The sequence below is a fragment of the Pinus tabuliformis genome, chromosome 6 (assembly GCF_031772625.1).
Source record: "Pinus tabuliformis cultivar Carrire ecotype Pingquan chromosome 6, CPIR1, whole genome shotgun sequence".
NCBI classification, from domain to species: domain Eukaryota; kingdom Viridiplantae; phylum Streptophyta; class Pinopsida; order Pinales; family Pinaceae; genus Pinus; species Pinus tabuliformis.
The window spans coordinates 1,921,134,612-1,921,278,790 of record NC_142292.1 but is presented as its reverse complement, the minus strand read 5'-3'; positions in this window follow the sequence as shown (position 1 = coordinate 1,921,278,790).

Here is a 144,179-nt window from a genome sequence, read left to right as displayed (position 1 = left end):
ATGTGGTGGTCATATGTCTGGGTATGCCACTACCCAAAAGATATTGCGCTGGTTATTTCTGGCCATCCATAAATGCCACAATTGTCAAATTTTTAATCGTAAGATGCATGCTCCACCCGCTCCTCTCCACCCTATAATTGCCATCGGCCCTTTCGCAAAGTGGGGTATCGACTTTATTACATGTAACCCTCACTCGGCCGGGGGGCATGCATATATCATCCAAGCGGTAGATTATTTTACTAAGTGGGCCGAGGCGATGCCTACATTTTTGGCAGACGGCAAAACTGCTGCAATTTTCATTTTCAATCATATAGTTGCTAGATTCGGTGTTCCTCAAGCTATTATTACTGATCATGGAAGTCATTTTCGAAACATCATGATGATTGATCTGACAGATCAACTTGGCCTGCGTCACGATAGTTCTACTCCATATTACCCATAGGTTAATGGTCTGGTTGAAGCTATCAATAAAGTTCTAGTCACTATGATCCAACGAATCATTGGTAGTCATAGGTCGAATTGGCATAACATGTTATTTTCAGCACTTTAGGCATATCGAACCTCAGTAAAAACATCAACTGGTTTCACTCCTTTTCAACTGGTCTACAGTTTGGAAGCAGTGTTACCCATTGAACATGAAAATTCATCATTACAATTAGCCATAGAATTACTCCCAGCCACTTCTGAAGAGGAGAAATTTTTTTTGTACTTAGCTCAGCTAGATCAGAATCGACGCAATGCTACATTAGCAATTTAGGCTCTTGCAAAACGAATAAAAGCTTAGTATGACCGAAATGTTACACCTCGTAATTTTTCGGAAGGAGACCTAGTTTTACTATATGATCAAGCAAACGATAAGCTAGGGGCTGGAAAATTTGTACCTATGTGGCATGGTCCTTATATTGTTAAGCGAAAGCTGACAAAAGGGGCCTATGAATTGGTATATTTTGACGGTGTCTCTTTAGGTAAACCTAGAAATGGGCTCTACCTGAAGAGATATTATGCTTAAATTTCGGTGTGGAGATTTTGTTAGATTAGTTTCTTTATAGCTGGTGTGTTTTATATTAGGAAAGTGTGCCTAGTTTAGAGAGTGCTTTTATCATTATTCCTGTTTATCTTGATTTTACTCTTGATATTGCAGATGTCGACGTCACTTCAAACATACATTGGTTTTGCTGATGGTGCTTGCCGTAGTACACAGAACATTTCTTTTGCAGCTTGGGTTATCTATTCACCCTCTGATGAGTTAGTATCTATGCATGGGGTAAGCCTTGGTCAAACAATGAATAACATTGTAGAGTATAGTGCAGTGATTGAGTTATTATCTGAATCCATCTCATTTGGGATTCGGAGTTTGATTGTTAGGTTAGATTCTGAACTCATTGTATTACAGCTTAACAGGGTTTATGCCATTAGAAATCCAGTGTTATTAAGATTATTTTTGAGAGTTCATCTCTTGGAATGTGAATTTGATTACATTGAATATCAGCATATTCCAAGACATTTAAATACATTAGCAGATGCAGTTGCTTCTCATATGATAAATAGACATTTGCAATAATCAAAATAGTAAAATTAGAACAAATTAAATAACATGTTACACAAGATAGCCAATAATAGTGATATATCATAGCATAGATCATAGGTTGAAAAACACCTTATGATCGGAAAAATGATAGTACAAAAAGACAAAAATGTCATGTGAGTCTACAAAAGCAATCATCCTATCCCTAGTGATGATCACGATAAGAAACCACTGTTCGGGCCACCCTACAATGGAACCTCCTAAAAGGTCCTAGGACCCCAATCACATATCGTTGTAACCTAAGTGGGATATCATCTATGCCAGTCTCTGGAATATCTGCTATCAAACACTCTAGATGATTCTCCAAATCAGTCAGGATCTCTGTAGATTGGTCCTATGGGGCTGGTACTACTGCAGCTGGGTGTCTCCTCTCATAAGGCTAGAGAGCGGCTGGTCGTCGTGGACCCACATCTACATTTAAAACTTTTTATTGTTAGTTTTGGACGATTTAAAAAACAAAAAAAATTAGTTAAAACTTTGAAAGTGTTGAAAATGATTTTACCTGAATCATCCCACTGCTCTCCTAGTGGAAGAATCATGTCTGGGTCACCGCGATAATCCATCCCAGCATATGGAAAATCCTGAATCAAAAAAAGTTGGTTCCTCAACCAACGAAAATACTTAGGTGGAAATCAAACAACCTTTGAACCCTCCTCAGGATGACGGGCCATCACTGCAACCCAACGCATTATCTTACGCTCTAGAAGAAGACCAGCCCCAACAGAAAGCTGCTGTGGGACTAGCATAGGAACCCTCTCTAGACCAAAACTCACAATGAGGAAACCATATCCAAAGTTTTTTAGTTGTCCATTCTTTGCTCTAGTTAGTTGGCCTTTTACAGTCACCAATAGAGCCTCGCACCAGTTGAAGATGGTACCTCGATAATAGTCTATTGCCATTTGCATCTGGGATCCGGTAGCTACATGCAATGCTGCACTCCCACATAGTCTGGTGATAGTGAATGCAATAACATTAAGTTCAGGATGGTCGATAGTTTTAATATCGATTCGTTTTTCCTTTGTTTGATCATTGCAAAACTCCAATCAGAGACTAGCGACAGACTGGCCACCTGGCCTAGTCCCGAAAAGAGATAATCGTTCACCTCTCTTGGGCAAACCAATCAAGAAATATATGTCCTCTAGCTCAATTTCAAGCCGGTGGCCACCAATCATGAAACACTGGTCCTGTATGTTCCACCTATCTACCAGCCATTGCAAGAAGTCTATTTGGGCCCTCATGCCTGGTATGGCCCAGAATTTAAACAGTCTACATGTTTTCAATGCTCGTATTGTGGGTAGATGATTTATCGCGGTAAGGTCCACATCCTCATGTTCGCGTTCCTGCTAAACAAGCATTTTGTATGTCATATAATGCAAAAACGACATAATAGAATAGTTTAGTTCGAAAATTTTTGGGCTGAAATAGAGAAATTTGAATTTTTTAAATCCATTTCGTGGGGTCCGCACCCGCTGGTTATAGATAGTGTGTAGGTCCACACTCGTCATAAGCAATAGGTGCGGACCCACGACTTTTTTCTTTGTAGAAAAAAGTCAGGGTCCGTAGGGGCCGCATGTTGCACCTGCGGACCCCTGCGAGCGATTTTCTAAACCAAATTCCCCTTAAAAAATGATTTTTAAAGCCTAAAAATGAAATGTAAATGGTTGAAATGCGAGATAAGGATGATGTGGATTACTTGGAACTGACGGTTTTCGATTCCAATAGACGGATTTTCCGCAATATTCACAAGAAGTTTCTTACCCAAAAGCTCTCACTTCTCACTCTGAAATCAAATGGTAAAAATGAATTTACAAAAGCCCTTTTTATAAGCTTTTTTGAATAAATGAATTTTTAATTTATTTATTTTTCACTTTAAAAAGGTAACTTTTTGATACTTTTTTATTTATCTTAAACATGTATGAGTAATTTTTTGTGTTTTTGTGCAGAATATTGGGTTTTTCGGGGAAAATTGATCATTTTCAACAAAGAGAATACTTTTTCACTTTTTCAGACTCTTCCAAAATTTACGAAAAGCCAAAATATTGGAGTGCTCTTTAAGCTTTTTTCTGACTCATGAAATATGAAAATATTGCTGAGTTTTTTCGTTTTTAAACTCGTTAAACAGAATTAAAAAGGCGGTCCACTTACAACTCTTTTCTGACCGTATAAACATGAAAAGATTGCTAGAATTTTGTCGTTTCAAGTTCAATATTGGTTATAAAATGACATGTCTGTTAATGGGAAAAGTGTCTATTCAGAACGACCCTATCCCACTAAGGTGTGACAGTGACCTTAGAAACAAACAGAGAAAACTACTTTTGTATTCTTCTTTATGAACTATAAATAAAGAGGAATAGGATGAACCAACCTGTGTCTTGTGCTAGTCCTTTGATCCAATCTCTCTCTTCTTTGACAGCTTCCAGCTATCTGCTTCCTTACTTGCCCAGCTTCACCAAGTTCCTGTAAGATCGCAGAAGAAGAAAACTACACAAAGACATGGATTTATATTCATAAAAAGCTTAAGATTAGATTTAAGCTAAACATACAAATGTAACAAACATCAATGATACACAAGCATGTAGGAGAAACTCAAATAGTTTTATTGATATAACAAGAAGATCCAGGAGGAGTTACAACCGATGATTCCTAATCCAACATCTACCTCCCAGCAAAGAAGCCCCTCTTCACCTCCAACAAAGCATAAATCACCCAATACTCTGATATCTATCTCAAAACCAACAGCAATTCTCTGCAATGTACAAAATTCCAGCCTCTCGATCTATGGGATGAGGGATCCATATATAGATGTATGCAAGGAGGATGAGTCAGCTTATGATTTGACTAGTGTCTTCTCTCTGTCAGTTCTTGCTTCCACTTGGAGACTGAGAGCCTCTTACTCATCCTTGGTCGAACTCAGTGAGGCAAGTGTCATTGGAGAAGATTCTGGAAGCTTCCATTGTCTTTCCACCTCGCGGAATGGCACTTCCATTTGTCATTTCCCGGTCAACGCACCCTGGTAGTGCATTTAGGTGCGTTGCAACGCACCTAGCTAGTGTATTTGGGTGCTATGCAATGCAACTAGCCAGTGGAGTAGCTGAAATGATCCTGATTTGACTGATTCTGAGCAGTTTCTGGTCGAGAACTTCTGGGAGAAGTTGTAATTTGTTGACCTTGTTCCTTTAGGGGTCGGAACAACACTTTTAGGGACTTAGGATCCCTTGGTTTATGGACATTTCATGCTTAGAGCTGTAAGGCACAAAAATGTCTATAACAGTTGCCCCATCCCACTGGAGTCGCCATTTTGTTAACGGGAAAAGTGTATATTTAGAACGACCCTATCCCACTAAGGTGTGACAGTGACCTTAGAAACAAACAGAGAAAACTACTTTTGTATTCTTCTTTATGAACTATAAACAAAGAGGAATAGGATGAACCAACCTGTGTCTTGCGCTAGTCCTTTGATCCAATCTCTCTCTTCTTTGACAGCTTCCAGCTATCTGCTTCCTTACTTGCCTAGCTTCACCAAGTTCCTGTAAGATCACAGAAGAAGAAAACTACACAAAGACATGGATTTATATTCATAAAAAGCTTAGGATTGGATTTAAGCTAAACATACAAATGTAACAAACATCAATGATACACAAGCATGTAGGAGAAACTCAAATAGTTTTATTGATATAACAAGAAGATCCAGGAGGAGTTACAACCGACGATTCTTGATCCAGCATCTACCTCCCAGCAAAGAAGCCCCTCTTCACCTCCAACAAAGCATAAATCACCCAATACTCTGATATCTATCTCAAAACCAACAGCAATTCTCTGCAATGTACAAAATTCCAGCCTCTAGATCTCTGGGATGAGGGATCCATATATAGATGTATGCAAGGAGGATGAGTCAGCTTATGATTTGACTAGTGGCTTCTCTCTGTCAGTTCTTGCTTCCACTTGGAGACTGAGAGCCTCTTACTCATCCTTGGTCAAACTCAGTGAGGCAAGTGTCATCAGAGAAGATTCTGGAAGCTTCCATTGTCTTTCCACCTCGCGGAATGGCACTGCCATTTGTCATTTCCCGCTCAACGCACCCTGGTAGTGCATTTAGGTGCATTGCAATGCACCTAGCTAGTGTATTTGGGTGCTATGCAACGCAGCTAGCCAGTGGAGCAGCTGAAATGATCCTGATTTGACTGATTCTGAGCAGTTTCTGGTGGAGAACTTCTGGGAGAAGCTGTAATTTGTTGACCTTGTTCCTTTAGGGGTCGGAAGAACACTTTTAGGGACTTAGGATCCCTTGGTTTATGGACATTTCATGCTTAGAGCTGTAAGGCACAAAAATGTCTATAACAATGTCTTCAATCCCTTTTTTACTTTTTCAGATTGGAGCCATTAATTATGAAAAGTACTCCTTGATCGTAATGGTCAAGCAGTTCTCTCAAGTATTATTTTATACTTTTTTGGGCTTGGGGGACACAAATTTATGAAAAAGGACACCCATGGAGTTTTCTTAAGTTTTTTTTCTAACTCCCTAAAATTGAAAAACACCGAGTTTTTCCTATACTGGACTCGTTAAAATTTAATAGTAAAGGACCTGTTCAATTTAAACAGGAGCGAAACACTCCTTCTTAGGGTTTGATTTTTAAACTAAGTTGGACTCATCCAAAGGATGAGCTTATAAACAAGCAAAAGTTATCCTCCTCAAGCTTGTCAAAAATAAAGAGGTACTTGCCAGAAATGGTGGGGGAAAAGAGAGAAAAATGAACTTGTTTGTTACACTTTGTGTTTTAGAAAAGCAATTAACCACTCTTGAACACGACACTTTTTGTTCACCTGGGTTGGGAAATCCTTTGCCTAACAGTTAATCAAACCATATTGAGTGTATTTAGCTAGTTTTTGTGTATTAGCTTTGGGTAAATTTTCACCAAACCATCTGCAGTGTCGTTATGTGTTCAAGAGGTCAGTTCAAACAAACCATTCATTTGAAAAAATATTTGTCATCTATTTTGACCATCCCTGAGTCAGTCCTTGCCAATATGTTTCTTCAAAACTTGATCTATGATTTTGTGTTGTGGGCCTATCAATTTCAGCTCATTATCTATAAAGATGATCTAGAAATAGTCAGTACCTTGGAATCTGCATGCCCTAATGACAGGTTTCTCGCCTTCGACGATAGGTTGCATCATTGACCTTCGATCAAAGGATTCTATGACATGTTCGACATCAGCTCATTTTTTCACATTTCATGGATTGTACTGAGTACTTTGAAAGCCATTGACATTACTCGTGGTTTCTCTCAAACTTTTTAACAGTTTACATCATTGACTGGTAATCAAGTGGTTTCTACCATGTTCAACTTCGACAAATTCATTCACATGGATAGAATCGTACTAGTTTAGGAAGCAGAAATCAAGACCTGGATCTAGTTTCTACCATCCAGGCTGCGAGGAATTTTGTTATTCATTATATAGTATACTATTCATAAATAGATGGTTGCGTCCATACTATGTCTACATATGTCTACACTCTTGATGTATTACAAAATCATTCCTGTATCAGAACAATTTAGTTAGTTTTTTAGTCAGTTTTAATCTACGTATGGGAATGCCTACCTCAACAATGATATGTTCAGATATATATATTTTGCATTGAATGTTTTTACAAGTTCCGACTGGGGTGTCCACACGATGATCCTTGAAATGATAAAGTACTTTACTCGTCATAGATGACAAACTATATCTTCATCTATTATAGACTTCACACTTTAGGGAGCAATTTGTTGCACAAAAAATTGTCACCTTGACATTCTGAAATTTGTGTGAATCCATTACCACTCATATTTTCCTATTTTGCAAGTCTTAAGCCTTAGTTCTTCATATCAAGCCTTGAAAATGAGAGAAAGCCCTCAAAAGTCTCTAAAACACTGGTTCTGCACTCTCTCTTAGCTTTACCTGCGGTTCCACACCTAATGGTCATGTCTCCTGCGCACTTGACCGCTCTATCTCTATGTATTGGGTGTGGACCCCTATAAAAGTTGAAAAGGTGCAATTATATTCTTAAAAGCTCATTTTGAGTCATTTCTAGAAGCTTCTGGAAGGAATCTTGAGGTGGCAAGTTCGCTCCCTTAAGTTTCATGCATCCCATACCTTAAGGAGCTAACCCTTTGATGTGAGGAGCTTATCCCTTTGAAGGAGGACTCTATCCCATCATAGGTGGACCTGTAACCTCCTTCCTCTGCACTATAAAATGAAGCGTTGGGCTGGTTACTTGGAAAGTTGAAAGCTGAATATTTTTTGAGGTGAAATGCTGCTGGAACTTAGTCTTCTTATTTGAGCTTTTAGGAGGAGCGATTACATATCTCTTTGATCTCATTAGGAAGAGTGTAAGGCTTGTCAAAGTAAAGGAGATTCCTCTTTCGGACCTTGGGAAGAGCTTGTTCAACATCAAGGCTGAAAAGGTTGTAAGGTTCTTCTACTTCAAAGTTAATACAAATAAGTTTGTTTTTCTCAATAAGTTGTTGTTTTATGGTTTATTTTATGGATTCCTCTGCTCCCAAATTGAAAGGAAAAGGGGCTTTCTCTATTTGAGGATTTTGAATTTTCATGGCAGAAGTTTGAGTAGATTGTTCTTCTTTTTCTGCATTTGAAGTATTTTTCTGTGGATTTTCTAATATGATGTTTGGAGACTCCTCCACTGTCTCCTTGAAGGGGATTGGTCATTGGTTATATCTACAATAGTGGGACCAGAAAGGTTCTGATTTGGTCTAGAGAGGATTTGGAGAGTTTTAGTAACTCGAACTGTTTTGATTTTCTTAGGTTGATTTGGTACTGATTTCTTGTTTTGGTTAGGAGTATCAGTGTTCTTTTTACTCCTCAAATTGTATTGTTTGTGCACTTTGAAGATAGTAGAATCATACCCTTTCTTATAATAAAATGACTCTCCGGATTGGGTCTGCAATTGCTGAAGCATATGTAATTCCTAATCATCTTGAGTGAAGAAAACAGTTTCATTATCATATAATCCCATTAAGTTAATTTGTGTGCCTTATTCAGGGTCTTCTGAATGGGAAGTTTCAGCATAGTTTTCTTGAAAAGGAGGCCTAATATTCTGATCAGGTCCATTTTTTCCAGTATTTTGATTTTGATTCTTTCTAAAGTTTGGATTTCTCGCTGGAGGTGTCTATTGATTATCCCAGTGAGGCTTTCTTTCAATATTCTCTATCCTACCCATTAGTTTTTCCATTCCTTTGGCTAGCACATCTATTTTAAGGTCAAAGGATTAGGCTTCATCTTTCAAGGGTGCTCTCCTTTCATTCCTAACCCTAACTCTTTTTGCTAGAAAATTAGCTTCTACACTAACTGCTACACTTTGCATGTCTTCTAAAGTTGGAGGATTTCTCTCTCTAAGTTGAAATGCCATATTAGTATCAAACCCATTAGGAAACTTTATCAGAGCTAAACCAGGTGGGGGTCTGAGATTGACTGGTATTGCATTGTATATATTTTTAAATCTGGTACAGTAATCCTAGACTATTTCATTTGGTCCTCTCTTGATGTTTTCATATTCTGAAAGGATCTGCAAAGCGTTCTTTTTCTTTTCCCATCTATTTAAAAATTGCTGATAAAATACTTCTAAATTATCTATGCTATTAGCAGGTAAATATCTAAACTAGGTTCTTATATCACTAGCTAGAGTCTAAGCAAAAAGTCTCATTTGGACATATCCAATATCAATTTCATGTAATTGAAAGAAATCTATCATTTTGTTTGTATGTTGTTGTACTGTGTAACTTCCTATGCCATGAAATTCGAGAATTTTGTTCTGGTAATCTTATGGCATGGCACCTCATGGAGCAGGTAACACAAGAGGGGCATATCTATTTGCCATGGCTCTAAGTTGGGTAGGACTAAGAGGTGGGGTTTAGGTACCAGGAGATGATACAGGGGGTGATGGGGAAATGGGAGTAATGGGTGACTAATGTGTAATGGTAGGTTGGTGGGGAAGTGAAGGTATAAATGGAGGTGAGGAATGAACTTCAGAGGTGGAGGGGAATAGTGGTGAACTAAAGGGAGTTGAAACTATTTCAGAAAGCTCAAGGATCTTAGCAATAGTAAGGGATGACTGAGGGGAATTTAGAATATACTGATCAATTAACAGGTTTTCCTTTTGGATTTCAAGACCTGCAATAAACTCTGGATCTAGAACTATGTCATCAAGTGCACTTTCAAACCTGGTTCTAAATAGGGAAAGTTCAAATGACTCATCAAAGGGGAGGTCTTCTAAAAACAACCACTCATCAGGGCATGAATCTGCTTTGATTGAAGGTGTAGGACTAACTGAACTTTCTTGTCTTCTAGATCTTCTTGAAATTAGGTTGGGATTATCCACTACTTGGGGAGGATTTGGATTAGGATTGGCCCTAGTATAGTGAGTTCTCCTTGAAGCCAGATTTCAAGCTTTTCTTCTTATTTTCTTTTTGTAAATTTTTTGTAAATAACTTCTAATAAATCCTTCAAGAGGCTCAAAATAAAGATTTGAAATTTCTCAAAGTTTTATTAAGACTGGGGATTTGATTCCCTAGTATGGTCGCCAATATGTTATCACTCAGAAGTTTTCCCTAGAAGTTATCAAAAGAAGGAATAATTTGAGGTAACCACAAACCAAATCTTTTAGACTCAGGTTCTAGCCAACCTAAGTCTAGAGAGGGCTCTCTCTTTATAATTTAACTTTGTTTTTATTAGATTTTAGGTTAGTTCTTAGTGTTCATGAGGATTTTGATTTTGATTGAAAGTTGCGTGGTGGAATTCTTGGAACAGATGGATAGAGCTAGGTCTTCAACCTATTGGTCTATGGAGTCAATCAAAGGATAGCTTAACTAGACCATATCATTAAAGGGACTGTTCATAGGACAGACTAGCAAAGAAAAAGGAAAATCTTCAGGTCTAATGGATGAGATGGTTCTAACCAGGGTAAAACGGAAATGAAGAATCCTTAGATCGGGATCAGAATGAAAGAAAGCAGGTGATCATGAACAAAGGGCAATTAAGAATCCTTCGTTATAGACCATGGGGAGAAACTAAGGAAGTAAGGGAGCATTTAAGAATTCCCTAACTAAGATAGTTTAGCAGAAAACATTAAGAATGTAAGCAGTCAAGACAGAGTGCATTAAAGAAAGTTCTGAAATATCATTCCTAGTTTATCATTCAGATTTCATAGAAACACATATGATTATTTAGAAACATAAAGAAAAAAAATAATACACATGAGAGAATACTTATTTTCCTTTTGCTTTACACAAGAATCCTGTAAAATGTCTGAGCTTTATTCCATGATCCAGCAAGCCAATCCAGTTTTCATACAATAACACTTTGATTTTAGATAAAAGTCTACAGAAATGTCTTTGAATCCACCCTAAATACTTCAAAATGGAAAGTATTTATCCAAAAAATATTACAAAATATCTCATAACAGTTTGAGATTTAATTAAGGAATTAAAAATATCTTCAAGCATGAAGATAGAGATAGACGGAAAACTACATCATGTTGTCCCTCTTATTGTGGTAGTGCTGGCTATTGCAGTTGAATTTGAGCCCTTTTAAGCTGGCTAATATTTGTACGCTGGAATCATATTTATCTTTAATCTTTTACTGATACTCTTTAACCTGCTACTCTTTGACCTTGTTCACCTGTTTCATCTGGCTGCCATTTAGATTTACTGTGGTAACTTATAGTAAATCTGTCATTTTTTCCCACCATTCATCCTCAGGTAACTTTACTTTGAGCATTCTTCTATAGATCTCGTCTGCCTCAGTGTATTTGGCAAAATTAGGCTTGGTGACAAACAGATGTTTCACCTCATGCCCTAGCAAAAATAGATTCTCTAAAGTATCATACAATACTTTCCGTATTGGCAAGGCTTTGATACCTGAAGTGCTTGCTTGTTCTTCGGACAAATTCCTTAATTTGTCAACGTAATCCAATTGGGTCATAAGTTTGTCATGGATGACCACGGGCTTCGAAGGCCTTTATCCCTCAAAATTTGAAACTTGGCCATGAATCTGTCAATGCCCACCTTCTTTTGCACAAAAAATTGTCACCTTGACATTCTGCAATCTATGTGAGTCCATTACCACTCATACTTTCCTCCTTTTCAAGTCTTAAGCCTCAGTTCTTCATATCAAGCCTTGAAAATGAGAGAAAGCCCTCAAAAGTCTCTAAAACTCTGGTTCCGTACTCTCTCTTAGCTTTACCTGTAGTCCCGCACCTAATGGTCATGTCTCATGCGCACCTGACTACTCTGTCTCTATGTAATGGGTGTGGACCCCTGTAAAAGTTAAAAAGGCACAAGTATATTCCTAAAAACTCATTTTGATTCATTTCTAGAAGCTTCTAGAAGGAATCTTGATGTGGCAAGTTCCCTCCCTTAAGGTTCATGCATCCCATACCTTAAGGATCTAACCCCTTGATGTGAGGAGCTTATCCCTTTGAAGGAGGACTCTATCCCTTCATAGGTGGACCTGTAACCTCCTTCCTCTGCACTATAAAATGAAGAATTGGGCTGGTTACTTGGAAAGTTGAAAGCTGAATATTTTTTGAGGTGAAATGTTGTTGGAACTTAGTCTTCTTATTTGAGCTTTTAGGAGGAGAGATTACATACCTCTTTGATCTCATTAGGAAGAGTGTAAAGCTTGTCAAAGTAAAGGAGATTCCTGTTTCGGACCCTGGGAAGAGCTTGTTCAACATCAAGGCTGAAAAGGTTGTAAGGTTCTTCTACTTCAAAGTTAATACAAATAAGTTTGTTTTTCTCAAGAAGCTGTTGTTTTATGGTTTATTTTATGGATTCCTTGATCACCATAATGGACATGATTTATGATATTAGTTATGCAAGTGCTATTTGATGTTCGCTTGTTTGTGATTGCAAGTTCTCAAAAGGAAACTCTTTCAAACGGTTAAAGGACGGCTGCCACAAACTAGCGTTGGACTTAAGGTAGGGTCTAAACACCTCTATAGTTTTTGTTTATGAATTGCATATGTTTAGAGAAAGATAGATTTTTTTGTCCTGCTTGTTGCTAGACTATCTTCTAATACTAGGGAGATCGGCCTTTTCCACAAGATCGATTTATCTGACCAACACCTGCATGTCATGGCATTTTTCCTCTAGGTTTACCATAAGGTTTCTTTTGGAATGAACCTTTTTCACTTCTATGACAGCTTCAATTTTGTCCTCCACACCAAGCTCATTAAGCTCATGTCTGTTCTTTCTATTCAAAAAGGGGATGAGTTGATTAGCATCCTTAGGTTGATCTCCCAAATCTTCTCTTACTTTCTTAATAGCCTCGGTGCCCACTTTCACCAATTCTGTTTGCTCAAATATTACTTGAATTGATGGAAAATATCATTGACAGAGTCAATGATATTGGCCTAGAGCATCTCTTTAATCTGTCCTAGTGGCTTTTGTAGAGTGAAATCTTTTTCTAGGACCTTAATATTCTCACCCATCCTTAGGGCTTTCTTTGTTTCTTCTCTCAGCTGAATCGGCTTGCAGTCAGTTTCTAAGCTCGCCACTTTCTCCTTAAACCTTTTAAGTTCTGTTGCCTGGATGGACATTTCCTCCATGGATTTCATTAGCTCTGTTTCTTTTCTGTTGAAGTACCTGCTATTGTAGACTCAGTTGTGACTGGCAGTGCTATGGAAAGTGGAGCTGTTGGTGCCAAAGATGCTACCAGTGTTGAAGGAACTAGAGTTGTTATTGTGGGAATGGCAGTTGTAGAAGTGGTGGCCAATTCATTTTGTTTGGACTGAATCAATGTGTCCAATTCCTTTTCTGTTTCGTTCAACTGGTCATTTAGATTTAGGACCAAGTCCATAAGCTCTTCTGGTCCCTTTTGTGTCTCCAGGACTTCTGCTATCTGTGGGTGATTTAGTGGTGGAATCTTAAGTTGCTTCTTCAAAGCAACTATGTCATCATTTTTCTTCTTGATCAGTATTTCAGTGGCCTTCACATCTTTGGGATCATGTCCCAACTCAATGATTAAGTCATCTAAGGACTGTATTCTGATGTCTTTTGCCTATGAAGAGGCCTTTTCCAATTGGAATTGAGCTGATATTTTATTTAGGGAATTTTTCAATTGGTGAACTGCGATGGCTTTCCCTATCAAGGTGGAGTAAATCATTTCCCATGTCTACTTGTGAAACTCAATTTGGTCAATAGGATGTATGTCCTTTTCCAGCACTTCAAAATCTATCTTTTTGAAGTCAGCTGTTGTTTTTGGTTGCTGAGTGGTAGGTTTCACAAATGTCATCTACATTTTTCCTTCTTTAACATCATCGGCTGACATAAGCCTTCTCTGGTTTGTGGGTGCCATCATTAGGTACTATGCATAAGTCTGTGCTTTTAGCCTCATGTTCCTAGCCTCTATATCCTTGTACCTTTCTCTGATGTCTTGGTCCCTGTCAGCTGGCATCCTAAATGAGGACACTTCAACACTCTGTTTCCTTTCCAACATCTGAGTATTTGATGTGGAAGGTTCTAGTGTGCCCCCAGAGGGAGTGGCAGGCCTGCTTCTTTCTCTTTCTATGCTGGTGGCCCCAACTGTTTCTTCTATGAATTCCTGTTCAGAAATAGGATTTAACCTTTGCCTTTTGACCAGGTTGGTCTCTGCATATGTCTGTGTGGTTGCTCTGCCTAAGGTAGTGGCCTCTTCCCTATTTCTTTTGAGGCTTTTCTCCTCATTTAGAGGAGTTTGCAAGGTAGGGGGAGTACTCATGATGGGCTCTGGTATTCCTGTTTGATTTAATTCCTCTGATAGGCCTGGCTGTTCTGACTCTTCTTGCACCTGGGATTCTTCTTCTATATGAGATTCACTTTGTACCTGTGATTCTCCCTATGCCTATGATTTAGTTTGTGCCTGTGATTCTTCTTGGATTTGAGATTCTCCTTGGGCTTGAGATTCTCCTTGGGCCTGATATTCTCCTTGCACCTACAGGAAAGAACCCTCATCAAGCCTTTTCTCTAAATCAATTAGAGCATTTTCAACTGCAACTTCAGTGCTATCCCTGTCAACTAAAGTATTCTCCACCCATTCCAATTGATTTTCATATTTCTCTATCTCAGGGATTCGGTGGTGAATGTAGGGAGCCATCTTATTTTTCTGTCTTCTGTTGCAGATGAAGTCACAGGGATCGTATCTCCACATGAAACTTTGTTTTAGTTTAAGTCTCTGAAGGATTTGTTCTGCTTCTTTTCCAGCTTCTCTACTATTACACACAAAGGGGCCTAGTTGATCTTTGATTTTGAGCTAGGCCTTCTTTTTGGCTTTAATAAAATGCACCTCATCTGAGTTGATTATCTACCTGTAGTACTCCAGAGAAAATAACCTCATTGGGAGGTATCTAGGTAGTTTATATGGGGCCAACTCACAGCCATAGATCCTAATTTTTGTGTGATTTTGGTACAAGTACCAATCTCCCACTTTGTGTTGTTTTGAAAGCTGCAGGATCCTCTTGATATCTGAACTGATTCTTGGAGGAGGACTTCCTAGCAGCATGGTCACTACTGGATGTACAAAGAGATCTATGAAGTCTGTGTATGGATATGGTGAGTCATACTTGTGGATCAAAGGAGTCCAAAAAATCACTGACCTAGGATGACCTTTAGTATCAAGCTTTTGGAGAGTGAAGGGGAACTTGTCAGCTTGGTAATATAAGAAAAGGTGGTACAAAACTGAAGAATACTTAAATACTCTCTCAGTACTCATTCTAAGGAATTGGTCATGCACTTTGTCAACTATGAAATTGGCATAATCATACATGATAGCAGGAGGTTTTCCTGGAGAGAAAATGGAAATGAAGGCTAAGATGATTTCATCTATATACTAACTGGTCGCATAGCCTAAAACAGAGGAAATCATTGCTACTATGTCCTGACCAAATGGGGAAAATATGGTAGCCACATATGGAGGAGTATTTGTTGGGATATGCTTGTCCTCCCTGATGAAGGTTTGGAATATTTCAGTAAGCTTGGCAGTGGTAAGCTTGGGGAATCTGTCTAGTAGGCCTCTAATTGAAATAGGGGCTAAGTTCTGCCCTGGTTGTAGTTGCAGCATTTCATTGATTGACTCGGCAGTGATGGTGAAAAGTATGGTTTGGTCAAGAGACATCACTATTCTTTAACTTGAAATGTAGTTTACATGGCAATAATGGAAAATCTCTGGAAATATGTGCACATCAGGGAATTGGTACTTGGGAAAATTAGACTCCCAAAGACCTATTTTGTCAGCATGGTTTAGGTATTGGTCTCTGTATCGATAGTATAATTTGAGAGGGGATTCAAGGACAGAGGTGTCCTTGATTTGGAAATCTTTATCAGCAAGGGGAAGGTGGTCCAGGTCCAGGTGAGGAGTGGTAATTGGTCTGACATCCATGGCAATTGGGGCTGCCATTCTTAGTTCTTATGGATTTAAGAATGGGGAAGGTAAATTTCCAGTCTTTGAGGTAATGGAGGTTCAATTCCAGGTGGGTTTTATGTTACTAAAGTTCCCTTTAATTTCAATTAAGAAAATTTAGAGACTGGTTCGGAAATTTACAGGGCTCTCAATTGATTCTAGTTTAAATACCTTGAATTTGGAGTAAACTGGATCTGAACTGGGTAACTGGCAATTCTAAACAGTTGAAAAGACTTCTATCAGGATGGAATGCAATCTGGGAGATTTTGGCATCTTCAAAGTGCAATTGTATGTGGGTTGACGGCTTTCAACATTCATATGTATGTGCATGGAAGTTTTCAGTTGGAAAAATGATAAAAACAATGATTTGGGGCTTTTTTGGATTTATGCGTGAAAAGTCAATTTGGCGGGTATGGGTGTACAGTGACCATTTGTCACGTAGCGGGTTGAACAGTGGTAGTTTTGGCAGGTAGTGGGCTGGCAGTAAGTGGTTTACTTCGCACAGCCTTTGGGCATTTGGCAGTATTGGGGGGAGGCCACCCAATTCCATTCATCGAGCGCCATGTCGCCTCAAGGGCCCAGCGGAAAACAGCCCATTTCGGGTGGGTATCATTCGGATTTTGGGCCCTTCTGAAATCATCATGGGCCGTCAAATGGGGAGGGGGGAGATCGTGTGGTGGTCGAGCGTGGGAGTTGCATGAAAGGTGATGGGGGGGGCCTGGCGGGCCATTAAGTGCGGCAATTTTAGCTTAATGAGGGGTTAAGGCAGGGATTAAGGTATCGGGCGAGATTTCATTGGTGGATGGTTTGACTTTAATTAATTGCAGATCGATTAATTATGTCATTTGTCAGGGTTCGGATAATATAAAGTTTATATTTCAAACTTCGGGGTAGGGATATTAATATTAAAGGGGTTTAATAAATATATACGGGAAACGGTTTATTTTTCGGGAATTAACATATAAATAATATTAAAAGTTAATATGAAAAAGGTAGAAAATGGATTGCACTAAGCATAATGCGTTTTGTGACTCATTTTATTTTTACATAGAAACATTATAACTTAGGCTAAGTGTATTTTTGTGGGTTTTTCATAAAATAGGGGTATTCATGGAGGTGATTGTTTTTCCTTAGGAAAAATAGAGTTTTAAACTTAGGAAAAGGGATTTATTAGGGAAAGTGAATGAATTGAAGGGGGTAAATGTTTATGAGGCGATTTTAGTACTTAAGATCTATAAGTCATTGGGCTGAGGGTCTGGTCCCTCCAGAAGTCAGAGAAATGCTTTGAGCCCCTTTGACTTTAAGATTTTGAGTACTTCAAGCTTATTGTGGGAAATTCAATAAGTAAAGGGTGAAATGAGTGAGGGGAAATTAATTAATTTGACTTTGTGAACTTTATGCCAGTCCAATTTCTCATTCATACTTAGAACTTTCATGATGAGGGGATCAATATGCTTTTGTCTAACAATTATCACAATTCTGCAACCTTTCTTATACTTACCCATCTACTCATCCTATCATTTTCACTTCTCTTTATTAGAGTGCATTTGAGCTATCAAACCCTTATCAAACATTTTTTCTTTTCTTTACAATGGTAATGTAACTAAATCTAACCTTATTACATCCAAGGGCTCAGTTTAAACAGTTGAGCTCCTTTTATTTACTCTACCTATCTACTTCTCTACCAAGATTACACTGTTTGGTCAGATTTTTATTCTCTATCTATAAACATGAGAAAAAAACACATGAAATAGCCAAGTTTAAACATTTTGACCATCATGGATTGTGGCATAGATTACAAACTGCACACAATCATTTATTTTGCATAAAAAGTAAAAAGTAGTGGCATTTTAACTTGCACACTTTCATGGTCTTTTCTTTTCTTGGGGTTCATATTTTTCATCTTTTTTTACCTTTTTATTATTTTTTTCCTTTGATTTTTCTTTTAGGACACACCCTCTTTACATTTTTATTTTTTTGAATATGGAAAACATTTTCGAAAAGCAAAGGTATGTACATATTACAGGTTTAATTTCAATCATTCAAAATTATGACTCCTATTGGTATAGGAACCTAACAAAGGGAAAAGAGCAGACCAAGCTATTATCCCCCTTTGATAGACATTATGTTGTCCATTTTCCCCCAAGTACATGCTGAGTCTATAGAGACATGTTTCAAAAGAATAACATGAATCTATTACTCAACTAAGTGAGTATGACCTCCGTATCACCAATGACTCATACATACATCAATCACCCAACCAAGTGGGATACACCATATTAGACTCATCCACCTAGCCAAGTGGGGATATATCAATTGTTTATACATGACAAAAATACAACAATTACATCATCCATACCATGCAAAGTGGGAATACAAACTACATCATATGTCCAATGGGACTCATTCAAATATAGACCATGACAGAAGAAGTCATATCACACCCTAGATCTTTACATGACTTATGTAACAAATGATATAAGTATCTGAAGCCATGGCTGAACTCAACAACCATGATGCCAAAAATGCAGAATGTGTGTGAAGGCTAATGCTCCCCCTGAACTTGTTCTACCTGTGCATTGTCAATAAGTCATTCATCAAGGCATCTTTGTCAGTCAAATAAAAATCAATGAACAAAGCATATTGTCTGACAGTAATCATCAATATCAGACAGAGCACCCATATCAGAGTCTGACCCATTGTTTTTCTGTCAGAAAAACATATACACTCCTTCAGCCATAGAAACCCACGTGTATATGTGACTATACTTCATGAAACCCATGTATAATAACCTTCCTCTGAAAATTGGATTTAACAGTAGGATGATGCAACAACTACTCCCATCTTTTGTCTGGGATATTCAAATGTTTTTTTGGGAAGCGGTTTAGTGAATATATTAGACACATGCTCTTTGGAGGGAACATACTCCAATTTAACCTTTTGTTCAAGCACTTGTTGTCACAGAAAATGGTACTTAATGGGTATGTGCTTGGTCTTAGAGTGCATGGCAGGATTTTTCAAAATACTGATGGCACTTGTATTATCACATAGAAGGGAGATGGGTGGAGTACATGTGATCTGAATGTCTTGCAATGTTTTCATCATCCAAAGTAGTTGTATGCAACAAGATGTAGCAGCCACATATTCTGCTTCAGCTGTAGATAAGGCAATCGAACTTGGTTTCTTGTTGAACCATGACACTAATCGAGAACCATGACACTAATCGAGAACCCATATGCATTAAGAGTAAGGTCTGTATCTTTAGGATACCATAGTCCAAAGTCCTGAGTTCCTTGAATATATTTGAAAATTATGTTGACTGCCTGGATATGTGATTCCTTTGGATTTTCTTGGAACCTTCCAACAATTCCTATTGCATGCATGATATCAGGTTTGGTACCTATTAGATAAAGCAGACTTCCAATCATAGATCTATAAGTTGGTTGGTTTACTGCTGGTGATTCATCATTAGAACTGAGACTACATCCTATTGCCATCGGAGTACATACTGGTTTAGAATCTTCCATTCCATACTTCTTTAAGATCTTCTTGATATATTTGGTTTGTGAAAGAAAGATACCATCTTTGTTTGATGTACTTGTAGACCAAGAAAATAAGTAAGTTCACCAAGTAAGGACATTTCAAATTCTTGCTTCATTATTGAAGAAAAATCCTAACTCATGGATTCTTCATTGCGACCAAAAATGGTATCATCAACATAAACAACAATAATTAGAAGTTTATCATTTTCAATCTTTGTGTATAAATTTGTATCTACAGAACCTTTTGTGAAACCTTGTTGTTGTAGATATTTGTCAAAGTGATAATACCAAGCCCTTGGAACCTATTTCGAACCTTAGAGAGCCTTTTTGAGCTTGCATATGAGTTTTGTATCATTTCCAAGAATGAATCCTTCTAGTTGTTCAATATAAACTTATTCTTCTAAGTCTCCATTAAGAAAGGATGATTTTACATCCATTTGATATACTTTGAATTTTTGAAAACTAGAAAGAGTAAGAAACATCCTTATGGCTTCAAGTCAAGCAACAGGTGCAAAACTTTCTTCAAAATCTATACCTTCTTGTTGAGCATGTTAGGTTCCTATACCAATAGGAGTCATAATTTTGAATGACTGAGGTTAAGCCTTTGTAATATTGTACATACCATTGCTTTCTGCAAATGTTTTCCATATTAAGAGAATTAAAAAATGTAAAGAGGGTATGTCCTAAAAGAACAATCAAAGGACAAAAAGAATGAAAGGTCGAAAAAAATGAAAATATATGAACCCAAAAAGACAAAAGAAACCATGAAAGTGTGCAAGTCAAAATGCCACTGCTATTTACTTTTTTGCATAATAAATGATTGTGTGCAGCTTGTTACTTATGCCACAATCCATGGTAGTCAAAATGTTTAAACTTGACTATTTCATGTTTTAAATTTTATGTTCATAGTTAGAGAATAAAATCTAACCAAACAGTGTAATCTTGGTAGATAATTAGATAGGTAGAATGAAAGAAGCTCATCAGTTTAATCTGAGCCCTTGGATGATATAAGGTTAGATTTAGATAGTTTGTTATGTAAAGAAAAGAAAAATATTGATAAGGGTTTGCTAGCCTAAATGCACCCAAATAAAGTGAAGAAAAAATGGTAGGATAAGTAGATGGGTAAGTAGTAGAAAGGTTGTAGAAATGTCTTGTGATTACATGAAAAGCACTTATGATATTTTTTCCAAATGCATTTTTTAAATATGCATAAGTGATACATAAAACAAAGACAATGATTCACAATGTGGTTTTCTTAACATCCCCTCATTCATGTTAACCCCTACATCACTCATTAACTTCCCCTTCATAATAAAAGATTAATATCTTTAGCTCCTTAAGTCAAAGAGGCTCAGAGCATTTCTCTAACTTCTGGAGGGACCGGACCCTCAGCTTGATGACTTAAGAAACAAAGATGTTAAAAACTCCCTGCAAATTCATTCATCTCCGCCCCTCCCTCCCCCCCCCCCAAAACAAAAAACGCTTTTCCTAAAGGCTAAGTCTTTTGCCTAGGGAAAAACCATAACAAACATGTTCTATGCAAAAAAACCCACTAAATAACTTTATCCTAAGTAACCCCCCCCCCCCCCCCCCACCTTTCTCCACTTATTTCCTTCATATTAACTTTATTAATATTTACAAAATCCCCGAAAAACCCAATTTCCCGTATATAGTTAATTCCTTTATATACATTAACCCCACCCCTTAGTTTAATTATAAACTATATTACTACACATGATATCCCAAAAAACATATTAATAACCCCGCCTTAACCCTTAATCCCGCATTAAAGCACCTCGATGAGATTAAAGTCTAAGATAATCTCATACCACCGTGATTAACCTGTGCCCCCCCCCCCCCCCCCGGGAAAACTTTATGGGAAAATCACCATGCAGCTTCACCTCCCGATCACCGTGTAGAAATTTTGAATAATAAACACATATTCAATGGAGATTATCCTGATCATGTACTATTGCGGAATACATACACAATACATAAGCTCCTCTACGTTGATCATCAATATAGCAGCATCAATAACAATAAAACATCAAGAGCCTGCACACATTAACACAGTATGTAACCCGGGGAAAGCATCTCGCTAAAAACCCCACACTATATGTATATTAATGATTGAGAACATGTAACATTACAAAGTACAATGCTTATCACAAGCAATCCAGTACCAGCTCCACTTGTTACACACAATACAGCTCAGATCTGATCTCCAAATCTATTCCACTACTTGCCTGCCTCCACAGCTCAATACCTGCTTAAGGATTGATGAGAATGGTTTACCAAACTCGTATTTTACCTGCAAAGAATCACTCACACTGTGAAAGACGTGATCATAGGCTACAATCACTTGGTATTGGCCAATTCATTGGCATACTCAATCCCTTTGATTGTGCAAATCCTCATGCACAACTATAGTCACAACTGATAGCAATCTGATCCTCTAACACTTGTCCCTGCTGAACTGAACATGCACTGACATGCAACTAAGTTAACTGATGTATTCTATAGTTGCATTATGAGTTAATAACTTGTGAATTAATTAATAAATAATTCACCCAACTCATCTCTAGTCTATTTTCCAGTTAGACTAAATACAACCAGTTTAACAAAGCTAAACTGAACACAACTCCATCAACTCCACCTCCAGTCCACTAAACTCAACTCACTTGAGTTCTAACTGAAGTCCTGCATGTAAAGATCAGTCATCCCATAGGTAACCACGTATTTCCTTCTGGGATCTGCATGTGCCACATCCGTAACTCATCCTGAAGTGCTCCAAGAGAATAAGACAAAGTTTATAGTCCAAATATTATTATGAGACAATAATATTTGATTGTTCTATATTTAGATTGAGCAGTCACTCTACTGTGATCTAACAATAGAAGTCCATCTATTTTTCCCAACTTGACTAATCATCCATAAATAGCAACCTGCAATCCATAGACATGATTCATATGTCTAAAAATAGACATAGTCTAAAAATAGACTTGCGCCAAAAATAGCTTGCGGGCCCACTTAGTGAAGGCGACTTCATTTCACTAAGCTCCATCATCTTGTTGCAATCTCAACACTCCCTCTCGACAAGATATGGATTATCAGCAACCCCTATCTTGCCTCGGTGGTATTCGAATTTGCTCTTGGTGAGAGCCTTCGTCAGAATATCAGCATCCTAATCCTCTGTTGGAATGTATGAAGGTAACATGATCCTCTGCTGCACACAATCTCTGATATGATGGTACCTGATGTCCTTGCTGCCATCTACTCGGCCACTTGAGCTCCCTGCCCAATCTGCATCCTCCTGTCTGTACCAAGATCCATATCCCGATGTGCCTCTCAAGTAGCGCAATACATACTTGCCCGCCTTCCAGAAGAGCTTGGTAGGCTTAACCATAGCTTGTGAAAGCTGGTTAACTGCATAGCATATATTGGGTCGTGTATTGACCGAATACATCAGCGACCCCACCAACTGTCGATAAACAGTGGCATCCACTTCTCCCGAAGTGGCATCCTCCTTCCTCCAACCTCCAGGAAGAGGAGTATCAACAGGCTTGCAGCCATGCATGTTGAACTTCTCCAGTATCTCCCGAGCATACTTTCCCTGAGAAACAAACACTCCACCACTTCGCTGCCATATTTCCAATCCTAAGAAATAGTGAAGGAGGCCCAAGTCCTTCATCTCAAACTCTGTAGCAAGATCCTTCTTGCATGACAGTATCAACAGCTCATCACCCGTTAGAATCAAATCATCAACATACAGTACAATGATAAGCAACTTACCCTCCACCACAATCTGGTATAGGTTAGGATCCTCCTCGCTCTTGGAGAATCCAAGTCCTGTGAAATAGATGTCTATCCATGTGTACCAAGCACGTGGTGCTTGTTTCAACCCATACAGCGCTCTCTTGAGCCTGCACACGTGCGACTCGCTGCTGAAGACCTCAAAGCCTTCGGGCTGCTCAATGTACACCTCCTCCTCAATGACTCCATTGAGGAACGCAGTCTTCACATCCATCTGATGAATGTGCCATCCCATCTGCGCTGAGAGAGCAAGAATCATTCGTATGGAAGAATACCTTGTGACAGGTGCAAAGGTCTCCTCATAATCGATCCCCTCTATCTGTGAAAAGCCTCGGGCAACAAATCTTGCCTTGTACTTCTGCACACTCCCGTTAGCTTCCTGCTTAACTTTGTAGATCCATCTCGAACCCACCACTGATTTCCCTTCTGGTCTAGGAACAATCTCCCATGCACTGTTTCTGACAATAGAATCATACTCTTCCACCATGGCGTCTACCCATGTGGGATCCTCCACAGCTTCCTCGAAAGAGGATGGCTCAGTCACAACACACTTGCTCATAAGAGCCATGTATCCAGTGTACTGATCAGGTGACTGTCTCTGCCTGCATTGCGCTGTAGGTGGTCCTACAACTTTCTCTGCATCTTGAGCTAGTCGCTCAGCTTCTGTCAAGCGCTTTCGCCCTCTGATGTTTGGCGCTGCATGAGTGGTCTCTTCCACTCCATGAACCTCGTCCTGTGGCTGATCCACATCCTGAAGCTCATCCTTAGGAACTAATAGCTCCTCATCTACATGCAAGTGTAGCTCCCTCTCAAGCGAACACTTCATGGCTTTCTCCTCCTGAAATTTTATATCCTGTCACACAACAGTTTTACCACTGTCTGGCAAATACACACGATAGTTGTGGGGTGCATTAGTGTACCCCATAAATATCCCAACCTCTGCGGTCGGCTCCAACTTCTTCCTAGCATCCTTCGTCACATGCATGTAAATGTTAGCACCAAAAATCCTCAAATGAGAAAGATCAGGCTTCTTACCAGAATAAGCCTCCTCAAGTGTACTCATGCCAAGTATCCTATGAGGACAACAGTTTTGCACATAAACTGCTGTATTGCATGCTTCTGCCCACAAGTGAAGGGGTAGGCCCTGATCATGCAACATCGCCCATGTAGCACCCACGATCGTTCTGTTCTTCCGCTCAGCTACCCTGTTTTGCTGTGGGTTATGGGGAGCTATGAGCTCTCTTCGAATCCCTTCTGCCTTGCAGAAATCCTTGAACTTGTCCGAGATGTATTCACCACCGTTATCGCTCCTGAGAGCCTTCACCTTCTTCCCCAACTCCTTCTCGACCAGTGCTTTGAATTCACAGAACTTTGAATATGTTTCGCTCTTCTTCTGCATGAAGAAGATCCAGCACTTACGAGAGAAATCATCAACAAAAATCACATAATACCTGTGTTTTGATGTCGAAGCAACTGAGAAAGGTCCACACACGTCTGTGTGAATTCTCTCAAGGATCGTCATGGCATGACTATCCTTCTCGTGAAAGGTGGCTTTCACAAACTTCCCCAAATTACACCCCTTGCACTGATCTGACTACGCAAGAGTGCCTTTAGGAAGCCCTGTAGTGATCTGCTGCAATATCTTCAAGGCTCCATGGTGAAGGTGACCCAATCTCCTATGCCACAACTCGCCATCATCCCGGCTCACCAATCCTTCTACCTTGCCTGCCATTGCTGGGCATCCATCTACATGCAACTGATAAAGGTTCCTTACTCGAACCCCTATCTTCCGGGTCTCACCAGTTGTCTTGCTGTGCAGGAAAGCTTTTCCCTTGCTGAAAACAACATCATACCCCTTGTCTTCTAACATCGCCACAGAGATGAGATTCTTCTTCAATCCTGGAACATGCATGACTTCCTTCAATATGAAGGGTTTACCAGACTCCCTCTCAAAGGAAACGGTACCGATACCGGTCGCACTGTATCTACCATCATCGCCCATCTCGATGTGCACTCCAAGATCTTTGTCCTCCAGATTAGAAAACAAATCTCTATCTCTCGTCATGTGAAAAGACGCACCACTGTCCAAGAACCACACCGATCCCATCACACTTGAAACCAAGCATGCGATCAATGAAAAATCAAGCTCAAACTGCGAGGCTAGAGCCTCTCCTGCTGAAGATCCAGCAGCCTGCTTGTTCTTCTTCTTCTATGGACAATTAGTGGCACAGTGTCTGTGCTGGTGATAGTGAAAACACTTCACCTTGGACATGTCCTGCTTCATGCCTTTTGCACTAGACTGAGAAGCTTTCTTGCTCTTCCTTTCTTTGCTTTGGCAACGAAAGCGCAATTCTCTTCATCAGATACCTTTGATGAAGATCCGTCCCTGGTACTCCGCCTGATCTCCTCCTGCACAAGATCTGACCACAGTCTTTCCCATCCTGGCAATTTCTCCTGACCATTGACAGAGTCCTGATAGGAATGCCAACTCTTCAGAAGACCAAGGAGAGCCAAGCTCACCAAGTCCTCATCATCGACAGTAACCCCCACACTTCCCAGCTCATCTCGACACTGAGTGAACTTCGTGAGATACTTGGGCATATTGTCACCCTTCTTGCATTTGATGTTTCTGAGTTTATCTTTGAGCGCCAGCTTCCTCTGATCGCTCTTGCTTTGGAATAATTTTGTTAATGATTTCCACATCAAATATGGAGTAGCCTTTCCATGGAGGCTAGACACAATGTGATCCCTCACGCCCTCCAACAGAATTCTTCGACATTTTGCGGTCTTCTTTTGCCAAGCATCAGCTTGAGTAGCATCAGTAGGCTTTGGGACATCCGTCTCTATGAACTCCTTCAGCCCATTATCATCCAATACTGCCTCCATCCTGTCCTTCCATGCAATATAGTTTGAGCTGCCCTCAAGAGCATACTCCAATCGCAATCCGTTGAAAGACATTGCTGCATTGCCACCAAGAAAACACTGCTGCAAATTCGAATTCCACCAGCAACCAACTCAACCACCTCGGATCTAAGATTCGTGAGAACACAATATTTCTCATACAGAGATCGACTGTATGGGCATTCACCAGATATCTCACCTTCCAAAAGAAGGATGAATCCAGAGGCTACCTGGCCCGATTACAGACTCTGCCTGAAGAAATAGAATGTAAACACTTCCTGAATAGTAGATCAGATGATCAACAGCTCCGATACCATGTAGAAATTTTGAATAATAAACAGATATTCAATGGAGATTATCCTGATCATGTACTATTGCAAAATACATACACAATACATAAGCTCCTCTACATTGATCATGAATATAGTAGCATCAATAATAATAAAACATCAAGAGCATGCACACATTAACATAGTATGTAACCTGGGGAAAGCATCTCGCTAAAAACCCCACACTATCTGTATATTAATGATTGAGAACATGTAACATTACAAAGTACAATGCTTATCACAAGCAATCCAGTACCAGCTCCACTTGTTACACACAATACAACTCAGATCTGATCTCCAAATCTATTCCACTGCTTGCCTGCCTCCACAGCTCAATACCTGCTCAAGGATTGATGAGAATGGTTTACCAAACTCGTATTTTACTTGCAAAGAATCAATCACACTGTAAAAGACGTGAGCACAAGCTACAATCACTTGGTATTGGCCAATTCATTGGCATACTCAATCCCTTTGATTGTGCAAATCCTCATGCACAACTATAGTCACAACTGATAGCAATCTGATCCTCTAACACTTGTCCCTGCTGAACTGAACATGCACTGACATGCAACTGAGTTAACTGATGTATTCTATAGTTGCATTATGAGTTAATAACTTTTGAATTAATTAATAACTAATTCACCCAACTCATCTCTAGTCTATTTTCCAATTAGACTAAATACAACCAGTTTAACAAAGCTAAACTGAACACAACTCCATCAACTCCACCTCTAGTCCACTAAACTCAACTCACTTGAGTTCTAACTGAAGTCCTGCATGTAAAGATCAGTCATCCCAAAGGAAACCACGTATTTCCTTCTGGGATCTGCATGTGCCACATCCGTAGCTCATCCTGAAGTGCTCCAAGAGAATAAGACAAAGTTTATAGTCCAAATATTATTATGAGACAATAATATTTGACTGTTCTATATTTAGACTAAGCAGTCACTCCGCTGTGATCTAAAAATAGAAGTCCATCTATTTTTCCCAACTTGACCAATCATCCATAAACAGCAACCTGCAATCCATAGACATGACTCATATGTCTAAAAATAGACTTGCGCCAAAAATAGCCTGCGGGCCCACTTAGTGAAGGTGACTTCATTTCACTAAGCTCCATCATCTTGTTGCAATCTCAACACACCGTGCAATCTCCCTCCCCCTCATCCAATGGCTCTCATCCATATCAAGCTGACCCGATGTCTACCCTTTACCCACCCGATAAAGTGGTTTTCCCCCTAGCCCCTGACGCTACATGTCAATCGTTGAGTGGAATCGGGTGACCCCTCCCGAAAACCGCCTGCACCACAAAAGCGGTGCGATGGACATCCCAAACTGCTTCCCCTTTCCAACCCTAAACTGCCACTATTCATCCATTAATGAAAACCCGCCAAAATCAACCGTTTTCCTATAAAAGCTGGATTACCCCTCTTTTCACCCTTTTTCATGAGTTTGCCTATGAGAACTCAAAACATCGTTACAACTTCTGCAAACTATCGAAGTAGCTCATGAACCTCCACAATTGATCTACAGAAGCTACAAATAGTCTGACACAGTCATCCATCTGTACTAGAGCCGTACAGACCCCTACAAAACCTCCATTAGCTACCAGTTACAGTCAAAATTGCATAATTCCAGGTTTTTAACTATGGAAAACCCACTCATTCGTCTAATCCAGTTAATTTCTCTCATAACACTTTAAATTAAGTGGAAAATTATCAGAGTTTCCTTGGTTTTACACTTTAGGCCAAAATCACCTACAAGAACACCATTTCCCTAAAACAACCCCCCATACTCAAATCCACAAGAACTGAGTATGGCTGCCCCAATTTCCATGGATGTGAGACCCATCTCTACACCCCATTTAGACCTGGACCACCTTCCCCAAGCTGATAAATATTTGCAGATAAAGGATACCATTGTTCTAGAGTCCTTGCTCAAATTACATTGCCAAAGTAAGGATAAACACATAAATCATGCTGATGAGATTAGACTTTGGGAGTCTAATTTGCCCAAGTACCAGTTCCCCCAAGTCCACATTTTCCCATAAATTGTCCACTACTGTCATGCCAGTTACATTCCTAGTCAAAGAGCAGTCATGTCCCCAAGCCAAACCATAATTTTCACCATCACTGTTGAGTCCATAAATGAAATGCTACAACTCCAACTAGGGAAAATCCTAACTCCTCTCTCTATTGGAAGTTTATTAGACTAGTTCCCCAAGCTTACCACTGCAAAATTAGCTGAGATGTTCCAAACCTTCATTAGAGAAGAAAAACACATCCCAAAGGATCCTCCTCCATATGTAGCTGCTATGTTTTCCCCATGGGGTCAGAACATTGTAGCCATGATATCCTGTGTCCTAGGTTACACCACCAATGAATATATTGATGAAATCATCCTAGCTTTCATGTCCATATACACTCCAGGGCAGCCTCTTGTTGTCATCTATGACTATGCCCAATTTATAGCCGATAGGATGCATGACCAGTTTCTTAGAATGAGAAACAAGAGAGTCTTCAAATACTCCTATGTTTTGTACCATCTTTTCCTATATTATTAGTCAAATAACTTCCCATTCACCCTTCAGAAGCTTGACACAAAAGGTCAGCCCAGATCAGTCATTTTTTGGACCCCATTAGTCCACAAATACCAATCTCCATATTCATATGCTGACTTCATTGATCTATTTGTACACCCAGTCATGACAATGTTAATAGGAAGCCCTCCTCCAAGAATTAGTTCAGACATAAAAAGGATCCTTCAACTATCTAAACATACCAAAGTGGGTGATTGGTATTTATACCAAAACCACACCGAAATCAGAATTTATGGTTGCATGCTGGCACCATACAAACTACCAAGATACCTCCCAATGAGGTTGTTTGCATTAGAATACTATAGGAAAATTATCAATGCAGATGAGATAAATTTTGTAAATGCCAAGAAGAAAGCCAACTTCAAAATAAAAGACCAACTAGGCCCTTTCATATGCAAATCTAGGGAGGCAGGCTATGAAGCAGATTTGATATTGCAGAGCATGAAGTTCCAAAGAAGTTTTGTGTGGAGATATGACCCCTTGGAATTCATTACCAAGAAGAGATAGAAGGTCAAGCTAGGACCTTTTATCCACCATCCCATACCTAAGATTGAAGCCTATGCCAACCAATCATAATGGGTGGAAGGTACCCTAGTGGACCAAGACAACACCAGAATAGACATATAAAATGTTGTCATTGATCTGGAAAAACAACTTGATGAGGGTTCTTTCCTACAGTTGCCTGAGCAATCAGATAGGCCAGAAAAATTAGACAGACCAGTGCAATCAGACAATCCAGAGCAAACTGACAAACAAGATACAACCATGAGTACACCTCCAGTTGTGTAGACTCCTCTAAATGAGGGGAAAACCCCAAGGATAAATAGGGAGGAGGCCACCACATCAGCGAGAGCAACTCCACCAGCTTATGTAGAAACAAGCCAAGCCAAAAGATAGAGAGTGAATCCTGTCTCTGAACAGGAATACACAGAAGAAACAACAGAAGTCACAAGTACAAAAGGAAATAGGAGCAGGCCTAGCACCCAATCTGAAGAGGTACAAGAGCCTTCCACATCACAAACTCAGATGTTGGAAAGGCAACACAGTGTCGAAGTATCTTCCTTTAGAATGCCTGCAGACAAAGATCAAGATATCAAGGAGAGATACAAAGAGATCAAAGCTAGAAATGAGAGGCTTAAAGCCCAAACCTATGCATAGTACCTGAAGCTAACTCCCACCAACCAAACAAGACTAATGTCAGCCTTTGACATTAAAGAGGGGAAGCTACAAATGTCATTCATCAAGCCTACTACCCAGCAACCAAAAACAACATCAGATTTTAAGAAGGTAGACTTTCAAGTGCTGGCAAGGGACATTCATCCCATTGACCAGATTGAACTACACAAGCAAGCAGGGGAGATGATATACTCCACATTGACAGGAAAGGCCATCACTGCTCACAAACTACAGAACTCCTTGGATAACATGGCTGCACAATTTCAGTTGGAAAAGGCCTCTTCACAGGCCAAGGACAAAAGAATCAAGTTCTTAGAGGACTTAGTAATTGAATTGGGACACGATCCCAAGGATATAAAAGCCACAGAGCAGCTTATTAAAAAGAAAAATGATGATATCACTACACTCAAAAGGAAACTAAAGATACCCCGGATACAACATCTACTGACATTGTAAGTCTTTGAAGCCCAGCAGGGGCATGAATAACTCATGGACTTAGTCTTGAAATTGAATGATCAACTAAAAGAGATTGAAAAGGAATTGGATATGTTGATCCAATCAAAATAGGCAAATGTGGCCACTTCTTCAACAAATTTTATCCCCACAGTCTCCATAGCAGTGCCATCCACACTAGTAGCATCTTTGGCACCTACAGCTTCACTTACAACAACATTACCAGCAACAACAGAGTCTACACCAGCAATGGGTACATTAGGAGAGAAAGCAGCAGAACTAGTCAGAGCCATGGAAGAGATGTCCATCCAGGCTACTAAAATAAACAAGTTAAGAGAAAAGGTAGCATGTTTTGAAACAGACTATAGAATTTCCCAACTGAAGCCAAAAGATGAAGCACAAAAGGCCTAGTGAATGGGTGAGAGAATCAAAATCCTAGAGAAGGATTTAACATAGGAGAAACCACTTGGTCAAACCAAAGAAATGCTGTGGGCCAATATCATTGACTCTATCAATGATATTTGGCCATCAACCCAAGTTATTTTTGAGCAAACAGAGTTAGTAAAAACAACTAGAGAAGCTATTCAGAAAGTGAAGGAGGAGTTGGGAGATAAGCTAGAGGATGCAAATACACTCATCCACTTCCTTAACAGCAAGAATAAATACGAGCTCCAAGAGATGAATATAGAAGATAGAATTGCTACCATTTTAGAAGCAAGGAAGGTCCTTTCCAAAAGGAACCTTATGCTCAATTTGGAGGGAAAATGCCACAATATGCAGGTATTCATTGACAGGTTCATGGATAAATTCCAAATTTTAAGGGAGAAAGGTTTGCCTAGTTGCTATCGGGAAAACTAGTGTCCATTCAAAGCTGCTAGTCCCACTAAGACGAGTGGCTATCTTAGAAACAAACAAACTAAAGTTACTTGTGTTTTCCTTTATGAGAGATAGATGAGAGAGAAGAAGAGAGTACCAACCTCAGTCTTTCGCTTGACTCCTTGCTTGTTTCCTCCCTCCTTTGACAGAGCTTCACCACTCCTTCCTTACTTGTCCCGCTTCAAAGAACACCTGTAGAGTCAAAGCAGCATAATACCATCAAATCATAGAGATCTATAACCATAAACAATATAGGATCAGATGTATATTAACCATACAAATGCATTTATCAATACAAGATTAAAAAATATACAAGAATATGGAGAAAAACTCAAATAGCTTTATTGATAGAAGTAGTAGAAGAAAGGATTAAAACCAAGCTGTCTGATCCAGCACCATCCTCCCAGCGTGAAAGCCCTCTTCACCTCATGAAAAGCTAGATCACCCAACAATACAATGTTGCACAGAGAAACCAACAACACTTCCTTACAAAATACAAAATTCCAACCCCTTGGATCTCTAGGATGAGGGATCCATATATAGATATTTGCAGGTGGGTGAGTCAGCTTCTGGGCTTTTTATTAGTGTCATTTCTCTGATAGTTCTTGGTTTGACTTGGAGATTTCATGATCTCTTACTCATCCATGGGAAAATTCAAAGAGGCAAGTGTCAAATGGGCAGTTTCTAGAAGATTCTCTAGGTTTCCACCTAGCCAACTACCTCTGCCATTTGTCTGCTCTCGCCCATCACACACTACAGAAGGGATTTTCAATATGCATCACACTTTTTGCATGTAGTAGGTGAGATGCATCACACCCTTAGCACTGAGCAGTTTGTATGGTCTAGTTTTAACTAGTTCTGAGTAATTTTTCAGGGAGAACTTATGGGAGATGATGTAATCAGCTAACCTTGTTCCTTTAGGGTATGAAAAAACACTTTTAGGGGCTTAGAAGCCCTTGGTTTATGGACATATGAGATTGGGGTTGCAGTTCCAAAATATGTCTATAACAGTTGCCCGCTAAAGCATGATGTCGTAAATCTTTTGATGTCGGGTGAAATGCTTTATCATGAGGATCCGAGGTTTTTCGATCTGGAAGGTGACCTGTAATAAGATACAATACAATACATTATCTTCATAATATTTTCATGATCTAGCTAAGGCAGGCATTCCCATGCTTAGCTTTATAAATTCATTTTCATGTACATATGACAGACAACCATCTATGTGATAGACTGATGATTCTGGTAGAGCCATCATCCCTTAGATTGGATGATTATCTACGTAGCTATGATGTACACTTGATGTCTTTATTTTCCTGAATATATCGTAGCTCGGATGGATGAAACTAGGTGTGAATACATGAGTCGATGTCGAACACCACTCAAAATCTTCTAGTCGAAGGCCATTGATGTAAACCTGTCGCCGGAAGTGAGAAACTTTCCATTGAGGCATGCAAGCTTCAAAGTACTGAAAGGGTTGTTCCTAAGTCAACTTCTTGGATAATGAGCTGATGTCAACAAGAAGTGACCCATCGTAGGAGGGCCTTAATGAATCCCACATCTATGACACGAAATGGAGCAAATGATTTTGTGGAGGTGAAAATGATCTGATGATACAAGGTTCAGGGTGGCGGTCATGAAAGAATGAAGTGTGAAGGTATTGCAGCGGATGAGATGTAAGCTGGGTTGGTGAATTCTCTAAACGATTTCTCTTGAACATATCGGTGACACTAACAATGGATTGGTAGCGTTAACTCCAAAAAAGGATGGTACGGAGGACCAATGGTGATATGACTAGTGAACAGAATAACCCAACTCGACTCAATCATGGTGATGGAGTGAAAGTGTCATGTTCAAGAGCGACCTACTACCAATAAAGTTCTTCAAGTTTTCTTCCCAATTTTTCCCTAGTCATTGCTGACCAGTACCTATTTATTTTTGTCAAGCTTGAGGAGGATAACATATGCTTGTTCTATAATTTTCCCTTCGGGCAAACCTGTCGCTATGTTTTAACGAGCCTAGCAACAATGAAACTCGTTCTTGTCTGCATGGACAAGTTTGTCGCTATCGTTTTAACGAGTTTAATGTCAAAGATAACTCGGTCCTTTTCAATTTTAGAGATTCTGAAAAGAGACGGAAAGGAAACTCCAGTAATCCTTTTTTGTAGTATAATCCCTTAAGTCCGAAAAAGTATAAAATAATACGAAAGGGATGACTTTTTCAATAGTTTTAACCAGTCGAACAAGATAAGCGCTCGATCTTTTTGTGCAATGATCCCTTAGGTCCAAAAAGATTAAAATCTAGTGGAGGGATGGCACTTTCAATCACTTTAACAAGCTCGAGAGGAAAATTGCTCAGTAATCTTTTCATATTTTACAAGTCAGATGAAAAGAGCTTAAAGGAGACTCGTTTTTTGAGGAACGAGTGATGTTTTTAGGTAGTAGCTGGTTCTAGGTAAGGTTTGGAACTCTTTAATCACAGCAGTGTAAAGAAAGTGGCTAATAGAATCACTCATCGCAGCTGTTCCTCAAAAGGGTAAACAATCAAATGGAGGCATATGATCGGCTAAAAAAGAGTGAAGGAGATGGTAAGAACATGACCAAGGTTCAAACGCTGATAATTATGTGATTGCAATGGTTATTTACCGAAGGTGGGTTCATTTTTTAATGAGCTTGAACTCTAGGGGAACATTTGCTCATTGTTAGGTTTATTTTTTAATAAGCTTGAACTTCATATAAAAATGCTCGGGCCAGTCATATAATAAGGATGTCTCATCTATAAGTTCATTTTTTAGGGAGCTTGCCCCATTCGAAACATTGCTTCGAAGCCTTTTGTTATGCAATCTAGGAATGACCAAACTATGAGTTTAAAGGGTTAAGAGCCTACAAACTAATAAAATAAATGGTCCCCTTTCACTTGCATGCAAAAAGGTTTGCATGCCCCCAAGTATAACGAAATAGAGCTTCCAGGTTACCATACGGAAGTTCTTGCATTAGCAAGATTGTTTCATCCACATTTACAGACAAAACACTTCCTTGGCTCTGTCGGGAATAGACATAACTTTTGACGGAGGAATCCTTTTCCAGTCTACTTCCATTTTCCTATATGGACAGGGGAGTCAAACTAGTCATATATCCTATGCAGAAACCTACCTTATATTTGGGGTTTTCGTACTGAAGCAGACCAAGGCGCATGCCTCTTGGGTTTAGTCACATTCACCGAATCAATCGCACTTATCAGGTGGATGGACTAGAGATTGATGAGACATTCCTTGTGCAAAAAGACCAGTTAGGGATGGCACTTGACTAGTAGCTGTGTTTGAACCGGGGAATGAAAGTTGGTCTACGAGCTGGACCACTCTGCCTTCATGTGGGAAACACATCACTCGAAAGAGTGAGGAAACAATAGCTCCCATGCTATAAATGTAGTCACGCCCAAGGAGTAGATTGTAATCTAATGGCCCTTGGACTACCATCACGTTCAAATAAATGGTTTTCCTTCTCAAAATTATAGGCAAATTTGGAAGGATCCCTAACGATCAACTGGTTCCTTTGTTGAAGCCTAACAAATTTCAAATCTCAGGCAGAAGCGATGGCGAACCAAGTGCTTTCCAAGCAATGGAGGAAGGATACTCATGGAAGCCCCTTCATCTATGATTGTACCAACCATGATCATTTTGTAAGCTTGTACTATGATTCAGAATGGTACATTAGATGGTAGGCGGGGTCTCCCTAGTAGATTCCAATCGAAGGAAACAACTAGATTGCTTGGAGGAGGGACCGAACAGACAGTCGGATGAATATTTGACGAACTTCCTTCCTACGGTAAAGGAACAGGTAGATTTCCCCTAGGTTCTTCGGATTCTGTGTTGACAAAAAGAATTTTAACGGTGTCGTCCTCATTCTCTTTGGTGACTGTATCATCTGAAGGTGGACCTTTTGAAGACAAGACTAGGTCGACTGCCATCTCAACCTGTTGACTTTGGTCTGGTGTGGACTCAGAGGGTTTATCCTCAATGATAAATGCTTTGACCGACAACAAAGGTGTGTCAGTTGGATTTTCAACTAGTGATGGACTCGGCAAGAGTTTCTTGTATCCAGGAGGAAGGTGTAGCGATGAAGTAAGATGGTTATCCAAGACTCTTTTAGCTTCATCCAGGAAGGGACAACGGTGGAGGGCATGATTTCCTTCACACAGTCTACAAGGAAATTTAGATCTTCCTTTTTGTCCATTGACTTCATTTTCACTAGTTGATGGTGTACTTTCAACATGATCGTCAGAGGTTGAGGACACCAGATTGTGCAAGCGGGGAGAACAGTCCCTTAAGATCCATGTGATGCAAGGACAATCTTGATGATAGTGGTATCCTTTGCAAATGACACATGGAGATCTAGGTTTGGATGGTGCAGCGTGTGGATTTTCGCCAGACGATGCATGGTTGCCCCCTTTTGCCGTTGGCTTCTTGTTCTTCTTCTCCTTCCCTTTCTTCTTCTTCTTAGTTACTTGGTTTTTAGTTTTACTAGCTTCACCAAGTGAAGAGGAAGAAGGAGAGGGAGAAACAAATGGAGTAGAAGGTTGGGGAGTAACTCTAGTATCATCTGGTTGCTGATTTGATTGCTCAGGAATCACGGTGTTTTGAATGACAGAGGTCGAGAAAAGCCATACTGGTAGGCCAATTGTAAGTCTTGGAAGGGAGAATGTAGCCATATGAGGTGCACCAACATCTCCCCAAGAGGAGAAGGGACTAGGATTCCCCCCAAGGGGAAATCCTTGATTGGTGGACTCCATTTTCTCAACCTAAGACCAACGAGGGAACAGTGATGTTATTCCGATTAAAATAAATTTTATGACGCTTTGACACAACTTTATTTTTCAATTTTTAAGAGTCGAGAAAAAGCTAAAGATGGCTCTAGTTGCCTTCGATTTTTAATGAGCCTGAAGTGACAAGTGCTTAGATGGACCTTTTCTTTTAAGGAGTCTAAAAAGGAACGAAAGTGACTACTCTGGAAATCTAGACAGAAGGATTACCAAACCAATCGCAAAACTGCAGAATATTTTTTAAGGTACGACAGTCAATCTTCCCGAATGCTGTGTTTAGTGCATTTCGATTGATAGGGTGGCAGTGTTATTGGGAAATCTAGTGTCTATGCAGAGTTGCTAGTCCCACTAAGACGGGTAGCTATCTTAGAAACAAACAAAGTAAAACTACCTTCGTTTTCCTTTATGATAAGTAGATAAGAGAGGAATGAAGGACACCAACCTCAGTCTTGCACTTGGTTCCTTGCTCGATTCCTCTCTCTTCTTCTAACAGTTCCTTGCCACTCCTCCCTCTTCAACACAACTTCAAAGATCACCTATGGAATGAAAGAAGCATAACACTATCGAAGAACAGAGATCTACAATCATAAACAATATAGGACCAGATATATATTGACCACACAAAAGCATATATCATCAAACATATAAGAATGTGGAGGAAAACTTGAATAGCTTTATTAATATCAAGAAAAGCAAAGAGGATTACAACCAATTGTTCTGACCCAGCGTCATCCTCTCAGCAAGAAGCCCTTCTTCACCTCATGAAAATCTTAGATCACCCAACACTATGATGTTACAACAAGAAACCAAAACAATGTAAACTTTGAAACAGGAACTGATACTGTTACCCGTTTCGTAGAGATAGCAAAAAAGTGACCTGATTTTGAAAAGGGGTGATGCAGAACACACATGTTTTTTTTAGAGCATAGTTTTTGGCACTTTAATTTTTTTTATGTACATCACGTTTTAGAATGGTAGTAATTTTCATGTTGATTTAAAAAAGTGAGCATTCTGCATCACACCCCTTTTTTAAAAGCCCTGTTTTTTGGCTTTAAATTTTTTAATGTATAAAACGTAAATAATTATTTTGTAAATTTGATAATTTTTTAAGTGGTCGTTTTCTTCACATTTTCTTGTTTTTTATTTTAATTTTAATTTATTTTTTTTGTGAGGTTTTTATTGTTTTGCATTTTTAAATTAGAAGGTTGATATTTAGACTTTTCGATATTCTACATATTTATACATCCTTAATTAATTTTTCAATCCACATGAAATAATTGTTTCTAAAAAACAATATTTTTTAACAATGGACATAAAAATAACCATTTTTAACATAAATATAACTAAAAAACTACACGTTTTGATAATTTTTTGCTAGAATTGACATGTCAAAATCACAATTTTTATACAATAATTTTAACTAAAAATGGTTAAATAATAGCTTTTTCTATGAATTTCATGTCAAAAAAATAATAAAAATCACTTTTTTTTCAAAAAATAATGATTAACTTAAAAATCAATGCAAAAATCGCATATTACCAATATTGAATGTATAACAACCCTAATTGAGTGTTTATTCTTCTCATAAAATGTCAAAGTCAAAACATTGCAAAGCTTGATTTACAAGCATAACTTAAATTTAATCAACAATGTCACGTAATCCAAACTCTTCGTCCTCTAGAGTTTCATCATTGTCTTCTTCCACAATATTTTCTGTTTCATTTTGCTCATTTTCCTCTTCTAATGGGTCTTTGATGTCTGCAAATCTCCCAATGTATGTCTTTCCAAACATTCCATGTAATGGTGGTTGGGGTTCCTTTGCCTTTTTTGCCACACGTGATTCACTAAAGTCCCCTTTCTTCAACCCAATTTCTTGCATTGCATCTGGAAAAAATTGAAGAGCATTAATTATTTGCTGAATGAAATTGCACTGTACTGGATCTTTTTCAATTGCAATGCAATCTCTTCCTTTTTGAAGGCAACATGCTAGTGTTGTACCTGATTATCAAGCACAAAAGAAATAATGAACTAAATTAGTACAATGACATATTAATTAAAAAATAACATTTTGAAATTCAATTCCATATAATAAAACTTACCTGAGCCAGAAAATAAATCCAGAACCCAATCTTCTTCATTTGAACAAATGTCTATAAGATAGTTAATCAATAATTGTGGTTTTTGATAAATGTTAACTATCTCTCCTTTTGCTTCTTTGTCTTCATATGTTAGTTTTCTCACAACAGCATCATAAGTCAGTATTTGGCTATGACTCTTTCTGTCTACCCGATTAAAAATCATAGACATATGGCTATCATCTTTTGCCCAACTATCAATATGAATGAACTCACAATCATTTATAAATTGTTGATCTTCATTGTGAAGAAGATTTGATTTTTTCCTGTAACATGAAATAGTAAAAGTTCAATTAACTTGTACATAAACAAATTTTTCAACATTAATCAAATATACATTTTAAACATCTTACCATGTAAGCTGCATCCTTGAATTTGTTTTCCCCTTGAAGCTTGACAATATCATTGCCAATTGTGTGTCTAAATGAAATGTCACAAATCTCCATAATGGTGATGATGTGACTTCTACAAATCCCGCAACCACTTTACTAAAATCTTGATAAGTATAAGGGTCACTATCATAGTCAATGTTTGGAATATTGAAACCATGGGGAATATCTGCAATGACTAGGGCATAATCCCTTTTAGGTATGAGTTTAGCAATGTCTTCACAGTTGCCTTGTATTACTTGATATTGAATAGTGTCTAGCCCATTCCAAATGAAATGATTAAGAGTTGGTTCAAGTTGAACATCCTTAATACGTTGCTTCCTCAGTCTTTCGATCTTTATTTTTTCAATAAAGGTTTTGAAACTATTTGGCACTCCATTATCATCCTTCCTCATCTTTTATAAAATAAACAAATATATGTGTAAGTTATAAATTAAAAATAGTACACAGGTGAATAAAAATGAATGTATAAATCAAGACACCTTTTTAAATGCAATATAAAAAGCTTTTAATGTTGATGTAGAACTTGAATCTGGATAGTTGCGTACAACATCATCCCAACTATCTTCATTCAACAATCTAACCATTTGTTCTTAAATTTTCATATAAACTTTGTGACTGCATAGATAAAGTAACAAAAAGTTAATATAATGATATGTATAACAAATACTACCAAGAACAACATGTTTTATTTAAAATATAATTATAATCTACAAATAAATAAAAATATTTCAACAAACTTACTTTTGAAATTCTTCAGACATTTCCTCCAATGATAATTCCCCTGACCTCACACGAGATAATATTGTTTTGACAATTTTTTCATCTTTAACTCCTTGCATTGCCCTCCAAGGTGTGATAGTCATATCGTCTGGAAGATGCTTCATTTCAGGAGCTAATTTACTGTTGCCACATATCAATGGCTTAGACTTTTTGACCTTCTGGTTTTTAATGGCAATGTCTTCCCACATGCTAAAATTCTCATCAATCAACCTCCAAACATCTCCAGTTCTAAATGCCAATTGGAAAATGTTATCAACACCTCTGAATAAATCACTATGTTTGCTGCCTTTTCCACCTTTTGAACTGGCTTTCTCTTCAATTTGATATCCTATTTCCATACAACATTCCTTTCGGAAATTTGCAGTAACATTTGTCCTGTCCCCGCCACATTTTTCTTCAAATTCACTATGAATAAATCTAACCCTTTGGATGAAAGTCATGGACATCCTATATTCATTATCTGAATTATGATCCCATGCCACTAACTTTGCTTCTGTATCAGATAAACCAGCGTAAATGATACATTTCATTATTTCAAAACGTGGGTTATTAGGATATTCCTCCATCAATTGTCTTTGAGCTTCTACAGAATGGTTCCCCCCAAGGACATAATAATTGTATTCAAAACATTTTGACTTATCAAATGCTTATTTTTTGGGAACTTGAAGTGGATCAACAAGAAGCACATAACTAACCACATGAGCATATGGATTGTACCTCATCAATGTCTTCAAGTTGTGAACATGTAGATGATGTGGCTTTCTAACTTGATATTGACATTGTCCTTCACTTGCTTTATAGGTTTGCCTGACATTAAGCTGAAATGTGCGACCACCATCAATTAAGTTTCTCTTTGTCAAATTCTCTCGAGTGACATTTTGTTTTGTTTTGATAATGCCATCTTCTAAATCAGCTCTTGGTGTAATGATTTCTCTGCTTTCTTTTGAAGTTTCACTAGGTTCTTGACTGCTGGTAATGACTGCTTCAAAATCATCAACTTTACTTTTCTTGGTCATAACATTCCCTACAGAGTTATTCTTGGGCATTATTACTTTTGGATTTTTATGGCTCTTCTCAGTTCCAATGTCATCTTCAGTAATGACAACATATGTTTCATTGTCAATTTCAACTTCATCGTTCTCAAAAGTAACTTGTTTACCCTTGCTAGATTTATCCACCAGAGACCTTTTTTCTGATTCTCTGGATGTAGTTTTGTAGCATTATCAATTACTTCATTTTACCTATTTTCCATATCTTCTTCTGACACTGAGTAAAAACTGCTGACAACTTTCATGATATCATGCTCAATGAAATGAATGCCTCCCAACCTAATTGAACAACTTTCAATGAAATTCTGCCAAACAAAATATCATATGTCAATAAAAAACAAAGTTAAAAAATATAGCAAGACACTTTCAAAAACGCAAAATACAAATATAAATAACAATACTTACGATGTTTTGTGTCATCTCATTTATGATTTGACTACACAACTTTGTAAATACCTCTCTCGTGTCATACAATGAATATGATAGTTGGTATTTAACCCTTTCATGTGACTTGGGAGCTTTTGTAAGTATGTAAACAACTTCAGTGTCCGGTACCGAACACATATCTACGACTCTTCCCATCACCTAAAAAATTCCATTATCATTCGGTATATCGATATATAGATATATATTCACATTTGTGCTTTCTCTTTCTTTCACATACCACATTCTTGATGGAAATTTCACCTCTTTCGAATTCTTCCAGTCTGAAATCATCTTCTTATCACTTGAGGCACTTGAAAGAATTGTAGTCATGAGCTCAGGTGGAGTTCATTCACCAATGTTTCTTTTAGATGCACCTTTAAGAGTCTTTGGTCCAAAAAGATTCACTGAAATTCTCTTTGATGCCATTTTCCTGAAAAAAAGAAACACATAAATCAGTAAATAATAAAAACATATTAACTTAAATTAACAACGAAAATATATCATAAATTTTAATCAACAATCGCCCCACCCACCGCCCCTCACATTCCAAAAGGGCATGCATTAACATTCTAGTGTAAGAAAAGTAAATCATGAATAAAACATTTTTCCCGAGCGCCCTCACCCAACCCCCTCGCATGGCATGGGCGCCCTCACCTACCCGCCCCCCCAAGCATCCCAACCCCCCCCCCCTGGCGGCCCGGGCGCCCACACCTGCCCCACCGCCCGGGCGCCCACACTCGCCCCACCGCCCGGGCGCCCGGCCCAACCCCCACAACCCTCCCCGACCCGGGCGACCTCACCCGCCTGCCCCAACCCTCCCTCCGGGTGCCCTCGCCCTTGCCCACCCACCCGCCCACCCTCCCGATGCCCTCACCCGCCCGCCCACCCCTCCCGATGCCCTCACCCGCCCGCCCACCCCTCCCGATGCCCTCATCTGCCCGCCCTCACCCACCCGCCCGCCCCACCCTTCTCGGTGCCCTCACTAGCCCGCCCCACCCCTCCGGGTGCCCTACCTACCCCACCCCTCACCTGCCCACCCAGCCGGGGCGCCCTCACCCACCACCCCTCCGGGCGCCCTCGCCCTCGCCCGCCCGCCCTTGCCCCACCACCCGTGCCCCCGCCCGGCAGGTGCCCACCTACCGGGCGGGGGCGAGGGCGGCCCGAGTGGCACCTGCACGAGGGCGCCCCGTGTAGGCGCCACCCGGGCTGCCCTCACCCCTGCCCAGCAAGTGCCCCGAGGGCGGCCCGGGTCGCGCTTGCACGAGGCACCCTCGTGAAGGCACCACCCTCGCCCCCGCCTGGCAGGTGCCCACCTACCGGGCGGGGGTGAGGGCGGCCCGGGTGGCACCTGCATGGGGCGCGCTTGTGCAGGCGCCACCCGGGCCGCCCTCGCCCCCGCCCGGTAGGCGACAGGGCAATTCCTGGAATCGCCCTGTCGCCTGCCGGGAGGGGGCGAGGGCGGCCCGGGTGGCGCCCTCGTAATCGCCCTGCCGCCGGCCGGGCGGGGGCGAGGTCGGCCCGCGTGGCGCCTGCACGAGGGTGCCACCCGGGCCACCCTCGTCCCCGCCCGGCAGGGGGTAGGGCGATTCTGAGAATCGCCCTGCCACCTGCCGGGCAGGGGCGAGGGCGGCACCTGCCCGGGCCGCCCTCATCCCCGCCCTCGTGCAAGCGCCACCCGAGCCGCCCTCACCCCCGCCAGGCAGGCAGCAGGGCGATTCCGGGAATCGCCCTACCGCCTGTCGGGAATCGCCCTGCCGCCCACTGGGCGGGGGCGAGGGCGGCCCGGGTGGCGCCCTCGTGCAGGGCGCCACCCGGGCCACCCTATCCCCCTCTCGGCAGGTGGGCACCTGCCGGGCGGGGGGAAAGGGCAGCCCAGGTGGCGCCTACACGAGGGCACCTGCCAGGCGGGGGCAAGGGCGGCCCGGGTGGTGCCTGCACGAGGGCACATGCCGGGCGCAGGCGAGGGAGGGGGCCACCAGGGCTGCCCTTGCCCGCGCCCGGCAGGTGCCCACCTGCTGGGTGAGGGTGAGGGCAGCCCTGGTGGCACCTGCACAAGGGGCCCTCGTGCAGGCACCACGCGGGCCACCCTCGCCCGCGCCCGGCAGGTGCCCTCATGCAGGCGCCACCCGGGCCACCCTTGCCCCCACCAGGCAGGTGCCCTCGTGCAGGCGCCACCAGGGCCGCCCTCGCCCCCGCTCGGTAGGTGCCCACCTGCTGGGAGGGGGCTAGGGCGGCCCGGGTGGCGCCTGCACGAGGGCGCCACCCAGGCCGCCCTCGCCCCCGCCCAGCAGGCGGCAGGGCGATTCCTGGAATCACCTTGCCGCCTGCCGGGCAGGGGCGAGGGTGGCCCGGGTGGCGCCTGCACAAGGGCGCCTCGTGCCGGCACCACTCGGGCTGCCCACGCCCCCGCTCTGCAGGCGGTAGGGTGATTCCTTGCCCCGCCACCCGGGCGGCCCGCGCCCCCGCTTGTCGGGCCGCAGGGCAATTCCAGGAATTGCCCTGCCGCCTGTTGGGCGGGACCGGGGGCGGCCCGGGTGGCGCACTCGTGTAGGGCGCCACCTGGGCCGCCCTCGCCCCCACCTGGCAAGCAGCAGGACGATTCTTGAAATTGCCCTACCACCTGCCGGGCAGGGGCGAGGGCGGCCCGGGTGGCTCCTCCACAAGGGCGCCACCCGGGCCGCCCTCACCTCCGCCCGGCAGGCGGCAGGGTGATTCCTGGAATCACCCTGCTGCCTACCGGGCAGGTGCCACCCGGGCTGCCCTCACCCCCGCCTGGTAGGGGGTAGGGCAATTTCGGGAATCATCCTGCTGCCTGCCGGGCAGGGGCGAGGGCGGCCCGGGTGGCGCCCTGCACGAGTGCGCCACTCGGGCCGCCCCCGCCCCCGCCCAGCAGATGGTAGGGTGATTCCTGGAATTGCCCTGCAGCCCGGCAGGCGAGGGTGTGGGCGGCCCGGGTTTTGGGGCGAGGGCGGGCAAGGCGGGCGGGCAGTCGAGGGCGAGGGCCCTCGGAGGGGTGGTGGGTGAGGGCGCCTGGGGCGGGCGGGCTAGTGAGGGCGCCGAGAGGGGTGGGTCGGGCGGGTGGGTGAGGGCGGGCAGGTGAGGGTGTCGAGAGGGGTGGGCCAGGCGGGTGGCTGAGGGCGGGCGGGTGAGGGCGCCGGGAGGGGTGGTGTCACGCCCCCAAGCCTACGGTGGTCTTTCAACCGTGCCGGCGAGGTGCGGCACCACCGAACACTTTCTTTTTAACAATACTCGTGCACATGGACTACGCCTAATTCACTTGTCCTTACTTAGTTTGTGTTTCGCAACCAAGTAAAATGCATTTATCCTTTATACTTAATGAAGCCCATACTCATTCATTATCCATATGCAATTAACCAAGAACATCAACAATTGCAACCAAGTATAAAGGGAGGGGCAACTCCCGAACAATCTACCCAACAATAATATATTATAACAGTTCTTCAATAATACATCATCAAGTATACTTGGCAAAACTCCAAGTCTATACTTAGAATAATTTACAACCAAGGCATAGACAACCTTTACAATACATGTGCCAACCTCATACGGTAGGAGGGTGCTCACCCGAGACACCAAGAACTCCACCTCTAAGTTCTGCACAAAACCACCTCAAAACCGTACCTCATCACCTACACCTGACTCCCGGTAAAACTGCGCACTTCCTCCTTGGAGCGCATGAGCTATGCGCATCTCCAACTATTTCTGCGCCTTCTTTTACCCCTGTCCAATGCGTAGAAGAGATGCTTGAGCGATGATGCTCCAAATGAGCTCTGCGTCCACCAATATATACGCATGCCTGCTCAAATGTAAGGGTGTGTCCAGCCTTAAGGCCGACCCCCTAAAACCTGTCATAACGCCCATACAACACTAAAGTGTATGTCGGCCTTGCTCCATCGTGCAAGCCTCTCAACGCCAAGGTATAAACCTTTCGCTCCATCGCATTATTTCACTAAGTGTCGTGTGCACTTGTATCGTCGCACTTTATCGTCGCATAAGGTTCGGAGGTTCGTCGCACTTCATCGCCCAAGGAGCGCCCGCCCGTCGCATGTTCGCCCGCTCGTTGCACCAATGTGCGCCCGCCGTGCCCGCGCGCCCGTCGCTCGTCTGCCCGAGTTGCGAAGACCTTACAGGTGGGGTGGGTGAGGGCGCCAGGAGGGGTGGGCGTGCAGGTGGGTGAGGGGGGTGGGGTGGGTGGGTGAGGGCGGGCGAGGGCGAGGGCTCCCGGAGGGGTGGCAGGTGAGGGTGCCCGGGCCGGGCGGGTGGGTGAGGGGGGGGGGGGGGGGGGGGGGGTAGGTAGGGCTCCCGGAGGGGTGGGGTGGGCGGGTGAGGGCGCCGGGAGGGGTGGGGCAGGCGAGTGGGTGTGGGCGGGCGGGTGAGGGCGCCGGGAGGGGGGGTGGGCAGGCGATTGGGTGTGGGCGGGTGGGTGAGGGTGCCGGGAGGGGGGGTGGGCAGGCGGGTGGGTGAGGGGGGTGGGGCGGGTGAGGCCGTCGGGGGAGGGGGGGGTGGGCGGGCGAGTGAGTGAGGGGGGGTGGGGCCGGCGGGTGAGGGCGCCCGGAGGGGTGGGGCGGGCGGGTGAGGGGGGGCTAGGGAGGGTATCCGGGGGAGTGGGGCGAGCGAGTGAGGGCGCCCGGGGGGGTGGGGCAAGCGGGTGACGGCTCGCCACCTGGGCCGCCAACGCCTGCGCCCGGCAGGCGGCAGGGCGATTTCGGTGAGGGGGCCCTAGGGAGGGCACCTGGGGGGGTGGGGCGAGCGGGTGAGGGCGCCCGGAGGGGTGCAAAGATTGGGTGAGGGGGGGTTACGGAGGGCACCCGGGGGGGTGGGGCGGGCGGGTGAGGGCGCTCGGGGGGGTGGCGTAGGCCGGTGACGGCCCGCCACCCGGGCCGCCAACGCCCGCGCCCGGTAGGCGGCAGGGCGATTCCCGGAATCGCCCTGCCGCCTGCTGGGCGCGAGCGTGGGCGGCCCGGGTGGCGGGGCCGAGGGAGGGTGCGCGGGGCGCGTCCAGTGGGGAAGGGGGTTGGGCAGGTGGGTGCACCCACAGGTATTAAGCAAATGAGGTTGACAGGGCCCACCATGCTCACGACGGATGTAATTGTTATTTTGGCTCACGAAAATTATGAATTAAAAAAAAAAATCTTTTCGATTAAACTAATTTAATATAAAAGTTTTGAAGGAAAAAAATTTAACTTACCTTTCAATTGCGAGAATTCTTCATTGAATATGTTGTTGATAGCGATTTCGTTGCTCCACAAATTCACGAGTCTTTCAACGATTTTCAGAAAGCCTAGATGTGATGTGACTAATAGTGATAATGAAATTTTAATATATAAGTGAAGTTACGGAGATGTTTTACTGTACAGTTAATATGGGATAATTTGTTTTACAATATTATAAAGTGAATATCATAGATTTGTTTTACAACGGGTTGAATGTGGGATAATTTTTTTTAAAATATTATAAAGTGAATATTGTAGTATTGTAAAGCGAATATTATATGGTTTAACTATTAAAATAATTAATGTAGAAGTTGTATTGTACAATTTTAGTTATGATTTCATAAAAAAATTTAGTTTACATTTTTCAATAAATTGTAGAAAAAAATAATGAAGGTAAATAAATTTAACAGACTTTTTGGAGGGAAATATTTTCGCGAAACTTTGTGGAGGGAAAATTTCATTCTTTAAGCTATATAATATCTTTAGGAGACTCTCCATTTGTATCATTCAACATATTCTATTTGAAAGGGATGGATTGTTCTGATAGTGAAGTTTCGATTTATACACCATCAACTTCTTCATCGCGTAACAACTCTATTCATATTGATGAATATAGCGGGAATTATTCCACTATGAATAGAAAGTCAATTCTTCCACTTAGTCCTGATTCTAAGGACTATGAGAGCAGCACTGATGAAAGAGGGGATGGAGAATATAAAATAAATAAAGAGTCACAGATTCCACTTAGTCCTACTTCTAAGGACTATGAAAGCCGCAGTGATGAAGAGCATGATGGTGAAGTTCAAAAGAACGGAGTGCCACGATGTCCACTTAGTCCTAATTCTGAGGACTATGAGAGCAGCAGTTTTGAAGAGCATGATGGTGAAGTTCAAAAGAATGGAGGGTCACAATGTCCACTTAGTCCTAATTCTGAGGATTATGAGAGCACCAATTTTGAAGAGCATGATGGTGAAGTTCAAAAGAATGGAGTGTCATGGTGTCCACTTAGTCCTAATTCTGAGGACTATGAGAGCAGCAGTTTTGAAGAGCATGATGGTGAAGTTCAAAAGAATGGAGTGTCACAGTGTCCACTTAGTCCTAATTCTGAGGACTATGAGAGCAGCAGTTTTGAAGCGCATGATGGAAAATTTCAAAAGAATGGAGTGTCACGGTGTCCACTTAGTCCTAATTCTGAAGACTATGAGAGCAGCAGTGATGAAAAGCATGATGTTGATTTCCAAAAGTATGGAGTGTCAAAGTGTCCACTTAGTCCTAATTCCAAGGACTATGAGAGTAGTAGTGATGAAAAGCATGATGTTGATTTTCAAAAGTATGGAGTGTCACGGTGTCCAGTTAGTCCTAATTCTAAGGACTATGAGAGCAGTAGTGATGAAGAGTGGGATGATGAATTTCAAAAGATTGGAGTACCACAGTGTCCACTTAGTCCTAATTCTGCGGACTATGAGAGCAATAGTTATGAAGAGCGTGATGATGAATTTCAAAAGAATGGAGTGTCACTATGTCCTCTTAGTCCTAATTCTAAGGACTATGAGAGCAGCAGTGATGAAGGACAAGATGATGCACTTAGTCCTAATTCTAATGAGTATAAAGGTAGCAGTGACAAAGGACGGGATGTAGCATCTTCAATAAGTAAACAATCACATTTTCAATGTAGTCCTAATTCTATGGACTATGAGAGTAGCACTGGCAATGCATATGAGGAAGAATATCCATTAAACATCGAGTCATATTTTCTATTCAGTCCGAATTCTAAGGACTACGATAGTAGCACTGAAGAAGCGGAAGATGAAGAATATCCTCCAAGTCAATATTTGAAAAGAAGAGCTGATCATAGTGTGGATAACATTCCTCTTAATGATGATGAAAAGCCTTATACAAATGATGATCCAATGATGGAGATGTTGCCAAGAAATATTGTATCAAGGAGTAGGAGCAGACCTTTTCATATCAATGCAAGTTGTTCTAGTTATACAAGGGGTAGAGAAGAATATCTGACGATAAGAAGTTCTATCAGTGCTCTCATTTCAAGTGAATGTTGCCAAAAAGATTGCTTGAAACATATGGATTTCAAATTTGCATTAGAAAGCAGGAAGAGATATTTGTCAATGAATTAAAGCATGCAAAATTCATATTTAGTTGGGTGCATGCAATCTACATTGTCAGGTTATGATTATCATATTGGGACTTTTTTTATCTGTAGAAAAGGTTTCAAAATGTTTCATTCGATTGGGAATTTTTGTCTCTCGAGAATTCAAGAAAATTTGGAAAAGGATCCCACATTTTATTCAGAAGTAGTCATAAAAGACATTTGGGTCCATTATCAAATACTACAATGTCATGGATGAAAGATTTCTTTTCAAAGCATGGAGAGTGTATACCAAATAGAGAGACAATACATATTCCAGATAATTTTTCAAGACGAGAAATCTACAACTTATACAAAGAATATGCAGAAGGTGCTGAGGGACATGGCCAGTTTATTACATATCAATATTTTGTGAAGGTATGGAAGAAAGAATTCAACAATGTCCGTATTCCTAAGAAGACAAGGATGGGGATTTGCAGTACATGTGCTTCTCTTAAATAAAAAAGGGACAAATGTGAAGGCTCAGAAAGAGGTAAGCGTTCATAACTTTAACTTTTAAAATTGTATAGTCATCAACTATGAAAACATATTTCTTAATGAATCTCTTTTATGTTGTGTAGATTTAATTGTCAAACAACTTCAGGAGCATCGCGAACAACAAACAAACGAAAGGAAGAAGTTGTACAAGCATCGAAAGAAGTGTTATGATAATCTGAATAAATATTTGGGTTTGATAATTGATGGTATGGACCAGAAGAAAACACTTTGACCACATTTTGTTCGCACACCCAAAAATTTAGAGGAGGAAAACTTTATTCAATTTCACTTGGTCGTTTGTATGGTATTCAATGGGAAAATGTTGCCAAGGGTGTACTTCACAGCTCCAAATATTCATAATGATGCAAATCTGACCACAACCATAATTCATGATGAGATTTCTCATTGGTCTGGTAATCTTCCTGAAGTTTTGTATCTACAATTGGACAACACTTGCCGTGAAAACAAAAATCAGGTTGTTTTTGGATATCTAAACATGCTTGTTGAATTGAGAATTTTTCAAAAGATAAAGGTTGGTTTCCTTCTTGTTTGGCACACTCATGACCATATTGATCAGATGTTCAGTCGTTTTTTAGTCACATTGAGGAGGAAGGAAGTTGGGAGCTTGCCATCACTAATTGAATGTATTAAGAAATCATACATGCCAGAGCCTACTTTTGATGTGTTGGAAGAAACTGTTGACATGCGAAGGTTTATTCTGGGATCATATGGTGAGGGGAAATGCATTGAACAAATTAATGACATTAGCTTCCAACATCAATTTTGTATCAAAAAAATTGATGGGAAAACACTAATATGGGGCAAGAAGTATTCAACTACTACAGAATGGGCACCGTCATCAGGTTTGCAATTTTTGAAGTTCATTCCAGATCATCCAATATTTACATCAAAAATATTGTTATTACAATCAATTGGTGAAGTTCAGAATGCAAGCAGACAGAATAGGGCTATAAATTATTTTGATTGCCTGGAAGAAATTAAAAAATGTATTAGATATACATATGAGTACTTTGACATTGCTGATTCAGTTTGGTGGGAGTCATTTTTCAATAATCAAAGTGATATCATTTCGACAACAACAAATGAAGATATACCTTTGAAAAATCCATTTATTTGGCCACAAAATGTGTCGAATGAACATGAGGAAGTAAACATTGTTGAACAACAACAATCTCAAGGTATTATTAATTCTTCACAGGTAGCGGAAAGAGAGATGTATATTGGTTCCAGAAGATCTCATGCATAACGTGAATCCATGGAAGACCTTTATAGGGGTTCAGTACAGGATATTAAGGAGGGTTGCATGATTGCAGTGCTAGCAGATGGAGATCCCAATGGCTATCCATTTTGGGTTGCTAAAGTTATAAAGGTCTTTACAGAAAATGAGGATGTTACAAGTGTTGAAGTACATTGGTATGCCACAAATACACACCCATTCAATGGTGTGTATAAGCCAGAGATGGTAGTTGCCAAAAAAAATGGCGGAAAAAGAAAAAGAAAGGGTACAAATGTAAATCGCTGCTGCACAGACATATTAAAATTGGAGGATGTAGACATACTTGTTTATGACTTCAATTTAACAAAGAGAGGAACTCTTTGCTTCAAGACAATAGAGATTCTGAAAAGGTTGTTACCAGAAGGAACAGTGTTGACATGGGAGTCACCTGAAACCAGTCGTAGATCTAGAAGAATTTTGAAACCTGAAATGTTGGGCATGCATGTGGACTCAGATGGGGCACTAGTTGATGAAAGAGAAGAATATGGAACATCTTCGTCAGCATCCAGTCAATGATCTGAAGATGTGAATTCTGATGGTGTGCCAAAAAATATGAGTGATTTTGAATAATTGTTTAAGACAGTTTATATAACTGATGTATGCATCGTATCTTCAAATAAAATTAATGTTTTCCATATGGTGTTAAATGAGAAGTTATGAGGCATTTTTATGTTGTTGGATTATATGTCTTAATTATGATAAATTTTATTGTTTAAAATATCTACAATGCAATATTAAATTAGAGATATAATGTATGTTTATTTCAATATACAAATAATGACTTTTAAATGCATTTAGTGATGTAATTTGTTCATAATGTCATGGTTTTTTAATTTTATAGTTGAAAAATTTTCAATTTTTTTTGTATCTAGCATGTTATGGTTGAAAAGATGTTAAATTTATACTTAGGAAAGAAAACTGATATTCTACCAAAAACATTAGTGTGCTTTTCCCTCATAAACAACTTTTTTTGACACATAAAAATTTGGTTTTATTAGCATTTTTTTAAAATTTTGAAAATTGACCCTAAAAAAAAAATCATTGTTCCAGTGTCATCACTTTCATTTTGAAGCTATATTTTGCACGAAAATTTCATAGTAAATTTTGTAGTCACTGCCATTTTTAAAACATGTTCAAAATTGACGCCTAAAAAATAAAAACATCGTTCCAGTATACACACTTTTCATTTTGAGCACTGTTTTTGATGTTTTTTTGGGGTTTTTTGGCTAGAGTTCCCGTTTTGAGTTTATAGTTCCCGTTTCAAAGTTTACATTCTTCCAACAGCACTTCCTCACAAGATACAAAATTCCAGCCTCTGAATCTCTGGGATGAGGGATCCATATATAGATGTTTGCAAGGGGGGTGAGTCAGCTTCTGGGATCTGATTAGTGTCCTCTCTCTGATATTTCTTGATTCCACTTGGAGAATGATGATCTCTTACTCATCCCTGGGTGAATTCAGAGAGGCAAGTGTCACAGGAGAAGTTTCTGGAAGATTCCATGATCTTCCACCTCGCATACTGCCTCTGCCATTTGTCCACTCTCGCCCATCACACCCCATAGAAGGGCTTTTCAGTATGCATCACACCCCCTGTGTGCATTTAGGTGGGATGCATCGCACTTTGACCATGGAGCAGGTGAGATGGTCCAGTTTTGACCAGTTCTGAGTAGTTTTTCATGGAGAACTTCTGGGAGATGATGTAATCAGCTGACCTTGTTCTTTTAGGGGATAGAACAACACTTTTAGGGACTTAGGAGCCCTTGGTTTATGGACATATATGATTGGGGTTGCAGTGCCCAAAAATGTCTATAACAGTTGCCCCCTAAAGCATGAGGTCGTTAATCTTTTGATGTCAGGTGAAATGCTTTATCATGAGGATCCGAAGTTTTTCGAGCTTGGAAGGCGACTTGTAATAAGATACAATACAATACATTATCTTCATAATATTTTCATGATCTGGTTGAGTCGGGCATTCCCATGCTCAGATTTATAAATTCATTTTCATGTACATAGGACAGACAATCGTCTGTGTGCAGACTGATGATTCTGGTAGAGCCATCATCCCTTAGGTTGGATGATTATCTATGCAGCAATGATGTACATTTGATGTCTTTATTTCCCTGAATATATATCGCAGCCCGGATGGATGAAACTAGATCCGAGGTCTTCAATCTCGTTCGATCTTCACTCAAATTACAAGTCGATCCATGTGAGAGATGTTCTGGAGTCGAACACGGAAAGACATCGCCTGATTACTAGCCAGTGATGTAAGCTATTAACAGGCACGAGAGGAATCACCGATAATGATGATGACCCTCAAGGTACTACAGTACAATTTGCATGGTGTGAAAAGGGACTTGGTGTCAAACACCATGCAAAATATTTCGGTCGAAGGCTAATGATGTAAGCCTATCGCCGGAAGTGAGAAACTTGCCATTGAGGCATGCAAGCTTCAAAGTACTGAAAGGGTTGTTCCTAGATCAACTTTTTGGATAATGAGCTGATGTTGACAAGAAGCGATCTATCGTAGGAGGGCCTTAATGAATCCCACATCTACGACACGGAACAGAGCAAATGATTTTAATGGAGGTGAAAATGATCTGATGATATGAGGTTCAGGGTGGCAGTCATGAAAGAATGGAGCGTGAATGTATTGCAGTGGATGAGACATAGGTGAATTCTCTGAGCGACTTCTCTTGAACATACCGGTGACACTGACATGATGGATTGGTAGCGTTAACCCGAAATGTGGATGGTGTGATGGACCAATGGTGATGTGTCCGGTGAACGGAACAACCCAACCCGACTCAGATGCAGAGTGAAAGTGTCATGTTCAAGAGTGACTTGCTACCAATAAAGTTTCTTCAAGTTTTCTTCCCAATTTTCCCCAGTCATTGCTGACCATTACCTATTTATTTTTGTCAAGCTTGAGGAGGATAAAATATGCTTGTTCTATAATTTTCCCTTCGGGCAAACCCATCGCTATGTTTTAACGAGCCTAGTGATAGTGAAACTCGTTCTTGTCTGTATGGACAAGTTTGTCACTATTAGGTTTTAACGAGTTTAACGACAAAGATAACTCAGTCCTTTTCAATTTTAGAGAGTCTGAAAGGGACGTAAAGAAAACTCCAACAATCCTTTTTCATCTTATAATCCCTTAGGTCTGAAAAAGTATAAAATGATACGAAAGGGATGAATTTTCGGTAATTTTAACGAGCCGAACAAAACAAGCGCTCGATCTTTTTTTGTAATAATCCCTCAGGTCCAAAAAGATTAAAATAATCTAGAGGAGGGATAGCACTTCCGGTCATTTTAACGAGCTGGAGAGGCCAATTGCTCGGAAATCTTTTCATATTTTACAACTCAGATGAAAAGAGCTTAAATGAGACTCGTTTTTCGAGGAACGAGTGATAAATTCAGGTAGCAGCTGATTCCAGGTAAGGTTTGGAATTTTCTAATCACAGTAGTGTCACAAGGATGGCTTACAGGATGACTCTTCGTAGTTGTTCCTCAAAAAGGGTAAACAATCAAATGGAGGTGAATGATCAGCCAAAATAGAGTGGACGTGATGATGAGAACACAACCAAGGCTTCAGAGGTTGATGATAATGCATTCACGATGGTTATTTACCGGAAATTGGTTCATTTATTAATGAGCTTAAACTCTCGGGGAAACATTTGCTCACTGCTTATGTTTAATTTTTAACGAGCTTGAACTCCACGTAAAAACTGCTTGATGATAATGGTCATTGATTCAATTTCACCGCTAACCACTTTTGTTCCTTCAAAGGTTGTACTGACTGTTCAATTGCTTCATCAAACCAATTAGAAATGAACAATATATGTTTCAAAAATGAGTTAACACACTAATATTTTACTTGAACAATGTGAAAAGTAATTTAAAAGTGGTTTTTTACCTCTCATTTTACCATTTCATTTGAACTTTGGTTTGTTGGAGCTCTGGAGGTGCTTTCCCCCCTGATTTTCACCAGCTGATTCTGGGAGATTCTGTGGATGATCCTTGACGCCGTCTGGACCAGGTAGGAGCTGAACTTGAGCTCTTCAGTTTCATTCTTTCCTTTTTGAATTCTGAGCATGTTCCCTGGTTTTTTTGAGCCTCTGGGGTTTGAAAAATTCACCCTGGCCCCATCGCACCCTTTCTATATCGAAAGGTGCGATGCATCCCAGCTTGGCCATTGGCCAGTAGGGATGCATCCCACCCAGTACACTACTGGGGGTGCGATGGGCGCAAGGAGGGAAACTTGAGCACAGTTTTTCATGGAATTTTTTGCTTGTTTTTCACCAAATCAGGATCCTGACTCTTCTCTTGTTTGTTTTCAGAGATTCATCGAAGCAAAATGCCTGTTACATGGTGAGAACGTGAGCATGAAGAAGAGGACATGCTTGCTTTACATGATCCGGTTACGGTAAATGCACTGTGGAACTGTGGCCTGTTCAAGTTTTTCCGCATCTCTAGCATGAGGCAACAAATCAACTTGTTGCAGTATTTTCTTGATGCATGGGATCCTACGAACCAGGTGTTCCAGATTAGGGGAAAATCCATCCCCTTGACTATCGTGGACATCTATTTTTTGACTTGCTTATCGAGGCGTGGTGCCCCTATTTCATTATCAGGTTCTGCCCGTGGGGGCGACTCCATGAGATATTATATTCACCGATACTGTAGAGAGGGATCTCAGCCGAGTAAGGACGGCAAGATCAATATCCGAGATGTCACTGACAGGTCCTTGAGGACCATTCTATTTACTTTTGCTAGACTGGCTGGTAGTGTGGCTCTTCATGTGGCCAACAGGTATTACATGCAGTATGCCTTGGAATGCCTTGAACCAAAGGTGTTCAACTGGTGTGATGCAGTATTCTCTGTGATGAAAGAACAACTGACCAAGATAAAGAATGGAAGATTGAAGAACTTTGGCTATGGTTCTATTTTGACCGTCTTTGCCTTGGAAAAGATCCCACTGATGCAGCCGCAGTATGTTTCACTTGGTTTACCTCCACCGACTGAGCCACAGATGTAGAGATGGGTCGACCTTATGGCCCGACATGTTAGTCAGTCCCAGGTTTCCTTTTCTGATACCTTCTTCGAGTGGTTCAACCATCAGGAGATGGTTTTTTCTGAGTATCCATATGCTGGTATGGGTTTCCGGGGTGACCCGGATTTGGTGCTGCCAGCTGGCGAGTAGTGGGGTGCTATTGATAAATTCTTTGACCATATCTCTATTCATCGTCTCTTTTTATAATGTTCTTGTGCTTTCTTCTATCAGGACTAATCAAAATTCATGTGCTCATGTAGATGTTGGAGCAGTTCAGCCAGTAGTGCGTCTGAGAGTGCCAGCTGCCGCTCAAGTAGGAGAGGCTGTGGGAAGGGCTATCCTTCCCGACCTTGATGTGGCCGAGACTCTTTCAGCGTTGTAGGATCAGGTCGAGGGCCTCACTCTTGATATCCCAGACGTGAGGACTGACAAGTTGCCTCTGAGGTTGCAGCGACATACTACCGACGTGCCGAGTCGATGGACTAGGCTTTTACGCATGATTGCACAGGCGGTGACTTGTTATCACCAGCATCATTAGACTAGGGTGCCCCCTAGAATTTTGAGTTTTGGGTCATCTGACCAATTTTGTCTTGGTTACAGAACATTATGTGTAAACCGTAAACAATTATATATATATTTTTGATTTTCGGAGTTTTATTTTGGTTAAGTTACATGATCCTGATGCAAATTTTGATGAAATGCTTCTTTTTATAAATGTTGCGAATGTCTATCTAACACATAATTTGCTAATGAGTCTATTAATGTGTTTAAATTTCTGGAAATATGCTGATATTGAATAGAATCAAACTATCTTTCCAAAATCTTGACCCTTAGGAACATGCGATAGATAGCTGGATTTCGGACGGAGTAGATACCAGTGAGTTGTAGGATGACGAGTTGTGAGTCTAGCCTAATGACAAGTCAGCATATGTCATGTGCGATGGAATCAGAGAGGAGTTCTAGAAACGCGCTATATTCAGCGATGTTATTTGTTGATCGACCAATACATACCCCTCTGAAACTTACTAACTCGCCGCTTGGATCAAAAATGGCCCAGGCCGCAGAAGATAGGTTCTGCGAACTACGACTCGCTCCGTCGGCATATCCAAAAAATGATTCCAATAGGTTTGACATCTGCAGCAAATGTAAAAAGTGGATTACTTGACCAAAACAATTACCCTTAGCGAAAACAAAAATGTAACAAAAGCATAGGGGTTACTACACTGAATCATGCGTAGTAACGCTTAAGGTACAACCCATTATGGGGTTGCGCCAACGGAATCCCATCATAATCCATTAACTCGTAGGCCCCTTTTGCTAATACACGTTTAACAATATAGGGGCCCATCCATAAAGACTTGAATTTACCTGCCCCCAATTTATTGGATTCCTGGTCATAAAGTAAGACCAAGTCACCTTCTGAGAAGACACGGGGTTTGACATTTTTGTCGAACTGCGCCTTGACTTGCTTCTTATGGGCTTCGTTAGCCAAAGTGGCATCACGATGGGTTTCATCCAATTGGATTAGTTCCAAGAAATGAGCCTCCTCTTCTGAAGTTCCGGGGAGAAGGTCGACTACGAGTTCGAGGGACGAGATTTCACACTAAATTGGTAAGATTGCTTCTAGGCCATACACCAGTTGAAAGGGTGTAAACCCGGTCGCATTCCTTACTGATGTTCGGTATGCCCATAAGGCTGAGTACAGGATCAGATGCCAACTCCTTTTATGGACTCCAATCATCCTTTGCAGCATCCGCTTCAGGACCTTGTTGATTGCTTCAACTTGTCCGTTGGCCTATGGGTAATATGGAGTAGAGCTATCATGGGACAACCCCAATTTGGTAGCTAATTCTACCATCATGTGATTGTGAAAATGAGATCCATGATTTGTGACTATGGCCTCTGGAATGCCGAATTTGGCGACTACATGGTTGAAAAAGAAAAGGGCAGTCGTTTCATCGGTGTTGTTTAATGTAGGCATCGCCTCGGCCCATTTGGTAAAATAGTCTACTGCGACTATGATATACCCATGCCCCCCGGTCGCGGTGGGGTTACATGTCATGAAATCTAAGCCCCATTTGGCGAATGGCCCAACATCGACTACTAGTTGCAGGGGTGTGGGTGGTGTTCTGGTTTTGCTATCGAAAATTTGACACACATGGCAACTTCTGACTACGGTTATGCAATATTTGAACATTGTTGGCCAGAAGTATCCTGCTCGTAAAAATTTTTGCGTCGTAGCGTAACTGGATTGATGCCGCCCATACGTGCCTGAATGGAAATCATTTAGGACTTTTTCGGCCTCCTCATGGGTGAGGCACCTCCTTATAACTGTATTGACTCCATGACAGTAAAGCGTATCACCGACGATCATGTAGTCTTTTGATTGGTATCAAATACATCTTTGTTCTGAGCGAGAGGTGTTAGACCTATATTTTTGGGTTTGGAGATAGATGATTATATCTCTGTACCACGGATTGCTTGAAGATATCAGAAACAAAGTTTCATCCACGATGGTTTCTTCCGAAAATTGGTTCATTCTTTAATGAGCTTAAACTATGGGGGAAACATTTGCTCATTGCTTATGTTTAATTTTTAACGAGCTTGAACTCCACGTAAAAATTGCTCGATGATAATGGTCATTGATTCAATTTCACCTCTAACCATTTGTGTTCCTTCAAAGGTTGTACTGACTATTCAATTTCTTCATCAAACCAATTAGAAATGAACAATATATGTTTCAAAAATGAGTTAACACACTAATATTTTACTTGAACAACATGAAAAGTAATTTAAAAGTGGTTTTTTACCTCTCATTTTACCATTTCATTTGAACTTTGGTTTGTTGGAGCTCTGGAGTTGGCATGGGTATATCATAGTCGCAGTAGACTATTTTACCAAATGGGCCGAGGCGATGCCTACATTAAACAACACCGGCGAAACGGCTGCCCTTTTCTTTTTCAATCATGTAGTCGCCAGATTCGGCATTCCACAGGCCATAGTCACAGATCATGGATCGCATTTTCGCAATCACATGATGGTAGAATTAGCTGCCAAACTGGGGTTGTCCCATGACAGATTTACTCCATATTACCCGCAGGCCAATGGACAAGTTGAAGCAATCAACAAGGTCCTAAAGCGGATGCTGCAAAGGATGATTGGAGTCCCCAGCGGAGTCGCCATTTTTTTATCGGGAAATCTAGTGTCTATGCAGAGCTGCTAGTCCCACTAAGACGGGTAGTTATCTTAGAAACAAACAAACTAAAACTACCTTTGTTTTCCTTTATGATAAGTAGATAAGAGGGGAATGAAGGACACCAACATTAGTCTTGCGCTTGGTTCCTTGCTCGGTTCCTCTCTCTTCTTCTGACAGATCCTTGCCACTCCTCCCTCGTCAACACAGCTTCAAAGATCACCTGTGGAATGAAAGCAACATAACACTATCAAGGAACAGAGATCTACAATCATAAACAATATAAGACCTGATATATATTGACCACACAAAAGCATATATCATCAAATATACAAGAATGTGGAGGAAAACTTGAATAGCTTTATTAATATCAAGAAAAGCAAACAGGATTACAACCAATTGTTCTGACCCAGCGTCATCCTCTCAGCATGAAGCCCTTCTTCACCTCATGAAAAGCTTAGATCACCCAACACTATGATGTTACAACAAGAAACCGACATCACTTCCTCACAAGATATAAAATTCCAGCCTCTGGATCTCTGGGATGAGGGATCCATATATAGATGTTTGCAAAGGGGGTGAGTCAGCTTCTGGGATCTGATTAGTGTCCTCTCTCTAATAGTTCTTGATTCCACTTGGAGAATGATGATCTCTTACTCATCCCTGGGCGAATTCAGAGAGGCAAGTGTCACAGGAGAAGTTTCTGGAAGATTCCATGATCTTCCACCTCGCATACTGCCTCTGCCATTTGTCCACTCTCGCCCACCGTACCCCATAGAAGGAATTTTCAGTATGCATCGCACCTCCCGTGTGCATTTAGGTGGGATGCATCGCACTTTGACCATGGAGCAGGTGAGATGGTCCAGTTTTGACCAGTTCTGAGTAGTTTTTCATGGAGAACTTCTGGGAGATGATGTAATCAGTTAACCTTGTTCTTTTATGGGATAGAACAACACTTTTAGGGACTTAGGAGCCCTTGGTTTGTGGAAATATATGATTGGGGTTGCAATGCCCAAAAATGTCTATAATAGGCAGACACAACTTCCTAAGGATAAAGGATATAGCCTATTGTGGTCTCCCAATATATACTCGATGGTACGTGGGAGCACAAGTCCGTACTGGCACTTGTCGTATCAAAGAGGAGGAATCACCCAACCTACGATGAAAATGATAGTTACCAGGCTTTATGACGCCAGAATACGTCTCTAGCCTAGACTTCTAGATGTTGTGCGTTAGGTTTCAAAGCGTTTTTATGTTCATTGAGGTTTATTTTACAGTTGATCTTTCTTAAGAAGTTTTCCTTTAAGGTTCACTACGTGATGTAGATATACAATTCCTAAATATGCAATCTAAGATGATAAACAGTCGTTTACTTTCTTTTTGCAATGAAAATCCTAGCTACTAAGGAAAGAGAAGTAAAATCCTTTCAACATAGAGCAGAGAGCACACACTAAGATGCACTATCCTAAATCAATTTCCGCATGCAGTCTAAATGCAAATGCACATGCATGTATTTGTTTTTCAGTTTCCTTAATGTGAGAATGACAAAAAGAAAACTAAGTACAGATCTGAACTATCTTTTCTCAAATCGACACTTCAGCAATTTCTTTTTCAAAAATGAAAGGAAGATTAAGACGACGCTTTCAATTTCGATTTGAAAACTGCTTTCAACACTGCAAAGAATTTGTGATTCAAATCAAATATAATGGCAAAAGTGTAATCGACTATCTAAAAGAGGAAGACTTTACGACACTCTTTTCTTTGTCTGAAAATGACACTTGCGACACTTTCAAATCAAAAGACGACAGTTTGATTAAGCTATTGTTTGCAAAGGAGAAATGTAAATGATGAAAAGTACATAAAAACATTCACAATTCTCTATCAGTGGAGGCTGAATAATTCAAAGGAAGAGAGTTTCAATAGTGATATACTGATTATAGACAGCAAAACTACTGAATAAACTTTAAGACAATGAAGAAAAAACCAAAATTTGGAGGCAGAAACAATCTCACCTAATCACCGCACCTATAACATAGGGAAATAGGGATGCATCTCACATGTAGCACATGGGAGGTGCGATGCATCTAGACTACCAATGAGAGACAGTGCGATGGTCCAGGGACGAGACTGATTTTGGTTTTTTGCTCACAGTTTGCAGCTTAGTTCAGGGATTTAGGCTGAGCTAATGATAGGCATTAAATGCAAAGTATAGGGGCTGATCTAATGAGGTTATTTGAGCTAGCACCAGGGCACTTAGGATGTTTGCAAGTCAGATGTTCAATTCATAAACTAACCCAAAGATTGACTAAAGCAGCGTTGATCTACTTTGCAGTTGCATAGAAAAAGTAGTTCGAAGGCTAGCTGGCTTAACTTCAAGCTCTGTCTATAGTTTATAAAGCGAACAAATAGAAACAAGCACACAAACTATTCACTCCCTGTTGGAGTCGCCATTTTGTTATCGGGAAAACTAGTGTCCATTCAGAGCTGCTAGTCCCACTAAGATGGGTAGCTATCTTAGAAACAAACAAATTAAAGTTACTTGTGTTTTCCTTTATGAGAGATAGATGAGAGAGAAGCAGAAAGTACCAACCTCAGTCTTTCGCTTGGCTCCTTGCTTGTTTCCTCCCTCCTTTGACAGAGCTTCACCACTCCTTCCTTACTTGTCCCACTTCAAAGAACACCTGTAGAGTCAAGGCAGCATAATACCATCAAAGCATAGAGATCTATAACCATAAACAATATAGGATCATATGTGTATTAACCATAAAAATGCTTATATCAATACAAGATTCAGAAATATACAAGAATATGGAGGAAAACTCAAATAGATTTATTGATAGAAGTAGTAGAAGAGAGGATTACAACCAAGCTGTCTAATCCAGAGCCATCCTCCCAGCATGAAAGCCCTCTTCACCTCATGAAAGGCCAGATCACCCAACAATACAATGTTGCACAGAGAAACCAACAACACTTCCTTACAAAATACAAAATTCCAGCCCCCTGGATTTCTAAGATGAGGGATCCATATATAGATATTTGCAGGTGGGTGAGTCAGCATCTGGGATTTTGATTAGTGTCATTTCTCTGATAGTTCTTGGTTCCACTTGGAGATTTCATGATCTCTTTCTCATCCCTGGGTGAATTCAGAGAGGCAAGCATCAAATGGGTAGTTTCTAGAAGATTCTCTAGGTTTCCACCTAGCCAAATGCTTCCGCCATTTGTCTGCTCTCGCTCATCGCACCCTACAGAAGGGCTTTTTAGTATGAATCACACTTTTTGCATGTATCAGGTGAGATGCATCGCACCGTTAGCACTGAGTAGTCTGTATGGTCCAGTTTTGACCAGTTTTGAGTAATTTTTCAGGGAGAACTTTTGGGAGATGATGTAATTAGCTAAACTTATTCCTTTAAGGTATGAAACAACACTTTTAGGGGCTTAGAAGCCCTTGGTTTATGGACATATGAGATTGGGGTTACAGTGCCCAAATATGTCTATAACACTAGTTCTATGGTTATCAACGACAAACTCATGACTTAACTAGACTATGGAAATAGACCCAAACAGTTGGCTAAGGAACAAGCCAGCTCTTCATCTATGAAAGCATTTCCAATTGGAAAAGTTTTGTACAACACATTTGAGAACTTGTTTTTCCTAGAGCATGAGGTAAAACATTTGTTCCTCACCAAGCCTAATTTCGCCAAGTATACTGAAGCTGATGAAATCTACAGGAGAATGGTGAATGTAAAATTACCACATGTTGAATAGTGGGAAATAATGACAGATTTATTGGGATAAATTTACTACACAGTAAAAACAAATCAACCAGGTAAAACGGGTAAAAACAACACATCAAGGTCAAAGAGTATCAAGATTAAAGAGTATTAGTTGAAAGATGAAAGTAAAGAAGATTCTAGCATGAGACTCTACAACTGCTAGCCATATTAAAAGGCTCACACTTCAACTATAAAATCCAGCACAACCATAATATAAGGGATATCATGAAACAGTTCATTAGTTGTCTCTATCTTCTTGCAAGAAGATATTTGTATTTCCTAGATTAAATCTCAGGTTGTTTGAGATATTTTGTAAATAGTTTTTGTATAAATACTTCACAATTCAAAGTATGTATGGTGGATTCTTAGACATTTCTATAGACTTCTTGATCAAAAGACTGTAAAGCCATTGGAGCATTGTTTGAGCCAACAAGCTGGATTATTGAATAAAGCAAAGACATTTCACTGGATTCATGAGTAGTGCAAAATACAGACAAGTATCTTCTTTGTGTTGTCACTTTTCTTTAAAAGTTTTTTCATAATCTTAAATGTATCTGAAATCTAAATTCTATAATATGGAATGATATCTCAAAACTTGCTTCACTGCACTATGTTTTGACTATTATGCATTTTTTTATGTTTTCTACTATATTATCAAAGGAATTCTTAATTGCTCCTTAGTTCAGGTAGTTTCCCCCCAGTCTACAGTAAAGGATTCTTAACTGCCCTTTACTCAAGATCATCCTTTGTTCTTCCTTTTAATCCTGGTTTGAGGATTCTTAAGAGCCCTCTCACCCTAGTTAATACCATTTCACCCATTCGACTTGAAAATATGTGCTTCACTCCGCTAGCTTTCCCATTGAACACTCCCTTTGCTAACATAATTCCAGTTCTGCTGCCCTTCTTTGACTCCATAACCCAATAGGCAGAGACATCATTCTGTCCATCTGTATAAGGATTCCACCATCCAAATTCCAATACAAATCCAAAACCCCCTGAACTTTATGAACTAGCCTAAAATCTCAACAAACAAAGTTAAAACATATGGAGAGAGCCCTCTTTGAGTCATAGGTTGGCTAGAGCCTATACTTAAAAGATAGGTTTGTGGTTACCTCGACATTTTCCTTCTTCTAATAACTTCTAGGAAAACATTTTGAGTGATAACATAGTGGTGACCATACTGGGGAACTCAAACCCTCAGTCCTAATAAACCTTTAAGAAAAATTAAATTCATATTTTGAGCCTCTTAAAGCAATTTATCAGAAGTTATTTATAAGATCTTACAAAAGAAAACAATTAGAAAAATCTTGAAATTTTGGCTTCAAGGAGAACTCATTTTACTAGGGCCAATCCAGATCCAAACCCTCCCCCAGTAGTTGATAATCCCAACCTGATTTCAAGAAAATCCAAAAAAGAAGAAAGTTCAGCTAGTCACTTACCATTGGTTAAAGCAGATTCATGTCCTGATGAGTGGTTGTTTTTGGAAGATCTTTCCTTTGATGAGCAATTTGATTTATCTTTGTTTAGAACAAAATCTGAAAGTGCACTTGATGAAACTGTTCTAGACCCTGAGTTTATTGCAGACCTTGAAGTCCAAAAGGCCAACAAGTCAATTGATGAATACATTCTGAATTCTCCACAATCATCCCTCACCACTGCCAAAATCCCTGAGCTTTCTGAACAATTGATCACTACTCTTAGTTCACCATTATTCCCTTCGACTTCTGAAGTCCATTCTTCACCACCATTTATACCTTCACTCCCTCACCAACCTATCATTATTCACTCATCACATACCACCCCTAGTTCTTCAGCGACTACTGCATCACCTTCAAGTACTTCAACCATACATCCTAGCCCCGCCCAACTTAGAGCAATGGTAAATAGATATACGCCTCTTATTTTACCTATTCCACTTGGTGCCATGCCAGTAGACTACCAAAGTAAAATTGTTCAATTTGATGGCATATGACACTATACTGCACAACACCATGTCAATAAGATGACAGATTACTTCGAACTACATGAGATTGATATTGTAGATGTTCAAATGAGACTATTTGCTCAGACCTTAGCTGGTGATGTTAGGAAATGGTTTAGAGGATTACCTGATAATAGTATTGATAGTTTAGATACATTTCATCAACAATTTTTGAACAGATGGGAAAAGAAGAAAAATCCCCTCCAAATCCTTTCAGAATATGAAAATATTAGGAGGGGACCTAACGAAACTGTTCAAGATTACTGCACTAGATTTAATAGTATATATAATGTAATCCCTGCTAATCTTAGACCCCCTCCTGACCTAGCCCTAATAAAATTCCGGGATGTTTTTGACACAGATATGGCATTCCAACTCAAGGAAAGAAACCCCCCAACCTTAGAAGAAATGCAAAGTGTAGCAGTTAGTGTAGAGGCTAATTTGTTAGCTAAAAGAGCTAGAGTTAGAAATGAGAAAAGAGGAAATGCAAAAGATGAGCCTTCATCATCTGACATTAAGATAGATAGTCTGGCCAAAAGCATGGAAAAACTAATGGATATGATAGAAAACATGGAGAGGAAACCTCAATGGGATAACCAACAAGCTAATCCAATTAGAAATCCAAATTTCAGAAAAACCAAAACCAAAACACTGGGAAAAATGGACTAGAGCAGAACATTAGGCCTCCTTTCCAAGAAAACTATGTAGAAGCATCCATTCCAGAAGATCCTGAACAAGATAGACAAATTAATCTGATGGGGGTGAGTGATGAAGACTCTGTTTTTCTAACTCAAGATGATAAAGAACTTTATATGCTGTAGCAATTGTAGATCCAGTCTCAAGAATCATTTAACTATAGGCAAGGGTATGATTCTGCCATTTTTGAAGTGCATAAACAGTATAACCTTAGGAGTAGAAAGAACACTGATGCCCCTGACCAAACTAAGAAAGTAGTGCAAAATCAACCTAAGAAAATAAAGGAGCCCCCTATTTCAAAGGTCCTCCAGATCCTCCCCAAACAGAACTAGAATCCTTCTAGCCCCACCATTGTAGATATAACCCCTAATCAACCTTCTGACGATCAAACATCCACTTCAATTCCCTCCAAGGAATCAGTGGACAAAACTCAAAACACTAGAATTGAAAATCCACATAAGGAAGTCCCCAACAAAGACAAAGAAGACCATCCTACCCAAATCCCTGCTGTGAAAGTTCAAAACCCTCAAACTGAAAAAGCCCCTTTTCCATTCAATTTGGGAGCAGAAGTAGCTAAGCTAAAAATTTTAGTTCCTTTAACAGAACTAATCAAAAATGAAACTTACAAATCGCAGATAAACCAGACCTTAAACATTGCTGAAAATGAAGATTCTGTCAATTTGTTTGATGATCAGCCAGAACTCATATTTGGTCCAGATGTTAATGGCAAACCATTAGAAGGAGGAATCCCACCTTTTTATATTAGCCTTAGTATCCATGACAAAATTCTTCACAATGCAATGTTGGACTCTGGGGCCTCTCACAACTTAATGCCCAAATCAGTGATGGAAAAATTGAACCTAGACATTACAAGGCCTTATAAAGATTTATTCTCATTTGACTCCAGTCAAGTACAGTGCCTAGGATTGATTAAAGACCTGTGTGTCACTTTAGTCCAATATCCTGCCAAAAGCATCCTCATGGATATTGTGGTTGCTGATATCCCACCAAAATATGGCATGCTGTTATCCAGATCATGGGGAGCCAAACTTCAGGGATCCTTACAACTAGATATGTCATATGCCACAATTTCTATTTTTGGACAACCCAAGAAACTATACCGAGAAACTTTAATGAAATACATGGTAAGTAGCCAGGATCGACCTTAAAACTTTCCTATCTACTCAGTACATTCAGATATTGATTCTTTTATACTGAATAATGTTGATCAAACACGAGAATAAATTTTAGACAATATTAATACAGAACCAAAAGAAATTGCAGTTTCTTCCCAAAATAAAATTAACCAAACTACAGAACTTTGCAATGAATTGGATAGTCAAGTGGCTACATGTGATGAAAAGATTGTTTCACCATACGGGGAGAATTATGAACATGAGATATTATGGCATCTGGAGTTTGATGGGTCAGTAAATAAGTTAGGAGCAGGAGCAGGAGTGTGGATATACAATCTGGAAAATGATTACTCAGAAGGTCATGCATATAGATTAAATTTTAAATGTACTAACAATATTGCAGAGTATGAAGCCTTAATTTTAGGCCTTAAGCTAGTTAGAAATTTAGGAGCTAAAAGAGTTTCTGTAATGGGAGACTCTGAGTTAATTATAAAATAGATCAATGTTGTATATATGACAAAGGACCCTAGATTAAGTTGTTATAGGGGAACTATTGTAGAAATACTTAACACTTTCCTAGAAACAAACCTTGCAGTAATTCCTAGAAAACATAACATGCAAGCCCATAGTTTAGCAATGTTTGCCAGCACTTGCAAATTGCCCTTCCAGCCCAACTATCAATACACTGCTGAAGTTAGGCATAGACCTGCAATTCCAGACAATTTGAAGAATTGGCAAGTATTTTCAGATGATAAACAAATAAATAACTTTTTACTCTTAGAAGAAGAGTTTGTAAATAGCAATATAGACATTGATATATCAATAGATCCTGACACTAAAGATAAAATAGAAATAAATGAGATAGAAGGTGATGAATTGGATAGATTTCATCCCACTAAATTTACAAAATCAGATGTAGAAAACCTAAAGCAAGTTGAGGTTGATGAAATAATTAACGAAGACACTAAAGTCATTAATCTCAAAGACAATTTCCTACCTAAGGGATTAACACCTTTGGAAGATTTGTTTGATTCAAACGATGTTCCTAGGAAGCCTAAAATGGAACCTTTGAAGTCTGATATAGAGGAGTGTAATATAGGCACTAATGAAAATCCAAAATTAATCAAACTTTCGAAATCACTACCTCCATCTGAAAAAGTGAAATACATTGAGTTATTAAGATAATTTCAAGATGTTTTTTCTTGGAGTTATGAGGACCTCAAGTCTTATGGCACCAACATCATACAACACACAAATCCCATAAAAGAAAACCATAAAGATTTTAGACAAAAACTTAGAAGGATTAATCCTATTCTATTACCTTCAATTGAAAAGGAAATCCAGAGAACGTATGAAGCTAAAATAATTGCACCAATCTAATTTTCTTATTAGGTTTCAAATTTGGTGCCAACTAGGATGAAAACTGGTGAGATCAGAGTCTATGTAGATCTCAGAAATCTCAATAAAGTGTCACTTAAATACAATTACCCTCTCCCTAAAATGGATCATATTTTACAAAGGGTAGTTGGAGCAACCAGAATCTCATTGTTGGATGGGTTCTCTGGTTACAATCAGATCTTAGCTCATCTTGATGACCAAGCCAAAACTGCCTTTACTACTCCTTGGGGCACGTTCATGTATCTGAAAATGCCTTTTGGACTAATGAATGCAGGGGCCAGTTTCCAAAGGGCTATGGACATAGCCTTTGCCTAAGAAATTCATGATTTTCTTGTAATATATCTAGATGACATTACTGTGTTTTCAAAATCTGATAATCAACACTTGGAGCATCTAAGGCGGGTTTTCACTAAATGCAGAAAATATGGAATTTCCCTAAATCCCAAAAAGTCCTTGTTTGGGTTAGAAGAAGGAAAGTTGTTAGGTCATATCATTTCAAAAGATGGTATCCAAATAGACCCTGCAAGAATAGAAGCCATCTTACAGATTCAACACCCTAGGAACATTACAAAATTGCAAGCTTTCCTAGGGAAGATTAATTTTATCAGAAGATTCATTTTTAATTTAGCAGAGTTAATTAGATCATTGAAAAACATGCTAAAAAAGGATTCAACCATAAAATGGACAGTTGAGGCTAAGAAATCCTTCAAAGATATTAAAATAGCCTTAACCAGAACACCAGTATTAATAAGTCCAAAATTTGACAGAGATTCCATCTTGTTTTCCTTTGCTTTTGAGCACACAATTGATGCAGTTCTTCTACAGAAAAATTGTCAGGGTTATGAACATCCTATTTCTTTCTTTAGAAAAGCCCTAAGAGATGCCCCCTTAAAATAAAACATAATGGAAAGACAAGCCTTGGCTTTAGTCAAAGCCATTAAGGACTTCAGGGTGTACATCTTATACTCTCATATAGTAGCCTATGTTCCCAATTCAGTAGTTAAAGACATCCTAACTCAGGGTGGTCCTGATGGAAAAAGGGGAAAATGGATTGCTACCATTTTAGAGTATGATATAGAAATCAAACCAACCAAGTTAATCAAAGGCCAAGGTTAGCCAAGCTCATGGTTGAATCGAACTGCCAGGCCTTGGATATTAACTTTATTCTAGCAATAGATAATGAGGAGGAGATGGCAACTCCACAAATCAGCCAGGCCTTTATTGAATCACCATGGTATGCTGATATCATTTATGTTTTATTAAATTTACAAGTTCCTCCCAAATTATCTAGGACCAGAAGCAGTTTTTTGAAGATGAAATCCCTAAAATTTTGTATCATAGACGATGCTTTGTTTTGGAAAGATCATGAAGGTATTCTCCTAAATTGCTCATTAAAAGATGAATCTGATAAAGTGTTACAAGAATTTCATGCAGGTGACTATGGAGGACACCTTTACTGGAAAGCCACTATAGATAAAATTATTAGGGTTGGTTTCTACTGGCCTACTTTGTTTTCCGATGTCAAGAAATATGTGACCTCCTATCACAAATGTCAATTTTTTTAGGGAAAGAAAAAGCTTTTACCTTTACCCCTCAAGCCAATCTCTGCTGGAATACCTTTTCAACAATGGGGTTTAGACTTCATTGATGAAATTCACCCACCTTCCTCTGCCCAACACAAATGGATCGTCACTGCTATAGACTACTTTACAAAATGGATAGAGGCCATACCTTCAAGGCAATCCACTAACAGTATTATCATAACCTTCCTTGAAACCAACATTCTATCAAGATTTGGATGTCCAACCAAGCCACTGACATTGTTATCCTCAAGGAAATGGACTGGCTGAATCCTCAAATAAAATTCTGGTAAACATCATCAAAAAGGTACTTGAGGATAATAAGAAAACATGGAACAAAAAGCTATTCAATGCCTTATGGGCAGACAGACTAACCACTAAGAAATCAATTGGCACTTCTCCCTATCAGCTAGTTTATGGAATGGAAGCTCTATTTCCATCTTCTTTAGGAACACCAGTGATGAAGTTACTTCAAGAAATGCAGGTTGAACCAAACACTATCCAGAGAAGAATCAACCAAACAATTCATCTTCAAAAAACTAGGGAAGAAGTATATATCAGATCTTAGGTTGTGTGAGAAAGAATCAAGAAGATTTTTTATAAGAGAACCAAGGCTGAAGATTTTCACCTTGGTGACAAAGTCTTAAAGTGGGATTCAAGAAGGGAAGACAAAGGTAAAAATGAGAAATTTGATTTCCTATGGAAAGGCCCATACATAATTTATGCTTTCAGAGGTAATAATGATTTCTTTCTAAGAGAAATGGATGGTACAGAAGTAGAAGGTGGACTAGTGAATGGCCAAATGCTCAAACGCTATTTTGAACCTAACTACTGATATATTTTTTTCCCACTGTACATATTTCATTTTTCAAAGGTCCATTTTGGATTGGATGGTGATTTTTGAAGTTGAAGCCCAAAGAGAAGGCCCTAAGCTTTGAGGATTTACTGTCATAAGTATCAATAATGTAGAGACATAGAGGAGAAGTATTGCAAGGTAAAAACAACAGCAATTCAGAAAAGGCTATTGATCTACAAAGTTCTTGACATTTCACTAGAAAATGCCATCCCCAAGTGGAGCCACTATTAGGTTCCTATAACAATAGGAATCATAATTTTGAATGACTGAGGTTAAGCCTTTGTAATATTGTACATACCTTTGCTTTCTGCAAATGTTTTCCATATTAAGAAAATTAAAAAATGTAAAGAGGGTATGTCCTAAAAGAACAATCAAAGGACAAAAAGTATGAAAAGGTCGAAAAAACGAAAATATATGAACCCAAAAAGTCAAAAAGAGACCATGAAAGTTTGCAAGTCAAAATGCCACTGCTATTTACGTTTTTGCCTAATAAATGATTGTGTGCAGCTTTTACTTATGCAACAATCTATGGTAGTCAAAATGTTTAAACTTGACTATTTTGTGTTTTAAATTTTATGTTCATAGTTAGAGAATAAAATTTGACCAAACAGTGTAATCTTGGGAGATAATTAGAAAGGTAGAATAAAAAGAGCTCATCAGTTTAATCTAGGCCCTTGGATGATATAAGGTTAGATTTAGATAGTCTCTTATGTAAATAAAAGAAAAATATTGATAAGGGTTTGCTAGCCTAAATGCACCCAAATAAAGTGAAGAAAAAATGGTGGGATAAGTAGATGGTTAAGCAGTAGAAAGGTTGCAGAAATGTCTTGTGATTACATGAAAAGCACTTATGATATTTTTTCCAAATGTATATTTTAAATATGCATAAGTGATACATAAAAAAAAGACAATTATTCACAATGTGGTTTTCTTAACATCCCCTCATTCATGTTAACCCATACATCACTCATTAACTTCCCCTTCATAATAAAAGATTAATATATTTAGCTCCTTAAGTCAAAGAGGCTTGGAGCATTTCTATGACTTCTGGAGGGACCGGACCCTCAGGTTGATGACTTAAGAAACAAAGATGTTAAAAAATCCCTGCAAATTCATTCACCCCCCCCCCCCCCCACCCACCCACAAAAAACCCTTTTCCTAAAGGCTAAGTATTTTGCCTAGGGAAAACCCATAACAAACATGTTCTATGCAAAAAATCCCACTAAATAACTTTATCCTAACTAAACCCCCCTCCCCCACTTATTTCCCTTCATATTAACTTTATTAATATTTACAAAATCCCCTAAAAACAATTTCCTGTATATAGTTAATTCCTTTATATACATTAACCCCACCCCTTAGTTTAATTATAAACTATATTACTACCCATATCCCACAAAAATATATTAATAACCCCGCCTTAACTCTTAATCCCACATTAAAGTGCCCCGATGAGATTAAAGTCTGAGATAATCTCATACCACTGTGATTAACCCATGCCCCCCCCTCCCCGAAAATTTTATGGGAAAATCACCATGCAGCTTCACCTCCCGATCACTGTGTGATCTCCCTCCCCCTCATCCAACGGCTCTCATCCATATCGGGCCAACCCGATGTTCGCCCTTTACCCACCCGATAAAGTGGCTTTCCCCCTAGCCCCCGACGCTACGTGTCAACCATTGAGTGGAATCGGGTGACCCCTCCCAAAAACCGCCCGCACCACAAAAGCGGTGTGATGGACCTCCCAAACTGCTTCCCATTTCCAACCCTAAACCGCCATTGTTCATCCATTAATGAAAACCTGCCAAAATAAACCATTTTCCTATAAAATCTAGATTACCCCTCTTTTCACCCTTTTTCGCGCATTTGCCTATGAGAACTCAGAACATTGTTACAACTTCTGCAAACTACCAAAGCAGCTCACTAACCTCTGTAATTTCTCTACAGAAGCTGTAAATAGTCTGACACAGTCATCCATCCATACCAGATCCGTACAGATCCCTGAAAAACCTCCATCAGCTACCAGTTATAGTCAAAATCGCCTAATTCCAGGTATTTAACCGCGGAAAACCCACTCAACCATCCAATTGCAATTAATTGCCCTCATAACACTTTAAATTAAGAACACCATTTCCCTAAAACAACCCCCCATACTCAAATCCACAAGAACTGAGTATGGATGCCCCAATTACCATGGATGTGAGACCCATCTCTACACCCCATTTAGACCTGGACCACCTTCCCCTAGCTGATAAAGATTTCCAGATAAAGGATACCATTGTCCTAGAGTCCCCACTCAAAGTACATTGCCAAAGTAGGGATAAATACCTAAATCATGCTGATGAGATTGGACTTTGGGAGTCTAATTTGCCCAAGTACCAGTTCCCCCAAGTCCACATTTTCCTAGAAATTGTCCACTACTGTCATGCCAATTACATTCCTAGTCAAAGAGCAGTCATGTCCCCAAGCCAAACCATACTTTTCACCATCACTGCTGAGTCCATAAATGAAATGCTACAACTCCAACCAGGGCAAAACCTAACTCCTCTCTCAATTGGAAGTTTATTAGACCAGTTTCCCAAGCTTACCACTGCAAAATTGGCTGAGATGTTCCAAACCTTCATTAGAGAAGAAAAACACATCCCAAAGGATCCTCCTCCATATGTAGCTACTATGTTTTCCCCATGGGGTCAAAACATTGTAGCCATGATATCCTGTGTCCTAGGTTACACCACTAGTGAATATATTGATGAAATCATCCTAGCTTTCATGTCCATCTACACTCCAGGGTAGCCTCCTGTTGTCATCTATGACTATGCCCAATTTATAGCTGATAGGATGCATGACCAGTTTCTTAGAATGAGCAATGAGAGAGTCTTCAAATACTCCTCTGTTTTGTACCATCTTTTCCTATATTATCAGTCAGATAAGTTCCCATTCACCCTTTAGAAGCTTGACACAAAAGGTCAGCCCAGATCAGTCATTTTTTGGACCCCATTAGTCCAAAAATACCAATCTCCATATTCATATGCTAACTTCATTGATTTATTTGTACACCTAGTCATGACAATGTTAATAGGAAGCCCTCCTCCAAGAATCAGTTCAGACATAAAAAGGATCCTTCAACTGTCTAAACAGACTAAAGTGGGTGATTGTTATTTATACCAAAACCACACAGAAATTAGAATTTATTGTTGCTTGCTGGCACCATACAAACTACCAAGATACCTCCCAATGAGGTTGTTTGCATCATAATACTACAGGAAAATTATCAATGCAGATGAGATAAATTTTGTAAATGCCAAGAAGAAAGCCAACTTCAAAATAAAATACCAACTAGGCCCTTTCATATGCAACTCTAGGGAGGCAGGCCATGAAGCAGATTTGATATTGTAGAGCATGAAGTTACAAAGAATTTTTCTGTGGAGATATGACCCCTTGGAATTCATTACCAAGAAGAGACAAAAGGTCAAGCTAAGACCTTCTATCCACCATCCAATACCTGTGATTGAAGCCTATGCCAACCAATTAGAATGGGTGGAAGGTACCCTAGTGGACCAAGAGAATAGACATAGAAATGCTCTCATTGATCTGGAAAACAACTTGATGAGGGTTATTTCCTGTAGTTGCCTAAGCAATCAGATAGGCTAGAACAATTAGACAGACTAGAGTAATCAGAGAGGCCAGAGCAAACTGAAAAATAGGAGACAATCATGAGTACACCTCCAGTTGTGCAGACTCCTCTAAGTGAGGAGAAAAACCCAAGGAGAAATAGGGAGGAGGCCACCACATCAGCAAGAGAAACTCCACTAGCTTATGTAGAAATAAGCCAAGCCAAAAGACAGAGAGTGAATCATGCCTCTGAACAGGAATACACTGAAGAAACAACAGAGGTCACAAGTACAGAAGGAAATAGGAGTAGGCCTAGCACTGAATATGAAGAGATACAAGAGCCTTCCACATCACAAACTCAGATGTTGGAAAGCCAGCACAGTGTCGAAGTATCTTCCTTTAGAATGCCTGCAAAAAAATATCAAGACATCAAGGAGATATACAAAGAGATCAAAGCTAGAAATGAGAGGCTTAAAGCCCAAACCTATGCACAGTACCTAAAGCTAACTCCCACAAACCAAACAAGACTAATGTCATCCTTTGACATTAAAGAGGGGAAGCTACAGATGTCACTCGTCAAGCCTACCACCCAGCAACCAAAAAAAGCATTAGATTTTAAGAACGTAGACTTTCAAGTGTTGGCAAGGGACATTCATCCCATTGACCAGGTTGAATTGCACAAGCAAGCAGGGGAGACGATATACTCCACTTTGACATGAAAGGCCATTACTGCTCACCAACTACAAAACTCCTTGGATAAAATGGCTGCACAATTTTAGTTGCAAAAAGCCTCTTCACAGGCCAACGACACAAGAATCAAGTCCTTAGAGGATTTAGTAATTAGATTGGGACATGATCCTAATGATATAAAAACCACAAAGCAGTTTATTAAAAATAAAAATGATGATATTGTTGCACTCAATAAGTAACTAAATATACCCCAGCTACAAAATCCACTAACACTGGAAGTCCTTGAAGCCCAGTAGGGGCATGAAGAACTCATGGACTTAGTCTTGAAATTAAACAATCAACTAAAAGAGACTGAAAAGGAATTCGATATGTTGATCCAATTAAAATAGGTAGATGTGGCCACTTCTTCAACAAATTTTATCCCCATAGTCTCCACAGTAGTGCCATCCACACTACCATCATCTTTGGCACCTACAACTCCACTTACAATAGCTTTACCAGCAACAACGAAGTCTACACCAGTAGTGGGTTCATCAGGAGAGAAAGCAGTAGAACTAGTCAAATCCATGGAAGATATGTCCATCCAGGCTACTGAAATAAAAAAGTTAAGAGAAAAGGTAGCAAGTTTGGAAACAGACTACAAACTTGCCCAACTGAAGCAGAAATATGAAGCACAAAAGGCCCAAAGAATGGGTGAGAGAATCAAAATCCTAGAGAAGGATTTAACACTGGAGAAACCACTTGGTCAAACCAAAGAAATGTTGTGGGCCAATATCATTGACTCTGTCAATGATATTTGGCCATCAATCCAAGTTATTTTTGAGCAGATAGAGTTAGTAAAAACATCTAGAGAAGCTATTCAGAAAGTGAAGGAGGAGTTGGGAGATAAGCCAGAGGATGCAAATAGACTCATCCACTTCCTCAACAACAAGAATAGATATGAGCTCCAAGAGCTAAATATAGAAGATAGAACTGCTACCATTTTAGAAGTAAGGAAGGTCCTTTCCAAAAGTAACCTTATGCTCAATTTGGAGGAAAAATGCCACAATATGTAGGTAGCCATTGATAGGTTCATGGCTAAATTCCAAATTTTGAGGGAGAAAGGTTTGCCTAGTCCTAGGTTATCAATGAAAAAGTCGTGACTCAACTAGACTATGGAAATAGGCTGAGATAGTTGGCTAAGGAACAAGCGAGCTCTTCATCTATGAAAGCATTGCCAACTAGAAAAGTCTTGTACAACACATTTGAGAACTTGTTCTTCCTAGAGCATGAGGTTAAACATTTGTTCCTCACCAAGCCCAATTTTCCCAAATATACTAAAGCTGATGAAATCTACGGGAGAATGGTGAATTTAAAATTACCACATGATGAATGGTGGGAAACAATGACATATTTATTGGGATAAATTTACTACATAGTAAAAAAAAATCAACCAGGTAAAACAAGTAAAAACATCACATCAGGGTCAGAGTATCAGGATTAAAGAGTATCAGTTGAAAGATGAAAGTAAAGAAGATTCCAGCGTGAGACTCCACAACTGCAAGCTAGATTAAAGGGCTAACACTTCAACAATAAAGGCCAACACAACCATAATAAAAGGGACAGCATGAAACAGTTCATTAGCTGTCTCTATCTTCTTGCAAGAAGATATTTGTATTTCCTAGATTAAATCTTAGGTTGTTTGAGATATTTTGTAAATAGTTTTTGTATAAATACTTCACAATTCGAAGTATGTAGGGTGGATTATTAAACATTTCTATAGACTGCTCGATCAAAAGACTGTAAAGCCATTGGAGCATTGACTGAGCCAGTAAGCTGGATTATTGAATAAAGCAAAGACATTTTACTAGATTCATGTGTAGTGTGAAATATAGACAAGTATCTTCTTTGTGTTGTCATTTTTCTTTAAAAGTTTTTTCATAAGCTTAAATGTATCTGAAATCTAAATGCTATAATATGGAATTATATCTCAGAACTTGCTTCATGCACTCTGTTTTGACTAGTATGCATTTTTTATGTTTTCTACTAAATTATCTAAGTTAAGGAATTCTTGATTGCTCCTTAGTTCAGCTAGTTTCCCCCAATCTATAGTAAAGGATTCTTAACTTCCCTTTACTCGAGATCATCCTCTTTCCTTCCTTTTAATCCTAGTTTGAGAATTCTTAAGTGACCTCTCACCCTGGTTAAGACGATTTCACCCATTCGACCTGAAAGTCTATGCTTCACTCTGCTAGCTTACCCATTGAACACTCCCTTTAATGATATAATTCCAGTTCTGCTGCCCTTGTTTGACTCCATAGCCCAATAACCAAAGAGATCATTCTTTCCATCTGTGTAAGGATTCAACCATCCAACTTCTAATACAAATCCAAAACCCCTTGAACTTTAAGAACTAGCCTAAAATCTCAACAAACAAAGCTAAAACATATAGAGAGTGCCCTCTCTAAGTCATAGGTTGGCTAGAGCCTATACTTAAAAGATTGTTTTGTGGTTATCTCGGTCTTTTCCTTCTTCTAATAACTTCTAGGGAAAAATTTTGAGTGATAACAGAGCATACCCTTTGCAAACAAGTCTTGCCTTGTTTCTAATGACTTCTCCATTTTCATTCAGCTTATTCTTGAATATCCATTTTGTTCCTATAACATTTTTATCATGAGGTCTAGGAACTAACTCCTAGGTATCATTCTTTTTAATTTGGTCAAGTTCTTCATCCATGGCCTTGACCCAAGATTCATCTTTGCAGGATTCATTTATATTTTGAGGTTTTGTGGAGGATAGTAATGCTAGATAACTTGAGGTCCCTATAAGAGTTCTTCTTGTCCATACTCCAGACACTTTTTCTCCTAGAATTTGAGATTGTGGATGATTCTTCTGAACATACCTAGATGGAGTATTTTTCCTGTCTATTGTATCTTCTTCTAGTGCTTCATTGGTTTGTTCTTCTATATCATTTTGATTTGATGCAGGAAATCATTCCCCATATTCCTCTATTGATTTCTTTTGTTCCGGATTTCTTCATGCTTCATGAATGCTTTCAACAATTTTCCGAAGTATTTTATTATAACATTTGTAACCTTTACTTCTAGATGAATAACCAAGAAAATTCCTTCGTCTTCTCTGGATTCAAACTTACCAAGTTTTTCATCAGTCCTTTTGATGAAACATTTTCTTCCAAACACTCTAAAGTTTTTTACAGTAGGAGGCTTACCATACAAAAGTTCATATGGAGTTTGATTTCTGTTTACCCGAACATTCACTTTGTTAATAATAGTCACGACAGCAAATGTAGCTTCACCCCAAAAGGTTACAGGAGTTCCATATTCATCAAGCATAGCTCGAGCCATTTGCTGATTTGTTCTATTCATTATTTCCACCACACCATTTGGCTGAGGGGTTCTTGCGATGGATAATTTCCTTTTTATTCTATGTTTTTCACAAAATTCAAAGAATTCATCTAACATGAATTCTCTCCCTCGATCAGATCTGAGAAATTTGGTTTTTTTCTCTAATTCATTTTCAACTAAAGCTTTGAAGGCTTTAAAATTTTCAAATGCTTCATCTTTATGTTTTACTAGACCTATCCAACACATCTAGGAAAAGTCATCAATAAATAAAATAAATTATTCTTCTCCATGAGGTGAATTTTTCCTTGTTGGACCACATAAATCAGTATGGATGAGTTCAAGAGGCTTACTTGTTGATCCTTCCTTTTCAATGAAGTGAACTCTGGTTTTCTTACCGACTTGACATGGTTTGCATATGGTGTTTTTTGGGATGTTGATATCTAGAAGATCACGAACTGCCTTGAGCCTACATGCTTTTCTTATCTGAGAAAATCTTAGATGTCCTAATCTTCTGTGCCATAGCCAGTTTTCATCTGTTTTTCTTAGATAGCATTGTTTTTGTCCTCCTTTGAGTATGTATAAATTATTTGGAGTTCTTGTACCTTTGATCACAGTCTTTCCTGTATCAAGCTCACAAACCACACATTCGTTTGATCGAAACACAACTTCATTTCCTTGATCACACATTTGACTGACACTCAATAGGTTATGCTTTAAACCATCTACATAAATGACATTTCCAGCTTTAACCTTTTATTTCAAGAAAACAGAACCTTTACCTTTAATGACAGCTGGAGTGTCATTTCCAAATGAGACATTATTTTCCTTTTCTAAAGCATTATATGAATGAAGTTTCTCTTTATCACCTATCATGTGTTTGGAGCATCCGTTGTCGATGTACCACTGATTTTCTTGTCCTTCTGCATAGAGAGCTATGCCATATCTTTCTGATTGAGATTCCTTCTTTCTCCATATCTTGGGATTTAATGATGTTTGCTCCTTTTGAAGTGTTGGTCGAAATTTGCTCCTGCATTCAGATTCTTCATGACCAAAGTTGTTACAAATCAAACATTCTATTTCATTTTCAAGAGGAGAAAAGTTATTATAGGAACTTTTCTTGATTCCTATAGCCTTATGCCCAAAGTTATGACATGAAAAACATTCCCTATTGAAGACATTTCTACTTTCATAGAATATTTTGGAATTGTTTACCTATTGGTTGAAGCTTCTACTGATATTCATCCTTGGAGTAAATTGAGTATGATTTACCTGATGAGTAATTTTAGGCCTTTGTTGACGATTAACATATTGTTCACTAGTCTTTGTTGTATCAAGATAGCTTCTGGTGGAGGCTGACAATTTTTGTGATTTAGATGATTCTTCAATATATCCAAGACCTGTCTTTATCAGAGGAGAATGCTAAACTTTGATGATTTCATTTAATGTTTCAGATCCCTTAGAAAATCTATGATTAAGAGATTTTGTCTTGTCAAGTTCTTTTCTTAGACCCACGATTTTACATTCTAGATTTTCATTGTGTTTTTCTCTTTCAATGAGTTGGTGTGTCAATGTATCTATGATCATATTCTTTTCTTCTAAGCAGATTTTGTGTTTTGTGATTTCTTCAAGAAAGTCTTCCTCTTCCAAGGCATCCAACAAATAATCATTGTCATAAGCCATGAGTAGTCTATAATCTTGTTTAGTTTCATCTTCATCACTATTGGATAAACCATCACTATCTTCATGCGTATAGTAACTCCTTTTATTGACAACCTGTTTTCTATTTCCTTTTGCATATTCCTTTCCCTTTTCATATTTATCTTTATGAGGACATTTGGCAGCATAATGGCAAACTCTACCACAAGCAAAGAATTTGAATGGTAACTTACCTCTGAATCTTTCAGAACCCCATTGAAGCTTTTTGACAAAATTTACCTCATCTTCTTCTTTTGAAATGTATCCTGGTTCATTGTGCTCTTCCTTTTATTTTCCCTTTGTTGAAGCTTTAAAATCGGCTTCTCTCATATCTAATGGACCTCCTTTCCTCATTTCAAAGGTAGTTAGGATTCCATGGAGTTGAGTCACAGTAATAGTTTGAAGATCCTGTTTTTCTTCTATGGCAGACACTTTTGACTCAAATTTAGAAGACAAAGATCTCAAAATTTTCTCAACTAAAGTAGCTTCCTTTATCTCTTCACCCAGATTCTTCATACAATTAACAATACCATCTATACATAAAATCTAACTAGCAACATTGTCATCATTATGCATCTTAAGAGTTTCATATTGAATTATAAGAGTTTGAAGCTTAGCACGTTTTAAGATACTCCTTTGTAGCTCTGAATGATTTTGTCCCATATCTCTTTGGCTGTCTTGAGCTGCATGACTTTGACAAATTCTGATTCTGATAGACTTCCCAATAACGTATTGACATCTTTGGCATTGGTTTCATATAACTTCTTACCTGCAGAGTCTGTAGGTATTGCTGCTGGAAATTGATATCCTCCTTCCACAATTTCCCAAACATCGGCTCCAAAAGATTGAAGATAGGCTCTGGTTCTTATTTTCCAATATACCAAGTTGCTCCCATTGAAGATTGGTGGTTTGATAGATCCCATGCTTTTGTGATTATTCATCTTGAAAGATCTTCCTTCAAGGGATCAAGCTTCTTCTAAAGGGCCTTCTCTGATACCAATTGTTGGAAATAATACTGAGAGGGGTGGGGTGAATCAGTATTATTAGTTCAATAATTTTTTATTTCCCAAACAGATTTATATATGCTACTTCTATGAAGTGAACTAGTGTGTACATGCTACTGTTATTAGAGAAACCAACGTATACCTAGAGAACTTATGATTTAATCAGTGCATCAGTAACATGTTAAACAGTGCATTAAAACCATAATAAACAATCACACATAAGAAACACACATGAACACCAATATTTAAGGTGGAAACCCAATGCGGGAGAAAAACCACCTACTATTGTCATCTCTGTCTTCTTTTAATAATAATAAAATCTATTTACAATATTATACTCATTCAGACTCATACCAGTACGCAGGCACCCACCTATAGAAGGCTACAACCTTCTCTCATTTTCCATCTTCTACTAGAAGGGAGCTGCAACCCTCTAGCTCTTGTACTATCCAATGTGTCTACTAGTATGTAGGTGTCAGACTACAAAAGGCTACGACCTTCTCTCTTCTTTCAGGGACCAAGTTTCATAAATTTTAGAGTGGATTCTCCTAGCACACAACAATATATATGAAGGCCTCATTTCATCAAAGTTTCATACTGGACCCATCAAAACTTTCAAAATGCATCAAACAATAATTAATTAATTTGAAAAGTCAAATCACTATCACCAGAACACTGTGCTAAACCCAGAAACCTACATCATCATCCAGAACCAGCTGCAACCTAAAAAATTATACATCATAATGTATACTCTACTTTACTGAACCCAACCTGCATATATACGCTACTTCCTTTAATCAAACCTGCATATACCTTAAAAACTACTAAAACATAAAACTTCAGAATCAAGTCTATACCAACCAACAATATACTGAACATCTACTATCAATTTACAGAGTTTTAGACAGGCAGTAGTAGATATCAGCCTTCTCACTTATACAATCAATCAATTCGATATCAAGCTCCTCATGCATTTAGTTTTATATTCAGATCTAAGAAGACTTAATTGACAGATAAGAGTAAAACAACATAACTGATCAGATAGATCAGTCGAATATGAAGAATAGGGTTTTATTTTCTATACGCTACTTGGAAGAGTAGAACCTACATGTACATGTGCTTTTACCAAGATGATCTAGTGTATAGATCTACAAATATTAACTCATAACTTTGCTGCTATTCCTGACTTTAGACAAACCCAAATCATGACATTTGAAGAATAAAACAGTTGTGCATAATCAGATCTAGCCCAACCAATATCAGATCATTCAATGATAAGTCATTTCAGGTCTCATGATCCTGATCCAACATTGAATTCTAGGTGCACAAAATATTTTAGATTAGATCACAAACATAGCCCCTGCAACATAAAATATACTTTAGATATAAGTATTCCTTAGAAACCCTTTCACTTGCACACCCTGTCCTTATGATCTTCTCCTCCTTATATAGTTTTAGGGCTTTGTCAATACCTCAGACCAAAACCACTTAGGACCTGTGGTATTCTTGGAAGAGATCCAATAATCATTACTCTTCTCAATATTATGGGATAATACTGTCAGGCCAGGCAGTAACTCCAATAGGCAGTAAAACTAATTCGGTTTATTTCATTAGGTATGCTATTTTTATATACAAAATGGTGTGACTGCTCAGTTCATCTCCTGATGACTGTTCACATTCCTAATTTAACTATTTACATAAATTCACCCAATCATGAGGATTAGGTGTCAACATTCCCCCCCTTAATCTGAAGGGATGTTCGTGAGTCCAAGCATTGTTCTGAATCTTTCAAGCTTTTCTCTTCCAAGCGCTTTGGTGAAGATGTCTGCAATTTGCTCATTTGTGGAACAATGACGGAGATGGATTGTTTTGGCCTCAACATTATGTCAAATCAGATGATATTTAGTATTGATATGCTTCGTTCAATCATGGAACTTTGGGTTCTTGGCCAACTTTATTGCAGAGGTGTTGTCAATCATGAGTGGAGTTGATTGTACTTGTTTTACCTGCAAATCTTCAAGAATTTTCCTGAGCCACACAATTTCTTTTGTTGCTTCAGCTGCTGCCACGTATTTTGCTTCTGTTGTGGAATCTACTAGAACTGATTGTTTGCATGATCTCCAGGAGACAGCTCCTAATCCAAGACTCATAGCATATCCTGAAGTTGATACCCCAGTTTCTTTGTCTCCATCGAAGTCTGAATCAGAGTATCCAATCAAACTGAAGTCGTCCACCTGTGTATACTTGATTCCAAAGTCTTGAGTTCCCTTCAAGTACCTTAGAACTCTTTTTGCAGCAGACCAATGTCCCTCACAAGGCTTTTGCATAAACCTGGAGAGGATTCCAACAGCAAATGAAATGTTTGGTCTGGTAGTAGTTAGGTAGTTCAGACTTCCTACAAGTTGTCTATACTTTGTTGCATCCTCAAATTCCTTTCCTTCAATAGATGTGAGCTTTAAGTTTTGTTCCATTGGAGTAGTAAGAGGATTGCACTCTGTCATGCAAAACCTGTTCAACAAATCTCCAATGTATTTCTTTTGAGAAAGAAATATGGACTTTGGATGTTGTGTTACTTCAATGCCAAGATAGTAATGAACATAGCCCAAATCAGTCATTTCAAAACTTTTCCCCAATTCCTTCTTTATGGATGCAATGTAGCTTTCATTGTTCCCTGTCATCAAAAGATCATCTACATATACCACAAGATATACAACTTTTTTTCCAACTTTCTTGACAAATAAAATTGCATCATCAAGATCAAAATGTTTGAAATTGAGTTTCAGAAGATGCTTAGTTAGTTTTTCATACCAGGCTCGCGGTGCTTGTTTGAGGCCATACAAGGAGTTCACAAGTTTGCATACTTTATGTTCATGTCCTTTCACAGCAAATCCTTCAGGCTGGGACATAAAAACATTCTCTTTTAGATCTCCATTCAAGAAGGAAGTTTTTACATCCATTTGATGGACTTTCCAACCGTTCTGAGTTGCTAGTGCAAAGAGTGTCTGGATGCTGTGGGGGCAAAAGTTTCCTCATAATCGACCCCTTCCTTCCATGCAAAACCTTTTTCCACAAGCCTAGATTTGTGCTTGTCAAGTGAGCCATCATCTTTGTACTTGTTCTTGTAGACCCACTTGCAGCCAATTGGTTTGGTTCCAAATGGAGGATCAACTAGCTTCCAAGTGATGTTCTTTATGAGGGCATCATACTCCTTTTGAATCACTTCTTTCCATTCATCATGAGAAGCAGCTTCTTTAAAGGAAGTTGGTTCAAAATCTGTAGACAAGTTCAATTCACAATCATAAGAAACATCCATATCAACAGGTGAATTAGAGTCATCTACATCACCTCCATTTTGTCGGTTTGAATTTCTGGTTCCTGTTTTTCCAATTTCATCAGGATGAACACTTTCAAGTGTCTTCGTCAGCCACTTTGGGGGACCTTTCTGAGATGGTCCAGGCTTCTCTGTTGATTGAGTTGGGACTGAATCAAGATTGAGTCTCCCAATTCTATCAATTACATCACTTAAAGCATCATCCATTGTTGGAGTTTCATTCGGGGGAGAGTGATCTTCAGAAGAAGATTCCACATGTTGATCTAGAATAGGAATCCCCCCTTCAAGATGTGGAATCTGATTATCAAATTCTTGAAATGATTTTGTTTTTGCGAATCTATCCAAGCGATCAAGTTTCCGCTCAACAACATTGTCAGATTTGGATGATTCAAGAAAAATTACATCTCTAGATATTGTTAGCGCTTGAAATTTCACCTCAGGCTAAGAAAGGTAAACCTCAAGGCAACATCAAACCATTTAGCCTCGTAGCTAGCCCTACGGGGCAGGAGAAGGCTCTCTCCGGTCTATCTTGGTAAAATCTTCAATGGATGAGATGACCAATATGTTAACACTGATTTTAGGCTAGTAAACTGATCAAAAAGGTTGTTTTGGGATTTTTAGGGTTTTTGGTGGCAAATTGAGGGGATGGCAATTTTGGGTGTGGGGATTGGACACAGTTTCTGCAAGGGGTTCTTTGGGGCGAGGTAGGAGACAGTATTGATGCCTTTGATTGAGATGGATGATCAGGAATGATAGGTAAGGAGCCAAGGAGAGCAAACAATAACTTTGAATTCCCCTTAGACAGTAGAAAACATTGAAATTAAACAAATTTAAAAGCAGAGCATGGCAAGCATGAATTCTTACTTTAACACTTCATTTATTTAATGTGCAGAAGTAGAAGAAAGGAAACGATTCACATAACACACTTACAAGAACATTGAGAAACACACCATCAACACATGAGTCCACAAGAATCCCAAAAAGGACTGCAAAACCCTGGTCTTCCTTAGCCAAAAATTGCAGAGATACAGTGAAATAATACAATGATAGCTTCTCCCTCAAGAGTCCAACCATGAAAATGAGCAAGAAAGTACATAATATAGATGATCTAACCTCTTTCCCTACCTCCATGGGTCGAGCTCACTATCCTAGGAACTGTTTCAACCACTTCTAAACTAAGCACTACAAACTAGGCAGTCAAAACAACTTGCCTCTATAAGCTAGGAAACCAATTCATTCATTTAATATTTACCCTTTTCATGAATGAATCTTCTAGAAGTGTTACATAAGAGTAAAAGTGTCTAAAATGTACAATAATTACATCAAATTACATCAAAGAGGATCACATTTCATCCCAAAATTTCCAACTGGGTCAAACTGTGCTTTTCCGAGCTGTACAGTGCATTTTTGGACAAAATTGCCTGACAGGTCGCGCGCCCCTGCCTGACGGGTCGCGCGCCTTTGGAGCCATCTTTGGGGCACTTGCAGGTGGCCAAATTGAGCAAAAGTAGGCTTGTTGGAAAGGTATATGAGTCTACTTTCCAAACCAACTAGAATTTCTGAATTTGGAGTTCATTTACCCTATCAAAAATCAAATCTCCCAAGACTGCTTTCTGCAATTCAAAATAGTGGCAGAAAGTCAATTTTTACTAGTTTTTTGACTTTCTGGAGGCCCAAAACTTCACCAAATCTCAAGTCCATCCATGAGCATATGTAACTTTGCATGAAAAATCTGGAAATGCTGAGTTTTGGTCAAAAGGAGTTGCCCTGATGTAGGGTCGCGCGGGGGGTGAGACCCGTTAATGGGGAAAACCTGCAAATTGCACAAAAAATTCACAAATGACAAAATTTTCTCCAAATTCCTTGAAATTTGGGCTGGGAGTCCCCAATCAAGTACCATGCTCAGTCAAAGAGGCTTTGGCCAAAATTTGGAGTGGATCAGGCATTTTCCGTCGTTTTAGTGCCTTGGCCAACCTCCTTGGATCTGGCGATTGTAATTTTGACATTTCTCTAAAACCATGACACCTGTGCAAAAAGTGAAGGATGTTTTTCTTCTTTGGCATGTTATGGACAAAAACCTCTCTCAGTTTTCCAAAATTCATCTTTTATTGCTCTGGAACATCATTTGAGTGCGACTTGTCCCGATGTGTGAAACAAGGAATTTTGTCGAAATGGAGGGAAATGAAGGGGATAGGGGGCTTCTAAATTCTTGGGGAAATTTTTGGGAGTGGGGAGGGATGTTAGGAAGTAGGGGAAAGTGGAATCTCAGAGATTGAGTGAGGGGAAGGGGTCCAAAAGGGCAAAACACAGGCCAAACCTAGAAAATTGCCAAGTTGTAGCTAGAAACTAGGGTTTGTGCAAAAATGAGGAATTTGGCAGATCTAAGGGATGGGAAGTGTTTGATAAGGTACTTTAAGGATAGGGGAAGGTGTATGAACATCAGGATACAAGTTTTGCCGATGATTTGACCGTCCAAGAGAAATTCCCTTCAAAACCCTAGGAGAGGGAAATGACCTTGCCTAGGTGCAACTGAAGCATGAACAAGGTGTAAAATGACTCAATAGACACTGAGATGATAATGAAAACCCTATGAATGATGATAGACTCAGCTGAATGATGACATATATTGGCATTTGGACAACTTTTAGAAGGAGTGAAAGCAAACCCTAGACCTAATGCCTAATGACCAAATTTTGTTTGAAAACTCTTTGAAATGACAAAATTTGACCTTAACACTCTGAAACCACTTTGTAAGAGCATATTTGATCACTGGAGGAAGGCTGGAAAGACTGACACTAACAGATACAACAAACTTTTTATTTACTTCATCATAGAGGCGGTATGCTTTGGAGGTGTTTGAATACCCCAGGAAGATACACTTACGACTTCTAGCACCAAGTTTGTTTCTATGTACCTTTGGCATCAAAGCATAACAGGTGGAACCAAAGACCCTAAGATGTTTTACCAAAGGAAAATGTCCATACCACAATTCATAAGGAGTCTTGTTTCTTATAGCATTAGATGGACATCTATTCTTTATATATGTAGCACATAGAACAACATCAGCCCAAAACATTATCTTTACATTTTTGAAGAAAAGCATGGATCGTACCATATTCAATATTGTTCTATTCATTCTTTCAGCTACACCATTCTATTGGGGATTATAAGGCACACTTGTTTGATGTTTGATCCCATGTTGGAGAAGACAGTTTTCAAATTAATTTGATGTGTATTCTTTTCCATTATCAGTGCGAATAGACCCAATATGAGATTGTGCATCATTTTCAATCCATTTATGAAAATTCTTGAATGTTTGAAAAGCATCAGATTTGTTCTTCAATAAATAAACCCAACACATTCTGGTGTAGTCATCAATAAATGTCATGATATATTTATTTCCATTTGCAGAAGGAACAGGCATTGGACCACATAAATCTAAATGAATGAGTTCAAGCTTCCTATGTGCTCTTGAATGTGAATCATGAAAAGACTGTTTGCTATGCTTTCCTTGAATGCAAGCATCACATTGCTTAAGTTTCCTAGGAATTGTAGGCAAACCAGCAACACCATTCTTCTTCAATAAGCGGAGACTGTCATAGTTCAAATTTCCAAATCTATCATGCCATAATAAACTTGATGGAAGTATACCTTCTTCATGATGAAAATTGTATGAGAAATGTTGTGCATGAGCAGATGTTCCTTGCAGTTTGAGAAGCCTTTCTTCTTCTATTCCCCTCATGACAAGTGAGTGGTCAGATGCTTTTCTTACCTCAAGCTTGCCATCAAACATATGAATGGAGTGACCTTGCTGGCGGATGTGGACCAAGGACAACAAGTTTCTCTTGAGCTGTGGGAGATATAGAACATGATCCAGAAGAAAGTTTGGAAGACCAGGCAGTTTAAGCCTGATTGTGCCAAGCCCTGATTGCTTGATTGTTGATTGATCTACAAAGTATACTGCTCCATCAACATTGTCAGTGAAATCTTCAAAAAAATATTTTCTATGAGACATGTGACAGGTTGCTCCCGAATCAAGCAACCAATCATTTTTCCATGAAGCAAGTGAGGCATTAAACAAATCTTCATTTACTCCAATGTTACATTGTGCCTCAACATAGTGAGCGGATTCAGGTGCTTTACCTTTGTCTGTATCATCAGTTTTACCTTTCTATTGGTTTCTTTTTTGCTCAATTTTGTCCCATGGTAGCTTGCATGTAGAGGCATCATGTGATCCATTTCTTTTGCAGCGAATGCAGTGCAGATCTGCCTTTTCTCCTTGAGAATGTCTACCCCCCCTGCCTCTGAAATATCTTCCTCTTCCTCTTCGTCCACCTCTTCCTCTTGTAGAATCTTGAGCAGGATGCTTTTCTTTATGAGCAAGGCACACAGTCTCTTTAGAAGATTCAGGGACTGTCTTCTTTCCAAAAGCTTTCTCTCTTTCAGCAAACTTTTTGACAAGAGAGTCAAAGGTTATATCTTTGAGATTTCCATTTGCTTGCAATGACTCAAGATAATTGGAGTAATTAGGATAAAGTGCCTTGAGAAAAGCAATAAGAGGAATATCCAATTCAACCTTAGTAGATTTGATATCATGCATTATAGACTTTACTTTAGATGCAAGAGCAAGAGGATCATTATTTTGCAGTTCAAGAGTGAAGAGTTTAATCATGAGTTGGACAACTTCAAGTGCAGAATGTGAGTCATAGAGTTCTTTCAGCTTTTGTAGGGCTTCAAAGGCAGTTGAATATGCAGTATACGGCCTCCTAAAAAAAGGGCTCAATGCACTATGGATGTTCTGCCTCCACCAAATATTCTGCTACAAATTTTTTATTTTTTTTTCTCAGAAATTTGTAGCATCATTAATAAACTCATATCAAGACCGTATTAGACAATACATGATAATTTACCCCACATAAATCTTCAATAATTGCATAACAGAGATACAAGAGGAACCTTCCAAAGAAATTTCCACCATATGTGAAGCAAAGCACGCTGTCCCAGAATGCAGCCACTAGTTCTGACCTTTAAATGCTGCCCATGCACTTATGGCCAATGCAGAACCAAAAACAATGTAATACGCACTTGTTAAGCCCAAAAAAAATATGAGTTGAGGAACACAGACCCCTCCATTGCCAACGCCCTTCACAGGGTGATTATCCGCAAGGCTCATTTAGTGTAACAACACCTTGTACTCCAAGCTCTTTCAAGCGTTGAACATCTTTAGGGAATGTGAACAGCACCTCGAGCAATGGCAAAAGTTCGAGTTAGATTTTGAGAAATCGAGTCTGCTCCGATGTCAGTCCTTGAACTGGTAAAAACTTTGTAATTTACAAGCGAGCCATGGCAAAAGGAAAAGAGCCTGCGGAATAAAATGACTGAGTTTTAGATCAATGCGACTTGTTGTTGATCGATGGGGTAGGATTGAGGTGACTGAGCCTGCGGAATTCTCCGTGAAGAAGGAGAATAATCTCTGTCAAATGCTCAAGAAACAGTTACCCACTACAGCGACCATTCTGCCAGCAATATGGAATATGGACAGATACTATGTCAGAGAGCGTTATGTAAGGACTGAGGCAGCGCTGGTGCGCCAGAGAATGTTATGTAAGGACAGAGGCAGCGCTGGTGCACCAGAGAGTGTTTTGGACAGATGTCAGTCAGAACAGTGCTCAGGTCAGAACGACAGAGGACAGCGCTCAGTGGACAGTGCTCAGACCAGCGTACAGCCCATAGTAGCAAAAAATGAAGGGAGTTACAACTATTTTGAGAACTGGCTCTGATACCATGTCAGGCCAGGCAGTAACTCCAATAGGCAATAAAACTGATTCGGTTTATTTCATTAGGTATGCTATTGTTATATACAAAAGGGTGTGACTGCTCAGTTCATCTCCTGATGACTGTTCACATTCCTAATTTAACTATTTACATAAATTCACCCAATCGTTAGGATTAGGTGTCAACAAATACCATGGTATTGACCCCTGGTATTGTCTCCTCTTGAATTTCCTAGATTTTCCAACATATATGAGCTTTTCTTCTTGTCAAAGTGTGTGTACATGTATACGCTCTTTTTACTCTATGAACCCACATATATACACTGTTTTGATTAAGTGGACTTGTGTATATATCTTAAACTACTTTTCACCATCCTTTACCTTCAACTTCTTCATTCTTATTAGTAGAATTTAGTTCCATCTTCCTGTTCTTTTGTACCAATGCCCTATTACATATGAATGGACTTGTTACATTGTGGATTGCCTTTCATCAAAACTAAACTAACCTATGAGTGAGTTACCATCAAGGACAGCACTTGTGTCATAATTCCAATAGAAAGCGCATACAAAAAGTAAGGTCTTGATTAATAAGTTTTTTGATTAGTTTTATGAATTTTGATGTGTTTCTGATGTCCGTCAATGAACTCTTCTTAATGACCTGTGCTTAAAAAATGATATTTTGATTATGGATTGATTGATTAAAGAAATTTGAAGTTACTTTTTTATTTTGATTGGAGATCAGGGAAATTTTTGTGATTGGTTCAGAATGATGCAGTAGATATAAGTATGATTAAATGTTTGTTTCAGAATGGTAGTTTATCAGTTTTGAGTTTTCATAGGTTTAAGATTTGTATGCGGGTATGATTCACGAAAGATGCATACACGCGCAGGTTTTCCACTGAAAATTAGTGTACATATTTTGAAAGATGGTTGATCAGTCTTTGCAATAATAGAATCTGGTTTCTGTGATGCAAAATATGTTGTTTGTATTTGGTTACATTGATCTGACTATTTTGATTGGTTGAGTTTTTAGTTGAGTTTTAGTTGATTGGGCTTTAGTGATTGGTTGATTCAGTTACAGTGATGAGTTACAATTTGATGATTGATATTGAGCTTAAATGTTGGTAGTGGGTCCAGTTTGAAAATTTTATGAAACATGGCCTACAAGTTATGATGTGTTGTAGCAGGTGGATCCAGTATGAAAATTTATGAAACATGGTCCTCGGAGTTGAGGGAGTTGGAGCTTCCTTCCAATGGTAGTTGGTAAATCAGATCAGGGGGTTGGAGCTCCCTTCCAATAGCAGTTGGAGAATGAGTGAAGGTTGTAGCCTTCTATAGGTTGTTGTCTATGTACTGGTATGAGTGTACATCGGTATCAGATCTAGGGGGTTGGAGCTCCCTTCCAGTAGGAGCTGGAGAACGAGCAAAGGTTTTAGCCTTCTACAGGGGGGTGCATGCATATTGGTATGAGTTTGTGCCATTATAATATTGTAAAAGTTTTCATTTATATTAAAAATAAGACAGAGATGACAACAACAGGTGGTTTTTTCCTACATTGGGTTTCAACCTTAAATACCGGTGTTCATGTGTGTTTCTTATGTGTGATGGTTTATTTTGTTCTTACTGCACATGGTTACTATCTATTCAATGCTTAATGAAGTACTTATGCACTAGAACATAATAAATAGAAAATAAATCAACTACAAAGTAAGTTTATTGAATATATGTTAGTTGTCTTAAGAACAATTGTGTACACATGCGGGTTCCTTTATGTAAATTCACATACAAAAATCAGGAAATGAAATGAAAATTTTATTGATTTCGAAATATTGATTCACCACACCCCCCCGAGTATTGTTTTGCAACACAAACCAATTTTAGGTTAGAATCTAGTCGTTCTAGCCTTGGAGAGGGATCTCTCACTTAAGGTGTTCAACTAATCTGATATTAGGCTAGGTATAGAGATCAATAAGGTATGCTTTTCAAAAGGTTGTTGGTAAGAAAGGAGATAGATCCATTGGTCACGGAGTCATGTCAAAGCTATTAATTGTCCATTGATCTGATGAATGGAGAAAGGGTTTTTCCATAGGGGCAAGGTAGGCAGTATTAGTGATGAAATCATTTTAAATTTTTGTAGGGTGGTGAGTATAATAAAGGTGAAAGTAACAGTTAGATCATCAAAACTGTAGATGAATTCTAAATATTGCTTTAAGAGGAAAACACAGATTACTTGGGGAAACTAAATCAGAGCACCATTAAGATGAATTTTGAATTAAACATCTGGTTCTTCCAAGCATGAATACATACATTCAAGAGATGTAGAAACATAAGAAAAACTTACAATATACAAGAAGCATAACACCATCAAGATCTGACACATGAATCCCTGCAAATCACCTTTTGTCTTTCATTCACTGGCAAAAATATTTAGAAAATACAATGCACTCAAGGTGTCTGTCTCTCCAATATAACCAACCCCTTTTCCATTACATGTACACCATAATATAGACTCAAAATAGTTAGTTCCCACCTCCAGGGGTCGAATTCCTCATTTTGAATATTGTTCCAAACTTCTGTAATTAAAATAGAACTGACTACTTAATACTAGGAGATACACAACTAGATACTTTCTTAAGAATTTTACGTTAATATCTTAAATCCAAACTGAGCTCATGAGTAACTACTTGCTTGATCATAATTATAATAACCATCAAAACAAATTACATCAAGTTTTATCTAAGATAAATCTCTCAAACGTAACTCTATTTGGAAGTGCAGTGCCAGTGTTGCGCAAACTCCAATTTCTTCAGCAAGGAAGAAACACAACACTTGACGGTTTAGGTACTTGTGGTCAGTTTTTGAGAGTATTAATGGCTCCTACACCTGAATATTAACTTTCACATGGTCACCTTCCCCTTTAGAAACTCATATATACCATACAACACCTCAAAATTTGATAAAACCTCCAGTAGGACAAAACGCAACACCTGTTTCAAAAGTGCAGCGCCATTTTCATTTCTATGGTTTAAGTGGTGAGGATGTTTATAGAGAATCTTCACACACTAATGATGATGTTAACATTTTAATAACCATGCCATATTCTTCTTTCAAACTTCCCTTCCTAAAAAATGCCAAATGTCCACCTTGACACAAAAAATCCTAATGTTGGCTAGGGCACAAAATGTTTCAAAACTTCTTCTTCAGAATAGCTTCAGAGTTGTGACCAGATATGGCTACTAAAGGAGCTTTGTGCAAAACATAAACACCTAGAATCTTCAATCTTATAAACAAGCTTACTTAAGGGAAGAGCCAGAGCCAAAAATAAGGGTGGTTTTACTTACTACCAATCTATGCCTAAAACATCACCAACTTGGAATATTTGCAAATAATCATTAACTACACCTCCTAAGACTATACGCCACCTATTCACATGATCGAGACTACTTCTATAAACCAAAAATTCGAGATATCAATTGAAATGGTGTTGATTGTCCAATTTCACAACAAATGAGCCAATTTCGCAACAAGTCGAAGTAGCCCTCCATGTTCTGTATGGTTGCATCCCTCCTCTGACAAAATGGAGAAAATGGGTATTCTTGAAATATCTCTGTGATGGTGTTGAACTTCTGAGATTGGCTTCACAGTGCTAGTAGACCTCCTTATCACCTATAACAAACTTTCGTAGCACACTATCAACTTTCGCAACACCTTGAGAAATAACCTGTATTTTGTGATTATCTCCCTGACAGTGAATCCCGCTGAGCTAAATTTTTGACAGAATGTGACTACCATCATGATGCTTCTCCGTTAAAGTTTTGATCTAAATATGAATCATATATCTCAAGAAAATCCAAAAATGGTTGTAGGGGATGGTAGCTTGTTTCTAAAAAAATGTGAATAATTTTGAGCTGAAATTAAGTGGGCTTATTCATCTCATCCCCATACATCTACTGTTAAATTGTGAGGGAAAATGGGTACATTTTTTAAGAGATATGGTGGAGAGAAGGTTATAGGGGCTGACAAACTGAATTTTGCAACAAATGCATAGCAACTGCTTGTGCAATCATGGGTTTGTATAACTCAGGTTTTCCTTATGATTTTAGATTGGTTGGGATATGCAATACAGGTCCCCTACATCATACAAAATCCAACAAGAGGTGAAAAAGGTCCTTACTCAGAGGTGTGAGAGTGTTTTTTCATTTGCGTAGTAGCTGGTTTAGTTGCGTAGCACATCGGTAACTTTTGCTGCAAATCATCCTCTGAGCTTGGAACCTTCTTCTTCGACCTTTGAACTACTCCAGGATCAATTCTAGCTTCAAATGAGGGAGAATGAGAGACTTTCAAACAAATTCAAACACTCCATGCCACCGAAACCTCCTTTTGGAATGATAATGGGCCACTTGATGATGTGAAAGATGTGATGAGAGGGGCATCTTTTGCAATGATGAGCTTGACATGACACACTTAACCAATAACTAACTCTCAAAATAACTTTCATGACTGACATGACATCAACATAACAAACTTATGATTGACCAATTCTCTCATGACTCCTTATGACCTTACAATTCGAATTATGGAAAAAAGACTCTTTTTTTTAATCAAAATATTTACAATGACACTTTAACAAATTTGACCTCTTTGTACAAAAACGCCTTTAAAACATGACATTCATGAAACCAGGACTAGTATTAAAATGAACTCAAATGAAATAGTAACACAAAAGTGACTAGGATTCCTATATTATAGGACCCTAACAGACCAAACAGTGAAAATGCTACCTGATGTACTCTTTCGATCAGATGGACTCCCTACCCAATCTGCATCTGTGAAGCCACACAACTTCACTCCCTCTATCTGTCTGTACCATAATCCATAATGGCTAGTGCCTATGAGGTACCGTAAAACATGCTTCACTATCTTCCAATACAATTTGGGCGACCTAACCATAACTTGGCTCAGCTAGTTGATTTCATAGCACATATCTAGTCGTGTGTTCACAAGATACATCAATGAACCCACTAGTTGTTGGTAAATGGTAGCATCAACCTCTTCACCTGAAGTGGCATCTTTCTTCCTCTATTTGGTCGATAGAGCTATCTCCATGGGTTTACAACTCTCCATGTGAAATAGTTGTAGTATCTCGGTGGCATACTTTCCTTGAGACACAAAAAATTCCCCATCTCCTTGCCATACTTCCATCCCAATGAAGTAGTGCATGAGACCCATGTCCTTCATCTCAAATTCCATTGCAAGGTCCTCCTTGCTAGAGTTTATCAATTTCTCATCACCTATAAATATTAAATCATCAACATATAAAGCAATGATAATAAATTTTTCTTCTACCAAAATATGATAGAGGTTCACATTCACTTAACTTTTGGTGAAGCCCAATCCAGTGAGGTAACTATCGATTTGAGTGTACCAAGTTCAGGGTGTCTATTTGAGACCATATAATGCTTGCCTAAGTCTACACACATGATACTCCTAATCGTATGTATCAAAACCTTCCAGTTGCTCGATGTACACTTCCTCCTCAATAACACCATTAAGAAATGTTATTTTTACATCCATATGGTGGGTCTTCAAACCTCACTTGTGAAACCATTGTAAGAATTGATCTAATTGATGGATAAATTGCTAGAAGAGCAAAGGTTTCCTCATAGTCAATTCCCCCAACTTGAAAGAATTCTTTGGCCACAAATCTGGACTTACATTTCTCTATGTTTCTATCTACTTCATGCTTAACCTTGAATATCCATCTCGAACCCATGATTGATTTATCTGCTGGCCTTGGGACCACATCCTAAAAAATGTTGTTCATGATGGATTTGTACTCTTCCACCAATACATAAACCCAAACTGGTTGCTCAACTGCTTCCTCAAAAGAGGATGGATCAATCTCTACAAGCTCGGTAATTAGATCCATGTAGCCAATGTACCTCTCAAGTGACCTCTGCCTGCACAAATTTGAAGAAGCTCCCGCATTCTCCCTTGTATCTTGCACCAATATATCAATTTCCATAGTTCTTTTTCTCCCTTCTTTGGATGTTTCTTCTTGAGTGGATGTCACCACTTTGTCTCCTCTCTACCCCTCAATTTGTAGATGCTCCACAAATTCCTAAGGCTCCTTCTTTGGAGCTAAAAGCTCCTCTTCTGGTGGTATCTAAATCGCCCTCTTAAGATAGCACCACATCACTTTCTTCTCATCAAACTTTACCTCCCTTCACACAAATGTCATTTTGAGGGAAGGTAACTAAACATGGTAATTGTGTGAAGTTTTAGTGTAACCCACAAAAACTTCCAACTCTGCTATCGGCTCAACTTTCTTCCTCAAATATTTGGAGACATGGTAGTAAGCATAGGCTCCAAAAATTCTAAAATGAAACACATCCGAATTTCCCCCTGAGAAACCCTCCCCTAGTGTAATCATACCAAGAATCTGATGAGGACTCTGGTTTTGGAAGTAAATTTCTATGTTACATTCCTCTACCCACAAATGAAGTGGTAGGCCTTGGTAATGTAGTATAAGCCTCGCAACTCCTACAATGTTCTGGTTCTTTCTCTCAGCTGCCCCATTTTGCTGCGGGTTGTGAGGTGTTTTCATCTCTCTTCGAAATTGCTTCTTTACAACACAAATCCTTGAAGTCGTTCGAAACATAATCACCTTAATTGTTGCTCATGTTAGTGTCTATGAGTCACCAATGATCAGATGTACTCTTTCCATGTGGTTTATAGGTTTATTTGGTCAAATTGTTATATTTTCAAATAAAATTTGATCATTGGTCAGTTCTAGGTCATTACTACTCCCTCCATACTCAAGGTCATAAAATGTTGTCATGGTCTTGTCATCACTCCTTGTGATGGGTCACCAAAAGAGTGTCCTGGTAATCATTGAAGATCATCATATCATTATCATGCATACTACAAAGGTTCAAAGGTCTTTAATCATGGTCTTACATATGCATTTTGTGTCATCATTAGGTCATGTCATCATAAGTCACAAAGGAGTCATTTCACCACCATAGTTATCATCAAGGGAGTTATTAATTAGGGAAAAATGTTCAAAAATATTTCAAAGGTACATGCACCACTCAATAAATATGAAACTTTGCCTAATTAAGTTACAAAGTTTCAGTACACTGGCCTATCATTTCATTTTTCAAAAAGACAAGTGGTGTCACATCATGCCCCAATGAAAACCTTGACCTCTAGCCTATAAAAAGACCATCAAAGCACTCTATTTGTTCATTTCACTTTCATGATGCATATGTCCATCAGAAAATTGCATTCAAGCTACCAATAATTGAAATTTCCCACCCAAGTCAGAGATTTCACCCCTTTCTCTGCACTTCTAGCATGCCATGTTGCACTTCTGGCAGAACATTGTGCTTTTGAAGTGGGAGGAAAATAAACCATTGAAAGGGTTTTATACAAGATATATAGGTTATATCACATCATTAGCAATTAAGTATATTGTCATCACTCCTCCTTTCATCAATTTTCTCACAAAAAGTCAGTGAAATACCCTATCCTAGGGTTTCGTTGCACTTTTGATTTCTTGGTCAGTTTCCTTCATTGCAATTGTAAAAATCTGTCATTTTTTTCTAAAGTGCTCTCCCTTACACTCCATCTACCTCCCCTTAGATTTTCCCATGCCTATTCCCCTCATCTCCCTCATTTTCCCATAAACCCTAGCCTATGCTACACTTCTAGACAAATTCCTATGCTAGGACTGTATTTAGAATTTTTCTACCCCTTCCCCTCACTCATTCCAAAAAATTTAACTTCCCTATACCCCTTAAGACCTATCCCTACTCCCAAAAATTTCCCCAAAAATTTACATCACCCCTAACCCTGTTGGCTTAGTGGGTCCTGACCCAGGTTCAGAGTTAGTTTTTCCAAACAAATCCCTACACTATTGGCCCTTTTGGCATCAACCCGTAGAGCGTGAACTGAAGTATCACCCAAAGTAGTATGGGAAGATGTTGGAACCAAGTTTCCACACCCAGAGATTAGTGTAATGTCGTTTTATGCCCTAAACCTCTCTTCACACAGATTCATAAGCCTTTAGGGCTTATCGATGTAACTTCCCTTAATTAGCTCCTATACCTCCGTGAACATTCTCGACCATCTTTTGTGGCCTTAAACAGGTGAATCAACCACTTACGCGCCTCTATGATTGTAACCCTTAATCCCATATTTACCCAGATCAGTTTAATTGCTAGTAACTTAACATGCAACGAGATATTCTTCGCGTAAACAATTATTATTACTTGTGTTCATATGACAATATAAATCATGTAAAATTGCGCATCAATACAATATTATTTCATAAACCCATCATTCATCACAGCATAAAAGCACATTCATTCATAACAGAAATAAATAGCCAAAACACAGGAATTTCTAGAATAATCTCTTCATTAATACTTCAGTTCTGCTTACAAACTCAAGACTTCCCTGCACACTCAATTGCAGGGGTGCACGCACTCAGCTGTAGAATCTACTCTACGCCTCTGTGCACACAACTACAAAGTCTCTCTTCTAATCTATGACTTCTTCACTCTTTCTTCTATTGACCCATTACATTCATCTTTATCATTGATATCTACTTGTCTTAGACTCTCTAAGACTCTCCTACTTATACAATCCCATGGTCCGCGGACCATGGGTAGATCTATAAAGACAACACAACTTACATAAAAGAAGGGAAAAACCATTTATGACACTTTACTATCTACGTGCTCTGCGACCACAACTTGTGGAGATTTTACATTCTTTACAACAAAACTTGGGCTTTCTTCCCCAAAGCTTAGGCTTTTGCCCCAAAATTGACCCCAGGAGACCCTGTCCCAATAGGCCCCCAACACAAATATCATGACTTTCCCTCAAGTCACTCTACTGGCACGAAGATCTTACTACGGAGACCTCCCAACTCTACTTGTGCCACTACTACCTCAGTCGTGCTCTGCGTGGCTTCTTGTTTGATCTGCTCCACTAGCTGCTTTGTTTCTAGTCCTGCACTATCTTCCTTGATCTTCTACTGCATTTTCTATAGGCTTTCAAAATTCTCCTCAGTGGTGGCAGACATAACATAGGCCTCATCCAGCCAAGGCCCTAATCTTGCCTTGAGGACCACCTCTTTCCTTTCTGTTGCCTTCACCTGTTCGAGCAACTATTTGGCCTCATGCAGCTTGGCCAATCGTTGTGCTATATCGACAGTGCCCATTGTCACTCTTGCTTCATCATACCACTACTGTAATTCACGAGATTTTGTGTTTAACCGTTGCATGTTAGGATCTTCCTGCAACGCCATGACTACCTCCATGGATTTCTCAAAAAGTGTGGTGCAATCCACCACCACGACATCCACTGTTGCAATTCCATCCTTCAAAGCAGCTTCACACTCTTCTCTGAAATCTGGGGGAGTTGAAGGCTGTGACTTCAACTCTAACTTTGTAATATTTAGGTTCAGTTCAAAGTGAACCTTGGCCACTTCCATCTTTTCATCACACACACCTACAACCAACATCTGGATCTTTGTGTCCACTGGCGCTTCCTCTGGGATATGCAGTTTAGGGACTGTTTTGCATGCCTTGGCCACCATGGATGCAGTTTGTTCATTTTGCATCTGAACTTTCTTCCATGATTCCAGTGCTACTGATTTTTCCATGAACATCTATTCATTCTTGATTTTGTACTCACTAATCATGCTCAGCACGCTACTCCTGGGCCTTAACTTCTGCTATCACACCTGCTTGCAGTGTGTGAAGTAACTCACTGGGGAGCGTGGCTAAGTTCAGACCAATATTGTTCAAGGAGATGACAATAGCCTTGTTAGTGGGCACCTCCACACTCAAAGCTCCATCAGGTAGCGTGACTACCCAGAGATCCATTGACCGAACCATCTCTCCTGCTTGAGTGGTCCCTGGTGTGTAACTAGTTGATGCAGCGGTGCTCTATCCTACATCTGCCTGGAGTCTAGTTGTTTGGATCTACAGCTTGCGCAAACTTTCCTGGATGGTGCTCAGTGCCTGATTTTGTTGCTGCTCAAACTATGGTAGCAGTTTTGTTGTTGTATCCCACACCTTATCCCCAATATCATCCAAGTCGCCCTCCGTCAAGGTAATTGGATTTAGTGACGACTTGGTGGCTTTTGACTTATTTCACTGTCCTTGCTTTTCCGACTCCCTATAATGCTTCACTCGGAAGGGAGTGCTCTCTTACTGATCTTGACCACCCTACTCTGACCACTCTTCTTCCTTCATTTGGGGCGAAGGAGAATTCTGACTTCTTTTGGAGCCGCGCTCTTCCTACTTTGCTTCTATGCGGGCCTTCTCCTTGGCCTCTTTCTTCCTCTTCTCAGCTAACTACTGAGCCTTCCATTTGGCTGCTTCCTTTTTCTATTTCTCCGTGGACATACTAGCCCTAACGGCCACATCAGATGCAGAATGCCACTCTGTTGGCCAACGCTTGATGACCTCTGCAATAGCGTCATCTGTAGCCAGGTAGGGTAAGTCGAACCATTTCTTCTCGGGTCCTTTCGTGCCTAGATGTAAACATGGTGGAAGTCCGCTTTGAACTCCACATACCCTGAGAGTTGCTCAAACATGGTTGGTGACAATTGCAGCTTCTAGTTGATGGCCATGTGAATGCTCACCTCCCTCAGTACCAAAAAGACTTTGCTCTCTGTGACCCACACAACAACTTTAGTGGCCCAGAGAGATGAAAACTTCACCACTTCCAGTAAATCCTTTTCCACAGGAGGAAATTGGCTATCCTCCAGAGGATAACCACGCAACCAACACAATTGAGAGCAGAAGCCATGAATAGCGAAAGGTCTTATTATCGTTCTATGCCTCTGTAGTTTTCAAGGAACTCGCTACATAGGTAACGCACCTAGTTGAATTGTATGCCCTCTGCGCACTGAGGTGCCAATGAAACCACTATTGCGAGCACCTCTTCCATGTGACACTTTCGCATAACTTTACTAGCCAGAATCTGCATGGAAATCTTGACTGCAGGGTCATTAATGTTGGTGATTGAATACCCGCGTGGCTTTTCGACAAGTTTAAACTTGTCCATCATCTTCTTAGTGAGGTCATGCTCGCTCGACATTCCACCAAACACCTTGGCCGGATTCAATCCTGAATGGGGTAATAATGTGATTCGATGGATCAGCATATCTGTGATAGGGATTGGCTCATTCAACCACAAGCACCCGTCATGCACTAGGCATAACAACTACTTAATGACAATCAGGTTTATATTTGAGCGATGATAGTGCAGCACCCATAACAGGTTCAACAACCCTGACTTGTTGACTCCACGAATCCATTCCACTAGCTCCAACATGGTGACACCAGACTCCTTGTAGAAGACCCTCTACATGAAGGTGTCAGTAGCCAGGTGGGGGAACCGCTCATGGTTCGCCAAATCCCAATCTTTGAGCTTCAACTGTAGGACCTGCACCAATCACAGACCTTCAAAGGTGATGTTCTCTAGCAATAGGGGTGTGTTGAGGGAGAACTGTCTAGCATCTGGGTCCTTCAGTGCCTTCACCTTGTCGTTGCACGGGGGATATACTTCAGTAGCTTAGAAATAGGGTCCACCCCCTCAATGTTGATATCCTCCGCACCCTCCTCAGCCTCCAGATCTACCACCTTCCCCTTCTCCTTCGTTCCTCTAGGCCTGGGTAGTTGCATGTTTCCTTGGTGACTCGCGCACTAGCATCAGCTTCTTTTGTTTATCCTTCTTCATCTTGAGGACCTCTCTCATCAGCGTAGGCTTTGGCCTAGGTGACCTCGACACCGTAGGCACTCCTCTTGGAACCTCCATACTTGCAACCTCTAGAGCAGCTCCCTCGGAGGAAATAGTCCCTCCATTGCTTGCAGTTTCTGCAGGACATGGTCCTAACATGATGTCACAGATAAGCTTTTTTTCTAACTCAGGATACTAATCAAACATGGGGCGTGTGAGAAAATCCTCAAAGAACTCATGGTACATGCACAACAATTTTCACAACACAAAAATTCTCAGAATGCAATGTGTTTCTTGTTGGATAGCCACGTGTATTTTATAGGCGGATTTGAATTAAAATTCAACCGTTCCCCTCAAAATCCGTTCATAAATTCTAGAGTGGCAATCGATTTCCAAATAATTCACTCTTAAATTCAACCTTAAATGCCTTAAATACTAGTCACTCGCTCTTCTTAACTGTCTTCTAGTAGTCAAATCATGAACAGTGACAGTAGTCGTCACTTTCTAGCTGCATTTCGCGGTCTCCACTCCTATAGCACATCTCGCTTCATGCTTCTTCAGGTACTGTGACACCCTCTTGTTTCGTGCAGACCCCTTGTCATGCAGCTCTACAAACCAGGAAGTGTAGTTTATAGTCCCGCACCTCCTTGTAGCTAACACTGTGCTACCGTCATATAGTCATTGTACCAGATCCCTGGTGTATGGCTTCAATCGAGTTCCATTTACCTTTCCTAGAACTGGATATCCATTCAATTTCACCAACTGAACTGCTCAACCATCGATAATCTCTTTGATAACGTATGGCCCTAGCCAATGCATCTAAAATTTTCCTGGAAAATTATCAAACTTTATATCATATAATAAGACTAACTCGTTTACCTTGAAGGTGCACACCTTTATGTGCCGATCGTGCCATGCCTTTTCGCGTTCCTTCTAAACCTGTTGATGGAATCCAACAAAAAATCTATCTTCCTCGAGCTTTGCTATCTATCCAAGCCACTCTTCTAAGGCTCTGTAGTCCGCCATTCCTGTGAATACCACTATGCATACACTAGGCACAATGTACTCCATATGCATCACAGCCTCTACGCCATAGACCAAATTAAAAGGTGTCTAACCAGTAAGATTCTTATAGGTAATCCTATAAGCGCATAACACTGTTGGTACGTGCACATCCCAATCATTCCTCTGCGCATTGCAAACCTTTGTCAACGCATTATCCAATATCTTATTAAACGCTTCAACCATCCCATTGGCCTAAGGATGATATGGTGTACTCTTCTGATGATAAACTTGGAATTATTTTTTCAGTGCGTTGATCGTTTCATTGAGGAAATTTGTACCATGATCACTCATCAAACTCTTTGGGAAACCGAACTTGGTCAACACATACTCAAATAGAAATTATTATTGTTGTTGCCCCTGTACAGTCCTTTACAGGCTAAGCCTCCACCCATCTGGTCAAATATTCAGTCGCGATGATGATATACCACGCACCTGTCTTCTTTCCTGGAGGCTAAATCAATCCTAGAAAATCAATTGCCCATTTCTCAAATGGCTGTAATGATACCTACAGATTCAAAGGCAGCTCATCCCTCCGCAATGGCCTACCATTTCTCTAACATGCATCGCACACCCTACAATATGCTTTGGAATCCTTATGCAATGTTGGCCACCTCAACCCAGCACATAAAATATTATTTGTTGTTTCTTTTCTTACATAATGGCCTCCCCCAACCCCTCCATGAGCTTTAGCTAGAATATTGCTTCATTCAAAATCAGGCACATAGCGTCGCAGTATTTCGTCCGATCCCATCTTATACAAGTGACCTGCAATAATAGAGAAATTTGCCATATGCACCACCAATTCCTTCTTCTGTTGACTAGTGTATCCTTCTGGAGCCATTCCTGTAGTCAAGAAGTGGATAATGTCTACAAAGTGATTATCTATTACACACACCACAAAGAGCTACATGTTAGGCATCCCTTCTTCTAAATTTGTAAGCTCCTTTCCTATTTCAATGTACGACAGATGGTTTGGCCCTGCATTCAATCACCCTGGCCTCATAATTACTTCGAAATCATACTCTTGAAATGACAGCAGCCATCTACATATCCCCCCCCCCAACACAGGCTTGTTGACTAGGTATTTTAATGTAGAGTGGTATGTAGACATATTAAAGTCTCTGCCTAGCAGGTAATTCTGAACTTCTAGAGCGTGTACACAATAGCCAACCCTTCGCACTCTGGCATCAAATAATTATTTTCAGCCTTAGACAACTTCCTTCTTGCAAATGTTATAGGGTGATCCAATTATCCTTCACCGGCCTGTGTCAGTATTGCTCCCAACACGATACATGAAGCGTCCACATGCACATGAAATTCCTTCTTCCAATCCAACAAGACTAGGATCAATGCGGTGACCATTTTATCCTCAATACATCTAGACTCTGCTGACATTCCTCATCCCAACAAAATGTAGTGTCTTTCTTTAGTAGCTTTTCCATCAGCGTGGTAGTCTGGGCATAACTCTTGATGAACTTTCAATAGTATCTAGTAAGACCCAGTGTTGTGCGCAACTGTTTAACACTTCTTGGCACCTCCAAATTAATTATAACTGTGATCTTAGCAAGGTCCACCATTAATCCTTATCTACAGACCACATGACCTGGCAAGATTCCGAAAGGGACACAAAATAATCACTTATTCAAGTTTAGGATGATCTGATACCTCTGGCATGTATCCAGCATCAAGTGAAAACTAGCTACATGGCGCTTTACCAGTCGATGCACTGTCCAATCATCAAAATATACCTCCAAAAACTTGTGAATGAACTCCTTGAATGCTGCAATGACTATACGCGAGAATATTTCCGGCGCATTCTTAAGTCCAAAAGGCATTATCGTATACTGAAAGCATCCCCACTCAGTCAGGAAGGTAGTATTACTCCTGTCTTCTAGCTCAATCTTTATTTGATGGTATCCATAGAACCCATCAGTGAATGAATAGTCCTCATGTCCACCCACATTATCAAATACTTCATATGTGAACAAAGTTGGAGAAGGATCATGAATGCAAGCATCGTTCAGCTTCCTGAGATCTACGCAAATCCTAATTTCATCCTTTTGCTTCTTTTCCTGAACTACCATTGGACTCACCCAATCAGATTCTTCCATTGGTTCAATAATACCTGCTGCCAACATCTTGTCCAACTTCAAGCATAATTTTTCCTTTTACTTAGGATTAAGGCGATATGGCCTCTGCTTAATAGGCTTCATGTCTAGTTTCAAGGTTATTTTCATCAGTCCCAAATAGCCTATGATGCCTTTTAAGTCTAAAAAATTTGTGGGAAAAAAATCTTGATATTCATGGAGCAACTTAGCAACCTTTTCCACTGTGGCATCATCCTAGGATTCCCCTATCTTTGCAAACTTTCATTCCTCTTTTGTGCCAATATTCACCTATCTAGTCTTTAGTGGTACGATGATATCTGGATTCTCTATTTGTGTCCCTTCAAATTCGTGGTGTCCTTCTTCCTCTACGATGTTAATGTTCCTTGGGTCCTTGTCTTCTTCTTCAGTAGTCACATTGTAGCACTCTAGTGCATGGCGTAGCTAAGTGGTCCAATCTAGTTGAATCAAATCCAATGGATCCTGTGGTATTTCAAAGATCGATGCCTTGACCTCCTTTTACAAGCAACCTCAAATGACCATTAGACTAGCGGGTCCTAACCCAAGTTCAAAGTTAGTTTTTCCAAACAAATCCCTACACTACTGGCCCTTTTGGCATCAACCCGTGGAGTGCAGTCTGAAGTCTCCCCTGAAGCAGCATGGGGGGATGCTAGAACCAAGTTTCCACACCCAGAGATTAGTGTAATGTCATTTTATGCCCTAAACTTGTCTTCACATAGATCAATAAGCCTTTAGGGCTTATCCATGTAACTTCCCTTATTCAGCTCCTATACCTCCATGAATATTCTCGATTGTCTTTCGTGGACCCTAAACGGGTGAATCAATCACTTATGCACCTCTATGGTTGCCCTTGATCCCATATGTACCCAGATCAGTTTAATCATCGGTAATTTAACATGCAACAATATATTCTTCGCGTAAATAGTTATTATTACTTGCATTCATATGACAATATAAATCATGTAAAATCGCACATCAATACAGTATTCTTTCATAAACCTGTCATTCATCATAGCATAAAAGCGCATTCATTCATAACAAAAATAAATAGCCAAAACACAGGAATTTCTGGAATAATCTCTTTATTAACACTTTAGTTCCGCTTACAGACTCAAAACTTCCCTGTGCACTCAGCTGCAAGGATCCGCACACTCAACTGTGGACTCTACTCTAGGCCTCTACGCACACAACTACAAAGCCTCTCTTCTTCTCTCTTTCTTCTACTGACCCATTACATTCATCTTCATCATTGATATATACTTATCTTAGACTCTCTAAGACTCTCCTACTTATACAATCCCATGGTCTGTGGACCATGGGTAGATCTATAAAGCTGACACAACTTACATAAAATAAGGGTAAAACCCTTTATGACACTTTACTATCTGCGCGCTCCATGACCACAACTTGCAGAGATTTTACATTCTTTACAACAAAACTTGGGATTTTTCCCCAAAACATGGGATTTTGCCCAAATAGACCCCTTCATTCCCTTCCCTAAACAAAACAGTCCCAAATCCACTGTTTTGCCACATCAAATCCTATCCTTCCTCCTTGTGAGCTAGGGTTTTACCATGCAGACTGAAACCTTAGACGCTAAAAATAAAATGTATAATAAATGAGGGAAAATTTCCAGGTATAATCCCACTAAAGTACAATAAATCATGGCCTCACCATTCATCAAGAAATATTTCCAAAATGTAGGTTGCCTAGATTTCTATGAGAAGATCCAAGAAATAGGTTCTCATGCTAAGTTGACAAGTCTCTTTGCCACCAACTTGAGGAGGGATAAGGCCAACATAGCAGGGGTTGACTTCACCATTTTAGTAGATGCCATTGCCATAGCCACTAGAATCACTAACCATGGATAAATTTTGTTCAAAGGGATGGGTTTAGACATTGAGAATTATAAAGGTTTCCTAAATTCATATTACAATAACCACTAGAATCATTAACCATGGATAAATCTTGTTTAAAGGGATGGATTTAGACATTGATAATTACAAAGTTTTCCTAAATTCATATTACAAAAATGCTCCTTCACATATATTTCCCTTGAGACGGTTGCTTCATAGGTATGCTCCATTGATGAAGATGATCATGAAGTAATTTACCTGTGAGGGTAGGTTTTCAAGGCTATACTAATATCACATAAGACTACCCATACATTTCATAGCTATCAAACCTCTTAACCTATCTCATTACCTATACAAAAGCCTGGTCAAGATGATAGAGAAGGTACACAGAAAATGGAAAGATCACCAAGAAAACCTATTTCATCATGGTTTGGTCAAAATTATTGTTTTGCATCAGTTGTCACAGATGATCTTATCTTGTTAGGCATTCATGCAGTCAACTTCTCTTTTGCCTACTACTAATCAACCTAGCAATCAAAGTTCACCATTGGAAAAATCACCAAGACCTCAAGAATTTGGCTCTACAAGAAAACAAGTGACAAGGACACCTAGGGTAAAGGTGAGAAAAACATATATCAAAGGTAAGAGGCTTGTTTCTTCTCCTGATAGTGTAGAAAGAGTTCAACCTCTTACTATTGGACAAGAAGCATCAAGACATCAACATAATGCACTTTTGCATGAAGAAGAATAAGTGCATTTTGATACTGTTAAGTCCCAATAATACTAGTGATTCCCCCATTAATATTGTCATTGTATCCCTTATTGTTATTGTTGTGCCCCATAGAATCCCTCTATTGTTATTTTTGTGCCTTTATATTATTATTGTTAGGTTGGCTTGGTTATATTGTGACCCCTTAGACTCCTATATATAGAAAGGAGGTTTTGTCATTTGAATCGTCCAAGAATTGTTCATTTTTGTAATGTAAAGGAGGTTTCCTCCTTGAAGACGCTGAATTCTAAGGCGTTGATCTATTTTTTCTATCTTTCTATGAGCTGGTTTCATAACATTTGGTATCAAAGCTTTGGATTCTAGGGTTTCGCTTCTCCAAATAGGTCATCATGGTAGTTTCGCTATAACTTCTTTTCTTCGATGTTTCAGAAGCTAAAAAAAAACCCATTTGATACTAAATTGTGCTGAACCTTAGGTCTGAATTTCATATTTTGTCTCGCTATATTTTCTGAGATATGAACTGAGGAAGTTAGGCTTTTTGCAAACTCTAGAATTTCATCTAAAACAGGTCATCATGGAATTTTCACTATAACTCTTTCGCTACAAATTTTCAGAACCTAACAAAAAAATTCTTTTGAGAAGAAATCAGTCTGAACCTCGGCTTTGAATTTTAGATCCTGTCTCACTATATTTTCGGACATATAATCTGAGGAATTTAGAGTTTTTGCAGACCCTTGAATTACATTCCAAACAGGTCACCTTGGGAAAATCGTTATAACTTTTTCTCTAAGCATCATATTGACTTTTCATAAGAAGTTACAGAAAGAGGATGGATTGTAGTTTTTTGGATATCATTTTCTGAACCTTAGGTTGAAACAGTGACCTGAGGCACGTCGTACAAGTTCGCTCTACTAAACTAGTCTATACTCAGGTCATCGTGGGAGATTTGGCATAACCCTTCATTGGAGAATCCAATCTTGATCAGACTTGTGGGGTTAGAAATATTACTCAGAGGGTTACTGCAAGAAGCAATTTTAGACCTTGGAGATCCAAAATTATAGAGATACATCAGATTCAATATCGAGCTCCTACAAAGTGAAAAAAAGGTGTGTAGTTTTTTTTTAATTTTTGCATAGGCTTGGTTTGAAAAATTAGTTTGAAGAAATTCAAAGGGCATAGTGAAGAATTATTATCGGTAATTGATGCCCTGAAGAAAGAAAATGGAAACACCTAGTAAGCAGCCTGAAAGCTCTAGCATGACTCATGAAGAAGAGGAAAAAATACAACATGATATATCAAAATTATGAGACCAAGTGCAACAAATTTCACTCACACAAAAAGTAACAGAAATATAAGATGGATGGTTTAAAGAAAGGCATAGAAGCTAATATGGATGGTTTAAAGAAAGACATAGAAGCTAATATGGATGGTTTAAAGAAAGGCATGGAAGCTCATATGGATGGCTTAAAGAAAGGCATGGAAGCTAATATGGATGGCTTAAAGAAAGGCGTAGAAGCTAAGATGAATGACATGGAAGCTAAGATGGGTGGTTTAAAGAAAGGCGTAGAAGCTAAGATGAATGACATGGAAACTAAGATGGACGGCATGGAAGCTAAGATGGACGGCATGGAAGCTAAGATGGATGATTTAAAGAAAGGCATGGAAGATGTGTAGACAAATTTGAAGACAAATTTGACAAAGTTTCTAGAAGAAATGCTTACTAATGGCAAAAGGGTATTAAAGGAAACTCATGATGAGAACAAAATAAATGTTAATCATGATTTCATCAACTCTAATGTTGGATCAAAGAACCACCATGTTCCAAAGATCGATATGAGGAATTTTGATGGCAAGGATCCCGGCACATGGATACTACAGATGGAGCAATTTTTCGATATCCATAATGTGAAAAACACACAAAAGGTACACATTACAACTTTATATTTGGTACCAAATCAGTTTGTATGGTATCGATGGCTTTTCTCTCGTAAAAAAATTGTCACTTGGGCTATTTTTATGAATGAAATGATAGCACATTATGAGGATACAAAAAGAAACACTTTTTTTAGCCAATTGATAAATCTGAAACGAAAGGGTTCAATGATGGAGCACATTGAGGACTTCCATAAATTGAATATAAGGGTAAAAGATATTCCAGAGGAGCATAGGATTGTTGTGTTCATAGGAACTTTAAAAGATAACATCCAACATGAGGTTCACCTTTGGGAACCAAATTCATTGGAGAAGGCATTCAGGTTGGCAAGAAAAATGGAAAGCAAAATTATGGAAACAAGGAAGCCTACCACTCACAATCATAAAGATGGAAGTGTTACTACCCCTAGCCATCCACAACCTACAGGTTGACACCACAACAATTGGAAGAATAAATAGCAAAAGGGCTTTGTTACAGTTATGATAGCAAATACACTAAAGGTCATAAGTGTGCCGAGAAGAAATTATTTTACTCAGATTGTGAAGAGGAGGAAGAAAAGGAACAAGAAACATCAAAAGAAGAGGATATACACCAGGAACAAACCCTAAAAAAAGAAGAAATGAATCCAACCATATCTTGTAATGCATTGGCTAGAATTACCACTCCTCAAACTATCAAGATAGAAGGGCATATCAAAAAGAAAAAGGTAACAGTGTTGATTGATTCAGGAAGTACCCATAATTTTATTCATTGTAAGATAGCCAAGGAATTGAATTGCTTCCTATATCCAGCACCAGAGTGTCAAGTGATGGTTGCAAGTGGAGGAACCATAAATTTCTCAGGAAAGTGCCATAATATCAAGCTATCCATGGGAGAATATGTATTGAATAGCCCAATGATTTCCATTCCAATGGGTGGTGTTGATGTTGTACTAGGAGTCCAATGGCTACAATCCTTGGGTACAATAGCTTTTAATTTTCAAGAATTTTTCATGAAATTCTCTTCAGAAGGAAAGGAAGTTGAATTAAGGGGTATCATAGGGAAACCAGGAAAGATAATCAGTTCTAACGGAATGACAAAGCTTCTAAAGAAAGAACAACGAGGCATAATTGCATAATTATGTTCACTAGAGGTTCCCACATCGAAATCATCCATTTCTCCAGATCTCCAAAAAGTCTTGGACAATCATTCCAAGGTATTTGAGACTCCCAAAGGCCTCCCACCTATTCATGATCATGATCATGCTATTAATTTGATTCCAAGAAGTGTTCCTCCAAACATCAGGCCTTACAGATATCCCTATGTCCAAAAGAGTGAAATTGAATGTATGGTTGCAGAAATGCTAGAGGCTGGTATAATTCAACCTAGTCAAAGTTCTTTCTCTGCTCCAGTAGTATTAGTTCACAAGAAGGATGGATCATGGCGCATGTGTCCAGATTATAGGGAGCTCAACAAGCTCACTGTTAAGGATAAATTTCTCATTCTTGTCATTCATGAATTATTGGATGAATTGCATGGATCAGTTTACTTCACCAAGTTGGATATTTGTTCAAGATATCATCAAATCAAAATGAAGACTAAAGACATTCCAAAAACAACATTTAGAAATCATGAGGGTAATTATGAATTTTTGGTCATGCCTTTTGGCCTTACTAATGCACCTTCTACATTTCAAGGTTTGATGAATTCCATTTTCAAACCCTTCCTTAGAAAATTTGTGTTAGTATTCTTTGATAATATACTAATCTACAACAAGTCTTGGAAGGATCATGTCCAACATGTTGACATGGTGCTCAAACTATTGGAGGAGAAACAATTATATGCAAAATATCCAAATGTTTCTTTGGAGTACAAGAGGTGGAATATCTGGGTCATATTGTATCTCATGAAGGTGTTCAGGTAGACCCTAGCAAAATTAAAACCATTAAGGAATGGAAAATCCCCACATCCATAAAGCATGTACGAGGATTTCTCGGGTTGACAGGGTATCATCGCAAGTTTATTAAGAATTATGAGAGAATAGAAGAACCTCTAACAACATTATTGAAGAAAGATGCATTTTCATGGACTCTAGAAGCAACGAAGGCCTTTGAACATCTTAAAGAGGCACTGTGCCAAGAACCAGTCTTAGCTACATCGGACTTCACAAAAACCTTTATTATGGAATGTGATGCCTTAGGAAATGGAATTGGTGTTGTTTTAATGCAAGAAGAAAGACCCATTGCTTTCAAAAGTCATCCAATCAAAGGAAAGTATTTACACAAATCTATTTATGAGAAAAAAAATGTTGGCAATACTACATGCACTTAAGAAATGGCAACCCTACCTAATGGGAAGACACTTCAAGGTAAAAACAGATCATGATGGTCTTAAATAATTTTTAGAAAAAAATTATCTTCAGAAGAGAAGCAAAAATGGGTCACAAAGATGTTGGGTTATGACTTTCAAATCATCTACAAAAAAGGGAAGCAAAATGTTGTGGCATATGCACTATCAAGAAAGGATGAGGATGTGGAAGCATTTCTTTACGCCATTTCTATTATCCAACCATATTGGATAAACGAAGCAAGGGATGAATGGAAGACTGACGAGGAATTGTGGGCACTCATTCAAAAGATACAACAAGATCCCAATACATCTGATACATTTAGCTGGAAAAATGATTCTTTATGGTACAAGGATCGGTTATACCTATGTAAGAATTCCAAACTCAAACAAAAGATTCTTAGGGAATTTCATACCTCTCCCTTAGGAGGGCACTCAGGATTTCTAAAAACCTACCATAGGGTTAAGAAGGATTTTTTTGGGATGGCCTTAAATCAGATATTGAAATGTTTATGGCGGAATGTTTGGTTTGCCAACAAAATAAAGTTGAAACAATTAAGACCCCAAGACTATTACAACCTTTATCCATTCTAAGCCAACGTTGGGAGGAAGTTTCAATGGATTTTATCACAGGTTTACCCAAGTCCAAAGGAAGGAGTGTTATCATGGTGGTAGTTGACAGGTTTACCAAGTATGCACACTTTTTTGCATTATCTCATCCATTTAAATGAAGTACAGTTTCTACCACATTTATGGAAACAATTCAAAACCTACATGGAAACCCAAAGATTATTATAAGTGACAGAGATCCCATTTTCACTAGAAATTTTTGGACAAAATTATTTTCTTGTCTTGGTACTTAGTTAGCTCATAGCTCATCTTATCATCCTCAATCTGATGGGAAAACTGAGATAGTAAACAAATGTTTCGAAGGATCTCTTCATTGCTTTGTATCTAATAAACAGACGCAATGAGTCCAATGGTTGCCTCTGGATGAATGGTGGTATAACACTTCCTTTCATACTGTAACAAAAATGACCCCATTTATGGTACTTTATGGATATCATCCACCATCCATCACATCATATTTAAGAGAAAATTCTAAGGTTCAAGAAGTGGAATATCACATCGAGAATCAGCAACAATTTCTCCAACTCTTAAAGGATAACCTCACCTTAGTGCAGAATAGAATGAAACAACAGGGAGATCAACATCGCAGTGAAAGAAGTTTTGATGTAGGTGATTGGGTATTCCTACGGCTACAACCATATAAACAAATGTCCCTCAAGCAAGCTAAGAAGGATAGTAGATTATCACCAAAGTATTATGGTACGTACAAGATGTTGCAAAAGATAGGTACTATGGCATACAAATTGGAGCTTCCTGCAGCTTCCTGAGTGCACACAATTTTCCATGTTTCATGCTTAAAGAAGGTTATAGGTGACCAGCTTTCAGCTCAAACAATATTGCCAGAACTTGATGAGGAAGGAAAAATCATATTGGAACTTGAAGCAGTCAAAGAAACAAGAACTCGACAACTATGAAATCGATCAATTTCAGAGTATCTCATCAAGTGGAAGAACTTACCTGTTGAAGATTCTACATGGGAGGATGAGAATTTCATACAGAAGCATCCAAAACTACTCAAGCGTTGAGGACAACACTTTTTTGAAGGAGAGGGGCATGTTAGGTCCCTATAATACTAGTGATTCCCCCATTACTATTGTCATTGTATCCCTTATTATTATTGTTGTGCCCCTACTGTCCCCATATTGTTATTATTGTGTCCCATAGAATCCCTCTATTGTTATTTTTGTGCCTTTATATTATTATTGTTAGGCCGGCTTGGTTATATTGTGACCCCTTAGAGTCCTATATATAGAAAGGAGGCTTTTTCATTTGAATCATCCAAGAATTTTTCATTTGTGTAATGTAGAGGAGGTTGCCCCCTCGAAGAGGCTAGATTCTAAGGCATTGATCTATCTTTTCTATATTTTTGTGAATTGGTTTCATAACAGATACTCACATGGCAGACCTAGAAAGGCATGAGAAAGACAATTCACCTGAACAAATCATCCAAGAGAAAGAGGAATAAATCAAAGAGCTTAAGGATGACTTCGAAAAAGAAAACTTTATGATTTCATTCTTACAGCAGGAGAACATGCAACTTAAGGTAAATCAATTTTGTCTTTCTAAACCTAGGGTTGATTTGGTGGCAGATTATGATAAAGGTAAGAGAGTGATAGATGTTGATAACCTTGAAGATAAGGAGCCTCAGATCAAGTCGAGGTAAAAGGCCAGAGGACTGAAAAGAAAGGAAGCACTAGGGAGTGAGCCATCTCCTCCACTAGGTCAGTAAGACTTTGAGGACACCATTGCAGCTAAGATTGATAAAGACAAGAAGTTGTGGCTTAGTAATGTTATTTAGCACCTAGAGAAGCTCTTTAAGAAGGCCAACAGGGACACCAAGCTTCAGAGAAATATGGGAAGGAATTACTTCACTAGAAATCATATTTGAAAAATTATAGTTAGGAGCATGAAGAGGAAGCTAAAGAAAACCCTAAAGAAGCTTAAAAAGAGAGATAACCTTGACCTACTTTTTGATGCATCATTGATTATTTAACTCATCATTCAGGGAGAAAAAAGAGCAATTTTGAATAAAATTTGGCAAATTTTGGTGATTTTGGGTATTTTTTGCATTTTTGACAGTCATGGTGCACAAAAGCGCAACGAGCTCATGTTGTGCTTCTTCTAGGGACCTCCAAATGATGGATTTTTTGCATGTTTGGATATATCTTGGAAATTACATAGCAAATGTGGACCGTTTTTGCCATGTCAGCGTCTAAAACTAAAGGAAAAGTAAAAAAAGGGGTCAAAAAACATGTTTCTGCCTCCTTTTTCAGCCCCTCGCTGCACTTCTGGAGAAGTCTTTGGAAAATGAATTTTTGGAAGTCTTGGAGAAGTTTTTTTGCATTCTTGAAGGTTCAGGCACCTAGTATACATCTTAAGATTTCTCCAATATATTTTGGATCAGCATTTGGATCTGGGAAAATCCCTCAAACTGCCTCCACAAGTCACATGTTGCGCTTCGGAGAAATTTCACTGTGCTTTTTCCAAAAGGTCATTTTCTTGGGTTGTTTCAGTCAAACTCGAATTTCCATGATGTAATTTTTCTTCTATAGTTTTGACATGATGTAATTAAATGTAATTATGCTTGTTAAGGTGAGAATAGTGTAGTCTCATGCTTATTAATGCTTGTAAAGTCAAAGTGAATCAGTTTTGGGCCAAATTGGGAGTTGGTTTCAAACCTCCCTAGTCTTAGGTATGGTTGGAGATATTCTTGTAAGAAGTTCCTATGAGAGTGGATTTGACCTCTGAGAGGGGGAAAATAGTCTTTGGTCTATATGTAGCCTAATCTAAGTTTTATAGAGGATTGGATGCTTGTGAGTCAAAGGCTTTGAAGCTAGTGTACAACATCACTTTTGCAGGAGTAATACATGTAGTTTGAAGCTATTATCTTGGGATTCTTGTGGTATGATTTTGTGACAGTGTTTCTTCTTTGTTTTATCATCAGTATGAATGTTATGTCTCCTTACTTCCATATTAATTCTTTCATGTGATCATCTCATTAGTATTCAAGTAGAATTCATATGTTTATGCTCTGTTTTGAAGATTTTCAAGTTTATGTTTAATTTCCTCTGATAAATGAATTCATAACTCATATGATCATTTTAATCCTTCACTTTTTCAACCATATACCACCATGAAAACTAAAAACTGTCACTGAAAATACCTACCTTGCCCCATTATATCTCTGCAGCTGATCTTTTGAAACCCTGGCCTAGTTTCCTAGACCTATTGACCCTGATCCAACAAACCCTAATATCAAACCCTACTGAGCTTTGAATATCTAGCCTAAGATCTATCTTCCTCTCCAGTCACTCATTGGCTATGAGATCATAGAGAGAGCCCTCTATGATTTGGTAGTGTTGGCTACCAGATCCAAAGTTGGTTTGAGGTTACCTCCGTCGGTCTTATTTCTTAGCCTTGGGACACTGAGGAGAGCTAAAAAATTTGGTGACCATACTTGGGAAGCGAACAATTTCATATTCCCTAGGAAAGATCATCAAAGTTTAGATCTGATTTGCTGATGGTGGACAACAGTCATAAACAGATGAAGGCTGAACCATTCACCTAGCGGCTCAAACTTGATCCAAAGACTCCACTGGCAGTAGGATCTAAAAAAACTAGATGAGTTCTATATCGAGAAAGTATGCTCCTTTAAAATGAGATCACATTCTAGGTTTTCCGAAATGCATACCTTGTGTAGATTCACAGACTTATTTTCCAAATTTCAAAGACGAGAAATGAGATGATGCTGCTCTACATCCCGTTAAATTTCACACGTATGTGCATAAGTTAAATGTTCATGGTAACCTTAGAAGGAAAAGCACAATCTTGGTATGAAGGTCTTCCATCTACCAGTATTTACTCTCTTAAAGATTTTCATTCAACATTTTTTGAAAAAATATTGAGAGCCTCATCCTTGTTTGTCATTGGTTGAGGATTGTTGTGAACATTCTGAGCTTTTCATTCAAAATCTAGAGAATTATTATGGTGATGAAGAGTTCATGGATGAAGAGATCTTGGAGGCTTTGTATGAGAACCCTTTCCATCACCAAGAAGAACAGGTGTCTTCTCCCTTGGATGAAAGTGAAACTGAGTAGGATCTCAATGATGACAGTCATCTTCCATCTTTTGCAGTTGATTACAATTCACAACAATCTTGTGATCATGAGGGAGAACTAGTAGAGTTTAGTAGCCTTGATGCACAAGATACATATGATAATGGTCATTTCAACTGCCCTCTTTTCCTTGATAAAGATCCTAATTCTGAGTTGGTTTGCATTAAGATCCCTAAGAGTCATCATTCATCCATTGAGTTCGAAAGTAATGAGCAGCAACAACATGAGAATGCAACCCAAGATGATGGGATTAAAAGGGTATGTGATATAGAATTTCATCTTGTTGTGCCAGTTGTGGAAGAGTATATTGAAGGTAATCTTTTCCAAATATTTGATGAATATGTTGCTCTAGAAACTTTCAATCCAGATTTACATGAAGAAACACTCATACATGTAGCTTCAGATTTTGAGGATGTTAGACTTCAATTTGACCATCATGAGTTGCATGAAAGTAGTGAAATAGAAGAGGTTATTTTAGAGCCTCTTGCACATGATGATTATTGTCCAGATTCAGAAAATGAAGAGTGTGCTTGTATTTCTGCTGACTTTCAAGATATGGTAATGTTCCAGATTGTTATATACCATATTTTCAATTTGTTGCAGCCATCTAGGAAGCTGAATTTTCTTGTATTTATGAATCATGAGCACATGTTCAGTGGTCACTTTGAGTTGCTTATCTTTTTTTTCCTCCCTACTCATGGAAAGTATGAGCAGGATTCAAGTAAGCCATTTGTTAGATTGGTTACACTAGAGGGACCATATCGCATGATTGTATATAAATCTTCAGTAGGTGTTGGTTATCATCAGGATTTGAAGCCCGAGGTGAAGACCCTAAGATCCCGATGGTCTGCTGCCATGTGTAAGTAAGTTAAGTTAGTAGTTAAGTTTTTCAGTCAAGTCAAGTTAGTTTCAGTTCTTATTAATTTAAGTTAGTCAATCTTTTGAGTGTCAAGTGTTTTATTTTGACTCCATCACCCAATGGATGAGGCTACCTGGTCTACAGTGTTCTTGACACCTCCTAAAGGAGATTCCATCCCTAGTTGGAGCTGATGTTAGCGTCTATGAGTCACCAATGATCAAATTTACTCTTTCCGTGTGGTTGGTATGGTTATTATGTTAAATTGTTATATTTTCAAATAAATTTTCAAATAAAATCTGATCATTGGTCAATTCTAGGTCATTATTACTCCCTCCATACTCAAGGTCATAAAATTTTGTCATGGTCTTCTCATCACTCCTTGTGATGGGTCACTAAAAGAGTGTATTGGTCATCATTTAAGGTCACCATATCATTATCATGCATACTACAAAGGTTCAAAGGTATTTAATCATGGTCTTACATATGCATTCGGTGTCATCATTAGGTCATGTCATGATAAGCCACAAAAGAGTCATGTCACCACCATAGTCATCATCAAGGGAGTTAGTAATTAGGGGAAAAATTTCAAAAATATTTCAAAGGTACATCTACCACTCAACAAAGATGTAAATTTTCCTAATTAAGTTACAAAGCTGCAATACACTAGCCTATAATTTCATTTTTCGAAAATAGAGGTGGCATCACGTCATGACCCAATGAAAAAATCGATCTCCAACCTATAAAAAGACCATCAAAGAACTCTATTTGTTCATTTCACTTTATTGAAGAATCTCTCAATCAAAAAATTGCATTCCATCTACCAAAGCATCAAAATTTCTCACCCAAGTCAGAGATTTCATACCTTTCGTTGCACTTGTAGCATGCCACACTGCGCTTCTGGAAAAAATCTGCGCTTTTGAAGTGGGAGGCAAATAAACCATTTCAAGGGTTTTCTAAAGAATGTATAAGTTCTATCACATCATTAGCAAGTAAGTAGACTATCATCACTCCTCCTTTCATCAATTTTCTCACAAAAATTCAGTGAAATACCCTCTCCTAGGGTTTCACTGCGTGTTTGATTTCTTAGTCAATTTCCTTTATTGCAGTGGTAAAACTTTGTCATTTTTTTCTCAAGCACTCTCCCTTACACTCCATCTGCCTCCCGTTATATTTTCCCATGCTTATTCCCCTCATCTCCCTCATTTTCCCATAAACCCTAGCCTATGCTACACTTCTAGACAATTTCCTAGGCTAGAACTATATTTTGAAGTTTTCTACCCCTTCCCCTCCCTCATTCCCAAAAATTTCACTTCTATACACTTCCTAACACCTATCCTTATGCCCCAAAATTTCCCCAAAAATTTAAATTACCCCTAACCCCTTCATTCCCTTCCCTAAACAAAACAATCCTAAATCCCCTGTTTTACCAGATCAAACCCTATCCTTCCTTGTTGTTTTCGAGAATTTGGTATCTATGGATAAATACTAATTCCCTAGATGAGTAGCCACATCTAGAACAACAGTTTAAAGTGTTTTAGAATTTCCCTATAAGAAATAGATAATAAGAGAGGATAGAAGGCCTACCTATAGTTCCTCTTTCTTCTCATCACCCTTATATCGATTCCATTGCTCCTTCTCATACTTAAACCACTTGAAAAGTACCCTGTCAACACAACAGAAGATGAAAACCAATCAAATCATATGATCCATTGAATATAAATGAAAGGAATAAAAAATGATTCATACATATAAGCATTATGAAAGAACACAAATATGGAAAAAGGTTCAAACACTTTATTAGATAGAAGAAGGAATTACAACCATCAGTGTCTGATTCAAAGTCATTCCTCTAGCTTGGATCCCATCCACATCGCATCAAAAGAAAGAAAAGCTTGTGGCATCACATCATTTTCTCCAAAGTCAAGTCTCATAGCAGCATTATCTCCTTACAATTCAACATAATCCAACCCATGATCACTTAGATGAGTGGTCAATTTAGAGGAAGATGAAGGAGGTTTTTTCATTAATGGTGACACTAAATGGCCTTCCATACTTAGAATTAGTTCCATGGAGGAAGGGATGAGAGGATAGGATGATCCTTAACTCATTCCTCATCCATTTTCGAACTTATAGGAGTTGATAAGACAGGGAAAGTTCTAGATGACTCCACAAGATAAGAATGTTCCCAAACCCTATGTGAATTTCGCTCATTCTCACCGAGCGCAGGTGAAAGCAAGCCTAAGTTCTATGCAGAGCACCCTAGCAATGGACTTAGCTGCTCTGCATCGCACCTTCATAATGGCTTATCTACACTGGTCCCTCTAGAGGCAATTTCTGGATGTCTTCAAGTCATGAAACTGTTTGGGAAGGAGGAATTCAAAGGGTTGACTTGTTTAGGGCATGAAACAACTAATTTTAGGGTTTGATGAGTCCTAAGTCATTGATTTGAATGATGGGACTTGATGTGCCTAAATGGATCTATAACAGTTGCCCCCTAAAACATGAAGTCGGAAAAATGCCAATGTCGAATGAAATGCTTTATGATGTGATGAGGAGGTATCAAAGTTGAAGGTGACCTGCATCAATTACAATACATATATCATGATTTTTTATCTTACATGAATCACTGAGGGAAGGCATACCCATGCTCAACTTATAAACTTTCATTACATGTACATAAACAGTCGTCTACAGATATAGACCCATGATCGAAATGACTATCAATGTAAAGACATTGTACATATGATCTAGTACTCCTGATATCGTAGCTCGGATGGATGAAACTAGATCTGGGGTCTTCAATCTCATTTAACCGTTCGCTCAAGTATAATTCTAACCATGTGAATATGTGATATGAAGTCAAACATGGGAAGACACCATCTGATTACCAATCGATGATGTAAGTTGTTAACAGATGTGAGAGAAATCATCGATAATAATGATCCTCAAGGTACTGCAGTACATTCTGCATGATGTGAATGGATGATTTGATGTTTAACACCATACAAAGTCTTTTGGTCGAAGGCCATTGATGTATGCCTTTCACCGAAAGGGAGAAATCTGCCATTGATGCATGCAAGCCTCAAGGTACTGAATGGGTGTTTCTAAGTCAACTTCTTGGATAATGCGTTGATGTCGACAAGAAGCGACTCGTCACAGGAGGGCCTTGATGTATCCCACAACAATGACATGAAATGAGTGTAGTGATTTTAGAGGTGGAATTTAACTGACGACACAAAGTTTAGGAATGGCAGTCATGAAAATGAACATGTAAGGTATTGACAAATATGGATCTTGACTGGATGACTTCTCTTCAACATGTCAGCGACACTAAAGTGAATTGGTAGCATTGACCCAAAACAAAGCAATGGATGGTATGATATACCAACGGTGTGATAACCATAAAGCTAATAATCCAACCCAGATAGTCACATGATATAGTGAAAGTATCATGTTCAAGAGTGACCTGCTACCATAAAGTGGTTTTCCCCTTTTTCAATTTTCCCCAGTCATTGCTGACCAGTACCTCTTTATTTTTATCAAGCTTGAGGAGGATAACATATGCTTGTTGTATAATTTCACCCTTCGGGCGAATCCATCGCTATTTGATGTTTTAACGAGTCTAGCGAAGGTGAAACTTGGTCTTGTCTAGATGGACAAGTTTGTTGCTATTTGATGTTTTTAATGAGTTTAATGAAAAATATAACTCGGTCCTTTTCATGTTTAGAGAGTTTGAAAAGGGACAAAAAGAAAACTCCACAAGTTATTTTTCGTAAATTAATCTCTCAAGTTCGAAAAAGTGTAAAATAATACAAGAGAGATATCATTTCCAATCCATTAACGAGCTGGAAAGGACAAGCGCTCGGCAATCTTTTCATGTTTAGAGAGTCTAAAAAAATCTTAAAGAGGACTCCAAGGGGGTTCCTTTTTTGTTTTAACAAATCTTGAAAAAGAGACAAAAATGTGCTTTGTGGTCAAAAGTACAGCTTACAATTGAGCATGTTGAATTCTGCAAATCAGTTGTAAACCTACTCAAAACATCACCAAATGGATTAAAAATATCTATTTCACAGGTAAAAATAGGAAAATACTAATGTTTAGTGGATTAATTAACATGAAATAAACATAAAATAAGTTTTTACTATATCATTTTTACCATTTGGAACTTACCGTCCAATTTTGTGCTCTGAGCTCAGTTTTTACCTCAAACTTCACCGACTGATTGCGAAAGATTCTGCGGACCATTTCATGAGCCATCCAGACTAGGTTGGAACTAAACCTCTCTACTTTCTTTTTAGTCCATTATTTTTTCATTTCATGCAAGTTTTAGGGTTTTTTGGGGCCCCTGGGGTTTCAATTTTTTGCCCTGGGATCATCGTAGGCTTTCACATCAAAAATTGTGCTAAAGAGCACTTAGATAGAAAGCTATATGCTCTGCGGTGCACTATCTCTGTGTCTAGACTACGCTAAGAGCATTTCCCAAGTTGGTTTTAGATGTTTGCTCCAAAATTTTCCCTATTTTTTTCTATGGAATGGATCCTAATTTAGCTTATGATTGTGTTTCAGGCTTTCATTGAATTAGAATGTCGATTACATGGTGAGAAAGAGATCATGAAGAACAAGACATGGTTGCCCTAAATAACCCGAGTACAGTTGAGGCCCTCAAAAATTATGGGTTACTCAAATACTTTAAGTTGTCCGGAATGAGGAAACAAGTAGAACTATTGCAATTCCTTGTTCATTCATGGGACCCGACGAATCAGACATTTCACATTAGGGACAAGATGGTCCCTATTACCATTGAGGATATTTACTTTCTTACCGGCGAGGTGCCCCCCATCTCACTTTCTGGATTTGCCCATGGAGGTGAATTGGTGAGAGATTACATCCGACAGTTTTGTTGGCCAGGTACACAACGTAGCAGGGATGGGAAAATAAACATCCAAGATGTGAGTGATTTGCCTTTGCAAAAGATCCTCTTTACAATCACAAAATTGGCTAGCAATGTGACACTACATCTGGTGAACAGATCTTATATGCAGTGTGCGCTGGAGTGTCTAGAGCCAAAAGTTTTCAACTGGTGTGAGGTTGTACTTTCATTGCTAAAAGAACAATTGATTAAGGTGAAAAGCGGTAAGACAAAGAATTTTTGCTATGGTTTGATCTTGATTGCTTTTGCCTTAGAGAAAATCCTGTTGATGCAACCACAACATGTATCATTGGGTGTGGCTGGTCCTAGTGATCCATGTATGCAGAGGTGGGTCGAATTGATGGTCGACATGTTGGTCAGTCAACAATCATTTTTTCCACTGCATTTTTTAGTTGGCTTGAGTGACAACATGTCATTATCGAGAAGCATCCATACTTAGGGATGGGTTATCGTGGAGATCCAGATCTGATTCTACCAGTTGGAGCACAATGGGGTTCTATGGGTAAGTTGTTTAACCAAAGTGTTTTTTAATTTTTCAAGTTTCTACATGTTTTTGTTTTTTTTAATGTTTCCAAGACTAAACTAAAATTACTCTTATGCATACAGATATAGGTACTATTCGACCTGTGGTATGCCAACAGGTTGTAGGTGGGCGAACACAGAGAAACATTGGGAGAGCAGTTCTCCAGGACTTGGATTTGGCTGATATCTTAGCAGAGTTGCAGGATCACATAGAGGGATTAACCCTTGGTATTCCAGATATCCAGATCGAGGAGTTACCTATGAGGCTGCAGAACCACACTATTGATGTTCCTAACCATTGGGCTAGGCTTTTTCACATGATAGCATAGGCTATGACCTGTTACCATGAGCACCACTAGATCTACTTAGGATATTTTGTATGCATTTTTGAGTTTTCGGGTTAGATGACAAAATGTGTCTTGGGCATAAATTTTGTAAAAACTTTTAAAACACCTATCTATTTTACTTTCAGAATTTTTTATGGCTCTATGCAATCCTATTCAACTGATGATGTGAATTGAAAATATTACTTTTACATATGTCACAAATGTCTATTTAACACATAATTTTCTAGAGAATCAGTCAATGTGTTGAAATTTATGGAAATATGTTGATATTGAATGTGTTCAAAATGTCTTTCCAAAATACAAACTCTAATGAACATACAAAAATTTGTTGGATTTTAGATAGTATAAATGTTTGTTAGTTGTAGTACAACGAGTTGTGAGTCCAGCCTAACGATGATTCGGTGAATGCCAAGTGAAATGGAATTAGAGAGCAGTTCAATCAATGTGCTACAGTGATATTGTTCATCGATCAACGAATACAAATCCTTTGAAAACTCACCAACTCGCCACTTGGAGCAAAAATATCCCATGCTACAGAAGAAAAATTCTGTGTACTATGACTGGCACCATTGGCGTAACCAACAAAAGGTTCCAAAGACTCCGACATCTGCAACAAATGCAAAGCGGATTACTAACTAGATAAAAATATCTAAAACACACACACACACATGCAATGAAAGCATATATACAGTGAGTTTTACTACACTTAATCAAGCATAGTAACGTTTAAGGTATAGCCCATTTCAGGGCTGTGACAATGGAATCCCATCATAATCTACTAACTCATAGGCTCCTTTCACCAGAACACGCTTGACAACATAAGGACCCATCCACATTGGTTCGAATTTCCCTACTCCAAGTTTATCAGCTTCCTGATCGTAAAGCAAGACTAGGTCTCCTTTTGAGAAGATACGAGGCTTGACATTTCTATCATATTACGCCTTAATATGTTTCTTATGCACTTCGTTAGCCAATGCAACATCACGACGGGTTTCATACAGATGGATTAATTCCAAGAAATGCACTTCTTCTTTAGAAGTGTCAGGTAACAGGTCAATCATGAGTTTGAGTGATGAAATTTCACATTATATCAGTAAGATTGCTTCCAAACCATACACCAACTGAAAGGGTGTAAATCTAGTTGCATTTCTCACCAAGGTTTGATATGCCCACAAGGCAGAGTAAAGGATTAAGTGCCAGTTTCTTTTATGAACCTCTATCATTCTTTGCAACATCCGCTTCAAGACCTTGTTGATGGCCTCAACTTGTCCATTCTCTTGCAGGTAATACGAGGTAGAACTATCATGTGATAGTCCTAACTTAGCAGTCAATTCAGCCATCATGTGATTGCGAAAATGTGACCCATGATCTGTAACTATGGCTTGTGGTACACCAAACCAGGCAACCACATGGTTAAAAAAGAAAAGAGCAGTCGTTTCGCCATTGTTGTTCAATGTTGGCATCACCTCAACCCATTTGGTAAAATAGTCAATGGCGACTATAATATACCCATGCCCCTCGGCCAAGGTGGGGTTACATGTCATAAAGTCAATGCCCCATTTGGCAAATGGGCCAACAACAACAATTAGATGCAATGGTGCAGGTGGTAATCTGGTTTTTTGGTCATATATCTGGCATGCATGACAACTTCTGACAGCAATAATACAATCTTTAAATATAGTTGGCCAAAAGTAACCAGCATGAAGAATTCTTTGTGCGGTTGCATATCCAGATAAGTGTCCACCACATGCACTTGAATGAAAATCATTCAATGCTTTCTCAGCCTCCTCATGCGTGACGCACCTCCGTAAAATCGTATCGATACCATGACAGTAAAGTGTGTCACCAATGATTAGATAATCTTTGGCTCGGTAATGAATACATCGTTGTTGCGAGCGAGAGGTATCTTGCCGAAAAGTTTGGGTTTGAAGATAAATCTATATATCTCCATACCAGGTGCCAGATGATGAAATTAGAAACAAAGACTCATCCAAAATTGATGGTTTAGATGTTGATTCGATTGAGGTTGAGGGAAGGTCACATAGTAACTCAACGAAAACTAGAGATTTCTTTGACTTAGACTTGATGAATTCTAAATCAAATTCCCGTAAAATAACTATCCATTTAAAATATTTCCCCCCCGACAATTGACGTGACAGAATGTATGTCATAGGGTTCCAATCTGAAATGACAGTTGTTTTCTGTAATAGGATATAGTGGTGAAATCTTTGAACAGCTTGCATAGCTGCCAAAGCTAGTTTTTCAACATAAGAGTACTTACTTTCTATATCGTTGAGATTATGACTCAAGTAATAAATAGGATTTTCAATCTCATTTTCTTCCTGGACTAAAACCATGCCAATGGTTGTATCTTCAGTGGCGAGATACAGGTAATATTCATTTTGGTAATTTGGAGAATACATTAATGAAGCTCTAATAAGGGTATCTTTAAGAGCATCAAAGGAAGCTTGTGCAACCTAATCCCAATAAAAAGGTATCTCCTTTTTCAAAATACGTGTAAAACCTTTAGCCATTTGAGCATAATTAGGAATGAACCTCCTCAGAAAGTTGGCTTTCCCTTGGAGTCTCTATAACTGTAAAAGATTTGAAGGTGGAGGCAAATCCAGAATTGCCTAAACCTTTAATGGATCTAGCCAAATCCCTTCTTGAGAGACTACAAATCTGTTGGCCAGCGGATCCCCCCATATCGTATTTTTGGGGCTTCTAGCCCAAATTTTGGTCAAATAAAATGTAAGACCCCTGTTATAGACATTTTTGGGCACTGCAACCCCAATCATATATGTCCATAAACCAAGGGCTCCTAAGTCCCTAAAAGTGTTGTTCTATCCCCTAAAAGAACAAGGTCAACTGATTACATCATCTCCCAGAAGTTCTCCATGAAAAACTACTCAGAACTGGTCAAAGCTAGACCATACTAATTGCTCAGTGCTGAGGGTGCGATGCATCCCACCTAAATGCACACGAGAGGTGCGATGCATACTGAAAAGACCTTCTATGGGGTGCGATGGATGAGAGTAGACAAATGGCCGAAGCAGTTTGCTAAGTGGATGATCTTGGAATCTTCCAGAAACTTCCCCAGGACACTTGTCTCTCTAAATTAGCCCCGGGATGAGTAAGAGATCATCATTCTCCAAGTGGAATCAAGAACTATCAAAGAGAGGACACTAATCAAATCCCAGAAGCTGACTCACCCCCCTTGCAAACATCTATATATGGATCCCTCATCCCAGAGATCCGGAGGCTGGAATTTTGTATCTTGTGAGGAAGTGTTGTTGGTTTCTTGTTGCAACATCATAGTGTTAGGTGATCTAATCTTTTCATGAGGTGAAGAAGGGCTTCCTACTGAGAGGATGACGATGGGTCAGAACAATTGGTTGTAATCCTCCCTACTTTTTCTTGATATCAATAAAGCTATTCAAGTTTTCCTCCATATTCTTGCATATTTTATGATATATGTTTGTATGTGGTCAATCTACATCTGATCTTATATTGTTTATGCTAGTAGATCTTTGTTCTTGGATAGTATTGTGCTGCTTTGATTCCACAGGTGCTCTTTGAAGCTGGGCTGACGAGGAAGCAAGCGGCGAGGATCTATCAGAAGGGAGAGGAATCAAGTGAGGAACCAAGCGCAAGATTGAGGTTGGTGTCCTCATTCCCCTCTTATCTATTTCTCATAAAGGAATATGAAAGTAGCTTTACTTTATTTGTTTCTAAGGTAGCTACCACCCTTAGTGGGACTAAAAGTTCTGCATAGACACTAGATTTCGCGGTAACAACCCCGCAAAATGCGGGTGTGGAGTGCAAGAGTCTAGGGTAGTCTACCCTAAACTATTGTAAATGAATATAGAATGTGTCAGCCTACCCATGGTCTGCGGACCATGGAATGTATAAATAGAGTGAGGCTCTAACTGTTGAAGTCAGTTTTTGGTTAGTCTTGATCTTAGGTGTTATGGGTTTTTGAATGCGGTATTTGATCTGAGTCTATAAGTCCGACTCTTGGGTGGTAATAGTAAAAGGAGGCTCTGCAGCTATGTGCACAGATGCCTAGGAGAGTCTGCAACTGTGTGCGTGGACCCCTATAGTTGAGTGCACAGGGCAGAGTTGGGATTGTAACAGGATAGAAGTTAATAAAAGCTAAGTTGATTCTAAAATATTGTGCATCTATTCGCAGATCTGTATGTTTATGCTTCTGTTATATGTTTATGCATCTCTTTACAGTTTATGGTTGCGCGCACTGGTTATAAATGTTGAATGATTGATAAATATTACTAGGCCCACAAAATTAAGTCAAATCTATAATAATAACACTGTAAGGTTAGAGGATCTAGATAGCACCCCTTCACGCTCTATACAGAGCTATACGAAGGTCAGACAGTTGCGCGGAGCTGCACTAGTGCACAGGATCGGTTCACGACCTTTCTAGATCTCATCAAGACATTCCTAGGGTGCGGAAACCTAGTTCCAGCACCCTCCATTACTACCTCAGGTGAGACCTCTGTTCGTGCCCCACGAACTATTTCCAAAAGGGTCGGTAGTTTCAGAATTTGTTTGGCTAAAACACTTTTGAACCTGGGTTAAGCCCCAACAAGCCAACAAACGGTTCCGTTGTTGGGACCAAGATCTACCTAAGGGATGTTTGATGTCAGAACACTGGAACCCTACGAAGAAGTAAATTGAAGATTGGTTGGATCAGAAGCTTCACGAGTTCATGACACAAGAAAACAGAACTCCGCAAATATCTGAAAAGAGGTGGCTAGATCGCTACGTATATATGAAAATCCACGAGATCTTCTTCACATCCTTATCTTTAGAGATGTATGATTGGATCTCAAGGTTAGTCGATAGCTAGGGGAGGTACAAGCTCGATCAACTGATAGTGTGGACTCCGGAAGTAGTGCGCAGACTAGAGGCATCGGAAGATAAGATCACACGGGCCATGGATCATTGGCTCGACCGGATAATAGGAGGGCTTATCACTGAGTTTGCGATAGACATGACTGTGAGCTATAACAAAGCAGAATGACGTTTTCTTAAGGGACAGTGAGGAAGGTACATCAAATCCATGAATACCTGGATTAAGATGTTGTTATGTGAAAAGCAGGTTATGTGAATACATTAGTGATTGGAATGACACGGAGCGGAAGGATCTACAAAGGGATCAAAGGGTTAGGGAACAGTCCTTTAATTTCACCTCCACGAGTGAGCGAGGAAGAGTGTTCTCAAGTTTCCCTGAGAAGTGTGGTCAGTTTTATAAGGCAGTGCATTCTGCAGTTATCACCTCCACTTGCACCTTCACCCACTTCACCGGTTTCAATTCCATCTTCACCCACCCCACCTCCACCACCCCCACAGTTCAGCATGGTGAGCACGATCAAGCTACTTGTATTTAGAGGAGTAGGGAATGAGGATCCAGACCAGTTCTAGTTCATAGTAAGAGCAGTATGGGAAGCGCAAGGAGTCACGGATGACAACATCAAGAATACCACGTTGGTGAGTGCACTGCAGGATCGCACGCTGACATGGTATATCAAGCACTTGAATGATCACCCAATTGCAGGAATAGGAGAGATCCAAAATGTGCTGAATAAATAATTTAGCCAGTCGAAGTCAGAGACACAGTCAATCATCAGATTTAAAGAGATCACGATGCCTCCAGGTGAGACCCCCTAGGATCTAGATCAGAGAATGAAAAGTACGATACACGAGGCTAATATGATGCTAACGGATGCACAACACTGCGCATGGTTTATGGCGTCTTTGACACCCCACCTGACAATGGAGCTATCACAATAGAAGCTTTTGACCCAAGCAGAAGCATTGGAAATGGAAATGAGGTTGCATGAAACACTGATACAGGATCCAGGATTGGGAGTCCAATAGATCCACATGCAGTTGTAGAACCTATGCTTGGAGATGCAGAGTTTGAAGCACGATAGAGCGCCATGGCTAGAGGCATGCAATGAAGTGTGGTGCATAAAATGTAAAGGCCATGGCCATGATAAGGATCACTGTCCGGTATTCGCGAATTTCGTGGCAGGAGGGGGACCAATGCTATTGAGACCAGAGGCATAGGTAGGGAAAAGTGCGGCACCCACAATCTGGTGCGCGATCTGTCAGGTAGGAGGAAAGCACACAACGAACAAATGTCACTTGTTGCAGAAGTACACACAGACTCCCCAGTAGTTGTTTTTCAATTTTTGTAGATCAGTGAGCCACAATGAACATACTTGTCGCAGCTACGAGTTAATGATGGAATGGAACCCAGCATATAGAATGCAGACGGAAATGTGAGGCCTTGACCCAGCCATAGGGATGTCACATGCTGGATTCTAAGGGCGAGGTCAAGGACGAGGAGGAATGGGGCCAGGAAGGGGCCATGAATAGTTAATCTGTTACAATTGCAAAGGACCAGGGCACTACACACAAGATTGCACCAACCCGATGAGAATATCTTTTTCGTACTGTGAGTAGTTTGATCATGAAATGGTAGATTGTCCTACACTGATCACATAGATGCACAAGAAAGGGGTGCTATAGCCTACTCCGACTCAGAATATCCAAATGATGATGTCTAAACCACACGAAGAAGACCCCAACGTGAACATGATGCTCAGAAGTGGCATGACCACAGGGGAAGATAAGGGGAAGCAGCCCAAGGAGGATACATGGGTTTGCAAGGCTCCCACAAAAGAACCTCAATTTGACTTGGAACGCGCAAAGGAGACATTTATGGAAGCTAAGAAGATCTTCACGGTGACCTCTACTTCAAGTAGTAAGGATCAACCAGAGACAGGGATGGATCCTTCTATGCTAACTACCCTTTTAGAGACATGCATGAAATTGTTGCATGATAATAAGGTGGTTAAAGGACTACAGGAGTTGGTAACTAGGTGCGCAGGGTCAGGGGGAACTGCGCATAGTCCAGAAGCTAGGAAAGCATGCATTATGCATCGAGAGGGAAATGAGATTAACATTGCAGATTGGCGAATATGAAATGGATCAGGTAATCCTAGACCTGGGTTCCGATGTGAATCTGTTACCAAAGCAAACATGGGAACGCATGGGCAAGCCCGCATTACAGTGGTCCCCTATTCAATTACGAATGGAAAACCAACAAAAGATCTGGCCCATGGGAAGGTTGCAAGGGGTAACAGTGGACATCGAAGGCGTGAGCACGCAGACGAACTTGAGGTGATAGAGATTGTGGATGATAGCACCCTTACCCCACATTGCTAAGAATAGACTGGGCCACTGATATGAATGGAGTCATCAACCTATAGAAGCGGAAGATGATATTTGAGAAAAAGTCTCTACGCGTAGTAGTCCCGCTAGATCCAGCCGAAGGAGCACACTACATTGAACCTGTGCGGGACGATGACAGTGGCAATGAGCTGGATTGCATTTACCAGATAACATCGCAAGACCAGGATCAGGTGAACCCAACTGCAGATGGGAGAATCTCATGGGAGCACGACAGTTCCTGTACTTCGGATTCAGATGAAGAAATAGAACACTAGCAGAACTAGTTGCAAGAAGTAACAACACTGAATTGCAACATGATGACTAGATCACTACTGTGCGTGATTACCAAAGTAAGGGAACTGCCAACATATGATGGGGAGATGGGCGTGGATGAATTCTTAGACATATTTCAAAGGGCAGTGCCAGAACAACAGCAGCATGGTGCGCTAGAATGGGCATTACCTGCGACACTCACGTGATGGTGGAATACACACCAGAACAATATTGGAAACTGGAACAAATGTAGCAGATGGATGTGCTTATGAATTGAAAGTCACCAGTGATGAATGCCAGGCAGCCACGACGAAGCATTTTGTGCTCCCACCTGTGTCGATGGATGCAGACGTGTGCTGTGAAAACATCTCCCAGACTAAGGATCGAAAATCAGAACCCGACATGGCAGCAAGGAAGGCGACACATTCCGCAAATAGTTCATGATGGAGCATTCAAAAAGCTATGAAAATTCATGAAAAGAGTTCACGAGATGAGACGAACCGACTTGGACCTGTGCGTACCAGTGGTTCGAGGGGCCTATAGGACCATAAGCAAAAAGAGATGACAAGAAGAGATGAAACCAGGAGGGTAGAGAAGAATCTCCAGACCATAATTCCCGTAGTTGGGGCAGGACGTGATGACCTGGGTAAAGGAAGTAGGCCATTATAGGAAGCCACTTGGTGAGGGAGCTTGAAACTTCGCAAACTCGATGAAGAGTGGGCAGGGCTAAGAAAGAAAAGCATGACATTAGACGAAGAAATCAGCAAACTAGAAACCGAAGTCATCCAAGAGGGCCGCGAGAAACTAAGCATGATGGGACCAAGTCTAGCCGGCCCTACTACTGCATTAGAAAGAGTTGCGACCCTGCTATCATGGTTGTGACCGCACCTTACTAAACAGGGGAGCGTACCATACAAAGAAGAACGTGACGCACTACTGGACGCAAGGGTATTTGAAGGGTGCCCACAGCCCAGGCTAGCAGGAAAATTGAAGCCTCGCACCGGGGGTGCGACCACCTGACTATCTGTAGGAAGCATAGTCTCAGTGCTCCAAGTAGTTGAAAGAAGGCGCAGGACTATAAACGAGTCTGCAAGAGAGCTGCGCGGAAAGGAGGTTCCGCGTAGGGCCAGTATGTCACAGGGATCACGATCACGCATAAGGGGTTGTGCTACTGCGCGGGTAGATTGGGAAGTGATCATTGATGTCACTGTTCATGAAAAGAGGTCTAAGTTAAGGCAGAAAAGAATGAATGATGGGCCATTAAGACAGGAATTAAGAGCTATATTCGGGATGATCTGCCGCCAAGAAGGTATTAATGACTCAGAAGTGGAGGGAATGGGCGAATTCAAATTCAAACGTTACTATAAAATCCCTTGGGGTAGCCTCGAGGCAACACTTGGTTGTTTGATATTTGAGCCAGTACAGAGCATTGAGCACCAAGCTACCTTGCCACCTGTGAGTACGCGACTAAACGAATCCAATGTAGAAACAATGATGGCTGCGAGAATCAGAGTGCGATTCGTGGAAGTATCCCCAGAGCCCCGTGTGACCCAGGAGGAGCTTGGAGAGGCAGCAGTTGCACCAGAGCTTCCGAAGTCCCCATGCACACCATGACCACAGAGAAAAAGAAACCAATGGGGTCAGCTCGGGTATCACCACGGAACCCATGAGTTAGTAAATTGTCAATGACAGAGAAGGGCAAAGTTGTCACCATTGAAACAAAGGAGGAGGAGGAAGATTTGCAAGCCATGATCGCCCAAATTGAGGCACAGGATGATGAGGTAGAGAATGTTTCCCAAGTACCTTTAGTGATAAAGTTACCCCGCTACATCCCCTCGTGGAAAGGGACAGCCAAGATACCAAAGGACCTGGAGGCCATAAAGAGTGCGCTCTATACCCCGCTTCTTTCGAAAGAAATAAGATTTGACAAACCACCACTAAGACGGTTTCTAAATATAAATTTTAAAGAATGGGACCTCATAGATAGTGAGAAGTTCCCACAGTTGGCCACAGAGTAATTATTGTAGCAGAAATGGTTATGCGGTGTGGAGAAGGCTGGGTTACTACATCTGTAGTGGATACCCCACTACCACCGTGCGCCCATCACAATTTTTGTCATCCGGCAACTACTGTGTCTAGTACATGATGGAATCTCTGGCTGGAGGAGCTGATTCCCATCATGACCGACTTAATTCACTGAATTTCTTGGCTACCCATCAAAGGAAACATTCCCATAGCCATAGCAGGAAAGAACAGCAACTTGGCCGTCGCAGAAGTGATGAAGGCCAAATATAAGTTGGAGAAGAGGAAGCGAGGGTATGTAATAGCAAGCATCAAGGGAAAAGGGGTGTGTGTCACCACCCAGCTTCTAGCTAGAAAGCTCATGAGGAAATTCCACGCAGATGAGGTTCCAGCATCTATGATTGCGTTGGCGGAACAGTGTGCAGAGGGGGTCCATTTCAACCAGGCGCAGTTTCTCTGTGATGAAATTTTGACAAATTGTAGTGAGGCCCAGGAGCAGGGTAAGACCTTCTACTACGTGTGGTTTCTCTTATCCATCCTACTAGTTGCAGGGGCACTCTCAGGGGACAGCCAATTTCCCCCCAATGAGAAGAACCTACTTGAAGCCACGAGGTACACCTTGCTCTGGGTGACGAAAGACGCGAAGAGGGTTCATGATATTAAGGTATTTTGGGTGTTCATGGAGGTGAGCATCTGAACATGGATAAACCGCAGGCCACAATTTCCCCAACAGTATACAACAGTTTGCAAAGTGCGGCAGAATTCAAAGCGGATATGCATAACTTGTATATCTAGGCACATAAGGATCCAGCTCGAGCATGGGTAAAGTTGTCATTCATTGCAACATATGATGCAATCTTTGACATGATGGCATCATAGTCTCTGGAGTGGTCCACCCTAGACTTGGTGGAACTGGAAAATATTGCAGCACAACAACGGAATAGGGAGACCAAGCTGCACATCGCGAAGCTGGTGGAGAGAAAACATCAGGAACAGGAAGAGGCCATGCAGCGGAAGGCGGCTGAGGTAGTAGCAATAGATCAGATGGCACAATCCACAACCGCACCCACTGAAGAGACCGAGGAAGATCAAGAAATGTCCACGGAGCAGGACATATAGGGGGAGGTAATGACACAGGAATGCCTAGACCTTACAACAAAATCAACCCAACTCAAGAGGTCGTGCGTCCAAGAGAAGCCAACCACACGCAAAAAGAAAAAGACAACAAAGACCATGGAGGGAGACCTTGTTGACAGTAGTGAACCAGTTCGCGATGTCACTAAGGATGCTCTAGAAGAGTTGATAACGGAGCAGACCACTGTGTTGGGGGCGCTCAGAGCACAGTTGCAGGCATTACAGGTGCAACCCCCAGGAGTGATGACATCGCACCTTGCGGAAGGTACAGCCAAATATGAGTAGATTGTACACGCCCACACAACGATCACATTGGTGTTCTTTGGAAAAGATGAAGTGTAACTAAATCATCATTTAAGGAGTTTGATGAACACCACAAATGAAAGGTCATGACATGATTTGATGGGTCTTCTCCAGCGTTTCCGTTAAATTTTGGAATTTCAGATGGTAACTTATGCAGAATTATTGGCCACCAAGGTGCATATAAGATTGGATCATTAGTGAGCCAATTGAAATCTGCTAGTTCTAAAGTTGCTACAAATGAAAACTATTGATTCAAGTCAGGGTTGAGCATACCCAAGATATGATGGAATTGCCTGAGTAATAGGTCGTTGCATACCGACATAGGTCATCTGTGTTGGCCGGATAAATTGATCTTGTGGACAAGGCCGATCTCCCTAGTATCAAAAGATAGTCTAGCAACAAATGGACAAACAAACCTATCCTTCTCTAGAAATATGTGATTTATAAGTAAATACTACAAAGGTTTTAAGATCCTACCTTAGATCCAATGCTTGTTTGTAGTAGTCATCTTTCAATTGTTCAAAAGAGTTAATCTCCAATAGTTCGAAAGAGTTACCTTTAAGGACCTACAATCACAAACAAGCAAACATTAAATAGCACCTGCATAGCAAATATCATAAATAATGTTTATTATGGTGATCAAGGAATCCATAAAATAAACCATGAATCAACAGCTTATTGAGAAAAACAAATTTATTTGTATTAACTTTGAAGTAGAAGAACCTTACAACCTTTTCAACCTTGATGTTGAACAAACTCTTCCTGGGGTTTGAAACAGGAATTTTCTTTACTTTGACAAGCCTTGCACTCCTCCAAATGACATCTTAGAGGTATGTAATCTCTCCTCATAAAAACTCAACTAAAGAAGACTAAGTTCTAGCAGCATTTCACCTCAAAAGTATTCAGCTTCTAACTTTCCCAGTAACCATCCCAATGCTTCTTTTTATAGTGTAGAGGAGGAGGTTACAGGTCCACCTATGAAGGGATAGAATCCTCCTTCAAAGGGATAAGCTCACATCAAGGGTTAGCTCCTTAAGGTATGGGATGCATGAACCTTAAGAGAGCGAACTTGCCACCTCAAGATTCCTTCCAAATGCTTCTAGAAATGACAGAAAGTGAGTTTTTTAGAATATACTCATGCCTTTTTAACTTTTACATGGGTCTGCACCTTTAACATAGAGATAGTGCAGTCAGGTGCACAAGAGACTTGACCATTAGGTGCAGGACTGCAGGTAATACAAAGAGAAAGTGTGGAACCAGAGTTTTAAAGACTTTGAGGGCTTTTCTTTTAATTTCAAGGCTTGATATGAGGAACTGATGCTTTAGACTTGCAGAGGGGGAAAGTATGAGTGGTAATGAACTCACACAGATAACAGAATGTCAAGGTGACCATTTTTAGTGCAACAGATTGCCCCCTAAAGTGCAAAGTCTATAATAGATGAAGATAGAGTCTGTCATTTATAAAGATTGAAGTACTTTATCATTTCAAGGATCATCCTGTGGACACCCCAGTCGGAACCTATAAAAACATTCAATGCAAAATATATATATGTAGACATATCATAACTGAGGTAGGCATTCCCATACTCAGATGAAAACTGACTAGAAAACTAACTAAACTGTTCTGATACAGGAATGATTTTGCAATACATCAAGAGTATAGACATGTGTAGACACAATATGGGCGCAACCATCTATTTATGAATAGTCCATTGTATAATGACTAACAAAATTCCTCGCAGCCTGGATGGTAGAAACTAGATCCAAGGTTTTGATTTTTGCTTCCCTAACTAGTACGATTCTATCCATGTGAATGAATGTGTCAAAGTCGAACAAGGTAGAAACCACTTGATCACCAGTCAATGATGTGAACTGTTAACAAGTGTGAGAGAAACCACCAGTAATGTCAATGGTTGTCAAAGTACCCAGTACAATCCATGAAATGTGAATAAATGAGCTGAAGTTGAACATGTCATAGAATCATTCGATTGAAGGTCAATGATGCAACCTACCATCGAAGGCGAGAAAACTGCCATTAGGGCATGCAGTTTTCAAGGTACTGACAATTTCTAGATCAACTTCCTAGATAAGGAGCTGAAGTCGATAGAAATTGATCCATCGTAGGAAAGCCCACAACACGAAATCATAGATCAAGTTTTGAAGAAATATATTGGCAAGGACTGACTCAAGGATGGTCAAAATGGATGACAGATGCCTCGCAGATGAATGGTTTGTTTGAATTGTTCTCTTGAACACATAACGACACTATAGATGGCTTGGTGACAATTGACCCAAAGCTAATACCCAAAAACCAGTTGAAGACTTTCAATGTGGTTTGATTAACTGTAAGGCAAAGGATTTTCCCAACCCAAGTGAACAAAAAGTGTCGTGTTCAAGAGTGGTTGACGGCTTTTTTACAAAACAAAGTGTAACAAATAGGTTCATTTTTCTCTCTTTTCCCCCACCATTTCTGGCAAGTACCTCTTTATTTTTGACAAGCTTGAGGAGTATAACATTTTCTTGTTTATAAGCTCATCCTTCATATGAGTCCAACTTAGTTTAAAATTCAAACACTAAGAAGGAGTGGTTTGTTCCTATTTAAAATTGAGCAGGTCCTTTACTGTTAAATTTTAACGAGTCCAGTATAGGCAAAACTCAGTGCTTTTCAATTTTAGGGAGTCAGAAGAAAAACTTAAGAAAACTCCATGGGGGTAATTTTTCATAAAATAATCCCTCAGGTCTGAAAAAGGATAAAATAATATAGGAGGGATGACATTTCCAATTCTTTAACAAGCTGAAAAGACAAGTGCTCAACAATCTTTTCATATTTAACGAGTCTGAAAAGGGTTTAAAGAGGACCCTATTGACCATAATTAGTCAACGTGTACCTTTTTTGTACAGTCCATTTCAGTCCATAAAAGGGGTAAACTTATACTGAAGGGAAGATTATTCATTTATTTTAACTAGTTCGAACAATCAAGTGCTTGGCAATCTTTTTAATTTTCGAGAGTCTGAAAAAAGCTTAAAGAGGACTCCAATGTTTCACTTTTTCGTAAATTTTTGAAAGAGTCCGAAAAAGTGATAAAAGTATGCTCTTTGTTGAAAAATGATCAATGTTCCAAAAAATCCAATATTCTGCACAAAAACTCAAAACATTACACATACCTGTTTAAGATAAATAAAAATGATTTTAAAAATTTTCCTTTTTAAAGTGAAAAATAAATAAATTAAAAATTCATTTATTTGAAAAAACTTATAAAAAGGACTTTTCTAACTTCATTTTTACCATTTGAGTTCAGAGTGACAAGTGAGAGCTTTTGGGTAAGAAAGTTCCTGTGAATATTCTGGAAAATACGTCCGTCGGAATCGAAAACCGTCAGCTCCAGGTAATCCACGTCCTCCTTAACTTGAATTTTATCCATTTACATCTTGTTTTTAGGCTTTAAATTTTATTTTTGAAAGAAAAATAGGTTTAGAAAGTCACTCGCAGGGGTCCATAGGTGCAACACGCGGCCCCTGTGGACCCCAACATTTTTCTATAAAGGAAAAATTCGTGGGTCCGCACCTATTACTCACAACCCGCGCAGACCTACATACTATTTTTAAGCAATGGGTGCGAACCCCATGCAATGAATTTTAAAATTCAAATTTCTCCATTTTTGCCCAAAATTTTTCGAACTAGCTTATTCTAATATGTCTTTTTATGCATTGTAGGACACTCAAAATTCTTATTTGGCGAGAACGCGAGCATGAGGATGTAGATTTTTCCACATTGAATCATATGCCCACGTTGCAGGCATTGAGAGCATGCGAATTGCTTAATTTCTGGGGCATACAGGGCATGAGGGCCCAAGTAGACCTCTTGCAATGGCTGGTAGACAAATGGAACACACAGGACCAGTGCTTCGTGATTGGTGGCCACCAGCTCGAAATCAACCTAGAGGAAATATATTTTTTGACTAGTTTGTCCAAAAGGGGCGAACAATTATCTCTTTCCAGGACTAGGCCAAGTGGCCAGTCTGTCGCTAGTCTCCGATTGGAATTTTGCGATGATAAAAAAAAGGACAAAAGGATTGATATTAAAACTATCAGCCATCTTGATCTTAAGGTTATTGCATTCACTGTTACGAGGCTATACGGGAGTGCACCATTGCATGTGGCTACTAGATCCCAGATTCAGATGGCTATAGACTGTTTTCGAGGCACCATATTCAACTGGTGCAAGGCTGTGTTGGCAAATGTGAAAGGCCAACTAATCAGAGCAAAGAATGGATAGCTGAAGAACTTTGGATATGGATTTATCGTAGTCAGCTTTGCTCTAGAGAGGATCCCCATGTTAGCCCCACACCATAGTCTTTTTGATGCTGGTCTTCCTTGAGAGCCTAGGATAGTTTGCTAGGTTTCTTTGATGGCCTGTCACCCTGAGGAGGGTACAGAGGTTATTCGATTTCCACCTAAGTATTTTCGTTGGTTGAACAACAGACTTTTTGTGATTCAATATTTTCCATATGTTGGGATGGATTATCGCGGTGACCCAGACATGATTCTTCCACCAAGAGAGTAATGGGATGATTCAGGTAAAATCATTTTTAACACTTTCTAAGTTTTTATTTTTTTTATTTTTTAAATCATCCAAAATTGGTAATCAAAAGTTTAAATGTAGATGTGGGTCCACGACAACCAGACGCTCTCTAGCCTTACGAGAGGAGACAACCAGCTGCAGTAGCACCAGCCCCATAGGACCAATCAGCAGAGATCCTAACCAACTTGGAGCATCATCTAGAGCATTTGACACTAGATATTCCAGAGATTGGTATAGATGATATTCCACTTAGGTTACAGAGATATGTGATTGGGCTCCCAGGACCTTTTAGGAGGTTCCTGTGTAGGGTGGCCTGAGTAGTAGTTTTTTATCGTGATCATCACTAGGGATAGGATGATTGATTTTGTAGACTCTTGACATTTTTGTCTTTTTGTATTATCATTTTTGCCAATCATAAGGTGTTTTTCAACCTATGATTGAAGACGATGTATATTTTGAAACACACTTCTATGCTATGATATATCATTATTACCGGCTATCTTGTGTAACATGTTATCAAATGTTATTAAATTTACTGTTTTGATTATTGCAAATGTTTATTTATCATACTAGAAGCAACTTTATCTGCTAATGTATTTAAATGTCTTGGAATATGCTGATACTCAATGTAATCAAATTCATGTTCCAAGAGACGAACTCTAAAAAATAACCTTAATAACACTGGATTTCTAATGGCATGAACCCTGTTAAGCTGTAATACAATGAGTTCAAAATCCAACCTAACAATCAAACTCTGAATCCCAAATGGGATGGATTCAGGCAATAACTCAATCACTGCACTATACTCTGCAATGTTATTCATTGTTTGACCGAGGCTTACCCCATGCATAGACACTAACTCATCAGAGGGTGAATAGATAACCCAAGCTGTGGAAGAAATGTTCTGTGTACTATGACAAGCACCATCTGCAAAACCAATGTATGTTTGAAGAGATGTCGACATCTGCAATATCAAGAGTAAAATCAAGATAAGCAGGAATAATGATAAGAGTACTCTCTAAACTAGGCACACTTTTCTAATCTAAAACACGCCAGCTGTAAAGAAACTAATCTAAAAAATCTCCACTTAGAATCTAAGCATAATATCTCTTCAGATAAATTCCATTTCTGGGTTTACCCAAAGAGACACCGTCAAAATCTATCAATTCATAAGCCCCTTTTGCTAGCTTTCGCTTCACGATGTAAGGACCATGCCACATAGGTACAAATTTTCCAGCCCCTAGCTTATCATTTGCTTGATCATATAGTAAAACTAGGTCTCCTTTTGAAAAATTATGAGATGTAACATTTCTGTCGCACTGAGCTTTTATTCATTTCGCATGAGTCTCGTTTGCTATTGCAGTAGTGCATCGATTCTCATCTAGCTGAGGTAAGTACAAAAAACGTTTCTCTTCTTTAGAAGTAGCTGGGAGTAATTCTATGGCTAATTGTAATGACGGAATTTCGCATTCAGTAGGTAACACTGCTTCTAAACCGTAGACCAGTTGAAAAGGAGTGAAACCAGTCGATGTTTTTACTGAGGTCCGATATGCCCAAACTGCTGAAAATAGCATGGTATACCAATTTGACTTATGAATACCAATGATTCTTTTGATCATAGTTACTAAAAATTTATTGATAGCTTCAACCAGACCATTAGCTTGTGGGTAATACGGAGTAGAACTATCGTGGCGCAGGCCAAGTTGATCTGTCAGTTCAGTCATCATGATGTTTCGAAAGTGACTTCCATGATCTGTAATAATAGCTTGAGGAACACCGAATCTAGCAATTATATGATTGAATACGAAAGTTGCAGAAGTTTTTCCATCTGCCGAAAATGTAGGCATCACCTCAACCCACTTAGTAAAATAATCTACCGCTAGGATAATATACGCATGCCCCCCGGTTGAGTGAGGGTTACATGTAGTAAAGTCAATACCCCACTTTGCAAAAGGATCAGAAAAAATTATAGGTGAAGAGGAGCGGGTGGAGCACGCATCTTAGGATCAAATATTTGACAATTGTGGCATTTTCGGACTGCATAGATACAATCTTTGAATAAGGATGGCCAGAAATAACCAGCGCGCAATATCTTTTGGGCTGTGGCATACCCAAACATATGACCGCCACATGCTCCAGAGTGATAGTCATTTAGAACCTTTTCAGCTTCTTCATGAGTTAAACAACGTCGAAAAACAGAATCCGCTCCACGACGATAAAGTGTATCACCAATAATATTGTATTGTTGGGATTGGAAATGTATTTTCCATCGCTGAGATCGTGAGATTTCAGGCCGAAAAGATTGGGTTTGGAGATAAACAATAATATCTCCATACCAAGGATCAAGAGTACTGATAAGAAACAAGGATTCATCCGCAATGGGCTCTTCTGCCACAGTTTCAGTATCAGTACATGGGAAATCACACATCAGTTCGGCAAAAACCAAAGATTTCTTTGCCTTGGATTTTTCAAATTCCAAGTCAAATTCCTACAAGATAACTATCCATTTGGAATATTTGCCCCCTAGCAATTGTTTAGTCAAGATATACATCATAGGGTTATAGTCAGAAATTACCATGGTTTTGCATAATAAGATGTAGTGACGAAATCTTTGGACAGCTTGGACAGCTGCTAAGGCCAATCTCTCCACATGCAAATATTTAAGCTCAGTTGGATGCAAATTTTGACTAAGATAGTAAATCACATGTTCATTTTTGAATTCGTCTTCCTGAACTAAAACCATCCCAATGGTGGAATGAGAAGCGGTGAGGTACAAAAAGTAATCCTAGTTGTAATTGGGAGGATGCAGTAACAGTGCATGGGTCAACACGTGTTTGAGTGCATCAAAAGATTGACCAGCAATCTCATCCCAAAAGAATGGAATATTCTTTTTTAACAACCTGGTAAAACCTTTCATTATCTCGGCGTAGTTAGGAATGAAACAACATAAAAAGTTTTTTTTCCCTTGCAAACATTGGAGTTGGCGAAGAGTCGAAGGAGGAGGTAGATTGACGATAGCTTCAACCTTCGAGGGGTCGACACGAATGCCAGCCTTTGATATGAAAAATCCCAATAAACGACTTGTTTTTACACAGAAAATACATTTGTGTGGATTCAGCCAAATTCGATACTGCTTACATCTCATAAAGATAGCTCATAAATGAGTGAGATGATCAACTCTACACAATGAGTGGGTAGGTAAATCATCGAGATAAGGCTGCACAATGTGCTTGATGTCATGAAATGTGTAAGACATAGCCCTTTGAAAAGTTGCTCTAGCGTTCTTCAATCCAAAGGGTAATTTGCAATAAGAAAATGTCCCCCATGGGAAAATGAAAGTTGTTTTAGCTTGACCAGCAAGGAGTATGTTGATTTTATTGTAACCAGAAAAACCATCCATAAAGTAGAACATTTCACTACCAGCACAATCATCAATAATTTGATCGATATAGGGGGTTGGATAATTGTCTTTAGGACAAGCTCAATTAATATCCCTATAGTCGATATATACTCTTATCGTTCTTTGTTTTTTGTTGACAAGAACAATATTTGATACTCAATCAGTTAAAGGAATTGGATAAATGAAACCTGCGCGAAGTAATTTCTCAACTTCGGCTTTGATAGCATCGACTTTTCTCGGATGTATCTGACGTAAGCGTTGTCGGACAGGTTTAGCATCTGGGTATGTTTTAATTTCATGGACAACAATTGATGGATCTATTCGTGGAATTTATTCATATGACCAGGCAAAAAATTCACAGAATTCTTGAAATAGGGCTTTATAAGTTTGGATTTCATCATCTGTATAGGAAGCACCTATATGAATGTTTTCAATAATTCCATACTTAACTAAAATGTCAATAGGAACTGTTCGAGATATATTTTCCAAATTTAACTCAGAATTAGAATGTTGCAATGGATTTTGCGGGTCTTTGACATAGTCAGTAGTAAAAATAGAGGAAAAATCATTTTCAAAATGATCAAGCTCAGGTAAAAATGAAGATCGGTGATGAAGATCTTCCCATAGTAAATCATCAACAGACAAAAGTTCACGAATCTGCTCATCAGTATGAATAGGATCAGAAAGTGTTGATGTAGCTGAGGTTGATATCAAAAGTGATTCCCAATGGACCACATTCATCGGATCAGTTTCGGTTGAGTAGGAATCAGAAAATGTCTGTACAGCCTGATATGCAATTTCAAAGGGACTCAAAGGCATCGCGCCACCAAATGAATCCACCTCAGAATCGGAAGGTATGATCCAAGGATCATCAAAGGTAATAGCATTCGATGAAATCATATGAATAGTTGCAATAGAAGGCAATACGTTAGGAGCAGGGAAGGAAAAGGTTCCCAATAAACCAGAATCTTTAATCAAACCTACGCCAACATCCTTGTAAGGGATAGTCATTTTACCGATGTGCTGAATACTATCTGTAGAGGCTGGGTCGGATGAAAAATAAGTCAAATGGTCTATCATAATGATCTTTTTGTTATGAGGAAACTTGATAAGCCGAAAAACTGATGAAACAATAGCAGTCATAGCATAAGACCAACTGCGACCCAGGAGAAGGTTGTAATCTAGAGGGGCATCAACCACTTGCACATCTAGATTTATGGTTTTGCCTTCGACCCCTATAGGTAAATCCTACAAAATGTCGAAAGAATGGAACCCTCAGCCATAAAAAGCCTTTAGAATTGTCGGAGACTGATTGAGTGTGGGAGAACCAAGCGATCTCCAACACTGGATTGACATAATACACGTAGAAGCCCCTTCATCAATCACAGTCTAAAAGCAAGGTCTGTTTTTGAATAAAATTGAAATTTGGAAAGCCATTTGATGAGGTAGGTGGGGTGTACTATTCTCTAAATCGAAGATTATTAGGTTAGAATCCTGAATATTGACAGATCCTATATCAGAAAATAGTAATTTATGTTGTGCTGGGCACAATTGCAGCACTTCCAAGGCCGACATTGCTGAAGGGGAAATAGCTAAGTCTTCAACAATGTTATAATTCTGAGTAGCTCTCGCATGTGGATTGAAAGCTGATTTACGAAGTATACCTTTAGCAAGTGGTTTGATTACTAAGTCAGGGTTGGGTTTCTCAATTTGTAGTGGATCAGAACCAAGAGGAGGTGTAGTTGATGTGTTTGAATTAGAAATTTTTTCTTCTTTACCACCAACAAGATTTTTACTACCATAATCTTGTGATCGTGTCACAATCCTGACATGAGACATCATCATAATGGGTTCTTCTGAGGTATTCAAGGAATAACCAATCATCTTACTATCTTGAGTAGGAAAAGGATCCTTCAAGACAATAGGTGTTTGAGAACCTTTAACGAATTTCGAAACCTCTGTTCGATGTGGGTAGTCTTTGGTAAAATGATCCTCATCGCAGATGAAATAAGGATAGCAAGGTTTTCATTTTTCATCAGTAGATTCATTTTTATCTATTTTATCTTTTGAATTTTGTTTGTTTTTCTTCTTCCCTTTCTTTTTACTACCGGATTTTGATTTGGTCATGGATGATTCTACGTCATGGATGTTGGCAGAAATTTCAGCGAAAGAATCTCCTATCGGGGAATCAGGTAAAGTTATTATAGGAGAAGAATTATTTGAATATTTCTTCTTACTTTTAGTACTAACTGAACCAATCATACCATCAGCGGCATGAAACCCTGAAGGAGCTACAGTTATTTGACCGTGTTTTGGAAGATCAGGGATTTTTTCATGTAAAGTACCTAACTGCATATAGACGAGGTCAAGGTACTGAGCCTGAGCAATGACTTGCTCTTCAGTA